Source organism: Dysidea avara, chromosome 12 (genome assembly GCF_963678975.1).
Source record: "Dysidea avara chromosome 12, odDysAvar1.4, whole genome shotgun sequence".
In the NCBI taxonomy this organism is placed as follows: Eukaryota; Metazoa; Porifera; class Demospongiae; order Dictyoceratida; family Dysideidae; genus Dysidea; species Dysidea avara.
This window is the reverse complement of record NC_089283.1, coordinates 9,376,100-9,497,618: the sequence shown is the minus strand read 5'-3', so window position 1 is coordinate 9,497,618 and position 121,519 is coordinate 9,376,100. Positions and strand designations below refer to the sequence as shown.

Genomic DNA, 121,519 nt, shown 5'->3' with positions numbered 1-121,519 from the left:
TTTCACTGTTCGACGTCACTTCGCCCCGACAGGTGCCTTTTGGCATACTGCAGTACGTACAATGCACTCTTCATGGACTTACCAGTTGTGTCTCATTCATCTTGGGTGACAGTGAAAGGTGTTGATTTGGCGATAGCACGTGATGGCTTCCATTCACTGGTAATGGAAATCGTCATAGTGGCTATTTTGATAGTAGAGGTGCTTTAAAACCAGTTCTTGATTCGTACTGCTGTGTAACGGGTTGAACATAGCCGACAATGGATACTTCACTTTTCAGACGATAATTGATATAACCAGGGCGCATAGTACTATTTCTTTCGATATGCGTGGATTGCAGTGGTGCTTTTTGAACAGTTCTTGATTCGAAATGCTGCGTAACGGTTGAACAAAGCTGACAGACAATAATTGGGGCACGCGGTGCCATTTCAGATGCGGTATACGTGGGTTCACCAGTCATAATAATAATTATTTACAAAAAAAAGTTAACAAACAAGTACACAGAAAAATTTGGAATTTTCAACTAGAGTAGGGACCATAGCACATCGATAAAAAGTACTGAAAAAAGTTGGAGTAGTGCATGATATTAAATCACAGTAAAACAATAAGAAGTGTTATATCCCTACTGTGCATTTCCGTCATGGTATCATGAGCACAGTAGGGATATAACACTTCTTATTGTTTTACTGTGATTTAATATCGTGCACTACTCCAACTTGTTTTAGTACTTTTTATCGATGCGCTATGTATGGTCCCTGAAAATTCCAAATTTTTCTGTGTACTTGTAAAATATGGTCTGAGTCAATTTTGCATTATTTTGTAGAATTGACTGCACAAAAGTAAACATTAAATTACACAAAATTTAATAATAGCACCACTAGTGAAAAAATATAGAGCGTAATATTATAGCTATTACCTCTGCATGGGGTGATGTTGATGGTATGTGATTAGTAGGAGATTAACTATTCGATAGACCTATACATATCACATACAACAGAGGAATGTGTAGTAAGTGCCATGCAGGTACTATAATTTGTTTTTTAGTACTATGATTAACTCATAATCACCCTGTACATGTGTTGGGCCAGATTACAAAATAAGCACACAAGAGGTTTCATGATACTCATATTATGTGTGCTTCACTTGTACAATGGCTGTACATAGGGTAATGATGTAGCAATTAGCAGTAGTAGTTAGTGTTGCTGAGATAGGTGAAAGATGCATGAGAAACAGGTAGGGAATCAAATCAACCACTATCACCATCGGTGATTTGTACTTTCAATGCTTTCAATGATTGTCTGTGTGTTACATGTAAGAAGATTAATCATTTAACTGTGAAAAAGTAAAGCAAAGAAACACCTCCAGCAGCCATGCAAAACACATCTATTTCTGCCCAGTGGACCAACACTGGGATATCTGTGCACTGCCCAGGCACTCAAGTCTGCAGACAAATCCACCTGGAACAGGAGTAGTAACTCAAAAGAGGCCATGGAACCCAAAAGTTCCACAATGACCCTAACGTCTCTAAGTGACATGGAGTTCAGCTGGGTTCCCCAGATCTCAATTATACAGCCATGGTAGGTAGTGGAAGCAAGAGAGGAACTGCATGGCCAACACCAAGGAGCATCAAACCAAGCCAGTGCATGTTCTAACTATTGGCTATGTTGCTTCACCTGTAAGGAAGTACGGTAACAGCACTGGAGCAAGAATTTCTACACATCAAAATTCAAATCCCATTACAGTTTATGAATACATAACACATTGGTTGGTAAATTTGATCATTAATCACCCTAGTACCCAAATGGTTGACACAGCTACACAAATGATAGGTAGGGGGTTTGAGTAATTTTAAATGGATGGCCTCTGTTTTGTGCATTAAGGAAAAGAGTGAAAGTAGGCTCAAAAGAATCACTTCACAGGTTGAACAGAAATATAGATTACCATGTCTATACCACAACTAAATTCAGTGCATGTTGTCAGTCGACCAATGTATGATTTGTTCCTTAATGACAGTACAAGTTCTGTTGTATGTTGTTGAGTAACAAAGTTTGTGTTGGTAATGAGGTCCCCAAATTACGTTTCCATTTCTAACATAGATCAAACCATTGACTTGTAACAAGTACAGTACAAATCAAATCCTCTTCTGATACAACCCATATATCTTATTTCTTTTCATAGCTGCTTCAAAAGAATGTTAGTGGAATTTTAAACCTGTATCAAATAAAATTTCCAAGTCCTTGTGGAAAGCAACTGAGTCAAATAAGACACCATTAAGATAGTAGCCTTCATAACTGCTTGACCATACTTTGTGTTTAGTAAAGATGCTACATGTTGCACCATTTGCTATCTTTAAAGCTGTTTATGATCTGTAAATGTAGAAATAGTACATAAGCTTAGTATTGTCAGCAATAACAACTTGACTTGAGATGGACTCTGGAATATCATTTGCATAAATAAGGAAAAGAAGAGGTACTAGAATCGATACTTGAGGAACGCTGCTCTTAACATCTTGCCAACCCTTTAAAACAACACGCTGTCTCCTATATATAGAAATCTGTGAGAGGATTGCATAAGTTTCAATCTTGTTTAGAAAACGTTTATGCGGCACAATATTTCAAATCCATGTAAACAATATCAACAGGCACTCTGATCAAGATCACATGTATTAATTGATCACATGTATTAGATGGGTGGTGCATGAATGGCTCCAGGTATTGGCTAACAAATCATTAGAGGTAACACATTAGCTTTAATGATAACTGTCATGACTGTAGATGTTAGACAGACTGGTCTGTAATTGCTAGCAAGATGTTGACTCCCTTTCTTATGAAGGGTTACATAAAAAAAGCAGTTTTCCATTCAGACAGCACTAGAACACCAGACTGGTGTCTCAATAGTACACAGTGGGATTACAGTTTTTACGAACATATAGTCCCTAAAAATGCACAGAGATCAACCCTCTGGACCTGGAGACCTCTGGACAAGGGACAAGATTGGGATTTGAACTTTGATGAGTACAAATCCTTGGTTTGTGTGTGCTGTTGCTCATATCATATGTTCCTACAGGTGAAGTAACATGGCCAAATGGGTAGAACACCATCTTGGTAATTACATAGTTCATTGCAGGTCCAGTGTTCCTTGGTGTCAGCCACTGTTGTGGTTTCCTTGCAAGAAACCTTGCTCGCTCTATATACCATGGCTATATAACTGGGAGCTGAGCCAGTAAACTGCTGAACCCAGCTGTACTTGTGTCACTTAATGGTGTTGGCATCATTGTTCTACAGCCTCTATCCATGTTAACCTCCTGCTACTAGTCCTGCACCATGGGTGGATTTTTCCGCACAGACTCAAGTGCCTGGGTGGTGCACATAATTATGGCCTTTGACATTTTGAGACAGGATTTCAGATTTCCTTAATTGTGTCCATACAGTGGAACCTCTCTTATCTGGGCGGTCTGGTAAATACTACTGTCCGTATCTCAGAAATGTCCGTAACTAAGAATAACATGCTGTTATGCTAAAGTGACTAACTTAAATACAACTAATGTTGTTATTGCTATCAGTTAGTGCTATGTAGTTTAGTGGACAGAGGAGGAAGTCACTACAGAGCATCCATGGTCTGTAATCCATGGTCACTTCCCTGGGCTGTAAAAATGCATTATCACCTAGCAACCAAGTGGTAGTTATTAGTAGTGGAATAAACAAGCCACCAAACAGGTAAACAGCAACCTTTAGACTCCCTCCTTGTGCTTTTATCTAAACCAAACTTCATTATGGTCAATAAACTACAAGCCACATGACCAATTTGGGCTGTCCAGACAATGGAGGTGCCTGGATAAGGGAGGTTCCCGGATAAGGGAGGTTCCACTGTATCTGGATTCTGCCCAAAGGAGTCTGCTCACTTATTTAAGGGATGTTGCGCTACATGTACTTGTGCTGCACTGAAGAACCTGTACTATAACAGCCAAAATAAACTTCTACAATAACACCATATAACTATTGAAATTAGGGTAGAACAGTGAAGCAATGTTACAACACTAACTGAAGCAGGGGCAAAGGTAATGATAAGTATATATGAATTATTTGGGTAAAATGTTCTATGAAATAATTTGGGGTAAACTGTTCCATTGACATTGATTAGAGCTTTGATCTGGGCTCAGAGTTTGTAATTGTGATTTTTTGAAATTTATTGGTGACAGGGTAAAAATAGCTAAGTGGTTTCTTAAGATTAAAAAAAAAAGATTTTAAATGTTCTATCAATTAAGTATAGCCTTGCTGTCTTCTACAATAAAGGGAATTTATTTCTTTATGTCACTTTTCATGGTAGGTTAGACAACAGGAACAGATTGACTGGATCATTAACATCATAGAATCATTTCAGTAAAATGCCTAATGAGTGGCTGCAGGGTAGCTAGCTAGCCACCCCATCTACCAGGATAGCACCAACAGAAGCCAGTCACACTCCAACGGTAGCCAGTATCATGACAACAGAAAGTTACAAAATGTTGAACACATGCACTTACACCTTAATTAGGTGCATGACCTCACATTAACTTTAATACATTGTAGAGTATGTTTGCCACTGCCTTAGTAACCAGTCGTGTATAATTATGTTGTGTATTTATTTCATAGTTTTATCAGTTGCACATGTGCTAAGTTGTGTTAAAGTAGTGCTAATGGTAATCTAGCTATGACATACTCCTCAATGGCAAGCAACTAGCTACTTGTCCAAGTGGTTGAGTCTCCTTGCTCATGCACAAGCCAGTAAAATCCACCAAGGGCATAAAATAATTCAAGTCAGCAATAAGAAGTGTTAATTCAGTGAAAGGCAGTGCTGACAAAGAAAGAATAACGATATGGACAGGATTAATAGTTGAGAATAGAATTGGGAATATGATCTGGTGACTGACAGTAGGAAGTGTCTCAAAAATGGAATGGCAACTCTGTTGTGCATCCTCAGTGGGACTATAATACATCTCCTAGTGCAGGCCATTAAGAATACAAGAGTCTGAAGACGTATTCCTGGTAAGGTTCTATCTCCTACACCACAAGCCCATCGTGCTGTACGTGGTTCTAAATGGAAACACCAAAACGGGCAAAGCATGCAGCAGTTTGTGCGAACACGTGATAAACTAGCTTTTCTTTGTGGTTGAGCAGTCCGTTATAATATATATATAGTCTATATACACGTGATCTATTGGTTATAGCAAGAATTCATAATATATATACTGAGGAGAGTGTCCTACTCTCATATGCCCCTATATCGTGAAGTTATGACGTAACGACAAGATGTTGTGGTTTGTGACGTATGAGCAGCCATAAAAGTGCAAGAATCGTTAGCACCATTTCACACTCGCAACGCTCAGGGTAGCCGTATTCGTGAATGGCCTAACAAGAAACGCCTACGAATGGTCTTAACCCATGAAGGAACGATTGTAGTTGGGTGAGAAACGCTTAGAGCTGGAGTTAATTTGGTTGCTAGCGACGTTGTTAGGCACGCGTTCTATCGATACCATATTCACCTTTAAAATTTTGATTGATAACTTTTATTCTTAATGTAATTGTTTATTGTAATGAGCAGGACTCACAGGCATAATGCCTTTTTCTCTGTATTTAATAATAATAATAACTAATGACATCATTAATTATACAAAGAAAAATGGACGAACTCAGAATTTCTACGTCACAACTTCACGATACGCCCTTCTACAGGAGTATATGAGAGTTGGATACTCTCCAGGATACTCTCCTCAATATATATATTATGAACTCTTGGTTATAGCTATTTTTGTGAAGTAGATCTAGTAGATTTTTTTTTCCCCGCCTACCACCCCCAGCACAAAAGGCATGTGTGCTGGACACAACTGATACAACAATAATGGGGACAATTAAAAGTCCCTAGGGCCACTTACAAGGCCCAGTTTTGGGGAAGCATCAGATGATCTGTAAGAGATGGAACAGCTTCCCCGGATGCACATAGTTGCAGATCTTAAAAGAGAAAAGCACAACAAACAACGAAGCCACGCAAGAGTGCTGCTGTAGGTCATGGTGTTTCATTCGGAAAGTAACTCGGCTAAACGGCGATAAAAAGTGACTGCTTCCCTGCCCATACCCCCAGTTGTTGAGAAAACTAAAGGAGTGAAAGATGCCAACTCCAACTCACGGACACGGTCACCATACTCCCTCTTCTTCTGTTGCCCATGACGTCTATATACAGATGGAATAAAAGTATTGCGGTAGCTCTGTGCATTTGGATGAAACACCTTCATGTCAAAAAAGGCACTTTGCCCCCCCCCCCCCTAAAATCCACGAGCGTGAATATCGGCTCTGGCATCATCTTGTCGGTTGGCAGATTGAGGAGTAATTGCTTCTCCACTGAGAGATTGAAGAGGTGGTTCGATGGCAACGTCATTACAAACTTTAGACAGTAACTCAGCTGTGATGTCACGTAAATCATTATGACGCATGAATGTTAAGCCACCATGCCAACATATCATGGCATGATCAGTAGAAAAATTGGCACCACAAACACAGTGACTAGGAGTATTCAGTAAATTCCAATCATAATGCAGGTGGAGTGCACCCAGAACTCCTGTTTAGTTAGATGGAAACCTTGATCTTGTAGTGGCAGGGCTAACAACTAGGAAGAGGCTCCAGGTTTGCTATTTAAATCAACAGTTCTTTGCAGTTGTGTAGAGAGACTGTTCCTAATCTCCAGGGCATGTTCCTTAGTTGCCATACGCCTGCTCTGATGGACCTGAGCCTTGATGGATCGAGTATCAGGGGGATGAGCACAAACAGACTGTTTAATGATTAGTTCTTTCAAAGGAGCAGTAATCTGTTGAGGAGCAGCAAACTGTGAATCCCAAATGCTAGTCGGATTGACTACACCCAAGCCACCAAAACGACAGGGAAGAGAAAACAAGGTACGTTCAGTATTAGAACCTGCAGGACGTCCACTGAGTGAAGGAAGAAGCTGCAAATGGATAGCATATTCCAATGGCTGAAAAAAGGAGCTAATACCAGGAACAGTTCTCATCAAGTAGACCCAACAACCAATCAACCCATGGGTGAATGCACAATAAGCAGCATGTGGCCTACTAGTAGCAATCTCTGCTAAAGCAGATACCTCTGCAGTCCAAGACTCAACCTTAGTTGTGACATACTCCTCAGCAAACTCCCTTGAACCCAGGGCAGCACCAAGATGTCGCTGACCATGTGCAGTAATCCGTATATTTGTATTAGTGAACATGGTCTGTGCAGAAGAGAGATGTTCTGGCTTCACAATCAGAACTGTTTTGGTAGCATTCGTAAAGTAGCCATAGTCTGGTCCAACCGATGAAAGATGCTGCCACCAGGTTGATAGAGTCGACAGTGATCCAACTGCAGTAGTGTCATCTGCAAACCAAGCTTGAGAAGCACCAGGGACAGCCATTCGGAGACGCCTAATCAAGGGAACCACTGCCAACGCATACATAGCCATTGCAAGGGGGTCGCCCTGTGTTGTTCCCTCAGTAGAAGGAATTTCCCCCTCTCCAACAACAAACAAACGGACTGGGGCACCATAAGTATTTTGCAGGATCAATGAAAAAGATGGACAGAGCATTGAAATGTTATGCAGTGCAGCTTGACGATTGATACGGTTAAAAGCATTTGAAGCATCAACAAGGAGAGCAGCTTCACATTCATTATCACCAAACATCTCCTTCATGGCATGAACTGCAGCCTCCGATCCAGCAGCATGGCCTGCACAAGTCTGAAGTGGTCCAGCAGCAGAAACAATATCGTCACCAATTACAAACAGTATAGCCTTAGCCACAATCCGTCGAGATACATCACCAATACCGATGGAACGCACACCAGGGCACTTGTCCAGGGGTATCAGTCTACAGGCCACAAAAAGCATTAGAACAGCAGGTTCTTTTATCAGAGATGTACAGAGGCGACAGAAGTTAGAGCCTTACATAGTCCAGCAGAGGCTTCTTTGAATGAGGTACACATACGTCTCCAGACGTAAGCATCAACACCCAATGGACCTGCTGCCCCATGAGTGTGAAGTGATGCCCACTTAACAACGTCGCCTGTCAAAGAATAGGATCATAACAAGGAGCCTGACTGGGAGGATTAAGTAGTGTAGTAGTATTAGCAGGTTTACCAATGGGATGTTTCTCCAATAGAACATCTCTAGCTGTACGAAGGACAGATTCACCAGAAGAATCCATGCCACAAGGAATCGTAGAGTCAAGTGACAGTACTCCTCCCTTAGAATTCTTTGTAAGGAGACGTAGGGCCATGCTGACCTTTCCTTCTGACATCAGGTGGTCAAAGAGGCGAGATTGATCATCAGACTTCTTTTTAGATGACGAGCGTCTGAGATGGTCTTGTATACAATGCCCTTCCCTAAGGAGGGCATCAAAGGAGCCCTTGCTCCACATTTCCAATCTTCTGAGAAGGTGAGCAGAGTGGTCTTTAGCACGGCTTTTCCGATATGGCTTCTGAAGTAGCAACGGTTGCATCACGGAGCACGCCGTCAGTGCAATTGAACTAAGTGCAGAATCTTCAGCAAAGGCTTGATATAATCTTGCCAACTCTTGTACAAAAGATCTACCTGCTTTCCCATAAGGTATCAGAAAAATGTTTGGTTTCCAGTGAATGATTTCCTCATATGCTGACATAAGGAACTTACAGACCTCCTCACCACTAATGTCATTCCACAAAAAGTCAGTACAGGGCTCAAAGGCAGGGGAGTAATCAATAAGCTCTGACCTCGGTTCCACAATATCAAAATCAGAAAGGGTAAAAGTGTTAACATTTTTACAGTGTGGACACACAAACATTTCCACGGAGGTTCCCAGCCTCTGGCCTTCAGCAAGTGATAACCCTAAACAATCATAATGGTACCATACAAAACATTAGTCTCGCGTTGCCAAACCAATACGCGCCAGGTGCTTATCAATATCCTGATTATAAGCGCCGGCTGTAATTGGTCTGGTGACATTACGACCCATTACCAGTTCAGTAGCGCAGCATATGGTGCACAAGCAATTATAAACGGCACGCGTATTCGTGGGGTTTACCTCTGTTTGACGACGAAGGGCCACTGTTGCTAAGGAATTGTAGTGATGAGTAGTGAATGTAATAACCTGTCACTTGTGTTAGCTGTGTTATATAAAACAGTCCCAACACTAGCGTAATAAAATATTAGGTATCTATGGAAACAGCTGCCGCCACGGCTATGCTGCGCACGCCGCTACATTCCAGTAGAAATGGTAATGAGTGGTAATGTCACCAGACCAATTACAGCCAGCGCTTATAATCAGGATATCGATAAGCGCCTGGCGTATTGGTCTGGCAACGCGAGACTAACAAAACATCCTTCACGCTGTTGATCACAGTAGAGCATTAACTGGCCATCATCACAATCTCCACAGCAGCACCACGGCCCATCAGACTCAGAATCTTCCATACTCTGCAAAGGGAAATCGTCAGCAGATACAGCAGCCTCATGAGCACGGATACGAGCACTCCGACGTCGAAATAAAGCCCACCACGACCTGAAAAAGCAAAGAGGACGAAGCAGCCACTATAAAACCAGCAGTGACGTAAACCTTTTCTCAATACCGTCTACAGTCCAAAGGGATATCTATCACTGAAAAAAGCACAGAGCTTAGCACTCATTAGAGGCTCCTGGCCACGTAATCACGTGCGAGTTTTCTAGCAGATGGCTAAAACTAACAAAAGTCAAGGAGAACGAGTTGTTTTCAACCGAGCAGTGAATTTCGTTCTGCCTTCTACAATTCCCACTCACCTAGATCGTTCTGAGGAGTACGCTTTGGGAGACGTGCTGGTGTACGAGAAGAAAGTCCGATTTTTGATGCCTTGGCGGAAACACCGTCTTGTTTTCACCGGCGTCAACTTTTCTGAACTTCTTCTTGACAATCCCAGTCTAGTACCAAAAGTAACGAAATCTGAAACGCCAATATTTGACGATGCCAACACCAGTCGGACCTTCGGAGTGGATGCTAAACTCGATTCAGAGATACAGTACTCTGTGGCCCATTTTGGAGCTGGTGTGTTTGCTTCTGAGAATACCACCGTATCTGTAGACTTCGGTAAAGTAGAGAGATACTTTAGTAACCTTCCCAGCTTGTTAAATCAACAACGGTTCTCTGCTAAACAAGTCCACCCTGTGATTCAGGAAGCATTGAGAAACAACAAAACAATTTTTGTCATAACTTCATTGTATGTTGCTGATAAGGCTATTGTCTATGTTGGCTATAAAGATAGCGGAGGTGTTGGTAACAATAAATCAAAATCCCAAACAACTCAAAGCACACAACCTACTGCCTACTGGTGATCAAATGGGAACTTCAACAGGTCAAGTCCAGCCGCCTGCAGCACCTACTACTACTACAACTACAGTTCCAGTAGAAGCTTTATCAGGAGAACTTGGTGCAGATGCTGAAGTATCTTTTACAAATACTGGAAAGTCAGGTTAGTTTTCCATAGCTATTCATTTTTTATCTTTTTGTTGTAACAACAACTTGATAAATGAATAACCATAGAATGCTTCACAAGAGTTTTTGATACTACACTGTAAACTAAATTGAATTGTTTAGGTAATATTTTTGGTCCAGTAGGTGGCTCTATCAATGAGCAGAGTTGACAATTTCTTCTTATTGTGTTTACTTCAGTAGGCATCCAACCATTTCTTACAGTAAATATGTTCACCATATTTAGTTGTGAAGAGGAATGAGCCGACAAACATGGCATATCGAGTGATGAGGATCAAACTGGATAGAAATGGGTTACTAGTACCTCAGTTACGTGCAGGTATCCATCATGTCAAGGTGAAGGTGTTAGATGAAGCGGATTCCACAGACAAAACTGATCCTGTTAGTCCCAAACTAGCAGGAGAAACACAACTGTAAATACACACAAAATTATTTCATGTCTACTAATAAACCACATTCATATGTACAGTTGTATACATGTAGTTATGAAATTTTTGAATTTAAAATAAATATGATAAAATTTTAATCGATATTAAGTATGCTGCTCAGGTTTAGTTGGTCTAAGCCACTGTTCATAGGGTCAATGCGTTTGATTGTATGAGGAAAACCAGGAAAAGAACAATCTCCAGAAGGCCAGTAAAGCTCACATTTAGATAAATTAATGTGCAGGCCAAAACTTGGTCCAGAATAAGCAAAGCACGATAGTAAGGAAAAAAGAGTGGACCTAGACCCAATAAATGTACCATCATCCAAATACCACAAACTCAGGAGGCACCTTTCACTAGCAGAAGTTGAATCAAGAAACTGAAGCAAAACTAAAGAGAACAACAGAGGGCCAAGAGGATCACTCTGTTGAACACTTGTGGAAGCAAGAATACGTTGGTGACCAAAATGCAGTTCAGAAGGCTGGCTATAACAATTCCGTAGCAACTTGTTGAAAGTGTTTCGGGTCAATCTGAAAGCTTAGTTTTACCTCACCAATAGTGCCTCATTGTTGTCAGGGAAAATTGAGGCAAGTTTTGGGTGATTTTATTTTGTGGGCCACGTCTACTCCTTTGTCGTCCCTACTATACAGTTACTATTGTACTGTATGATTCACATATAATAATTAAATCAGAATCTCCAGCTGGTGAATTCTGCAGCACCTTAAAACAATCTGTAAAAGATTGATAATACAGGCAACGTGGTATGAACAACTATAGGTTGTACAAAGCAATGGTTAAGTCAATTAAAGAGTATGCAGCTGTTGTCTGGGAACCTCATACTAAGAGAGATATTGATATGATTGAGGGAACACAACAACAAGCAGCTAGATTTGTGACCAGCAACTACTCCCGTTACGCTAGTGTCATGCAAATGCTTACAGACCTTAATTGGCCTACACTTGCACGATGCAGAGATGAACTGAAAGCCATAATGATGTTTAAAATAATTAACCGGCACCTTGTTGATATCCCAGCAAATCTGTTTCTGACACCCATATCCACTGTACATAGTACCAGAGGTCATAATAATATGAGATTTATGCAGCCAATGACACGGATTGATTCTTATATGTACTCCTTTTCCCTTCGGCAATCAAAATCTGGAATGATCTACCCCAAAATGTGATTGATATTGATCAGTTCAAACAAAAACTAGCACTTATTTAATTTGTATACTTGTATGTATGTTGTGACCTGTGCACTATACTCTAGTAGAGGTCTGCACAGCATTACCAATAATAATAATAATAACTGTTTTACTAAACATTTGAACATGAAATTTAACATTTGAACATTTGTTCAGTACTCATCAGTTTGTTAGGAACTTACTGAATGACATCATGTCTATACAATGGAAAAATCTCACTGCTAGTGCATGTATAGATTCAGTATATTGTTTATTGAGAATTTTCAAATGTTAGTTAAATACCACAAAATACAGAGCAACATTTCTAACCATTACAATTAAGTCAACCACTAGCCACTGATAACTCAAGAGTTGATCCAGGGGGTGGATGGGGTGGCTAGTAAAACCCACCATGCATGGCCTTTCAACTTCTCAGACATGCAATGTTTTACTGAAATGGTTCTGTAATATTGATCACTAAACTCTTTTGTTATATTTTTGCTGTAGTCACAAATTATTTGTATATTATTTTTATCAACCCATGCATTGCCAATCAGATTTCAGTGTATATCATCTTACAGTAGTAGTCGCACTGTAAATTCATGAATGAATTTATTTTAAAATAATATAGGCAGTATTAGCTACCACTACACAAAGGAGTTCTTGAAGGAATATATGTAGGGTCTGTATGTGCATTATTTTGGTGCAATTGACTGCACAAAAGTAAACATTAAATTACATAAAATTTAATAATAGCACCACTAGTGAAAAAATATAATTAAATAGAGCGTAATATTATAGCTATTACCTCTGCATGGGGTGATGTTGATGGTATGTGATTAGTAGGAGATTAACTATTCGATAGACCTATACATATCACATACAACAGGGGAATGTGTATAGTATGTGCCATGCAGGTACTATAATTTATTTTTTAGCACTATGATTAACTCATAATCACCCTGTACATGTGTTGGGCCAGATTACAAAATAAGCACACAGGAGGTTTCATGATACTCATATTCAGAGTTACTTTTTAAAAGTAACTAGTTACATATTACTTGCAACTGAACTATTTAGTTACAGTTACACATTACCCATAAAATAAAGTAACTATAATAATATTACATAATTATATTACTTTGTGTCCACAGCTTTAAGTTGTCACATGTGAATCTACCACCTTATCATGTGACATGATTGTGTTGTTGGACAATGTGTAAATCTTGGCTGTAAGTAAGAAGCTGGTGAATAAGCTTCATTCAGTAGGCTTCATTACTTCGTTGTGGCTAGGCGTTACTCAGTGGATTACTAACGAGATTAGTAACTTCATTACTTATATTATGTAATATTAGATTCGTTACAGTAACTGCATTTCTTAGGTAACACATTATATTTGTAAGTAAAGTAACTTGAGTTATATTACCTGTTTTTATAACGTATTTCGTTATATTACTTGGTTACCACAAAAGTAATAATATTACATAACACGTTACATAAGTAATGCGTTACTCCCAACACTGCTCATATTATGTGTGCTTCACCTGCGCAGTGACTGTACATAGGGTAATGATGTAGCAATTAGCATTAGTAGTAGGTGTTGCTGAGTTGGGTGTAAGATGAGAGGCAGATAGGGAATCAACCATTATAGCACCATCGGTGATCTGTACTTTCAATAATTGTCTGTGTGTTACATGCAAGAAGATTAATCATCTAACTGTGAAAAAGTAAAGCAATGAAACACCCCCAGTAGCCATGCAATATACATCTATTTCTGCCCAGTGGAACAACACTGGGATATCTCTGCACTACCCAGGCACTCAAGTCTGTGCAGACAAGTCCACCTGGAACAGGAATAGTAACTCAAAAGAGGCCATGGAACCCAAAAGTTCCACAATGACCCTACGTCTCTAAGTGACATGAGTTAATCTGGGCTCCCCAGATCTCAGTTATACAGCCATGGTAGGTAGTGGAAACAAGAGAGGAACTGCATGACCGACATCAAGGAGCATCAAACCAAGCCAGTGTTCTAACCATTTAGCTATGCACGTTGCTTCACCTGTAGGTAAGTATGGAAACAGCACTGAAGCAAGAATTTCTACTCATCAAAATTCAAATCCCATTACAGTTTATGAATACATAACACATTGGTTGGTAAAATCGATCATTAATCACCCTAGTACCCAAATGGTTGACACAGCTACACAAATGATAGGCAGGGGGTTTGAGTAATTTTGAATGAATGGTCTCTGTTTTGTGCATTAAGGAAGAGAGTGAAAAGTAGGCTCAAAAGAATCACTTCACAGGTTGAACAGAAATATAGATTACCATGTCTATACCTCAGCTAAATTCAGTGCATGTTAGTCAACCAATGTATGATTTGTTCCTTAATGACAGTACAAGTTCTGTTGCATGTTGTTGAGTAACAAAGTTTGTGTTGGTGATGAGGTCCCCAAATTACGTTTCTATTTCTAACATAGGTCAAACCATTGACTCGTAACAAGTACAGTACAGTACAAATCAAATCCTCTTCTGATACAACCCATTATTTCTTTTCATAGCTGCTGCATGCATGTTGGTGGAACTTTAAACCTGTATCAAATAAAATTTCCATGGCAAGCAACTGAGTCAAATAAGACACCATTAAGACAGTAGCCTCCATAACTGCTTGACCATACTTTGTGTTTAGTAAAGATGCCACATGTTGTACCATTTAGCCATCTTTAAAGCTGTTTGTGATCTGTTAATGTAGATATAGTACATATAAGTTTAGTATCATCAGCAATAACAACTTGACTTGTCTGGCAAATCGTTCTCATAAATAATGAAAAGAAGAGGTACTAGAATTGATACTTGAGGAACACCACTCTTAACATCTTGCCAACCCTTTAAAACAACACACTGCATGTCTCCTATGTATAGAAATCTTAGTACAGGCAAGAATATTGGGTCAACCTCACACTAATTGCAACAAAAGCAAACTCAACAGATTTAGTTTCTTTATTATATCTTCAATGACAGAAAAAAAGTCCTAAGGAATCCTCATGGGGGAACAGTGTGAAAATCATTGAAATAAAACCCACTTTACTGCTCCTTAATGGTTTGATGTTTTCACAGTGCTTATAGTCATATCTCAGCAAGGATATCAAAACTTATTATACCATTAAAAAGCTTTCGCAAAGATGAATCTTTTGGTACTAAAATTATCACCTTAGGAAATGTGTTAATGAGTTATAATTAAATATATCCTGGATTTGCTTACTCTTTGTACATGTACATGTTTTGCAACTGTAACTACTGTAGTAATGCCTTTATGTATGTTTTTGCATGCTACAGAGTACTATAGTGAGCTTGGAGAAAGGTTACGTTGTGGATGCGCAAAATATCACATCTACCAATGAGAATGATCAAGGCAACACTGTGTGGTATATAAGGCAGAGTAGTTGTATAGTGGTTTTTTAATGCTGGTGATAGCATGAGAAGAGTACTTACTAACTGAACAAGCCAGGGCAAACTTTATCAATCTTGACATTAGGTGCTGAAACCCGAGAATGAACCAGGGACCTTTAGATAAAGGTAAGTTGATCATTCAGTATTCCAGCTCACTCAAATATTCTCAATCCTTCTTCCAGCAATGGATGCACAACCTGTGTTGTGAACCTTGAGTTCTACAAGACTTCTGTAGATACAGGTGTTCCATCTTCTACTCTAACAGCAAAGGGTAGTTCAACCATCAATCAGGTCAGTATTTCCAGGAATGACAGCATTCGTACTATTCCTGGGGAAGTAGTACATCAGCAATGTTGCTGCAAATACTGCAACCCACATCAAATAGCAAAAGACACCAACCAAGAGGAGCCAATGCCAAGCACATCAAGCAATGGCAGGCCTGTACTTTTGTCATCTAAGAAGAGATTTTTGGTCATCTTTGGTCATCTTTGGAGGGATTCAGGTTGATCCACTACTCCTCTTTCAGATCAGAGACTTATTACTGTCATGTAATCATCAGATGATCTGGAGTTAGCCTTCAAACATGAGCTGTGTAGAAATTAGCCAGCACTTGCTGATGCAATACAGAAGATTTGTGAAAGTGGTGTCCTAGCAGATATCCCAGATGATGGCATTCAGTATATCCTGGATGGTAAAACACTTCTACAATGCATCCCATGCAAGGTCTCACGGTTCTACATATGTGACCGAATTTGACAAAACAAGGCTTCCACACACATCCACTTTATGACTTTGAAGCATCATAACTCAATGTAGGAGTATGCCATTAGTTTCAAAATTTGACGTGTTATTTTACAAAGCTATGGAAGAATTGTTGGAAAATTTTAGGTCAATAGCTTACAGAGTAGTCAAGTTACAGTTGGTTAAAGTCAGAAAATTTGATGTGTGTGGAAGCCTTGTTTCGTCACATTCAGTCACATATGGAGATATCTGCCACCAGTACACAGAATATGTAGCAAGAAAGTACAAGGATGCCATAGTTGTATTTGATTGTTATGAAAATATGAACATAAAAGATATGACACATCAGAGGCAGTCAAAAGGAAAGGCTGGTGCAACTGTGACAGTTGCTGCTAACATGACCACCACAATGAAGAAGGACCCCAACTGAACAAATGAGCAGCAATGCTGAGTACAAAAGCAACTACAAAACTTACCATGCACCAGGAGATGCTGATCTTTTGATTGTTCAGAAGGGTGTTCAATCTGTTACCACCAGTACCACTGTGCTAGTTGGTAAAGACACTGACCACATTGTTCTGCTCTGCTACCACACAAGTCTCGACTACCATGACATCTTCTTTCGTCTTGAGCCAAAGAAAAACACTGCACGACAAAAAAGCTTCACGTCTGGAACATCAGAGCCGCAAAAGAAAAGCTTGGTAAAGACATCTGTAACAACATCTTCTTCATCCATGCTATTCTTGGGAACATCATGTCTCTATGGGATTGGAAAAACAGACATCCCTTAGCAAGTTCAAAGCAAGCAGAATGTTGTATGGGCAAGCAAAGGTGTTCCATTCTGATTCAGCCTCCACACATGATGTGATAGATGCAGGAGAGAAAGCTCTAGCACTAGTCTACAATGGAATGTTAACTGACACACTAGTTTCCTCTGACATAAATGGTTCTGTGAAAAGGTGGCTTAAAAAACATCCCACATAAAACCACAATCCTTATCACCAACTTCAGCAGCAGCAAAGTACCACATCCTTCACGTGTACCTTCAAGTTCAACAATGAAAAGGATCAGCTGTAGAACTTCATCCCAGAGACTGGTGATGGCAAGAGTGTGAAGAGGGGTTTGTGCCACTTCAAACATCGCTACCTCCTGGTCCTGAACATCTGCTACGGGTGATCAGATGCAACTGCCAGACTGACTGCAGTACACTAAGATGCTCGTGCAAGAAGCACAATAATGAGTGCACTCCCACTTGCGTTAACTGCAAGGGAACTGGTTGCACAAACATATCTCACGACAATGGTATTGACACACTTGAGTAGTCATACAAGGGAATTTGCTACAGTCCCTTTGATAGCACTGTATATTATTAATTATATTTAATTATAACCCGTTAACACATTGTTCTAAGGTGATAATTTTTGTACCAAAAGATTCTTCTTTGCGAGAGCTTTTTAATGGTATAATAAGTTTTGATATAAGTAGTACCCTAGCTGCATGAGATATGACTATAAACACTGTGAAAACATCAAACCATTAAGGAGCAATAAAATGGGTTTTTATTTCAACACTGTTCCCCCATGAGGATTCCTTAGGACTTTTTTTTCTGTCATTGAGGACATAATAAGGAAACAAAATCTGCTGAGTTTGCTTTTGTTGCAATTAGTGTAAGGTTGACTCACATAATGACTGCACTACCTGTCAATCCATCAAAGAGGATTGCATAAGTTCAATCTTGTTTAGAAAATGTTCATGCGGCACAGTATCAAAAGCTTCTTCAAATTCATGTAAACAATGTCAACAGGCATTCTCTGATCAAGTGACTTAAAATCCATCACATGTATTAGATGGGTAGTGCATGAATGGCTCCAGGTATTGGCTAACAAATCGTTTAAGGTAACACATTATAACACATCAGCTTTAATGATAACCTTCATGACTGTAGATGTTAGACTGACTGGTCTATAATTACTAGCAAGATGATGACTCCCTTTCTTACATCAGTAACAAAAGCAAAGTTTCCATTCAAACAGCACTAGAACACCAGACTAATCCTTCCAGTCTGGTGTCTCAATAGTACACAGTGGGATTACAGTTGTTACGAACATATATTCCCTAAAAATGTACAGAGATCAACCCTCTGGACCTGGAGACCAAGGGACAAGATTGGGATTTGAACTTTGATGAGTACGAATTCTTGTTTTGTATGTGCTGTTGCTCATATTATATGTTAATTCCTACAGGTGAAGTAACATAGCCAGATGGGTAGAACACCAGCTTGGTAATTACATGGGTCCCGGCAGGTTCAGTGTTCCTTGGTGTCAGCCACTGTTGTGGTTTCCTTGCAAGAAATACCATGGCTGTATAACTGGGAGCTGAGCCAGTAAACTGCCAAACCCAGCTGTACTTGTGTCACTTAATGGTGTTGGGATCATTGTGGAATTTTGAGTTCCACAGCCTCTATCCATGTTAACCTCCTACTACTAGTCCTGCATCATGGGTGGATTTTCCCGCACAGACTCAAGTGCCTGGGTGGTGTACATAATTATGGCCTTTGACATTGTGAGACAGGATTTCAGATTTCCTTAACTGGGTCTATATTTGGATTCTGCCCAAAGGAGTCTGCTCACTTTTTTAAGGGATGCTATGCTGCACTGAAGAACCTGTATTATATAGCAGCCAAAATTAACTCTCTATTAACTACTACAATAACACTATAATAACTATTAGTGAAATTAGGGTAGAACAGTCTGAAGCAATGTTACAACAATTAAAGCAGGGGCAAAGGTAATGATAAGTATACATGAATTATTTGGGTAAAGCGTTCTATGAAATAATTCCAAAGATAGGGGTACTATTGTTCCATTGATCATTGATTAAGAAGCTTTAAATTTGATCTGGGCTCAGAGTTTGTAATTGTGACTTCTTTTGAAATTTATTGGTGACAGGATAAAAATAGCTAAGTGGTTTAAGAATTTAAAAAAAAAAAAGATTTTAAATGTTCTATCAAGTCGCCTTGCTGTCTTCTACAATAAAGGGAACTAGGGACCCGCCGATTATGCTGGCATAATTTTGAGCATAATAGGTACCTAAAAGCATTGAGCATAATGCCAGCATAATAGGTTAAATATTTGTACGATAGTGTAAATTCTTGCTGGAAAAATGACAATTGCAAAATAAGATCGATATACTCTAATAGAGCAGTCAGTAACTTTAATAGAACAATCATCAAACTGACTGTTCTACTAGAGTATATCGATCATGTCTCTTACATGCAGCAAGGATTTATTATTTGTCAATTGTGTTCCAGCCACTCATTTTTTTCTTTCTATATAGTGTTAAACTAGTAGCAAAGCATATGAACTAAGGCATGAACATTGAGCATAATCGAGCATAATAGGTAAATATTGAGCATTAATTTAAGCATAATAGGTGAATTTTTGAGCAGTGCAGCATAGCATAATAGGTAAAATTATGAGCATAATTGGCGGGTCCCTAAAGGGAACACAGTAAAAACAAACTAGTGAAGATCACTACTAAATGTAGTGAAGGTCACTACTAATGTCTGCCACAATACTTACTATTTTTGTGTAGTGACGTTCACTACTATGTAGTGAGGGTCACGACAAAAGAATAGTGAACGTCACTGCAAAAGTAGTGGACGTCACTACACAAAAATAGTGAGTATTGTGGCAGAAATTAGCAGTGACCTTCACTAGTTTGTTTTTACAGTAAATTTATTTCTTTATGTCGTTTTTCATGGGGTAGACAACAGGAACAGATTGGCTGGATCATTAACATCATAGAATGTGCGAGCCCTCCAGTGTGGCTGCCCAACTGGTAGACTTGATAATAATAATAATAATCATTTCAGTAACCACCCCATCTACCAGCAGCACCAACAGAAGCCAGTCACACACCAACAGAAGCCAGTATCATGACAACAGAAAGTTACAAAATGTTGAACACATGCACTTACACCTTAATTAGGTGCATGACTTCACATTCACTTAAATACGTTGTAGAGTATGTTTGCCACTGCCTTAGTAACCAGTTGTGTATAATTATGTTGTGTATTCATTTCATAGTTGCACATGTGCTAAGTTGTGTTAAAGTAGTGCTAGTGGTTATCTAGCTATGACATGCTCCTCAATGGCGAGCAACTACTTACCCAAGTGGTTGAGTCTCCTTGCTCATGCACAAAGTTCCTAACTTCTTACAACATTGATGATTCCTCGATAATATCTAGTAACATCCATCATGACCTTGGTATCATTCTATCCACCGACCTGTCCTGGAGAAACCACTATCACCACATTTCATCCAAAGCTTATCGAACCCTAGGATTGCTTAGACGTACATTCAGCCATTCTATTAACACTACAACTAAAAGAACTCTGTACATAGCACTAGTAAGGTCTCAGCTCCTGTATTGTTCGCCATTGTGGCATCCCTACCTTATCCAAGATATCTCTGCTCTTGAAAGAATACAGCGCCGAGCTACCAAATACATCCTCAATGATTATGTTTCTGATTATAAAACTCACCTTATCAAGCTCAACCTACTACCATTAATGTATATTTATGACCAGTGTGACATTCTGTTTTTCATAAAATCAATTCAAAATCCATCTGATCATTTCAACATCCAGACCTTCATCAAATTCTGTCATCATTCTACTAGGTCTTCTTCTAGTAACAAACTTGAACATGTTTTTACGTCATGTAATCAACAAAGAAACTTCTACTTCAACAGACTTCCTTGAACCTTCAACAGCTTACCAGTAATTGACCTAACTCAACCCTTTATTACCATTAAATTTCAACTAATTAAAATCCTATGGCAGCATTTTATGAGAAACTTCGATCCAGACAACCAGCATAGTTTCCATTTTACATGTCCTTGTAGCATCTGCTCCAAACATCCCAAGCCACCTAACTTTGATACATTTAGCAGCTAATTGTAATTATATAAGTAATGATAAGTACTTAATTTAAGTTATGGGATCTGGTACTTACCAGATTACCTTTAGTGCAATCGCATGTATACAAACTTTTATTATTGTGCATGCAACCATGTACACCTGTAACATTGCACTATAAAGCCAATAATTGAAAAAAAAAAATCCACCAAGGGCATAAAATCATTCAAGTCGGCAATAAGAAGTGTTACAGTGAAAGGCAGTGCTGACAAAGAAAGATGGATTAATAGTCGAGAACAGAATTGGGCGTGATCTGGTGACTGATAGTAGGAAATCCCTCAAAAATGGAATGGCAACTCTGTTGTGCATCCTGGGACTAATACATCTCCTATAGTATGAAGTGCAGGCTCTTGAATACAAGAGTCTGAAGACGTATTCCTGGTAAAGTTCCATCTACTACACCACAGACCCATCGTGCTGTACGTCGTTCTAAACGGAAACACCAAACGAATAAAGCATGCAGCGGTTGTGATCACTATAAACTAGCTCATTTTATTACGTAATTTTGTGGTTGAGCAAATTCGTTATAAGATACTATAATATTATGCTACGTAGCATATAATATCTATGGTTATAGCTGTTTTGAAGTAGATCTAGTAGATGGCTAAAACTAATAAAAGTCAAGGAGAACGAGCTGTTTTCAACCGAGCAGTGAATTTCGTTCTGCCTTCTACAATACCCACTCACCTAGATCGTTCTCAGGAGTACGCTTTAGGAGACGTGCTGGTGTACGAGAAGAAAGTCCGATTTTTGATGCCTTGGCGGAAACATCGTCTTCTTTTCACCGGCGTCAACCTTTCTGAACTTCTTCTTGACAATAGCCTAGTACCAAAAGTAACGAAATCTGAAACTCCAGTATTTGACGATGCCAGCACCAGTCGGACGTTCGGAGTGAATGCTAAACTAGATACAGAGATACAGTATTCTGTGGCCCATTTTGGAGCTGGTGCGTCTGCTTCTGAGAATACCATCTTATCTGTAGACTTTGGTAAAGTGGAGAGATACTTCAGTAACCTTCCCAGCTTGCTAAATCAACAACGGTTCTCTGCTAAACAAGTCCACCCTGTGATTCAGGAAGCATTGAGAAACAACGAAACAATTTTTGTCATAACTTCATTGTATGTTGCTGATAAGGCTATTGTCTATGTTGGCTACAAAGATAGCAGAGGTGTTGGTAACAATAAACCAAAATCCCAAACAACTCAAAACACACAACCTACTGGTGAACAAATGGGAACTTCTACAGGTCAAGTCCAGCCACCTGCAGTTCCTACTACAACTACAGTTCCAGTAGAAGCTTTATCAGCAGGAGTTGGTGTAGATGCTGAAGTATCTTTTACAAATACTGGAAAGTCAGGTTAGTTTTCCATAGCCATTCATTTTTTATCTTTTTTAAATTCATTCAGAATAACCATAGAGTTTTTGATGCTACGGCACTGTAAACTAAATTGAATAGGTAATATTTTTGGTCCAGTAGATAGCTCTATCAATGAGCTTCATTGTACAAAGAGTTGACAATTTCTTCTTATTGTGTTTACTTCAGTAGGCATCCAACCATTTCTTACATTAAATATGTTCACCATATTTAGTTGTGAAGAGGAATGAGCCCACAAACATGGCATATCGAGTGACAAGGATCAAACTGGATAGAAATGGGTTACTAGTACCTCAGTTACGTACAGGTATCCATCATGTCAAGGTGAAGGTGTTAGATGAAGCGGATTCCACAGACAAAACTGATCCTGTTAGTCCCAAATAGCAGGAGAAACACAACTGTAAATACATACACATGCACACAAAAAAATTATTTCATGTCTACTAAATAAAACCACATTCATATGTACAGTTGTATGGTCATGAAAATTTTGATTTAAAATAAATATGATAAAATTTTAATTGATATTAAGTATGCTGCTCAGGTTTAGTTGGTGAGTCAACCGATTCTAAACCAGTCAGAGCACTGAAGTGAGAACCTGTGGTGTGTGTGGTTGGTGTCAATAATGAACCTCCATTTATGCTAGGAAATTCTGTAGTTAGGAGTTCCAATTTGACATGTAATTCTTGTGCCGGAGGTGTTTGTTGTGGGTTTACAGTAGAGTCGTCAATATCTACTTCACTACAAATTGTCATAATTTATTAATTCGCTTTTTTGACATTCACTTTGTGGAATTTTGAGTTCCACAGCCTCTATCCATGTTAACCTCCTACTACTAGTCCTGCATCATGGGTGGATTTTCCCGCACAGACTCAAGTGCCTGGGTGGTGTACATAATTATGGCCTTTGACATTGTGAGACAGGATTTCAGATTTCCTTAACTGTGTCCATATTTGGATTCTGCCCAAAGGAGTCTGCTCACTTTTTTAAGGGATGCTATGCTGCACTGAAGAACCTGTACCATATAGCAGCCAAAATTAACTCTCTATTAACTACTACAATAACACTATAATAACTATTAGTGAAATTAGGGTAGAACAGTCTGAAGCAATGTTACAACAATTAATGCAGGGGCAAAGGTAATGATAAGTATACATGAATTATTTGGGTAAAGCGTTCTATGAAATAATTCCAAAGATAGGGGTACTATTGTTCCATTGATCCATTTTGATTAAGGAGCTTTGATCTGGGCTCAGAGTTTGTAATTGTGACTTCTTTTGAAATTTATTGGTGACAGGGTAAAAATAGCTGAGTGGTTTAAGATTTAAAAAAAAAAGATTTTAAATGTTCTATCAAGTCGCCTTGCTGTCTTCTATACAATAAAGGGAGCACAGTAAAAACAAACTAGTGAAGATCACTACTAAATGTAGTGAAGGTCACTACTAATGTCTGCCACAATACTTACTATTTTTGTGTAGTGACGTTCACTACTATGTAGTGAGGGTCACGACAAAAGAATAGTGAACGTCACTGCAAAAGTAGTGGACGTCACTACACAAAAATAGTGAGTACTGTGGCAGAAATTAGTAGTGACCTTCACTAGTTTGTTTTTACAGTAAATTTATTTCTTTATGTCATTTTTCATGGGGTAGACAACAGGAACAGATTGGCTGGATCATTAACATCATAGAATGTGCAAGCCCTCAAGTGCGGCTGCACAACTGGTAGACTTGATAATCATTTCAGTAACCACCCCATCTACCAGCAGCACCAACAGAAGCCAGTCACACACCAACAGAAGCCAGTATCATGACAACAGAAATTTAACAAAATGTTGAACACATGCACTTACACCTTAATTAGGTGCATGACTTCACATTCACTTAAATATGTTTGACATTCACTTTAATACGTTGTAGAGTATGTTTGCGGCTGCCTTAGTAACCAGTTGTGTATAATTATGTTGTGTATTCATTTCATAGTTTTATCAGTTGCACATGTGCTAAGTTGTGTTAAAGTAGTGCTAGTGGTTATCTAGCTATGACATGCTCCTCAATGGCAAGCAACTACTTACCCAAGTGGTTGAGTCTCCTTGCTCATGCACATGCACTAGCCAGTAAAATCCACCAAGGGCATAAAATCATTCAAGTCGGCAATAAGAAGTGTTACAGTGAAAGGCAGTGCTGACAAAGAAAGATGGATTAATAGTCGAGAACAGAATTGGGCGTGATCTGGTGACTGATACTAGTGATAGTAGGAAATCCCTCAAAAATGGAATGGCAACTCTGTTGTGCATCCTGGGACTAATACATCTCCTATAGTATGAAGTGCAGGCTCTTGAATACAAGAGTCTGAAGACGTATTCCTGGTAAAGTTCCATCTACTACACCACAGACCCATCGTGCTGTACGTCGTTCTCAACGGAAACACCAAACGGGTAAAGCATGCAGCGGTTGTGATCACATGATAAACTAGCTTATTTTATTACGTAATTTTGTGGTTGAGCAAATTCTACTATAATATTATGCTACGTAGCATCATAGATAATACACGAACATGGATTGGAAACGCCAGTGAAATTATTTACCTATCCTAGTTACGGTGCGCCAATACATTGGAAATTTTGTTGAAATGTACTGGGTGGCTGTTTGGCTTTCTCTCGCTTGTTTGAAGGCTAGTTTCAAGGCGTGGACATTCCTTTTACATTGTTTATTGTGTAGCGTTTTGTACTGAACCAGAACACAGCTTGTCTGTGTACATTGGAGGGAATATCATTGGCGACAGGTGGATACTGGCAGGTACGCGTTAGCAAATATTTCAGTAGCATCGTTACCAGCTATCTTAACATAGCCTCTATGCCACAACCAAATAAATGTTTGATAGACTGAAATGAATTTTTAGCCAAACGCTTGTTCGACTTGGGTAAAACAATTGCCCAAAGTAGTGCCTGTTTTCTGTTGTTTTATCCAAACAGTCTGAGTATACAGTGGAACATTGGATATCTGGTTAGCTAAAGCCACTCTACCTGCTACAAGTGAAGCTAAGAACAGTAAACAAACGATGCTGCACTTTTTATTTCTTCAGGAAATTTGCCCAACCGTTATGAAACACTATACTTCACCTTTTAACTTGCATCTTGTTACGCTGTTGTTTGCTACTCGCCAGTGTCCATAACCAGTCCAGCCTCCAATTAGTGTAGGTGCTTTGTAACCCAGCTGTAACCAATAAACACGTATTTGTAGCTTACAAGAAATGCAAAATGTTCCACCTGTAACGACTGTAAACTTTTCGCGCACCGTAACGAGGATGGTCTATGACGTCACTACGTAAATAATACGGGCGTTTCCAATCCATGTTCGTGTATTATCTATGGTAGCATATAATATCTATGGTTATAGCTGTTTTGAAGTAGATCTAGTAGATGGCTAAAACTAATAACAGTCAAGGAGAACGAGCTGTTTTCAACCGAGCAGTGAATTTTGTTCTGCCTTCTACAATTCCCACTCACCTGGATCGTTCTGAGGAGTACGCTTTAGGAGACGTGCTGGTGTACGAGAAGAAAGTCCGATTTTTGATGCCTTGGCGGAAACATCGTCTTCTTTTCACCGTCGTCAACCTTTCTGAACTTCTTATTGACAATTCCAGCCTAGTACCAAAAGTAACGAAATCTAAAACTCCAGTATTTGACGATGCCAGCACCAGTCGGACGTTCGGAGTGAATGCTAATCTCGATACAGAGATACAGTACTCTGTAGCCCATTTTGGAGCTGGTGCGTCTGCTTCTGAGAATACCATCTTCTCTGCAGACTTTGGTAAAGTGGAGAGAGACTTCAGTAATCTTCCCACTGGGAAGGTTACTGAAGTCTCTCTCCACTTTACCGTTGTTGATTTAACAAGCTGGGAATCCCAGCTTGTTAAATCAACAACGGTTCTCTGCTAAACAAATCCACCCTGTGATTCAGGAAGCATTGAGAAACAACGAAACAATTTTTGTCATAACTTCATTGTATGTTGCTGATAAGGCTATTATCTATGTTGGCTATAAAGATAGCGGAGGTGTTGGTAACAATAAACCAAAATCCCAAACAACTCAAAGCACACAACCTACTGGTGAACAAATGGGAACTTCAACAGGTCAAGTCCAGCCGCCTGCAGTTCCTACTACAACTACAGTTCCAGTAGAAGCTTTATCAGCAGGAGTTGGTGTAGATGCTGAAGTATCTTTTATGAATACTGGAAAGTCAGGTTAGTTTTCCATAGCTATTCATTTTTTATCTTTTTTTAAATTCATTGAATAACCATACAGTTTTTGATGCTACACTGTAAACCAAATTGAATTGTTTAGGTAATATTTTTGGTCCAGTAGTTTCATTATACAAAGAGTTGACAATTTCTTCTTAATGTACTTACTTCAGTAGGTATCCAACCATTTCTTACAGTAATTATGTTCACCATATTTAGTTGTGAAGAGGAATGAGCCCACAAACATGGCATATCGAGTGATGAGGATCAAACTGGATAGAAATGGGTTACTAGTACCTCAGTTACATGCAGGTATCCATCATGTCAAGGTGAAGGTGTTAGACGAAGCAGATTCCACAGACAAAACTGATCCTGTTAGTCCCAAACTAGCAGGAGAAACAAAACTGTAAATACACACACAAACAATTATTTCATGTCTACTAAATAAAACCACATTCATATGTACAGTTGTATAGTCATGAAATTTTTGAGTTTAAAATAAATATGATAAAATTTTAATTGATATTAAGTATGCTGCTCAGGTTTAGTTGGTGAGTCAACCGATTCTAAACCAGTCAGAGCACTGAAGTGAGAACCTGTGGTGTGTGTGGTTGGTGTCAATAATGAACCTCCATTTATGCTAGGAAATTCTGTAGTTAGGAGTTCCAATTTGACATGTAATTCTTGTGCCGGAGGTGTTTGTTGTGGGTTTACAGTAGAGTCGTCAATATCTACTTCACTGGCTGAGCATGACGTCAACTCTTCCCGGCTGCTGGAGACATTGCTCACTGCTGTACTGACTTCTTCACTGCCACCATCTTGAGCCCCACCCCCACTATCTACACTATCATCAGCCATGGTGTACACTGGTGCTGTGAATGAGTCTATCATCATGGTAGGGTGTTCATGGAGGTCAGTTAAGGCACTGACATTGGTACTGTTGCTCTCTTCAATGTTACTGAAGGACAGGAACGAGTTAGAAGCAGTCCTGGGACCACTAGATGGTGTACTGGTAGTAGAGTCATAACTAACTATTGTACCAGGTCTGGGTGATATCATTAGTGGACGACTGGAATAAAAAGAAAGAGTATCACATAAAACTGTAGTGATAATTCTCTTGAGTGTTCTATGTTAACATCATTGTACCATGCGTTGTTGTACAAGGTGACAAATCCTCAAAAAGTCACACACTGCATTCTAACAATTCAAACGGCTAAACTAAAGTCCTTTTTCTTATCAAGATTTTACAAAATGTAGTATAACAACAAAATGTTTAGAAACAAGGAATTACATGTATGAATATGATAATGTAAGCACATACAGACTTTTAACAAACTACATCAGTGGTGTACAGTAAAACACCTTCTTAAAACCTTGTAATCTACTATGTACCAACAGGTCCAAGCTCTACAGTCATACACCAGCAAATTTCCAACTTGGTAAGCTGTCTGCTGGTTATTTATACACAATTTCAGAGATATGACTTATGGACAACCCCTAGTCCCAAGGGGTTCAGATAACTGAGGTTCCACTGTATATAACCGGTTCCTGAGCAGATCATAACCGTTGGTTGTCCAGTTAAATGAATAATATTACAATGATATTTTACTGTAATTTTTATATTTCACCTAATTGCACCTAGCATGTAAGCTAAAATTTGTAGTACAGTTTGTCAGATTGTCCTTATATTGGCCAAAGTAATAGGCACCAAGTGGTTATACCTATAGCAGAATCTACTACAAGTATGGTTACTGTTAAAGCACAAGTAAAAAAATATTTTTAAGCTAATATCCTAGAGATTGGTTATTTGGTTATGCAAAAAAAACAACAAAAAAACTAGCCAGTTAATCATTTCACAGCACTGATGTTATTATATCATAATTAAAGTGTTTGGATAACTGAAGTCACATTGTTGGGAAATAGTAGGACTATGGTTCTTTTTTGTATACTTACATTGTAGAAGTGAATACAGTATCCTTTTTCTCTTTGCCAAAACTCTCCACCAAGTGTTGTAAGTTCTTCAACATCTTGGTGCTCCTCCTGGCCTGAGCTTTAGGCAAATCCACAGTGAACAGTTGGCATAGCTAATAAATGCAAAGTAATGTATGATATGGCACAGAAAAGTTACCTGAATAATCTCTCTATTGACAAGTTGAGCTGCATACTGGAATAGTGTCTTGTCATTACGTTTGGACACAAAGAGTGGAAACCTGAATAATAAAATAAATATTATTAAAACTCAATGGTGAATAAAAAATTGAAAGTAATTTCTTGCTACACATTAAACTATAGACATACTGGGGATTTATTATTTCTTGCAACATTGGAGAACGAAAGCATAGAATGTGGTATGGCTTCTTACATGTTAACCATGCTTAGTTCACTCTCTGCTTACTGTTACCATCCCTAATATGGACTGTAGAAATTTTGAATTTGCCTCCTGTGTTGCAACACTTAATAAATATCCTATACAGAGATAGAGTTGTGCCTGTACATGGTACTACACATTTCAACACATATACAGACTAAGCATACTGTATAACTTACTCCAACAGTTAATAATAGTGGAGAGGAGAGTGTCTAACACAGTACAAAGCCTCTACAAATGATTTTGAGAGATTCAAAGGGATTCTCTCAGATGTGTTAACAAGTGCACACTGGCAGAAAAAAAGAAATGTGTGACTGGATCTACGAAAACCTTTCTTATTGCCCAAGACAGGAAGTTTGATTTTTTCACACAAACACAAAGCTTAATGAATGCACTATCAAGTTTCACTATCACAGTCGACCAGAGTAAAGTGGTCTGCTTTTGCTGGCTGCTGTTTTAAAGCACAGTGGCGAGCCATACGAGTGGTCTGGGGTCTTGATGGAGCCTTGGCCAACCAGGAGATGGCTGTGTGTGGCTGTACTGCTCCGTGGTATTGGACAATGACCTGTGCTGTAAATTTCCTTTCATTTTAGCCAGTTCTGAGCCCTGAATGGCCCATAACTTGGCCTAATTCATCCCAACATGTTCCTTTTCAATTTTTGAACACCATCTTGCCCGCCCTCCAGGGCCCCAGCCTCCCACCCTTTTGGCAGTTCACCTGATACAGTCAACCTCGGTTTAAAAACTATCTAAAATGGCAGGAAACTTAACTGTTGACAACTTCTTCAGTGGATGATCAGGAAGGCAAGAAATTGTTGTAAAACGTGTGAAAATTTGGTATGCGTAGCTACCACTATTGGCCAGCTGCAACACTCTAAATAATTAAAACCGACGTTTCTCGATACTTTTAAATGGGCGATAAGACTGGTTTTCCCAGAGACAATCATATGTGATGATTGCAACACTAGCAGAACAAAGATATGTGACAATTAAAACAATCTTCACATATAGAATATGCTACAAATCACAAAGTTTTACAGAGGAATCCCTTTGAATCCCTCAAAATCATTTGTAGTGGCTCTGTATTGAGTTAGACACTCTCCTCTCCACCATTCTTAACTCTTGCTTACTCTTTACTCCAGTCCGGATTAAACTTTTGTTGACAGGTTATTTCGTCTTTCACGTATGACCGAGAACCGTTCAACTTGTAAGAGAACCTCAGGGGTACTTGTTGTAACTTGCTGATCAGGTGTACCAGCTGTAACATGTAGCCAATAGCTACTGAATACTGGTCATGATTTGCATTGCCTGTCAATGAAGTGGACAACTGAGTATCAAATGTAAACATGTGTACACTCGTGTACATACATACCCAACTACACACAATACTACATAACATATGCTTTCACTACACACACATATGCACACGCACGCACGCACACACACTACACACGCACGCACGCACAACACGCACGCACGCACAACACACACACATTGCATACATACATACCACAACAAAGGTGCATAGAGAAGCCGGTTATACTGTTAACCCTTAAACCCACATAATCCAGAGAAGTGGATTTAAACTTAATACATGTGACTTACACAAAACGCTGTAACTTTCGAAGTGTCTGTCCTATGGCTACACAATTTATGTCATTCTACTCAAGGATTAAAATGATACCTAGGATTTTACCCTAACACTAAACAGCAAGGCCAAATCTAGCTGTATAAGTAACTACATGCAAAGTAACTAACGCAAACCCTTTACATACCATTATAAAATGATCCATAACTCGATGGTGGTTGCTCCTATCACCTTGCAACAAGTTCTATTCAATTTGCCATTAAATTTCCATCTGGCCATGACCCACTTGAGTAAACCCACAATCAAAACTAAATATGTGGCTAGAATTTTGAAACACGGAGACACAATTGCTGCTTGTTTATTGCTTCATAACAAGTAAGTCACTGTAGTTAGTGTTTATTTAACTGCCTCCTGTAGCCCAGTGAACAGACTTTTAATCAGTGCATTGTTGTAGGCTATAAGAATTAGTTAGCCACCGATAATTGGATCGGTATAGAATCAGAGCCGATATTAGGCATTTTAGTATTGATCAGTATTGGTTATTAAGGTATTCCGATACCAATTAATAGCCACTTGAGCCAATCGTCATCATCATGACTATAATCATAAGTGCTATGCTAGCAAAACTTGGGGTGTAACAGACTGGAAATAGTGTTGAGCATTCAAGCATAATAGGTGCAGGAATTGCTTTGTTAAAACATTGAGCAACTGCTACTTGCTATGTTCGCATGAAAAATATCGAAATACTCTAATAGAACAGTCACTGCATAAATAAAATATTCTAATAGAATAGTCACACATAGCTAACTTGAGAGTTGTGTAAATTGTATATATGGAAATCATAGGTATTGGTATCTGTGAAAATTTACTGCTAGGTATCAGTATCGGATCGGTAGGTAGATATTTTTCTGTATCGGCAGAACCCTAATAAGAATAAGTCATCCTGCCTAGTGTCGCCATGCATGTCCATATTGTGTAAACATGCATTTCCCAAAAGTTCTTGGCAGATTTAAGGGTTAATGTACGTACCAATACCTGTGTTTGTAAAAATAGGGCAGTAGATTAGCACACACACAATATGAAATTAATCACATCACATACACGTACATACTTTTAGACAAATGATTCAAAGATCTACTAATTTCTAATTTTTTACTCACTGTGTTCTTTTGTTGTCAGGTGTGTCTTGTAGAGACTTGCTTTGCCAAATAGCAGAGCAAATAAAACTTAAACATTTTAAATACTCATTGTATTTTTATTAGTACAAGGGTATAGATGCAGGTTTTAGTTGAGACAGAGGACCCACAAGCACTGGTTGATGAAATGCTCTAATAGAATAGTCACTGCAGGGTTCATATAATTGTGACACGAACAATTCTTACAGAAGCTATTTTGTAACATCAATACCAAAACTACTTTTGCATTCAACCACAAAGGATATTAAGGTTAATATATGTACACAAGAATTATCTTACACACCACCAGTCAACAGTACAAATGGCTAACACAAAAAATTAATACTGTACAACTTAGTACTGACCTTCAGATAACTCGTCAGGTAATAGAACATCACAAATAGTTGTACGATTTGTATCCCTCTACAAGTGTAGTGTACACATGTCAACCAACTATTGCTATAATCTTAAGAAAGAAGTTCTTACAGCAACGATGGGGAATACAGTAGCCAGTTCACCTATCATCTTATTCTGTCTTACTTCCAGTTTCTTTTGTGCTTCTTCAAGCTTCTTCTTGCTGTAATTTTACATAAGTACATACTGTAAGCGTATTAAATTTTGTGGGTAAAATTTTTGTGGTTTGCCAAAAGACAGGTTTGCAAGTGTATTAAATTTCGTGGGTATAATTTTCGTAGTTTAATCTTGACAAGCCAGTTTATTTTCTAGAGGATCTGCGGGGAACAAAATTTGTGCTTTAAGGTCGCGTTTAAGGTTTACAACTTAACAGCTTTAGCTAGCTACTCCATTTATGCTGGCATACTTATATGGGACTAGCAAACCATTTTGTGGAGTTGACTCACCACAAAAGAATCTTGCCTGCTGGAATCAGAGGAAATGGGTCTTAGATACTTAAACAAGGCCATCAGTATCTAGCTATTCATGTGGTGAACAGGTGCACATGTTGTTGTCAGCATATCTATGGTAGTGCATATTAAGGAAGTGTATTGGTGGTAACGGTTAATAGGTCTGCTCAAGCTGAGATGTGAGTTTCAAAATGGATTAATTTTCGTGGGTCAGCTTTATGTGGATTAATTTTCGTGGATCAGCTGCAAACCACGAAACCCATGAAAATTTATACACCACAAAACTTTCTACACTTACAGTACATCAAACAGTAGAAAATCATGAAGGATGAATTTTTGGCAGATTAATACTAGTACAGTGGAACCTCAGTTATCCAGACCCCACTTACCCGGATTCTCGGTTAACCAAACTACAGAAATGACTGCTCTATTTGAGTAATGACTGTTCTATTTGGGTAGTTGAAATACTGATATTTTTCAAGGTTGTTTATACACAATTTTAGAGATACAGACTTATGGACCCCCCCTGGTCCCAAGGGGTTTGGATAACTGAGGTTCCACTGTACTCAGAAACAAACTGTTTAGATATTATTGTAAACAAACTTTGTTACACGTTTTATAACACATCTTCGTCTAACAGAAAGCTAGAATTTCACTTGTAATACAGTTACACAATCCTTCATAGTGAAGAAACAACTTGGTCCTTGAAGGTATAATTATACAATTCTGACTTAAACCAAACACTGCATCATTCATGTACAATACAGTACGTCAAATTCCTTACACATTCGAGGTGAAATCATTTTTGGAGGCTGCCAGTTGTAATTGATCCTGAGCCAGTGAGTACTTCATAGTTGATAATGTTTTCTCTATGTAAGGAAAACAGATATCCAAGTACTACTGGAAAATTTGTGACCAGATCTGTGAAAACCCGACATATTGGCACAAGCCTAAATTTTCAGTATAGGCTATTGATTGCAATGCATAAAATATTGGCGTAAATGAAAAAAAAATTGTAAAATTTTAAAACACTGTTCTTTATGACAAAAGGGTGCAATGATAAAAACATGGGTACCATCTTATTCACCTACTAAAGAGGAGTTCGAAAACCTTTGTTTCGTAGCAGTAACCTGAAGGATACGTGAGTTATGGGCATTTGTTTACGTCATGTAGATTCGGTCGTACGTGATCGATTTTTCTTCACTGATTTCGTCTCTGTATGTAGTGAAGATAAGTGGTAGGAGAAAAAACTCACCATGTAACTATTCATAGCGAACACGATGGTGCAAGTTGCAACTCTGTACTGCATTGCGTTTGTAGGTTACAGTCATTTTTGTAAGCACCTGTAATTTATTTTCCCAATACTTGCTGTATAAATCGATCTTTCTGTTGTTGCTATTTTGTAGGGCTGTAACTCCAAAAGTTGTTGGCATACAAGGCTGAAATTTGGCCAGAGCATGCACTCAGCTAAGTAGATTATAAGTATTCAATAATAAAGAATCTGAAAAATGCACCATTAAATCGGGTTTTTGCAGATCTGGTCACATTTAGTCTTAAAACACAGCTAGTGCCATTCATGCTAGCAGTTGCTACTGAAAATGACCAAAAGCCACAATCTTGAAAATATAATAATACATAGTTACAACCTTGTCACCAAAATATTAGTAAAGGCAAGCCTCTGATAATTACAGGTATAGTACATCCTGAACACCTTGACTGACTGAACAACAAAAGTGACTGTTCCTTTAGAGTATCAGTATTTTGTCAATAGGGTGTGTTCTGTTTATGCAATTGGACAGAGCATGTATATAAAACAATATGGGCTTAAGTTATCATAACACATTCACTGATCTAGAAATAAAGGTGTTAAGATAATTGAGGATTCACTGTACATAAATTTTACTTGTGCAATTATTATACACGCTGTAAAATGTTTTCCGATACGCACACACACATACAGCAACTAACCTTTTTCATTAACATGGTGTCTTAACTGTTTGAGTTGTTCACGGTCTACATGTATTAGGCAATAAGGAATTAAATTCTTACACAACTTCAAGCTCTCGTATAAACTCACCTTTATCCAGTCTTTGTTGCTGATCTACTAATTCTTGGCCCAACGTAGTGATGCTATTCTTGAGCCGCTCTAGTTCCATTTTCTGTACAAAAATAAGACTTGTACTAGAACAACAATCTCTCTTAACATTTCAGAACCTTGGAGAAGATGTCCGTGTTGCTTTCCACAAAATTGCCTATCTCTTGTTTGATTGACTGAGCTTGTGTGTCATTCTTTCTCACAGTGTCTTGCCTGTTCAGGATCCTAATAGAAGACACACAGTAACAACATCCAACTTCAGTGTAACCTAACACTATGGGAATAACCACAAGTGCCCTGATTTTCCAGATTCTCATTTCTACCTAAACGTCAGGTATCCTCTAACAACAGGTTCCACACTCACCTCAATAATATATACTTCTCATATGATGGTTGAACCTACAAGGGTTATATTGTTACTATATAGGGATATTATATGATACACTGTATAAATATATACCTGGTATAAAAGAATTATGACAAAAATTACTGCAAAGGACATTTCATTTAGTCTTAACAAACTATAAAACATTATGCAAAACCTGTGAACCATTCCATATCAGTTTTACAGTACTGAAAATCGAATAATTTATAACTCCAGGTACACCTGTACTTATTGGTAAAACCAAACCTACTATGATTGTGGCTACAAAAAGAATGTTTATACTGTATACACATGAATGAAACATAATCAAACTAAATAGAATCTGGGATGCACACAATTCACAGCACCCCTCCCTCCCCTCATCCCTAACATGTACATACACTTATTCATCTGCCAAGCATGTGAAGCATAACTTTCTAGGGACTTTAACTACGTTCAAAAACAACAAGGGAAATTCTGAAAGCCTTTTTCATGACGACTAAAATTGTTTCCACAGAAAATAGGTGATAAATAATTTTTTTACAACATGCTTTTTTCACACCATTTATGGTTGCAACTTTTACTCAGTAGATTTATGGTAGACAAGGTTCTGTCCAGCTCGCAAAAATATATATTTCACACAAGCATTTTCATATATACACATTCAACTGACAGCTACTACACAATAATTAGTATATAAATTTTACCTGAGTCTTTGGCACTCCAATTACTGAGTGTGGAGGAAGATACCTGGACAAGTAATGTTGAACTGCGGGAGCTTCAGCTATCTAATGATACACAAACAATAAAGACTATCCCATAATGATCAGTGACCTCACCATGCCTGATGTTGTGTCACTATAGCATCCTTCAAACATTCCAAATAGTAGGAAATTAGCTGAGTATGGTGGCGATTCCTTGAGAGGCTAGACGGCAGTAAAACAAACACATTACAATAACACAATCATGTCTGAGCAAAATTCAAGCAGTGTTGGAATGACAACACACACCAGATGAAAGCCAGACTGGGATGACAAAAAAATGTACTATTTCCACAAAAAAGTTACATTATTCCTTGTGACGAAACTCTTTTGAGTCAAAATTTCTCTTGAACACTAATAGCTGTATGGATGCTCAGAGGAACGTAAACCAAAACACTGAAATCTCTTATGAAGTACTTCAGATTATATCCTTTTATTCTTAAACCCATATACAAACCTGTACAGTACAAGCCATACACATCGGTAAATGCTTACCAGGATACCAAGGTAGACTAGCTTTCTTAAATCAATAAGTCTTTCTATGGCTAACTGAAACTCCTGGCCTTCCTTAGCAACCCATACTTTAATGACAAACACTGTATTACAATTAAGAATCATAAGTCTCTACGTAACATGGAAGTCAAATTTGCTGCTAATATCAATTTAACCACAACATTATATTAAGGATACAAGTAAAGGCTCCAATGGTACCAGAAGTAAATTGCTGCAAGTCAAATGCAGCCCAGTGTGGGTTCTGTAGCAGAAAACACATTCAAGAAATAAATCAGCAGAGCTTATTATTTTTGCATAAACTTACCAGTGAGCCTGAAATAACTTCACTTGTATAAATAACTGAAAAAAACGTTTAATTACACTTTAAGAAGGTTAATTTGAAACTAACCTTCATCTGTCTCTCGGTCTGGGCGGCCTACTCGGTGTAACGAGAAGTAGGTGCGAGACGACAGAGGGTTTATAATAATTGCTTCGCGTTCGTCGCGTAGTTGCAAATTGCGTGCTCCAATCGTTCTTAGATGTCTCAAACGTCTCTAATATTTTCATACAGATACAAAATCCCATATTACAACTAGCTGGTCGGTACAAATTATACAAACAGGTCAAAATAAATGTGTTTTATCATTGCAAACCTGCTGAGTCCTTAAATATACGTGCTTCGCAATGCGTGTAGTTTTTGCTGACATAGCCCTCGCCTTCCGAACAAAATTATATTACCATTCGAATCTCGCTTCAAAAAAAATTAAAATTTAATTTACAATTTTCATTACAATTTTTATCACAATGTGTATCTTTGCATACGTACATTTACCTATGAGCTTTACACAGTTCAAAAACAACTTCACAGAGTACACCCAAGCCCCACTTGTATCCATCAACAGGGATTCTTTCATTGACAGCATGGAACAACGATGGAAATTCTATTCCCTGTGGAATCCGTACTGGAGAAAAGCCTAAGCAAACAGGTTTCTTGGTTGGATGTTTAACAAAGAATTTCATGTCTGTTCCTCCACTTAAAAGAAATGGTATTACAGGACTACCACCTGACCTGGCGTACACTACCTTATGCAGACACTCCAGTGCTTCCTTTACTTTTGGTTCTTCAGCATCTTGGACCACACCTTCCATCGGGAACATGACCTCTAAGACAAGCTCAGGAGCAACCTTTTCACCAGTAGAATCAACTGAAGGTAAAAATTTCTCTTTTCCAATTACCTCTCGTAAATCATCTAAAGTGTCATCTAGAGAACATCCAGGTATTCGTCTCACATCAACGGTAACTGATGCAGATGAAGGAATCTGATTTTGTTGGTCTCCAGCATGTACCACTGTGGGATTAGCTATGTTATGCAATACTGGAATGATTGCTTGAGCTTGTTTCTTAGTGAGAAGGTAATCAATTATCCATGGCTCCAGTTTGGGCGAGAGAAGATTCCTGAACACTGGAGCCTTGTACCAAGGAAGTAGCTTAGAGATTCCCTCTAACATGGATCGGGCAGCTGGTGTTACTCGATGGCGTAACATTTTAGTAGAAAGTGCATTACAAACAGCACCAATTCTTCCAATGGGATTGTCTGGGTGAAATAGCGAGCTGTGTCCACCAGAGCCATTAGCTGTAATTGTTACTAAAACTGAAGTCTTCTCTGCAATTTCTACTGGAAAAAATTCCTTGCCATCAGCATAAGTAGAACATCCACCAACCTCGGTCATTATAATATCAGCTTCGATCAAGTCTGGGTGTTTCTCAACAAGATATTTAGCACCATATTTTGAGCCATGAGCTTCTTCGTCAGCTACAGCAACAAACAACAAGTCTCTTGCAAGCATAATACCATGACGTTTAATAAACAGAAAGACGCTAACTGACATAGCAGCCATGTTCTTCATATCTACAGCTCCTCGTCCATACAAACAGCCATCTTCTTGATCTATTACAGCTCCAAAGGGATCATGTTTCCATCCTTCGGCCTTCCAGTCTAGTTTGGGAGCACGCACTGTGTCCAAGTGGGCACTCAACATTACTGCACCAAGCCCTGATGAGCCATCTCCACGTATTCGAGCTACCAAGTTTCCTCGACCTGGCTTTTCTTCTAGCACGTCGCTACATTCTATTCCAGCACTCTCAAACAATCCTTTGAGATGTTTCGCTGCAATTGTTTCATTGGTGTCCTCGCCAATGTTTTGTGTGTCCATCTGGATCAATTTTCTGAGAATCTCTACCGCCTCTTCTTCTATTTCCTTCCATTCCGTCTCTAATTCATTAAATAATTGGTGAACGTCAGGTCTGGACATTACTCTTGAACGATCCACAACACGCCCGCACGTGATGGTATCATGCTTGCACGTGAGCTGAGCGGCTTGTTTCTATGGCCGGAATTGCAGAAGTGGTAGATGCTGAGCCTCTCAGCAAGGCTCAGTTGTTATCTAGAATAGAGTCCGTCACTTTAGACTTCTTAAAAGCTGTCGAAAGAGGAGAGGACCCTGAGCTACACTTGGTACACTGATATTGTTTTGAAAAAGATTGCCACTGATTGAATTTCAACAGGCTGCACGTTCTGAAAGCAACGTAGTAAGAGACAGAACTGGATGTATTCACTTAGGACAAGCTACATCCACTAAAAAGCTGTTTGCTAGAAAAGCACGGGGAGCAAAGAAGGTTGCCAAAAGTAGGTGAACGCTTTATTAGAAAGTTTTACAACCATGTTTTCACAGTTTGGCAAACACTGGCATTCATTCAGAAGCTGATAATGGAAGACAAGATGGTAACACAAAGAGAAGTATACTACTGCTTAGTGAACCACTTTCAATCTCAGTCAGACTTCAATAACACGCTGCAAGGTTTGCCTGCCATCATACGGCACAATTTTAATCACGTCAATGTAAAACTTCTGTGACAATGTCTCCAGAAGTAATAGCACTATTACACTGTACACGCAGTTCACTAGGGATATGTGCTAGCAGTTCTGGTGCTGTAGCTGGACTTGTACTGTGGCAGGTACAAAAAAAAGTTTTGAGTGAAATGAGTGAAAACTTGCTGTATTGTAGGAAACTGGATCTGAACCAATTGACTGTTCTGCAGGATCAAGTTGTGCTCATCAAGTTAGTGAATACACAAAACACAGATGCTACTAAGTGTTGTATAGATCCCAGGTATCATTGATGGAGTTACTTTCCATTCTATTGGAGCAAGATACATTTTAGTAGTAGAAAAAGGTAATGTGGGTTGTTCTATTAGAGTAATTGTTCTATTAGAGTGTTTCAACTTACAGATGCAGTGTTTACATACTTGTGTGGTCAGCATATCTGGAACACCCTACCTTGTGTATTGATAACAGGTCATGATCAGAAATCTTATCCCAGTGTATTATTCCTTCTAATTGTTAAGGCTGTGGATACCCTCCACTTAGTGTACGTGCTACCGTCAAACAGCTAGCTGATCAACTACAGTTACCTGTACTAGGACTGTTTGATTATAATGTAAGAGTAAAATATATAGGCTTTGTCGAGTATTACCCCTGTAGCCTCATGGAGTACAAATTCTACTTACATACAAGTATGGTTCTACAAGGATGGGAATGGAAAGTCACTTATATGGTTCATAAATTGTACCTAAATTCACATGTTGAGAAAGGGTCTTAACTAGGTGTTGATGTGAAGTGGGTGGGGCTACACTATGTTGATGTTCTTGGACCAAACGCCACTGTACCATCAACAGCATTACAAAACTGGTCACCAGCTGATGAGAAAACTCACACCACAGTGATGGGTGTGACAGAACAATTAGGAAATCCTCAGTTTATTCAAGAGTTGCGTCACATGGGGCAGCACAAGATCAAGGCTGAAATTGAAGCTCTGAATGCTGAAAGCTTTGAATCTCTTGAGACATTGATAATTCAAAAGGTTCTCCGCAAGAATTACTTCTAGTTTGTACTGTACGTATACACTACTTAAAATACACATTAACAGAGATAAAAGAGACTGTGTGCGTGTTAAGTATTATTAGAAGTGCTTCACAGCTCGACCATTTGCTGTGATAAGTCTATCAGTTGACTGTTTAGAGGCTTCATTTGGTGTAAACCGATTATTCAACGTGATGCCAGTCTGTAACAGACACAGTATGACATAATATGTGTCAGGTACTGTGTCATACTCACTGTGTGATTGACAGAGAAAGTGGACACCATCTGGACACCTTCCGGAGCATCATTAGCCTATTAAAAACCCATCAAACTTCACCAAGTTAATAAAAAAATTCAAGTACTATTCAAACGGTGCATGGATGCTTGTATGTAAGATTTATCTATGGATGGTGTTACTGCTTATAAGCAGAGGAAGTTGGAAGCATACTGTGCAAAAGGAAATTTTGATTTGTCAACTTTCATTCATCAGTCAATTAGTACCCCAAAATTAAAGGGATTGTTTAGGTCTATTTCTTGATTTTTGACAAAATTTAATTTATCAAAAGCTGACGAAGTGTGGAAATTCATAGCTTAAATTCATCGAAGGTGTGAAATTTTTTAGGTTAACCTTTAATTGCATTTTTGAGATCGTAAGCAGAATAGTGGCTGTGATACTCATCTCTTAACCTTCTTCATGGCAGCCAATTATTACTCTTTTGTCTGCTGTCCTTCTAGTCTCGTGTGATCCCCAAATAAGGCACATGCCACAGCAGACAGTCTTTGTGAAGTCCACTATATAGGGTGGCTTCTTGGGTGTTTATCCATAATACTTTCTTGAATGAGTCTCTTGCTCATCCACAAAGACATTAGCAGCATCTGTAGTCTAGCTGACACGAAATCTTATGTGATTTCTAGGTACCTTAAGTTAAAACAAAATTGTCAGTCAGGAGGTGTTTCCCAAAGAGGATCAGTTTGATTTTCAATACAAAACCATTGAGCTCACATGCACACTTCCAACCTTTTCTGGTTACGAGTGTGTTGTACGTGTAGTGTGTGTGTGTGCATGTGTGTAATTTCGAACACATCAAAATGTCCTTACCTGTGATCCTAATCCCTTGACAGAAACCTGAAAGTTTTTAAATGGTTCTTGTGTTGTGTTTGTTGGATTCCTTCCTCCTCGGTTAGCACCTCTGCCCCTCCCCCTTCCTCTGCTGGGACTCTGCTGTGTTCTGTAGGAAGTTTATGATGTGGTAAATCTTCAAAGCGTTACTATATACTTACTGTAATTGCGATCTGATGGCTGTCTTAAGATTTAACATTCCACCTCTGACAATAATAAGTAACACTGGTTCATCACAAATTTAGGTAAGTACCTTCCTCCTCCTCTTGCTCGTCCTCTTAGATTTCCAATTCTTCGTTTGACTATTCCACCACTTTTCACCCCTAGTTGCTGCTTGTTAAAACCGGTGTTTGTGCTTAGTGTTCTTGTTTGTCCTCTTCCAGCAAAACTACCTCCTCTTCTAAATCCTCGACCCTGGGCCCTGCCTCGGAAAGTTCCCCTACCTTGGAAATTTCCCCTGCCTCGCTGCTGTAGTTGTCTTGTGGCATTTCTCTGTAGAGAAATACAGGAGCATACTATGCTTGGTGCTTGCCAATGCTGTTATAAAGAGTACTATGGAGCAGGCACTGTGAATGAAACATGCAACGTTTGTGTATCGTCATTGATTTAAATAAAGGTCAAACACAGGAGACTTCTGTCAGCAGTGTTTATAACTTGTTTATAACAAAAGATCATCTCCTCTGTCCTGGTGATATATTTGAAGTGATAGTAAACTCACAAACAATGGAACAATGATGACTGCTGTTAACAGTATAAGCAACTCTAATTTCTCTGAGCACACACATATGGTCAAGGCCCTCTATTTGACTGATAATTAAAGTTGAAGGATTCTTCAGTTAAACAAATGTCACTAGCAAATCAGTGGCGTCAAGTTAACTTACATACACATTACTTGAAAACCCATTTGTAATCACAAGTCAGAGCACACATACATATTATCACTTATCAACTTGGAAAACCAACATCAACATTAGCCACTGATCATCTGTTGAATGCACTTTGAAACTAAAAGGATTTTTAATTTGTTCCACAATAACAAAGTACATGGTAAGCAACACTATACCACTTTAGAACATGCAAAAATTTTAGATCCATGTCTTCACAAAGCATTCTTGCAGTACAAAACAGTCTTGTTCGCCGTCGGTGACATGTTGATGCAATAAAAAGTGGCACCCTTCTTTATAATAAGCACTGCTTTAAAGCATTCTAACCAATCCATTCAATTACTGTAACTGCAAACGAAAAAAAAAATTGTGTGATGGAACAACTTTCTGTAATCCTGCTCCAAACAAAATCGTTCACCAAGAATATTCTTGAATTAATACTGACAAGCATACTAGGAGGCTTTCCATGTGATTGCGATATCAAGAAACTCAAGTTTCTCTCCACATGCTGCTCACACTAAACACTGTTCACATTTGACTGTAATAGATGCCCACCTGTTGGTTGCCTGCTCCCCTGCCCATTCCAACACCCTACAATAACTTCCATGTCATATTTGTGTTGACAATGTATGAAAACATACCCTTCCTCGGCCTCTTCCGCGCATGCCTCGACCTGCCCCTCTTCCACGCCCACCGCGGCCTCTCCCGCCTAATCTTATAATATCGTCTATGTTTGTCCATGAAAAGTAATATAAGGCATCCTGTATTTATAAATTCATCATAAGTCAAGTACTTACCGAGCGACATGTCCACTTTACCGTCCGACATTGTGCCACTTTTAGGGGTTTTCAAACGCTGTATCACGTGAGCACCACACGTGCGTCATATGAATTTTAATTGTATGGTTGTGGCAGTTCGAGAGATCCACACGCGGCAAGAAGTACAAGGGATGCTGGATGAGGTATGAAAGTTGTGTTGTGCCTTGATTATTATTATTATGGAAAGTGTGAACTTATAAAAATGTGGTATGAAGGTGGTAATTAAATGAGTTAGGATGTTTTGCGCGTGTTCTGCCACATTCGATCACTGTATCCTCGTGCTTAACATAGAAAATTATTGGTAGTACTGGCGTGAAATTTAATAAGAAAGTTTTCTGTGGTAGTCAGTGGCATTTTATTAGTGCTTGGTGCTGTTCTGTAGATACAGATATGTATCCTTATAAGTGTTTCAAATTTTCCCTTTGTTATATCATGGAGAGGTGGTTGCATACATTCTTGATCACAGCTGTTCTGAGGTTTCAAAGGTGACACACAAGAGTTTGATATTTCCTGTAATTCACACCTGTGTTCCTGTCGTCAGGTTTTGGTGTTATATTGCACGTGTGGAGGGCATATTGTATCCTCTTACTCATGGTTAGGGCACTTTAAGCGATGCTTTTGGTGAGGTAGTTACAGCTAGTTGGTCTTGTTGGAAGTCGCACATTTTTCTTGGTGAGTATCTTTTTTGGAAAATCATTTGGCAACGGTTGGGACAAAGATGTAGCCCCACAATTTCTTTTCTACTTAGTATCAACAGTATGATTGTGCTAGATGCACAGCTTTCTTCAAAATAGTCTAAATCCTCGGGGGAGGGGGGTTGAAGGTTTAGCTATCAGCTTTAAAGGTGCAAACTAATGGCTATTGTTACATCTCTACAGTGATCATACAGAAATATTTCTATTGTTTTGTGTTTTTAAAATATCCAATAGCACTTACAGATGACTCTTGGAGAAGCATGCAAAGTGTTCTTGATTGTTTTTACGTTCCAAAATGTCAAAATTAGATGCACTTTTATTTGTAAGACAATGACAGAATCTTTCATTCGAAGAATTGGATCAGATCAGGCACACATCTAGGTTAAGCAGCATGATCACTGTTGCTAAGTAAAGTTATTTTTGACAGCAGTTATTCTGATATACCCACGAACTAATAATATTATAACCAATTAAAATCAACAGCCAGCACAGGATAAGTTAAAGTCACATTACTATGTCAATAGCATGCTGGTACACATTGAATCAACAACAACAACAAGAAAACGTGTAATTTATATATCAATAGTCATTGAATCTCAACATTGTACCTGTATATGGCTTTAGCAACTTGTGAGAGGATTTGAAGAATTACAAATATTTGTAAAAGTATTTAACTTTGTTTCAGCTATCAGAGATCTAGAGTCACAAGTTGCTGCACATACTCAAGTTACTATATGGTCTACCTTCACGAACATTGATTGTCATGATACACATGTGTACGTATCTGTACAATTTGTAAAACAAACAATTTCAAGTGTACATATACCGTGTAGCTGGGAATTTTTGAAGGGTGAATCTTTCACGAATTTTGCAAATAATGACAGCTTTGTGAAAATATAAACGTGAAATATTTACATATAGCTATTACCTAAGTGAAATGTTTTGCTAAGCTTTTGTGAATTAAAAAATGCAAAAATCATCTTTACATAATTTCGCGAAAGTTCCATCCCTTGAAAATTTCTAGCTGTATGGTACTACATATGCAATTAGTTTGTGTGTCAAAGTATTGAAATGCTCAATCAGCTGGCCACACATTAAAGGTGAACAGCTTGTAGCTATTAAAGCCTTAATGCTAGACTGAGTGCCCACATATACCTGTTACATTCCAGTGTCATCCATCTGCTACTTGAACTGAACTGCAGATTGGCTTCCATAAGCTTCCATCCTGGCAGATATGATTCCCTAGTGGTTCCAGCATATGCAGTTCCAATTCCTTTTATTGTTATCAGTTTACAAAAAAGGTCTCCTTTTTCTGTAGCACATTCAAAGCTGTGTTATTGTTCCTCTTGACTGTTCCTCTTGACTGTTCCTATGATTCTGCCTTCACTATGCTGTATACTGGCCCTTTGTTGTGACCCTCTTGCTCAGATGCTTCATTTGTGAGTTTGTGCCAAGGGCTTGTGCTATTTGGCCTGGTTTGGTGTAAATGGACATTGAAGTGTCACTGTTGCTCTTCCTACTTCTTATTTCGCTTGTCTATCTACATCTTTTTGATTTTAGATGCACAGGAAACTTTCTGTCACCACGTTTTGTTTAGAATAGTTCAGCACCTCAGTTGTGTCTGACATCATTACTATTTGGGTGGATTGTGGATCTGGAGTCGACCAGTGTGCTACGGTTTGCCAGTTAGCTTGATCACAGGCAGATAGACAGCTTTTCAGTTATAGTAGATTTAACCAGGGAAGTTGTGTATTAGACTTCAGCTGTTGTGTCATACATGTACTAACATTCACGTAAAGACCTTATTTGGGGAGACAACATCTTTTTCATGCCCACACTTTACTCTTGATGGTCAATAGTTTTTCAGTAAACATTACAATCACATAATTATGCAGTACTTAAACATAAAATGCTACAAACTAGAGATGGAGCACGCGGCTGCCAAAGGTTGTGCTTGCATTCAGGTAATAACATAATTCTGTTTAGAATTATACTCTAATAGGGCATTCATAAGATATTGGCAGATCAATTTAAAGGTAACGCTGTATTGTTGGACGAACGACATGAATTAAAGTTTTGAATCTATTTTGAACTTGGAAATGGTACTTGAGTATTGATCACCCCACATCATTAACTTGTCTATGGTGTGAGAAGCTCAGCTACACATATAGTCTCTGTATTATTTACACAAAAATATGTCACATACTGAATTATGTTTGACCGAATGACAGCTCATACAAAGCAGTATACACACCCTTTTCCAAATGATGAATATATACTTCAATTTAAATAACCAAGAATGGTGCGTACACATCCAAGTAACTACCATTATTGTCTTTATGTTTAGTTGTGTATATTTATATAGATTCTTTGTGCGTGCGTACGCAGTGTGGTGTTCATGCATTTGTTAATATTAAAATATTCCATTGTAGTTCACAGTAGCATGTCACTGGAAAAGCTAATTGGACAGTTACTGTTGCTGGTACTACCGAAGAGTTATTGTATGAGTGAAGTGATCAGTGTGTCACAGCTAGCATGGCCCATTGTGAGTTGTTATGTACTAGTAGATCATGGATTAGTGTATGGCATCAACATTTGGTGTTAAATTCTGTATCAACTAGTTATTTTATGACACCTTTTGCTATATTATAATATGTTTTATGCAAATGTTTTCAACACAATTATTTGGTATTGACAGACTTGAAACTTTTGGTGCATATATAATAGAGCCAGATATTAATCTGTATCCTGCTTGTGTACATTCAACATTCTCAATGATGACTTGTGTTTGTTCACTGAATAATGATGAGTGTTAATCTTCAGTCTTCAGTCTGAGAGAATGTAGTCAGTTGTGTGCTGATATATGAAACACGTTTTTGTTGTTTCTGATAAAGACTTACTTAAAAACTTTTGAGAGATGCTCACCTCAAGCCAACCAAATACACTGTACACAACTTTTAGTCTGTTGCAAATTGTTGCACATGTTACACGTAACTTACATTGTATTTAGTGTAAAATGGATGGTGGTACGTGTATGTCTAGTACTTATATCAGGCAGATACTCTAATAAAGCAGTCACTTAAATGCATCAGTCATGTACATACCATATTCTAATAGAACAGTCACATTAGGGTTCCACCGATACAGAAAAATAACTACTGATCCGATACCGATACCTAGAAGCAAATTTTCACCGATACAGATACCGATACCGATAATTGCTATACAATTTACAATCATCTCAAGCTGGCTATGTGTGACTGTTCTAGTAGAATATATTATTGTGCAGTGACTGTTCTATTAGAGTATTTCGATCTTTTTCATGCAAACATAGTAAGTAGCAGTTGCTTGATGTTTGGCAAAGCAATTCCTGCACCTTTTATGCTAGAATAATACTCAACACTATTTCCAACTTGTTATACCTCACGTTTTGCTAGCATAGGATTTATGATGATAGTTATGGTTATGACGATTGGCGCGAGTGGCTATTAATCGGTATCGGAATACCAGAATAACCGATACCGATCGATACGAAAAGCCCAATATCGGCTCCGATACGATACCGATTCGATTATCGGTGGAACACTAAGTCACATGTGTATGTATCACAGCAAGAGTATATAATGGGAGAGGGAAAGTGTTGAACTGTGCTATAGGCTATGAAAAATGATCCCATAAAGTAACTAGTGTTGTACCGATATGAGATTTTGTCGATATTCCGATAACTGATTTTGGATAATATTTTCAAGCCAATATAAGTAGCCGATCTGATATAGCACAACATGTTTTGTAGCAATTTTTACTAATAAATTTGATTGTGAAGGACCAATTTAGCTTGTTTATAGTGGCAGTATTGCTACAACAACAGCTGACAGTACACTGAAGCAGTAATAACAACATTCTGTTACAGGGAAATGCAATTTGATGAATTTATAAACATCATTTTGGTGCACATGAGCATGTATTTCTAAACAAATACATATATCTGTATCTGCTGCTTTTTTCATCTTGGTGCCGATCCGATACCGATATACAAACACAGCCGGAATATAGATTTTCTGATAACCAATCCGACTATCGGTGCAACACTAAAAGTAACCCGCATACCTTCGTTTCTTCTCATAAACCTGACCGTGGTTGATTGTCCAGATTTGACATTTACTAGTTCAAGGCAGGTGTCCGCATGGAATCTCAATGGCTTAAACTCCATCTAGATGTGTCAGTTTCGTTAGCAAAACTATCAAGGCAGGGGATGGCAACCTTGATGAAATGTTGATTGAAGACATCACTTGCAAGGTTGATATTTATTACGACCCAGAGTACAGTGCGCGTGGGAACTGAAACTGGATTCATCCAAGGCAGCGCCAATGTTCCTAAAAGTGCATTCAAGAAAAGTATATGGCACATCGCGCAGCGGAATTCAGTACAAAGAGAAAGACACAGTCAGCTAACCTGGAATGATACATCACTGTTCTTTCACTCATTAGCTTCAGTTGTGTATGCGTGTGTGCACAAAGTGTGCCCACTGCACTTATAACTAGTCACCAATCAACACAGATCACTTACACTGTAGTTGTTTGAATGGTACTTTATGGGCTCATATTTCACAGCATATATAGTGCAGTTCAAGATCTTTTGGGACTAAAGTCTTAGTCCTTATTACGGAAGTTTTTATTTCTGTTGTGTCAGAGAGGTTCTTCTACATGCATGTAGAACTCCTAATGAATCTAGCACTTTGTTGATTAGAATAAAAATTAAAATTTTATGAGCTGTTGTGTGCATGACTTTCCTACATGCTGCACAGGGAGTGTTCCATGTACTGTAGTCAGTAATTTTTCTGGTACCAGGTTCGTAACTTAGTAACAACAAGCAACATGTTGCTGCTAAGTCCATGTTGATCTGCTTTTAACAATTGTACATTTTACACACATGTTGGAAGGGAATGTTAAAGAACTTCAAATTGTGCATGTTGTGTTTGTAAAATATTTCTTTGTGTTGTGTTGTAACAGTCATCGTGTGGTACGTATTAATTTACACCAAACTTGATTATGTATTCTCTTTGTGATTTATTTTTAATTTTTACTCGTAGTCATTTTCATATATGATGGAGCAGCTAATACCAATAATAATCATGGTGTTCTGTGGACACATAGGAGAACATGAACTGGCAGTGGCATGTATGTTATATTAGAAGTGTTGTGTCACTGTACAGTGGAACCATATCAAAAGTTATGTGGATGCATTGAGGATGGTCTTGTATGTACTAGGGTTCCACCGATACAGAAAAATAACTACCGATCCGATACCGATACCTAGAAGCAAATTTTCACCGATACAGATTCCGATACCGATAATTGCTATACAATTTACAATCATCTCAAGCTGGCTATGTGTGACTGTTCTAGTAGAATATATTATTGTGCAGTGACTGTTCTATTAGAGTATTTCGATCTTTTTCATGCAAACATAGTAAGTAGCAGTTGCTTGATGTTTAGCAAAGCAATTCCTGCACCTTTTATGCTAGAATAATACTCAACACTATTTCCAACTTGTTATACCTCATGTTTTGCTAGCATAGGATTTATGATGATAGTTATGGTTATGACGATTGGCGCGAGTGGCTATTAATCGGTATCGGAATACCTGAATAACCGATACCGATCGATACGAAAAGCCCAATATCGGCTCCGATACGATACCGATCCGATTATCGGTGGAACACTAGTATGTACAGGCTATTAAAGTACTACATGTATTTCCCACTGAAAACAGGGCACCTTGGATGCCCAGTATAGAGGAATACCATAGTGTTGGCCACATTAATATTTATATCAGATTTCTGCATAAGACAGGTGGACTGCATTTTAATTTCTTAATTGTTGTATTTACAGTGAACAGGTGTCCATTCTATTGAGATTTTGTTTTCTTCGCTAGTTAGGAGGTTTATGTAATTTTGTATTGCACATTTATCATGAACCAATTAAACACTTGTTGATTAATAAATGAACTTTACCTAATAAAAGTTGTTATTCACAAAGTACAGTGGAACCTCAGTTATCCAGATTCTCGGTTAACCGAACTACGGAAATGACTGGTCTATTTGAGTAGTTGCTGTTCTATTAGGGTAGTTGAAAATGCTGATAATTTAAAATTTTTTCTCTCTGCTATTTTAAGTTATTTATACACAGTTTCAGAGGACCACCATGTACCCTTGGATATCCAGACCTGTCTTATCTGAGCACCTTAATTATCTGAATTCCAAAGGAACATTTCATGAAAGTAAAGTACTGTATGTTCTATTAGGGTAATTAAATATAGTTCTAAAATCTACTACCTCAACACTTAATAAAAAAAGATGTTCGGGTAATTACTGTCCACACCATGTCATATTTCCAGCCCTTAAAAATTCATTGTATATTATTTGAGGACAAAATTAACTATTTTCTAGTTAGCTACATAGCTTTGTGGTAGGAATAAGAAGTATGTATTAACTGTGACACATTAATTGCCATGAAGCATATTATGAAGTCGTAACAGTGTTCTTTATTTAATACACAAAAATTTTTGCCTGTATAAACGCTGCTCTCCAATAGTGGCCACCCTTGAATAGTAGCCGCATTAGTAGTCTAATAGTGGGCATGGTGTTAAAACCTTTACCAACTGTAATGTGTGATGTTTTGGGTTATTTGAGCACAAGGTGGCACTTCAAGGGGTAACCAAGGTTACACTATGGTGCTAATCTAACAATGACAGCAGCCACAAGTCTGGTATTATTTGACTGGTGTATGAATCTATAGTGAATTTGAAAGTAGTTCTCTTCATTTCAAGATCTAAAGGTAGATGGTCAAAACACATCACAATGATCAGTTATAGCAAATATGTATAATCTTGATGTCAACATAATCATTAGGTCATATAATAAAGCTGTTATGGTAGGAATTTGAGAAATGGCCCAAAGATTTAGATCTAAATATAATTATACTCTAATAGAGCAGTCAATCATTAGTTAAGGTGGCAGCTACCTGATAACCTGCACTCGTGTAGTGTAATTGGATGATAGTGTCTAGTATTATCACTCTTACCAGCTATATGGGATTAGTTGTCAACAATATCTTTCATTATGACATGGTTTAAATTCGGTATTTGCACTTCACTGGATCATATTTCCAATTTGCAAAAGTGTTCTGATAAAATCGATTTGTAGGGCTATGGAGATATCTTTTACCTCAAAATTTATTTTAGTCGTCAAGCATGTTGTTTTAGAGAATTATTGAGAAGGCCTATTGTGTACAATAAGGTTGATAGCAATAGACACTCACTAATGTAGTGAATCGTCACAAGTGCAAGACACGCATGAATTCGTGGACAATGACTGTTCTATTAGAGTAGTCGAAATCCATAATTTTATTGCTTGAAAAGGTGGTATTAAACAAATGCATTCTTTTCACACAACTTCAGAGTGTTATGGACTTTCAGCATTAGGTGATCTCCAGGGGTTTGGGTTCCAGTCCATGAAATATGTGGGGGTTGGACTATACTGTGTTATAGGCACTAAGTTGGTTTGCAGTACTGACAGAGTAGTCACATAAGTAATGTTCTAAATTTTGTGTGTCACACGGTTTGTATATGTCTGTCACACAAGGATCTCTCATTAAAAGATTTAAGGCATGCAGACAGACAGCTTGTATAGTACAAACCTAGTTAGACACAATTACTGGATTGAAGTTAGTGCTAATAAATACAATTAAATACTTTTGCTTGTTATTTTACACTTGTATGTATTCTTTTCTAGCACTTGGAGTTGCTGTAAGTTACACGTCACTTTGCTATGTGTACAGAAATCATTTACTGTATACAGTATTGTAATATTGTGGTGCTGTTGCCCATATATGGACTGTCACTTGCTATTGACAACCTTGGTTCACAGGTACGTGACTGTTAGTTGTACTGTTATTATTAAGCTGTGTATTGGCAGGCCTTTGGGAGTGGAAACTTGAAGAGGCTTGGACTTGTTACACAAAGAAGTATGTAGTTTTGCTGTTGTACAGGGGTAGCAGTTAACTTGTTTTGGTATGTATGTGCGTGTGTGAGGCAGCATAGCAAAGTGGCTAGAGTGTTGGCATAAGGTTCCAGGCTCAATTCCCGGTTATGCCACTTTGGTGTTGTTGTTATTTCCTTGAGCAAGAAACTTTACTCACATTTCTCCAGTCTACTCAGCTGTTAAAATGGGGACCTGGTGGCCTGGTGCCAACTGGGGAAGCAGCTACTCAGATCTCCACTTCATTTTGAAGGGTTCTACACTATAGTGTTTCTTAGTATTGAATGTTGCATTTATAAATACTCAAACATGTTTCACAACAAACTTATCCACATCTCCAAATGGGCTTGGGTGGCCCTTAGCTGCAACAATGCTGCCTAAAATAACCTTACTGGAAATACAGATTTTAATGAGATAAGAGGATACAAGAAAGTTTGTAACAATATGTCACCAACACGAAGCGTTATCACAAATGATTCCTTGTCAGCACACGCATATCACACTTCTTCCCAACGCCACTTTGCTTCCGGCTCACGTGACTTCAATTTACCTACGTAAATTATTTCATAAGTTTTCACACAAAAATTATAGAGTGTAGACATGCAGACAATTTACATGTTTATATACTGATATGATTTTCCCAAAATACTTTTCAGAAAACCAGGTGTTGGTTATTTTGAAATGTTAATTAGCTTGTTTACATGTGTTGCTAAGAAGTTAATCAGAACTTGGAAACACACTGTTGCCACCTGTGTAGGTGCAGTAACCACCTGTGCACACAGAAAAGGATCAGGCTTGGCTTTTTTATTGTGCATGATGTGATGTAATTCCCATGGTATAACTTGTGTATACTGCCAGTGTTAGTAGATTATGAGGTCAGGTTGTATATAACCCACTTTGTATTCATACTTAAACTACCTTACAACATTAGACTCCAATGTATGGGCTACCTTATATTGTGCTCTTAATTATTGTTTAACTCTCTGAGTGGAGGTTGTAATGCCATTAAGTGATTTCCTTCTGTTACTGTATGTGATTCTATTAGAGTAAACAATGGAGAAAATTAACGTCTCCACTGTTTTGTATGTATGCGTGCGTGTGTGCATGCGTGGTGTGGTGTGTGTGTGTGTGTGTGTGTGTGTGTGTGTGTGTGTGTGTGTGTGTGTGTACACTAAATTGAAATAGTCAAAAGGACTAAAGTTTGTGCTTTTTATTAAATCTATGAAATATCTGTGTATTCTTTAGGCCTGATAGTGGCAGACTTAAAGCAGACTATGATCTGACATCAAATTTACAATTTTGTTAGCAGTTTGGTACTATAACAGTGTACAAATATTTACACTGTTCAATACCATATGGAGTGTTGGCCATGACTGACTATAACTGACTATAACAAGAAAAATTATCAATGCAAATAGACAACATTTCATCAAATTTTTGTTCCCTTGTAAAACTTTTATGCCGTATGGTAGATGTGAATGTCATCTTTGTATGTATATGTGCAGTGTATTGCTGGATTCTGTTTACTAAGATCATTGCGGTTGAACAGTTTACCTTCTGTGTGGGCTACTTTAGTAAACATTAGGTATGATGTGTATTTTTGGAACTACAATACTCTTTATTAGAGTGTACCGGGTGCCCTTTTGTGTAACCAAGCCTATCCATAATATCTTATATGTACTTATCATTTTGATATTGCTCTGAGCCCCATTAGTAGGACCACCCAGGACCAAAAGTTATGACCTTAATAGGAGATGATTGTAATGGTGAGGTCGTACAGTCCACAATAGCTAAATTTGGGACTTACATTGTAGCAACTGTAAAGAGAATAATTTTACGATAACTTTTATAGGTATTGTGATTCACTTCATTTTATTAATCCCGGCGTCAATTGCTTGTTGGTGTTGTGCACCAATACTGCTCTACCTAGATCAAGACCCTGATGTTACCAGGTAACAAGCCTCAAACAGTGAATTCTATGCATATAATTGTACTTGTTTTCAACACTGGTTTGTATGCCTTTGTAGTTCTGTTGAAGTTTTTATTTGGATATACTCCACAGGCTTTCCAGTAAGTAGAATATATCCTTTCTGTGGTGAAGCTGTAGAAAAGCTGTATGTTCTTATGTTATTATTCTAGGGATTTGTTTTGTACTCCAGTCTACAGAAATACATGATTCTCCAACATGTAGTGAAGCCGACGATTCTCATTAGTCTACTAAGCAATGTGGCTACCATTGTTGCTTGTTATGTACTGATATTTACATTTAACATGGGACTGAGGTGAGCACTTTGTGTCTTTCTATGAATTCTAGTAAAGAGTTGTTCAAGTTTTCCTGAGTATTTGTACTATAGCAAATTTTGAAACAAGGAAACTTGAGTTATCTGTACTTGCAAGAGTATGTACAAGTGTTAATCCCTACTAAAGCCATTTAACTTAGCTCTCCATTATTGTTTAATTAAGTATGGATTAAAGATTGGATTCAGATTCAAGAATTATTGAAGTTTCTTTGTTTGAATTGGTACTACTTCCTTGCATGCATACATACATATGATTGCATGCATGTACAGTATGTATGTGTGTACATACGTACATACGTGTATGTATGTATTTATATATGTATGTATGTACATGTACTGTGGTAAAAAGTGAAATCAATCAATCAATCAATCTTGTTTCCTTGTTCGAAGTTTTGATCTCATTGTCCCAAATCACCTTGATTTCTTATCAGATGACTGTGTTGGATATGATCTATGTTTACTTGTAAAACAAGCAGTTCAGATTACATATAATCAACATTTCGAGGGGCAATATTTTCAAGGTTAAGCAATGTAAAAATAAATAATACACAGATTTGCAAACAGTTCCAAATGTAATAAAATAATAATATGTCTAAATTTTTCAAGGATAAAATATTTTTTCTGTTAACCCCCAAAACCTTGATAAAGTGAAAATTTTCTCCCTTGAAATATTTGGGGTATACAGTATCCATGCTGAAAAATAAAGCACGCTTTGATACTATAAATGATTTTTGGCGAGATGATTAATCAAATATTTGGCTTTTGTCAAAAAGCATACATTTGTTTTATTTGACAAAAAATGTACACTATATCCGTACAAAGTTAAGTAAGCTTACGGACACTAAAAAAATGGGTGAAATAAGTGATCTGTTATCCTGTCCTTTATTGTGTCATGGTTAGGTGACTCATTACCTCAACTGCTTAATAGAATTGTAGAATTATAAAATTGCATTAAAGTTGTAAAAAGTGGATTAATGCATTAGTGATCCACTTCAATGGAGATGATCTTATCCTAACATATGTTTGGAAATGATGTGTATATACCACTTTAGCGTGGGCGTTCAAAGGTGCCGCTCGGGTTTACATATTGCCCGGGCAACATCGTGGGAAAGCGGTTTGCCAATGACTTTGATTCCCAGCCAGTTCAAAGAAACGATATACTTTGACTCATTATATTGAGCGACATAGAGCTTTGTATTGTGGGACTCGTTTTTGTAGTGGTTGCTAAGCTGAGTATATTTGCGCTAAGATAGACTAGTTGGTTGTTAGTAAAGGATAATGAAGGCACAAAATAATTGTTTGGGAGATTGTGGATGCGTATTTCTACCCACTGCGTATCAGCCTTTGAACAGACCACAGAACGGCAAAACTACTACTGCTACACTGAAATAGATTAGTAACTTACAGTCCTAAGTACTTAACTTAATATAATAACTTACTTACTGTCCCAATAGTGAAATTAGCTGACTTAACTTAGTACATATATGATAACAATGTAAACTCCATCCCACAATCACAAGTTTTCTAACATTATGTGTTGAAGCATGTAACCAAGAGTTAATAATAAGAGAGGAGAGTGTCTAACGCTGTATAGGCCTGTAATAGATGATTGCGCTGAAGTTAAACGGCTTCCTTTCCGTGTAACGTACAGGCTTCTAGTATTTGTTCGCTTCCTTACCGCAATTAGTTTAGCCGCACCGTGATGAATCCTCGAGAATATTCGAAGACTGAACTAAAGACTGAGCTGTATGTACAGGGAACAGTGCTCCTTCAATTGAAGAATGCTCCAAGGTAGGGTAACATGGTGACGCAGTGAAAATTCGAAGCGATACTCCACCTTTGGTTCAGTGTTTATTGGTTTCTCAGACGCTCTCCCCCCCAGAGTTATCTTCGAGGTTAACAGCCACACTTCTTTATGCAACAGAGCGATGCTCTTCATGGTGAACTTGAACATCGAGTTGAACGCACGCCCTTGTGTCTGGGATAGCCTTTGTGATTAAATGCGAAAATATACTAGCCAGTCTGTCGTTACGCGGAAAAGAAGCCGTTTAACTTCTGCGCAATCATCTGTTACAGGACTATATGGCATTAGACACTCTCCTCTCTATATTATTAACTCTTGATGTAACGTATTAATGAGGTTTATCGTATGGATAATGTTGTGGTGGCTATTAGCCCATGTTATTAAAACCACGATCGATCTTCAGATGCTACTGTATAAAACAAACAGAGTGAGTTCTCATTAGTTCTTTCACCTATTAGGTGAGTGTGCCCCAAGTGATATGTATCACTTATACCACGGCTGCTTGGTATTTGCTGATATATACACCCGTAGCCCTCAGGCTTTGGGTGTATATATCAGCAAATCCCTCGCAGCTATGGTATAACTATTAAATATAATTAATATTGATCAAGTGTCATTTCCTCTCAATGTTAATGTCTGTCTACCATCACCATCGTTACCTGATCTTGATATGTTCCTTATGGAAGTAGAAGGTAGACCTAACCTTAAGGTGATGTTCATGATCACTGATTACAAATTGTTTGTCCCACCTTAAATGTCTGGTGTAAAGTGCCTATAAATGTTTTAGCCGGGAAATGTCTTAATCTTGCTAGCGTCAATTGATGCCAAATCTCTGTGCAAGCATGACAATTTACACTATCTTAACGATCACCATAATTCTTACCGTCTATCTCTACTAAAGCTATTCAGTAGTTATCCATACTCATGAAACTTGCTGGCAGTTTATAAACTAAAAGATACCAGCATTTATTACACTAGACACTCTTGAAGGGAATACGTATTATAAGTGTTATCCTAGAGAATATTAGGGTTTGCAAAACGAAACAGGTCTATTAAACCTGTGTTGGCCTTAGTAGTAAGATGCATAGCCATATTATTGAATTCGAGAATACACCTATACAAACATGGCCTCAATAAAGGGGTTAAGCTGTGTTGCCTTGTGGCAGTGAAACCTGTTTCCTAAGAGATACTAAACTAATGGCCTTAGTTGGAAATACACCTTAGCTCTATGGCCTCAATACTGAAGTGGCCATATTTAAGTGGTAGTGAAGTACACCTTAGCTATGTTTGGTACCTAGCTGTTGACAAGGCGATGGTAGCAGGGTGGTCTTACTAATGGAGTGGCAAAGTATATGATCTATCACTATGGCAGTCTAACCCCCTTGTACATACTATTATAGGCTTGTTACTAATGGTAACCTGATTGGCTTGCAATGACATAGGTAATGTTTTTGGTGACTATTTAACATGCCAATGACTTCTATTGTTAGGCACTGCCATGTGTAATTGATAGGTCAAGCATTGTTGGGAAACATAGTTTACTAATAAATAAACCTTTTTTACTTGTTATGGCTAAGTAGTATAATGATTTGATGTTCTTTATGCTTTTTTCTTCCCTTAGTGGTGCTGCTTGGGCATCTGTCATCGCTTATTACTCACAGGCAATTTTGTCAATTGTGTTTATACTGTACTTGAGATTGCCAGACAAAACATGGCCAAGTATGTGTATCAATAATGTGTGTGATTGTGTATGTGTGTTTTATGATAACTGAAAGATGGGTGGTGTTCTTAGCACCATTTTTCTAAATTGTGCTTTGCCATACAAACGGCCCTGAAATTGTTAAAACGGTTTGTAAACGTCTCTGTTTTCTGGGAGTGTGAATCGTTTGGTGACGGTCGCGGGATTCATGCTTTACTAATCAGACCACCACCAGTCAACTGTTCCTATTGTAATTGGTTATGATAATATTCTCAGAAAGTTGCCCACTTGTCGGTCAATTGTTCCTGTGTTTGGGAAAAACATGGCTTTGTCCCGTCACTGCATTTTTTGTACACACGTATTCTTAGAATAGTATGGTTATATTGTTAGTGATACTTAGAACGCTTTTACAATGTTAGGTCTTTTATTGCTGTAATATGTTTTTGGTCAAAAACATATGAAGCCAGACTGATTGGGACCAAAATCTCTGTTGTTCTTATTGTAAAATCTTCATTTCAGAGGGACCATTACAAGAAGTTCTGTTGTATTTAGTTTATGTATATTGTTGATTCATGTCAATGTGTCATTCCTATACTCAGGTTTGTCGATGAATGTATTTAACCAGTGGGGCCAGTACATGAAGTTTGCTCTGCCGAGCATGCTGGGTGTTTGTGTTGAGTGCTGGTATTTTGAAATTGCCACCGTTGCTATTGGAACCCTGGGGAATACCCAATTAGCAGTGATGTCAATTATCAAGCAAGTCTCAGAAATAATTTACATGGTATGTTCCATCCGTTTGATAATTGTAGAATTTAGTTCTGCCATCCTTAAAGGTTCCAATGGGTATATCGTCAGCAGCTACAATACGTGTAGGAAATTCTTTAGGAGCTGGCCAGCCTATTACTTCTCAAAAGATGTCAGTGGTAGCAGTCGGATACGCAGGTTTGACTTATGATTTGATGTTAGGTTGATACACTTTTCTACATGTATAGTTCTTACTTCATCTGTTATTGGTTTTTTCCTATTCTTAACAAAGAACTTTATTGGAAAACTGTTTATTAATGACAAGTGAGTTCTGTTGTGTATTCATCTTTGTATGTTATCTTTTGATTCAATGAATGATTGATTAATTTATGTAGTGATGTAGTGTCATTGGTTTCTGCTATGATACCACTACTGATTATATCACATGTACTGGACTCTGTGTTGGTACGTGTGTAGTGTTGTGTGTGTGTTGTGTGCATGTAGCTTGTGTCTGTGTCAGTGTGCCAAGTGGTTTGAGCACCAGCTTAGTAATTGTTAGGTTCAATGCTTGGTAATGTCCAATTGCTGTTGTTGCTATTGTTTCTTTTTTAAGAAACTTTACTAACATTTCTCCAGTGCTGAATACCTTATGTAAACTAGAGAAACAAATGCCAACTTGTTTTTTTAGCTGTGTGGCGTGTGTATACAAACTCTAACCACTTGACTAATTGCGAAGTTCTAGTTTTGATCCTTGATAATGCACTGTTGTTGTTCTTGTTTTCCATATGGTTCCAATCTACCTAACAGACCTGGTGTCAACTGGTGAAGCAAATGCCCCCTTACTGTTTTGGGACTATTGTGTAACTTTAAGTTCCAGGATTTCTATCTGTGATACATGACTCTGCTAGTGGTTACCAGTCATGCTGCAGGAGAATTTGCCTGTACCTGTGTTTCGCATAGCTGCCAAAGGCTTTGCTTTTTTATGTGTTAGTGTGTGTAGCCACTGAGTGAGTGTGTGATTTTGAGTAGTACGTGTATTGTTTTAAGCCTGTGACTTTATCAATAACTACACATTTGTGACCCAGTCTGGGGAAAACGGTCTTATTGCCTATTTAAAAGTATCGAGAAATGCCGGTTTAAACTATTTAGTATGTTGTAGCTTGCCAATGGTTGTAGCTATGTGTACCAAATTTTCACACATTTTATACCAATTCCTTACCTTCCAGAGCATCCACTGTGCAAGTAGCCAACAACTAAGTTTCCCGCCATTTTAGATAGTTTTTAAAACCGTGGTTGACTGTATCAGGTGAACTCCAAAAGGGGTGGGAGATGGGGGCCTGGAAGGAGGGCAAGAGGCTGTTCAAAAAATTGAAAAGGAAGGTGTAGGGATGAATTATGCCAAGTTATGGGCCCTTCAGGTCTCAAAACTGGCTAAAATGAAGGTCACAGCAGGGGTATTTATTCAACACCACAGCACTGTACAGCCACATACAGCTATCCCCAGGCTGATACAGCTCCACTCCACACGTATGGATCACCACTGGGCTCAGGAAAAGCAGCCAGCAAAACCAGATTACTCAAGTCTAGCTGCTTTTGATTGTGAAATTAGATAGTTTATTCATGTAGCTTTGTGTCCTGAGTGAAAATTTGAGTCCGCCGACATGGGCGATAAGACCAGTCTTTACAGACTGGGTCACATTTTAAGGTCAACAGTCAAGTAGAGTGCATGTTTTGGTATAGATTTTTATGAAAAAGTTTACCATGTAGTCATAGATCTGGAATATAAGGTTACAAAAGATAACATACATGTGTGGATCATATGGTTAAATGATGTAAAATGTCCCGTTTGATCGTATAAATGTGGTGTACTCCAAGCAACAAGGTTATACACCATGTATTGCAATAAAATGGTTTCAACTGTTGTATAGTTTACATGTGCGTACATACGTGCATATGTAGATACTGAATAGAACTAGTGCATTTTTGCTAATAGTAAGTGTAACATACTCTTTGTACAGTGCAAATTATTTCAGTGCTGTGTTTGTTCCTAATCTAATTAAATTTATACAAGTTGATTAAAAGTTGTGATGTCATCATCTGTAGGATATTAGAAAAGTTTTGTGCAGATACACCTGTATTAATATTGCTCAGTTAATGATCTCAAATTAGCTGATGGACTGTACGTAAGCTGACCTAAACAATCAGGACACTAGATGTCTATTTCCTGTGCTGGATATGAGAAAGCTGGTGTTCTTAGTTAGAACTCAACATTCCCTTTGAAAACTTTCTAATGTACTTCTGTTTTGACAGACACTATGTATATTCAGTTCAGTGGAGCAAGGTTAATAGCCATACAGTGTCCAATTAGATGCTAGTGTAGTGACTAGCATTTTACGTCTTAGAATTGATATCCGCTCATACGTAATCTGTGCTATACCTAGGAGCTATTTTTAAAGTGACGTAATACTGATTTCTTGATGCATGCATGACTGATAGTAAAGACGGATCAGTAGTGGTCCGTTTAGTACAGTTACTAGCTATATTACATGTAGGTGCAATAGCTACACTGTACATCTAAATTTTAGATATTTTTCATTGCAATAGATTTTAGATGGGTACCAAGATCTTCGTGTTTGCCTTTTATTTTCTTTAAGGACACACTATTGTAAAGTGGCTATTTGAGGTACAACATTTATCCCAAGTAAATATGGTGTGTGCCAGTGTGTGTGTAGTGTGCAGGAGTGCGTGTGTGCTTGCGTGCATGTCACTGCCGGTTCAGTACTCTACCACTTGGCTGAGACATCACAGCCAAGTGGTAGAGCACCAGAGTGGCTGAGGGATTTATTTTTGTGTCATAAAAGAGAAGTGTCTTTGTAATTATTGGGTACATAAACGTCAGATGTCGTTTGTAAGAAGTTGCCCTAAGGGGTTCCACTGCATTTTAAGTGCATTCATTGTACATCAATGTAAACACACAAAGGTTGGTAAATGTAATATGTATACCATTTTAAACTATTATTGTCTATCCTTACGTACATTTATTAACTGGTAGGGAGTTAACGTGGCAGTTCTCACTGGTTGTGGTCTACAGAAGATAGCAACACCATCCATATTTGTTGGTTACTATCTTTTGTCTCTGCCTATTGGAGTAATACTAGCTATCAGGAAGGAGCTGGGAGTCTATGGTATGGAGTAGTATTCAATTGTGGTGTAGCCAGCTTGATGTGTTACAGGTTTAATGGTCGGAGTAGTGATAGGATTGATAGCACAAGTAAGTGTAGGAGGCTACTGGTAATTGTATTACAAGTAGCCACTTAGTTATTTAAACGGATTAGATGAATGATTTGATAACTGATATATGTATAGACTAGTTATGAATTGTTGAACAAGCTTGGAAGATCTGGTTTAAAAAGGAAACAGTACATACTTATCCCATTGTTAAGAGTACAGCTAAGAGAGCATGTGAATTGATTGGTACATGTATGCAGGAGCCCATAATCCTGATGTATGAAAGACACTAGGTGTGTAGGTATATATTTACTCCTGCACATCATGGTGGTAATGCTATAGCAACATGTGTTGATCTATCATAACTTTGTCTAGAGTCTATGGCAACATCTGTATTTTTTAATTGATTAGTCTATATTATTTCATTAGTACTCAATGCTTTATTCAAACACTTTTGAGCTGGGAAAAGTTGAAGTGTTGTATCCCAGTTGTGCAGTAGTTAAGCTGCAACTTAAGTATGAAGTGGTAGTGCATGTACATAACGGGCACGTACAGTCCTAGAAATTTTCTGCTGAATGTCATCACCAAGGAGATGACTATGTCAGCTGGTGACTGAGGTCACTGTTATTCATATTTCCTTTTCATGCAGTAATAATCATTGTATCAGTATACCATTGAACACTACTTAAGGTGCTACAAATCTTGCTATTGGTGACATCTTTGTTGCTCTGTTGTCACTCTGAATAGTGCCTATTTGTATGTACGTACATATATATATATATACGTACGCAATGTCTTAGAGATTCCTAATATAGAAGATACTCAGCAGTGGGTAGTATTTATATAACTTAAGTAACTTTTATGATCACACCTGTGCGTTATAATCTTTTGATTGCTGCACAGTAATAAATATAATATAATATAATAATAATTTATTTATTAAGTGGTTCACATAGTCTTTACCATGTTGAGCTAAAAAGACAGACATGTGCTTTATTTAATAATGTATGCATGTGGCAGCAATAACTCTACATGATTTTCAACCAGCTGTAAATTAAGTTACTAAGGGATAGCATGTGGGAAGCCATGAAATGTGTTTATACAGATTTTCAAAGCTTGCATGTAACCATATCATGTTTCAGTGTGAATACTAATATTTTTAGGCTACAAATCATTCATTCACAACTTTACATATATTCGTAACACCTTTTACAAGATGTGTGCATCTCTTAAATTTTCAATGTAAGCTCACATTAATGTATATGTTGCACATGTAACATAGTAGAAATTTAATGTGATGTTTTCTTTTTTTTCATTTAGAATTGCTTCATGGTGTATATTGTAAGAAATCTGAATTGGTCCCAATTGTCAATTAAGGCATGTACATCTTGAATTTGTATAATGTAAGGTCCATTGGTTGTCTACTTTATAGGCACAAAAAGAAGCTGATATTGATAATGTTACATTAAGTGATGATTTGTCATTAGGTAACTGTATTGCAATCTCTCAGTTAATGTTATACTGCCTTCATATATAGTCAGGATTAGTTTCATACCAAAGCTGTTTTTTCTTCTTTGTGGGGGTAGGAAAAAGGGCCTGGTGGTACTCCAATAGCATTTTTTGTGCAGTCATATATTTTTGAGAACTGTCAATCAGTGCTGAAGGCTAGCAAGAATAGGTAAAATGGAGCTTATTTGTTAGACGGACCTTTGAACTCTGCATCCAAGGCATAAATGTGTGCTGTTTATCCAATTAACCTTCTGGCCCCGAACATCAATATAGTGGCTTTGGTTCGTAAAAAACAAAACTTGTTTTATGTAAAATACACATTTTGACATGCAAAACTTGGGCTCCTGTTACTCTGTGTAGGGACCACCTATTCCTTCGTGGTTTGCATTAATCTACTCACAAAGGATAGATCTACAACATGATATAACTTACTAACCTTCTTTATCCTTTGTGACAGGTAGTATCGTCGTAATTATCATCTTAGAAGCAGCCGAAAATTCTTTAAAATGCAGATTCGCCTTATATCACGCACGATCGTGCTACAAAGCTTACGATAATATCCGTTAACCGCAGAGTAGCGTGGTCCAAACCATATATTTATAGGATATTTTGTTTACGAGATATATGCATTTGAATGCATGCATGTAATGAGGGCCACTATAGTGGTGTTTGTGTTTAACGGAACACTTTGTTTTATTAACTTCGAGGCCAATGTTAACAACAAGCCTTTGCTATTCATCACTACTATCAATCATCCCCAAAAGTTGTAGATACAGCTGCATGAAAATGCTATTGGAGACCTTTTTTCTGCTCCCACTCAGAAAGAAAAAAAAAGTGGTCTGGCACAAGATTAAATCAGGATTATGAAAGAATACCTTGCATACAATGAAACAAGAGGGACCTGCACATTTTTTTCAATAACCAGTTCTGCAGACGTCAGATTTTTAATGGCTATAGTATATAGTGTTAACTTTTTATCGATTAAATTACATTTCTATGTTGCGTGTGCTTTGCAGCATGCATGACATGTAATTATTTGATGCAGTGTGACGTACACATAGTAAGTGCTGGATTATTGGTGACACATATCCTGAACATTTAATGCTCACATACATAACACCATTATATATCATGACATCCTTTCTATTCTTTTGTGTGATTCATCGTGCATCTTTGTATAGGAAATTTGAGTATCATCCAACATAGTGCCAACGGTGGTGTCACTTCCAGTACTACCTTGATTGCAAAATCAGCTGCTCCACTCAGTCACTCACTCACAAGAACTATTTCAAATTTAGAATAATTTAAATGCTGGCATGTGTGTGATATAGCTAGCTACTATTTTTTTCTAATTCATAAAAGCTCAATCTCAATGTATGTACATATTTATTTATTTTTATTTATTACTACAGTCAACTTTACATGTGAGAACTCAGTATAGATTGAAGGTGGAGTAGCTTACAGTTGCTATACATTGTTGGGCGTGCTGTTTACATAGATCAAGACACAATAACATCAGGGAATATTTACGTAATGGGAAGTCATTGCACGGAACACAAGTTGGTTACCGATCTATGGCTTCAAATTAACAGCTATATTATAAAAAAACTGATGACACGCAGCTGCATCAATCGAGTGATATACTGAGATTTTTGCAGGTTGAGATGGTTAAAGTTCGTGTGTACGTTCTTACAGTAGTTCTAGCTATTTTGTTAGCTACGCAAGTTGAAGGTGGAGCTAAACTAGTTAGGAAATCACGAAGCGTGCCCGGGAGCTACCTGGTAGCGATGAAGAGCGACACTACTGATGAGCAGCTGGACGAATTCGTCAAAAGACTGGGAAGTTTAACACACTCCAACAACTCGTACGAGATATCGCGTGTTGGAGGGTTACATGCAGTCGCGAAGGGGATCACAGCTGAATTAAACCAGGACGCACTTGAGTTGGTAAGCCATGGCCACCTGCTAATTATCTGTTTTGCAAACACCACATATGTACGACTTAGATCATATATATGTAATAATTGTTAGACCCTTAGCTGATTGGTAAGCCCTAATGAGATTGCAGGAACAGCAGTTAGCTATGTCCTTCCGGCCTGCTGCATCTCTTGTTTATTTTTTGTCTGTGGATTTATTTTCTATTTGCATGTTAGGACTTCCTACACACACACATACAGGTTTGCAGCTTTTCCTGCCGACATTATCGCATGTGTACAATAATAGGTCCGGGAAAATCCCTTGGTTGATTTTGTTGAAGAGGATCACTTTGTAGAAGGGACATCAACACCACCATGGCACTTAGACAAGCTAGATCAAGAAAGTTTACAACCAGATGGATCATTTCTACCAGGGGGTACTGGTGAAGGTATCGACATCTATGTCCTTGATAGTGGCATCAACATGGCACACTCAGAATTTGAGAACAGAGCTTTTCCAGGGATTGACTTTGTTGACGAATACACAAATAGTCAGAACAAGGGAAGAGACTGCAATGGACACGGGACACATGTTGCTTCATTGGCAGCTGGTAAAACTGTTGGTGTAGCTAAAAAGGCTACTGTATACAGTGTGCGTGTACTGGACTGTCAGAAAATGGGTAAACTCAGCTATGTCTTAAAAGGCTTGGACTATGTGACTGACATCAAAAGAAAAAATCTAAATCAAAGTATTATAGTGGTGATGTCATTGGTCGGATCAAAGAGTTACTTGCTCAACTTAGCAGTCGATCAAGCCTCAGATCAAGGAGTAGTTGTGATCACAGCTGCAGGGAACAATCGCAAAGACGCTTGCAACTACAGTCCTGGTTCTTCAATGTCCTCCATCAATGTGGGAGCCACAGATTATTCTAACAATCTTTATCAGTTTGGTCCTTATGGTACTAACTATGGCAAATGTGTTGACATCTTTGCTCCTGGTTTCAATATTAATGGTGCTTACTTTAAACAATTGTTCAGTTTTAAGATTCTTTCAGGGACATCCATGGCTTGTCCTTTGGTAGCAGGAGCAGCTGCAATACTACTTGAACAGTTTCCAACATTTTCCCCAAGTTTGGTAAAGGATGCCTTAATATTGATGTCCACAAAAGAGATAATAAAATATAATAGATTTCGTTCACCAATGCACGGATTTACACCAAACAGATTTCTTCACATTAATGGTAAGAACGAGTGTCTAGATATACAGTGTCCTATTATACACATGGTTATAACTATGTATGTATACGTGTACAGCACATACCAAAATATATTTAGTAACAAACTTGAGAGAACATGCATGTATACATCATACACATTCTTGGTTGTCAGATGCTGTTACAGTATAAACTAGTACATCAAATAGTATTTGTTGTTACAATACAAGCTAGCTACATCCAGTGTGCCTACGTATGTTTACATTACTTGTATCCTTTTAGGTAGAGCCATAGAGGAAGTTAGAAGAACCTTGCTGCCCACATTTCCTCCAGTTGTGGTGGAAGAATATGAACACATTGGAACAACTGAAGCTACAGAGATTGATCACTTTCAAGAGGACTTTACAGACACAGCCAAGGTGACTAATCCTACAGTTGCTACAACAGAACCTGGGCCTCCCAGCATTGTTCCCACTACTTCAGCAAACAATCAAAAGACGGTAAAAATACTTGTGAAGGTCAGGTCAATACAAAGTACAGTACGAACAATGAAAAAAAGAAATTATTATCTAAAGTACTTGAACTATATTACCAGTAAAAAGAACACACAATTTTCAATGATATATCAGTATGACTCAAATGCTAAAGACTACATTGTTCATGGTTCTCTGAAACTCAAAGCTGCTCAAACAATGATAAAAATGGCAAATCTGAGAGGTCAAGAAGTATACTTGCTAGTTCCGTATGTCAGAAATAACCAGAATTTCTACTGTGTTGGATTAAAGAAGAGAAATTCTAATGAACCTACGTTAAAGTATTCTATTGATATGGAGCCAGAAGAGGCTGATCAGTTCTATAAAACTTTTCCAAAGATGAACTGTCAGCTAGTGAGTGAACGACATGTCACAATTGGTGATAGAGTCTACGTCACACTGGGATATGTCCAGTCAGCCTCTCAATTGGTCTCAGTCAAAAGATACAGGGATATAACATACAGTTCAATGATGCAAATAATTTCTGAAGATGAACGAATTGGCTACAAACTAAAAGACATTAGCAGTTATTTTAAAGAAGGAAGACCTTCTTATTCAATGTTGTTGACTTTTGATAACAGAGTGTTTTCAGGTACATATAAAAGAGTGTTGAGCTCAAGACAGGGAATAAAACAAACATTAACATCCTTCATGAGTCAAGGACTCTATCCCTCTGTAATTGCTCCAATCAATGCCAAACCTTTATATTTAATGTCCTTTACCGCCAATACATAATTTAATTGTAACATTTACTTATTATTATTATGTATACTTCATTGTGTATTGTAATATAATTGTTGTAACGTTTTTAGAAAAATTTCAACAAATTTTTACTACAAAGTTAGTGACTACAACATAGGTTGCTGCTAGCATGTGTTATAGCAGACCTGCATGTGTGTCAATATGGGAAAACATGCATATAGTTCAGAGCAGTACATGGCTGCTTTACCTTAATACATTGGTTTCTACTGAATCTGCATACATACTGAATGATGTAGAGTGACCACATTTAAGCTTGTTCAGCAGCAGGACTACTTCTGTGTGAGACAGCACATGTTTAACATGCATGTGTATAGTAGAACATTCAAGTGTGTACACATCATGTGGTAACCCAGCCATCATGTCAACTACAGTGTTCATTCAACCATGTACACAGTTTATTCCATTACCAACACATATCCTGTTGGTATACTACATATATGGCATTAGAAATCTGTCTTTCTACAGAAATAATGAATGCATGGTTAATAATTATGCATGCCGTGCTGCACATGTGTTTGTTCATGCAGTAATGATGTTTGTAAACAGCCACAATTTTACTATATACATGCATGCATTGTTGCTCTAGTTCCTACATGATCAGAATACAATATGCACATCAGCTATAGACTATGCTATACTTGTTTGTTTGCTAACTGAATTATCCTACATAGACGTGGCATTATAGACTGGTGCTTATAAGTATTGTTGGTGACAAAGTATGACCACAAAGCTAACTGTTTATAATAAGCAAATGTTTCCAAACATTAAAGGGTTGTGGTTAGACGGTTCTGTGTGAACCTTAGAAGCCTCTAAACCGAAAATTTATTTGCTTTAGAAATCATCCGTGGAGACTTCCCATAATGTTATCTCAATGAGTTCTCCATTAATGAATTGGTTATAGATGCATGGATACACAGAATAGTTATCGACTATAATCCATGTATGTGAGCGACTTCTAGTAACATTCACTATCAGTGCAGTATACGTGTCATAAAAACTTGTCTCTCTTGACGTGTGAGTGAGTTGATCTGCATGGCACCTCATATCTTTACATTAGTTATACATATCAAAATTGATGTATTCCACTGTATAGCCACGATGCTGTCATAATTAAAGTGTTTGTAAATAAAGCAATTACATGCAATAAAACAACAGGATAGTTATTGTACCATTGGATAACAAGAAGACCAGTTGCTGTCAATGTTTAAAAAATGTGGTAGTAATTTCATTTGGCTTGTAAACCATAACAGAAGGTCACGAATGTCTCAAGTTGTTTAACATTACAAAGTAGTTTATTTAATGTTAATGTGCATGCAATTAATGTAATATAAATATTTGACCATAAATGAATTAGCAATGATCAACACAATGTAATGTTTGTTTAACAGGTGGCTAATAACCTGAAAAGTGATAGATCCAACTCCACCAATGCAACTAGACAATTATTTATACCATTTCTGATTGTCAGTCTTCAGTGCAAATACAGTATACAGTGTTAGCTCCAAGATACCAACATTTGTCAAATTGCTACTTTAAAATGTACAAAAATTATCTAGTGAGATATACTGCTACTACAATACTGCATGCTCTCCTAACAACGGTGATTTCAAAATTTTATTGTAATGCAAATATACATCTAGTCACATATGTAACTGCTGTACATGCAGTGAAGCCTGTCAGCTGTTTCGATCACTTCCTGGACAAAAGTTCCTTAATTAAGCAGCTGGCTGCATTATCAGTCACTTTGTACACAAATAACACATTTGGGGAATATAATTAATTTTATTATTACAATGGCCAGTTTAGACAAGTGACCTTATCATACAGTGACCTGATCCACTATACTGTATTCAGTATAATAATTACTTGCTTCAAGATCATCTTATGCATGATCAGATATTAAACTATCTGAATAATAAACCTGTGGCTTGTGATGTTTAAAGGAATATCTAACTGACTGTTATATTAGAGTTAGTGGATATTCTATTAAAGCACAGTATGTAGTGGTACAAATACCTGGGAGTGATATTATATTTGATAAGAAACCTAGTATGTTTGTAAAAAGATGGCATATCACCTTCACCTTGTTGCCACTAATACTTAAGAATGCTATTTAAGTGTTAGGCTGCTGGTGGACTCATTAGTGTTCTCTCACCTCAACCATGTGTGGGTCTACATTGACTCAGAATAGAGCAGTACACCTACCTAGTAAGAAATTTGCGTCCATATATACTCATGAATGCTTATCAGAACATGACCAGCATTTACAATGCCTACCTTAAGGATTTGATCCAGTTTTGCTCTGTGTGCAGTGTGATTTGCCAATGCCATCAGCTTAGGGGTATCCGCACACCAACATTATGATGTCAGGGTTAAACAGTTCTTTGTCAACTAGTCGAGGTATAACCTTTCTTTCTCCCAAGATTTTTTTTGGTTTCAAACATGTCAGTGATGGAATAACATTCTTTCCTCTTTCAGTGATTGTATGAGCGAGATTAGACAATTCTGCAATGATTATTTCTTACATTTATTGGATAAATTGTGGGTTGGGATAAAGCATTTCAATCTTGAAGCACACACTAGCTGGCTGCAGTCACAAAATTTCTTTGCTCCAATAGGTAGGCGGATCAGTGTATTACCTAGCTAGCTTCCTGGCCACTTGGGTAACTTAATTGTTCTTTTCAGAGATGTCCCTTTTAATACAGGTGGCCACTAAGACTGGTTCCACTGTACATATTATACAGCTTTAACCTTGCACTTAACCTTAATTGCTTTGTATGGCAAATTCAAAGAGTCATGCATGTGTGCAGGTTCATCTAGTCAGTGGAATAAAAAATGATCATGAGACTGATTTCTCACTTAAGCACATACTCGAGATTTTGCACATACTTAAAGTTTCAGGGTGACCTTGAATCTATATCACTTTTGTCCAGATAGGTCACCTCACTATTAGTCACTAAAAGAATACTGTAATAGCAATGCATGTGGAGAGTGGAATTATTTTATAGCTGATCAGATTGTAGTTCATTCGACTGAGAATGCAACTGATTTGACTACTAGCTAACCTTAAAAGGCTACATTGAACCAATTATGGTGTAGGCAACATGGACAGGGCTAATAAAGTTTCATGGGTGAACAAATAATTGACTGAGAGGTTTAATAATTCACGATCTAACCAATTCACAGACAACTTACTAATGTAATGTTATTTACACAAATATTATTCTTCATGTATACTAAATGGTGTTTATATACAATCTGTCCATTACCTGTGTACACAATAGTTAAGAGACTAGCTAACGACTAGATTTTGTTTTTCTCTGTGTTGACTTGGCTGGTGGAGACATTAGTTCTTCTTTTTGTTTAACAGCCTGTTGTTAATAAAACATATTCTACTATACCAGTTGTAGTATAATTCTTACTGTTTGCAACATATTTTGTGATAGCTCAAGATTTAATGTCTGTTGTTGTAGGTTCTTGCGTAGTAGGTCAGCTTGTGATTCCACTTCTTCTCTACGTAATCTCTCATATTCCAGCTCCATTTCAAGTTCTGCTATCCTTCTATATACATGTGTGACAGAAAGTTTAGTGAATGAGAAAGAAGATCGCAAAATATTACAGACTATAGTTGAAATTCAACAAGCATTGTATGTGGTATGTATGCATCAGTATTGAAACTAGTTCAGGTCATCTGACCCAAATTATTACATGTCCGGGTCTGACTCAGTTTGTGCACTGGATCACATGAGCTGATTATATAGTATCTTGCTTGATGGTGATGATGGAAGCACACAAATCAATCACTGCTGATGGGTATATTAAAAGTGTGGGACCAGTTCCAAATCAACTGCTTTATTATAACATTGACTGCTCTATTAGAGTATTTCAATTGTTTGGTGCTGGTAACAGATAACCATTTTTATATCACCTATACACAATTGCAAATATTTTTCAATGACCATTTAGTGAGGATGTATTAACACAATATGAAAAATGCTACTAGTCGTCTGGTTGGAGCCACACCCAGTTTTTTTGCATACGAGAGTATGAATAAAGCTTGTTTGTGTTACTGATTCCGGCAAGCACTTACTTAGCTAATAAAGCACTTCCTCAAGCACTTACGGACCATGTACTTAGTAAAATGATTACTAATATTTAGTAAAAGGATTACTAATATTATACAAGATTGAAATACTTTAACAGTTGTCAGACAAATAGTAATTGTATGATTAGATGCTGAAATCACTCTCTCAGATTTAATTTAAGGTCAAACTTATCCATAGAAAATACAGTACTAAATTTCCTCTACGTAAGCAGTACCTATAGCCATAGTGTTATGTAGCTAGGCCCTGATACCACAATAAGTCTGGTTTATGTCACTGTCCATCTGTGCACACTAAAATTTACTCACAAAGACTTTACCAAGAAATCTTAATCGCAAACAAAAATGCTCAATAATGCAACTTAATAGCACTCTTGAGCACTTTAAAACAAATACACTATTAAGTACATCTTCTGCTTAAGTGCTTGCCCATGTTTGGTTAATGTATAGTCTGAATCTACACTTTTTCTTGCTAAGTAATTCAGACCCAAATTAGTAGTGGCTGAAATTAGGCTATATGGTCAGTCCTTGGTGCACGTGTGTGTGTGCGTATGCGCGCGAGCGTGTGTGTGTGTGCAAGCTGTGTGTGCACATGTGTGTGTTGCGTGTACAGCCTCCTGTGGGATTTGCCTGCACTGACTCCTAGCAACTGAGTAGCACACAGGTGACCTTCACTGGGTAGGCGAGACCATGCTAGCACGACAGCTGAAGGCTTTGCTTTTGTGGTGTGTGCGTGCCTACATGCACGAGTGTGTGTGTGTTTGTGCCTACATGCGGCAGTCATCTCACCAGTAAAACTATTGTATACCTTTCAAGGCTTTGTTTTTCACTAGAGCTCAACACCTCATCTATGGCACCACCAAGTTGTTCATAGTTTCGTTGTGCTCTTTTAAATGTTTTGGTCATCTCAGCTAAATGTCTTTCAGCACGTGCTGAAAGTAGCATCAATTAAACAATAGCAAAGCAGTACAATAGTTGTACCTAGTGCTCCTGGTTCAAAGAGCGGCTCCGGTTCATCCTCCTCATCAGTCAAATCTGTATCTATTATCATCCAAGATGATAATGTGTGTCCGTTTAGTGCAGTATTTTCTTGCTAACCTGAATTACCACCCAGGAGATCCACACAATTGTCGTGGCCGTATCGCTTGGCAAGATCCTTAGGGGATTCTCCAGCATTGTTTACCATGGCAACTGGTAAACAACAAGAAAACAAATAAACCAGTATTATAATATGTCTGCTCACTATTGGCTCCGTGATCGATCAACCACTGCAAACAGTTCATGTGTCCATTACTGGCAGCTAAGAGGATGAAAAATCAGTAATAACATTAAATATAAGCATGATATAAAATGGACTTGTAACCAAGTATGATCCTTCTGCCTAACTTCAATTAGAGTATTTTCCAAACAATGATCAGATTAGCAAAAAAAGGCTCTTCCAATGCACACACACACACACACACACACATCCAAATTTTCTATGAACTTGAAGACCATAGCTAATCCATAACAACACATCTGACATCTAAATATACGCTCTGGTGAAGTTTTAGCCTCGTATATCAACAACTTTGTGTTTACTTTATAAACATATATAAATCTAAAATTTTATTCATCCAGTAAGCTATGACTGTGCTGACCACTGATCCAAAGTTATGAACCATCACAGTTGACAAATTGTGACCGGATTTCACAAAACCAGGCTTCCACACACACACAAAATCAAACTTACGATTTTACCAGAAATGGATTGCTGGTCTAATACACTATCATATTTCACACTGTACTTCCTTCAGCACTGACAAGTCTGGTTTCTGTAGCAGCTTTCTTCCGACCCTGTCAAAGCCACGAGTGTGAGATTGGCACCATTAAATGGCCATAGCTTTGTGATAATGGTGTGTAGTGAGCTGGGACTTCACAGAGAGCTCGCCAATAGTGTTCTCAGTCAATTTGGAGTAATTTGAGGGCCATGGAGAGCCCAAACTTGGCCTCTGGATTCCAATCGCCTTCTTACTCCATTTTATACCCGTATATTAAGACCACCGTCCACCCCCACCCTCCCACCCTATTACTACCATCTGTGATATTATTACCCGCTCGAAAAAAAGCTGCTCAAAACAGGGCAAATTTTGGGTATCAGAAATGTATACACCCACTCAGTGATAGCTAGTGAACAGATGAACAATTGGTGCAAATTTTGTTTGCACAGCTGTAGGCACTGGGAAGTTATTACACAATGATTCCTTAAAATTGCCATATCTCCTAACAAAGCTTTGTGCGTCGAAGCCTTGTTTTGTCAAATTCAGTCACAATTGGATACCCCTCTATGTAGATCTGGTCAAATAAAATTATGTTATTTATCAAGACGGATGTATATCAGTGTTGTGTGGTATTCCACAGTATCCTCCATAGGAAACTGCTAAGTCTTAAAAGACCATTGAAGCAATTTTTACTGAATAGTAGACAGGGAAGTTGTGAAGTAAATTTAAGGAAATAGTGAACCAAAGAGAGGAAATGATTAGAGCTATAATAGCAAAAAGCCCACATAGGTATCGAGGCCATAATTAACTTGTTCTGTTTATGAAGAGATTCCTTTAGATACTTCAGGTATACAAGTATAAGGAAAAATGAATTTTAAGTTTGATTAGAAATAAAAAGTATTGAAACAAGGGAGGTTGCCTACACCTAGTTATACTAGTGGACATTTAATCCCTGCTTCCATCTATATCCACAATTCAATTAGGGATTAATGTCCTTCAGGTGTAGACAACCTCCCTTGTTACTGTTTTTATTTCTATGATCCCTAATTGAACTTAAAATTCCTAATTTTTCCTTATACCTGTTTGTTTACTTTCTTTGTAATATAAATATGACTGGTGAAGCCGCACATAGTGCATTTGAAGAAAGAATGGTACCAGGCTAGCTTATTGTTTTCATCTGACCGCGTGCTGTGAACATCAATTACTGAAATAGCAAAGTGGCCAATATGCTTCAATTTCAGCTATGTTCAGCCTGTTACACAGCATTACAAGTGAAGAACATTATGGGAAGGACCTCTGCAATCAATCCAAGTCACAACAGAAAACTTGCATGATTCTCGTTACAAACGTAAGGAAGCTATCATGTGGCACTACCATGAATTGACACCTTGCGCTGTCAAAATGAAACGTAAAGGAGGACACAGGGGTATATACATTGTACGTATGCTAAGACACCAGTTGGGCTAAAGTGACATTAAAAAGTGAAAAAATCAAGCCCGTAGCCTTGGCTGTTATCGAGTTATACTTGTCTGAAGGCATCAGTCAGTCAGTAGAAAATTCCACTATATATATATATATATTTTTTTTTAATTGTAGCAATCTATTGGAAGTGTTTCAGATCATACTGAAGGCACTATTGGGCTTGGTTATACCTAACCAATACTGCCAAGGTGCCATGAAGTTTTGTGAAGCTGATATTTTGGCCAGAAAAGCCCAAATCTTTGTGATCCCTATATATACAGTACTGTATGATACTGATGACCAACTCTACCCACCCTGACTAAATCACATGCATTCACCTTTGTGTGCTGGTGAGCAGCCAAGAGGGTCTGGTTGGTTTATATGACAATGTCCTTCACTAATCAACATGCTCAACAGCTGGAGGTTACCATTATAGGCGGCAAAATGAGCTGGGTACTCGTCACCTGTTAGTAGGAAAGGTAAAGCATGATTAATATACATGGTATTATACTCTGACTTTTGTAGAATTCTGGAAGTTTACGGTCTTCTTCAGCTTTAGTCATGTATTCAATGCAATTTTGTTTTTCAAAACGTATAGCCAACGTCTTAGGACTATCTCCCTGTATGTAAATAAATAGTATAGCTTGTTTACATACAATTTAATTATTTACTAAGTTGTTTTTATTATATATGGCTTCCACAATATTTCCATGGCTACAGAGCAGGTATTTCAAACATGAAAGGTGGCCCTCTTGTGCAGACAGATGAGCTAGAAATAAAAGGAGAAGAAAAGTGACATTATTACTGGATTGTTCAATAAGAAATTACAGGCAGTGTCTCCATTATCATCAACGTCCTCCAAATTGGCACCCCATTTCTTCAATATCTAGTGCAATTAACATAACAAAACTTTTAAACACAAAGCACATGGTTACTTGAAGTATTCCATGGTAACCATGAAAAGCAGCATGATGCACAACACTCCACCCACGATTGTCAACAGATGCAACATCCTGGTATGGAAAAAACAACAACATTTGCTCAATAAGTTGAATAGTTTGTATGTCTTGATTGAACACTATAGTATAAAAAATCTTAAGTTCTAGCTTATGGCATTTTGCTACAGTGTTAACTTACTGCTCCAGCCCTTAGCAGTGTTTGCAAGGTGAGCACTCTGCCATGCGCTGCTGCCAAGTGAAGACTTGTGTGACCTGCGTAGGTAGAATATCACAATTACTCTAATATAACACAGAGAAAAGTATCATGGTGTTGTTCTATTGGGGCCTGTTATGTGGATGCCAAAGAAGCCAACTAGTAATGTCTTATGTACTAAAGTATACTTTACGATGTCACTGTATCTGTAGGGCTGTAGCTAAATTTACCACACAGTTTTGTTGTACTAGTGTATGTTGGTAACTACATACCCATTATATTCAAAAGCACATGTTGAATTTATAGCAACACAGAATTTTAATTTCCTTTCAAATGGTATACACAGTAAATATTACACAGCATACAATAAATTACACATGTACAGTCAAGTCCTATTCTACCAGCAGACTTCTATGGCTGTGGAGCTACAGTTGCTGACTTGAACCAGGGGCATTGAGGAAAACGCTCCTCAGCAACTTCATCATTGGTTCACGGGTCTGCTTGTAGTACAAACCATAAATCAATGGCTGCATAAGGAAGAAGATGTAGACACCACTCGAGCCAAAAATCAATTCGATAAATTGCATATAGACTGTAGCTACTCGTACTGTGATGTACAGCACAGAATAAAGCATAGTAAAAGTGCTACCCAGAACAGCGATCAGTAGAGTAATCATCGGCTTTAGGTGCTTCTTTGTAGTGGCTAACTTTTGCTTCAAGCTTTTGATTTGATTACTGTCGCCTCCTGATAACCTAGTCTCCTTATCAATTTGCTTGTCACCTTTTAGGCTTTGATCGATAAGTAAACATCTATAGCAACTGTTACCAGAGATGACAACAAATGGGTAGTGTGTAAAAGAGCAAACTTTCAACAAATGAACCTCCCTTTGATAAGCAAGCACTGTATTGTGCCACTTTTATGTAATTTCCTGGATTGAAAAGCTTAGAAGTGAAAGGAACAACAGCCAGAATCAGCAATCATATATGCTACAATACAAGGCCTCATCATGTGCCTGTGCTTAAAGGGCAAAGCTATGGCTATAACTTTATCAACAGATATCAGCAAAAAAATGAGTAGTAAAGCTCAACAGTCGGCGACAAAAGAAAGTGGTACATGTTACAGCCAATAAAGTCTCCCAGACCAGTGATGTAGCCAAATACGATGATGGTTGACAAAGAGGTACCAATTTATGTTGTGATAATACAAGCAGCCATCAAATTACCCACAAATATATTGTGAGGTTTGTGCGATCTTCTTGTGATCTTGACCGTGGCTAAGACCCAACCAACCATTAGGAAAATGACCAGTGTAACAATCCATTTGAATCCCAAGGATAAGTAGGCAAAATATCCAGGTAAAAGGGACCCTGGAACATCGCTTTGTACAGTCTCCTCAGTGATGGCTGATCCAGAGTTAATAAAATCATCCATCTCCTCCTCCATTGTAGGCATGCAAGAAAAAACTCTACACACTGAGAAAAAATGGTTCAACAAAGCCTCCAACTTTTAAATTTAAAACTTTATAAATTAGTACTATTTATTTTCTAAAAGGCACCACAAAGTGTCATGCAATATTACACAATACCTGATTAACTGCCTATTCTGACATCATAAATGAGGTATAATCATTCTGTGAATACACATCATCTCCATACCTCAGACCGGTCTTAAAAGAATAGTAACACACAATGGTGTTGTGAACTTTTTGCAATTTACCAGTCATACAGTACTTATATACAAAAGTGAAGAATGGCACCATACACCACTGTAATTTGACTGACAAACCATACTCAGCTGTGACCATGAATAATGTGTGTAAAAACCACAAAGATTTTGTCTCAGTAATAAAACTTTTCATCCAAATGATACAAGCAATGAATTATGCATAATATGCTTTCCTCCTGGTTGTTGGGCAGGAAATAAATACTCCACAGTTTTTTTCACTCATCTTGACACTTCACAAGATTAATTCTTCCAATTAGAGATGAGTAAGTGCATCAGTGTGGATCATGTGATCAACAATATGAAGAATTAGGAAATATACATGCTTCTGGCATTGAAGTGTTCCATTTGCTGTAAAATAAAATTTTGGGCCATTGTGGACTATTCGGCAAGCAAACCTGGTCCATGTACTAAAATTGATTTATCGCTAGCATGGCTACTAGAAGCAAACTAGCCATTGCAACAACAAACAGAAAGTATTACAGTGTTAGCGTGAGGGTCAGGCCTAGTGAGGGTATTACTCTAATAACTTGTGAGGGTATTACTCTAATAACTTGTAAGACACCTGTGTAGTGATGTGTGATAGTTGCATCGCAGTAATCCATTATCGTGATAAGATAATAGCTTGTGATTATCGTGAGTGCAAATCAGATATTCCTACTCTTACATAGTATTTGTTAGTTTATTTCAGTTATTTAATTAAATTGCAAGATTTGCTGTATTTCTGACAGTTTGCTTTCTCTCAACATTTGCTGTATTAACATTTGTTACATTTTGGTATGGCATAGGATCAATAAAATTACTACTAAATTATACAACTTCTTATTTGATCTACAATCATGATAAACTATCGTATTGTGATGAAAGCATCGTGATAATCAATATAATAACAAATCATTATCATATATGTATCAGTGGACACTAAGGAAAGGGGATGCCCCATTTCTTTATATACACTCATAACAATATAGTAGGTCATATAATGGTCACACCTTTTACATCTTTAAAAAGTTGTAGCTAATTTTTATTATCCCAATCAGAGCTTTCATAAACGTCACTTCGGAATTGCAACTGATGACAAGACTGGAGAAAGTAATCTTGATAATGGTTGGGCAACTGAATGTTCAAAGAGCTATTTCACATTCTGGACTTGTGATTTACACATGCTGGTTTGTTGTGCGCTTCAGACAAATACCAATGTTCATTTGCTCCTCTACTCTTAAGCCTATTCATCAACCTCTGGTATAAATGTTTAACATCTCACTCGTGCTTTATGGCTAAAGGAATTTATTTTCACTGATCCATCATCAGTACCTGGTTACACATAGGTATACTTCGAGTATTGCATGTCGATAGCTGTCTGTTTCATTGATTACATAATCAGAACTTCAGCCACGTCACATATTCACACCATTACCATGAGAAGCATTGGAAGTCAGACCATTAAGAGAGAGAGAGAGAATGAACAACTTAGGTTTGCTATGCAGATGTTGACTTCCATGCTATTTGGGATAAACACACATTGGCAATGTCACAGAGAGATTTCTTTACATAATTATATGTACAGTACCACCCAGAGGTAACGTTACACTTGCGAGCAGTTGACACTCGTGTAGCCAACTTTCGACCTGTGATTTCTTTGGCATCTGTGTGCTAACTAACTCACCTTATGTAGTCACGACACGTGAGCTCCCTCGGGTGGCTGCTCCAGTAACCGAGCGCCTTTGCATGTGATGTATTCCAGTCGTGAGTTGTGTCGAGTCGTGGCCTGAATTTGAGCACTCGCGCGGGATTATAATGTTACCTCTGAGTCGTACTAGCTGTATAATCAGTTAGCCACCCACTGTAGCTCAGTATGAAGTTTCAAACAATGTGTAGTAGTGCTACTCTTGAATGGACTGGATGACAAAAGTTGTAAGTAACTAGCTAATTACACTGTGAAACTGAAGATGGACCATTTATTTTTAGCCAAGCACTGGCAAGGATGGTCCAGGGGACCAGTTACAAAAGTGCAAATGGTTGACTGGACCATTTAAGACAGACAAATGGTCCACACAGGCATAAATGGTATCATGTATGCTGGTCTGGTTGAAAATATACATGACAGTGTACATGCATACCTTTCAAGTCCTGTTGAGAGAGGTCACAGTTGTAGTTTACTAGAGCCTAAGCAATACTAGTAGACTTGTATATACACAATAGATGAATAGCAAACCTGTGCACACACATGCTGGCCTCTTATGGCAGAAACATGTAGCGGTGACCATCCCTGGGTGCTGGTTATAGATAGGTGGACACCTCTCTGTAGCAACCACTGGGCAACCTAGTGATAAACATTTGTAAGGATGGTAATACTGAAAGCTTTCACACCTCTAGAGCGCCATAATGACATGCCCAATGAAGTAGCGAATAGTTGACGCGTCCAACACAGCAGGTAGCCACGCCCACATTATGATTTCTTAATGTTTTCTCTAACTCCACCACTTTGCCGCGCTTTACTAGGCGAACAAGTTCTTGCAGATCCAAATTGTTCATAACTTATTAATCCGGACCCATTGCTAAGTCTTCAATTGGCATAGAATCAGCATGTACTGTTATCTTAGATTCATTCTGTAGACTTTCAGACTTTCGTTATCTTGGTCATAATTTTTAAATATATCGAAGCCTAACAACTGACCGAATATATTAGAATAACTATACCAACCACGTGTGAACTCGCCTTATGCATGTTATGGAAGCCAGTAGCTAGCCGGTTTTGATTTCAGATTTACTGATAAGGTAATACAGTAATAGTACGAAGTGATTATAATGTTTGTGTCTAGATAATCAGTCTCATGGCTACGTATTCTCCGATGTTTGATAGCCAAAGTGGCTCATTTCAGATGCCAGTGTACCGCGGGCCATTCCCTCCTGCTTTACCGTACTCTTCTCATCCTTTCAATAACCCATGGATGGCGCAATGTATGCCCCCTACAAATGGCATGCGGATGCCTTTCTTTCAGCCCCCTGGCCCTTCTCCAAATCTGGGGTATAATAATTGGCGGGGAATGAAACCCGCCAGAGGCCGTGGTGGCAGAAATTATAAACAGCAGCAGGTATGTGCTTGTGTTGTGCTGTTGTGGTTTTGCCCTTGGAGACCCTATTCCCCAGGGTAGCACTTATTATTAGAGACTACAAGTGCCCCCTTAGAATAGTCTCGTGCCCAGACCGCTTTTTTTCTTTTTGTGTGGGGGCGGAGAAAAAAAGGTCTGGTGGATCTCCAATACATTTTTTGTGCAGCCAGATCTACAACTTTTGGGATCGTTGATTAGTTGTGATGAATAGCAAAGGCTTGTTAACGAAGCGACAATAGGAAACACGGTGCGCGTTTGCTTGGCAAGGCTGCATCCTTGGGTACGCGCGCCGTATTTACTATTGTCGCTTCGTTAACAAGCCTTTGCTATTCATCACAACTAATCAACGATCCCCAAAAGTTGTAGATCCGGCTGCACAAAAAATGTATTGGAGATCCACCAGACCCTTTTTTTCTCCGCCCCCACACAAAAAGAAAAAAAGTGGTCTGGGCACGAGACTATCCTTAGAAAGTGATGTGGTAAAACATCTTTTTCTCCTAAATTGCCCAATTGTGGCTAGTGATAATTGGTGTGTAATAAATATAAAAGAAGCACGATTTGAGGTGAACCAGTGGGTGTAGATGATGATTACTGTTACCTGACCTCTTGTTATATCCTGAGATGTAAATAAACCGTTAACGTATTTTATCAGACTCCTCTTTACAAAGGATAAAGAAATAGTACCCTAATACTACCTTAGAGGGGTTTACTCTATTTACAATGTGTTATGAAATGTATTGGAGGGGGGGACCATGATGACCACATTTTTAGCAACGTATGTTGTAGCTGTTACTATGAAAACACTTTGACTAAAGTGCACTATTATATCCATGATATAGAGTATGCTTTTAAGGGTGCTCGCTGATATTTGAAGCCGTTTAAGTGCCAGCCCAGAAACCACATGCGGCTATTGCATCATAATTGGCATTACTACGCATACTCATACTTGTGTTAAGTGGACATGTTTTGCGCCAGAGAACACGAGGAAGAATAGCATGTTTTTCGCTTCGGCACTGAAGTGTTAGCAAATGATTGTCTGATGGATCAACAGTTATGAATTAATCTAAAAGTAAGTGTTAAGGCAACAAAGGTGAACGCACTTTTCGCTTGTAGGCAACATGCGTTCATGCCTTGTTTTCTTAAGTGATAGGGTATATGCTGGTAGTTAGTATTGTAATTGTAAGCTGCTTATGTAGGGGACAATGTTACCAGCTGGAATCACAAGGTGTTACAAGCTGCTGATGATGGCGTGCCTAGCGTAACCTATCCAAGAGCGACTTGGAGACTCCAGACGGAGCAAGAAGCTGTTCCTGTGTGTGAAGAAGAGAAAGCAGAGCTTTTTGTGTTTAGAACAGCGTTTATGACATGTTATTTTGAAAAGTTGGTGATTGCGGTCAATAGGAATTTGTGTGGTTATTGTATCAATAATGTTGGGCGCACGCAATCTTTGCTAAAACTAGTTTTTGAGTGATAGCCGTGAAGGCTTCAAATTTTATAGGGAGATTCGCTGATAAATTCTCCAGAGATCTATGTTTAGATTTTGTCCGTAGCGTTATGGCTTCATGAGTTACGGCACCGAGAACATGAGGTTTTGAATGGTGTAGCACACTTTTAGTACTAACTTAAGTTATATGTATGCTGTGTACTAATACTAAACATAGAGTTGTGAGTTATAAGCTGAAGTTTGTTCAATGTGGTTTCCAGTGCTCTACTGTGAAAAATGGAGGACTAGTTTCGATTTAAGCGCTTCATGAAGAACTACGCATAGCTATAAAATGGTATAGGCTAGAAGAATTCTGCTTGGTTTGTGTTGAAGAGAAAGAGAAGCACTTCTAACGTAAGTAGCATATGGATCATTTTATACATTATGCGAGTGTAAGCAACAATACAAAACTTGCATGTTGTATGGCTTCAAATAGCCGCGAGCACCCTTAACCATGACAGGAAAATAATTGTCCATATCATTTATAAAAAATCTGAACGAGGAGATAAATTTCATTTGGTTTAATTAATGAAGCTGGTCAGTTTCAAATGTAAGGTATAGCTGCAGTGTCTTGTTATTTGCAACGTTTAATTCAGCATAGATACTTTGAGTTTTGAATTGTGTACAATCTTCCATTAAGTTTTGAAGATTATTTGATGTAATACTCTATGTTATTATGCCTTTACCATATAGCGGGTTATTTTTGAAACACAGATTTTTGCACAAGTCGGGTGGAGTGAATTTACTGGCACGATCACGCTCGATCATAGCTATAGTCCTACCATAGATTCTAGAGCAGACGGCATCAATTCCCATTCTGGATCACCTGTTTTCTGGTTATTGGTACAGTAATAATACAGTTTACCCATTATCATAAGCAATACTGAGCTGAAACTCGAGGAATGCATGAACGAATCGCCGAAAGTTGGACGGTTGCTTTCACTTGTGGGAATTTATTTTTGAAAAACAACCGGACGTGGGAATTTATTTTCGAAGAGAAGGGCCCCTTCGAAATATCCGAAAATGAAAACCTTCCAGCCATACAGTATAAGTATCAATTTTGTAGTGCTGCTGAACTGCTACCTGTGTGTGTTTGTGTGTTTGTGTGTTTGTGTGTTTGTGTGTTGTGTGTGTGTGTGTGTGTGTGTGTGTGTGTGTGTGTGTGTGTGTGTGTGTGTGTGTGTGTGTGTGTGTGTGTGTGTGTGTGTGAGAGAGAGAGAGTACGTGTGTGCGTGTGTGTGGACAAATACTTTTCCTACCTATGCACAAATGAATGAGTAGTGGTCTGGCTATGCAAGACCAGTAACATATCATGTTATTTATTACCATATCTGTGATATGTTGCACAGTGCACTTCATTTGTAATGCTTTCTCTCCGAACTTCTGTAAATCGTACTATTTTATGTTCCATTCCATCTTTTCATGTTTTTAAATTAGCCATGGAGACAAAACAGGAAACAGAAGCTGGACAATGAAAAGTATAAAGAAAGTAACAAGGACTCGGGTGATTTTAAATGTCAGCCTTGCGAGTCTTCTTTCCGTACTGAGTCAGATTTAAACTGCCATATCTCTCAACATAGACAGGTGTGTCATGTGATCTCATGTGATCTCATGTGATGCTGACTGCAGTGTAATCAACCAGGATGTCACTTCATGGCCATCAACAGAGTGCTGAAGGAACATGAGCTGGTATGAGTCTAGTTATCTAGTAGTAACTTTTTATAATTCTAAAAAAAATAGACATCAAAACTGTATACTTTACTAGCAACAGTATGGGCGTGCAAAAAATTATACATGTTGCAAACTTTTGTATGGTTGCAAGTGCAAGCCAGAAATAACTGTATTTCACAATATGTTCTCACTTGAAGAATTATGTGAGATGACAATGGTGACTGTTCTATTAGAGTGTTTTGGCCTTATTCAGTCATTAATTAAACTGGCCCATGTGTGATCCAGTAATGTCTACGGAGTGTAGATGGCCTGTGTAATATGCTATAAATTCATCTGACGATAATAATACTTGTATTGGAATTTCCATAAATTTAGGATGATATCATAGAAACTGTCAAGTGAAACTGAAAGATGGAATAGTGTATTTGTGGATAGGTGGGATGACCTTAGGACTTGAAGGCAAATCCTGGGAATAATGTATTTTAGGAAACTTGTGATGGGATCCATTTTGTACTGTGACTAGGAGCATTAAGTTACCAAACAGTAAATTAGACATTGAGCTGGCACTGAAATCAAAGTAACCACTGGGTTTTACAGTGAAGATCAATTGTTCGTCTGCTACATAATAGTGGTTTAAAATCAAACACCCTAGTAGTAGTATAAAAGTCCCACCAGCAAGTATACATAGATGTAGACACTGTGATGTCATCTAATAAATTAGGATCTAGTAGTATATATGAGTACATGACAGTTGTAGCTCTTTGACTTTCTACAATAAATGCAACATAGAACTTTCTTACATATGTTAGATGGGTGGTGATTAATATGCACAAATGATTTGTGACATGGTATTCAAATTACGCAGCTTGCGGACAGACAGCCTTTCATTTTATTCCTGTTCATTACAGATCCATACAATCCCTAAAGAATTGTTCTTCACTTCAGATGAAGAAATTGCTAAGTGGAGAGAAGAAAGAAGAAAGAAATATCCAACAAATGAAAGAGTGAGGTTAAAGCTGTTGGAGGTAGATGAAAAACTAGAGAGAGGAGAAACAGCAAAAGATGATGTTTATAGGTACATGCTACACAGCCAAAAGTCAAGTGTGATGATATTTAACATCAGAACACCAGTTACTTTTAGTCAGGTGCTAGTGTGCTTAACGTTTTTTTTAATGTTGGTATATGGCAAGATTCGCACATGACCTTGGTGTGTGTTATGTGTATGCTCCTTAGCAATTTACCATACAAAACAGCAATAATGTAGTTTTACAACATGTACTGTTGTTAATTCAGGTGTTAATAATGCTGTTATGTATACTATATGGCATTTGTACTTTAGGTATTGCAAGAGGGGTGGGGCTCACAGGCAGCACCCTGCTGCCAAGCGAGGCAGAGGTGGACGTGGTCGATTTCAGAGGAGCTCAAGACAAGACAGAGGTACTACACAGAATTAGTCACGTACGATGTAACATGTTTGTTGTTACTACAAGGTGGCAGGAGATCTCATCATTTAAAACAAACAGAAGTTGATGGTAATGATGAATACAGATTAGACCAGCTAGCAAACAGTCTAACTAAAGACAAAGGAATCAGTTGGTCTGTGCCTCAGGTATTTTACCATAAATCACTGTATAACCTGTTTAAGCAGGCCAGCTTAGCTGCCTGCTTAATAAGGTCAGAAAATTTGTGCCCAATGTGACCAGAATAGACAGGATTTGTTGTATTGTGTTTAATATGCTACCACTTTTCTGTAGAAGACCAAACAACCTATTCTACGGAATAATGTAAAGCACAAGGCTACACTACTGGAAAAGGTATTGCTTATCATTGCATTTCTGGAAGATTGATATCTTTGCAATTTGAACTGTAGCTTTTGGCCCCAGAAATCAGAAAAGAAAAGAACACAATTCTTCAGTGTATCCGGCACATTGTAAAAAACAACTTTTTTGATATTGAGGAGCCAAACAATGTGACTGCAGTGGAAAGGAATTGTGTAGATGATCAGAATGTTTCAGAGTCTTCACTCATACCAGTAATACCTCACCAAGAAGAGCAAGAATATGACAACAATGTCAGTGAAGACAAAGAAGACGGTGAAGTACCTTCAGATCCTGAAACTGAATGTGTCAACCATGAATGCCTCGACAATAAAGAAGTTTCAGTTTAATTTTGTAAATAATTTGAACCTCTTCAAGCTTTCAAATATGTAACACGATGAACCGTAACAGAAGAACATTACAATATAATATTATGTAGAATATCATAAAATAGAATATACCTTTTCTTATAAAGTGCTGCACTGTATAATGTGAAACAAACAATTATTCAATAATTCAGTAAGGGGTGGTCCACAATTTTCAACTTTTTTGCAAACGTACAAAGAGTACTCTTTTTTTCTGACCCCCTCCCCCCAGCCAAAAGCGTACTGTATAATTGTTGACACATGGATGTATTGTATAGCAGAACAAACACCCAGACACTTTAATATTGCAAAATTCATGTATGGTGTTTGTTTTGTCTTTTAGGCAACTTATCATTTAGATGCTTTTGAAGCTGATACCCTGAAGGAAATGTTCCTACACACAGCGGGCATTAGTATTAACCTGATGCACATTTGCAAATGTGTACATACAGATCATAGAAACGACTTGTTCTTGGCCATCTTCGATGTGTTCATACAAAACCATATCACTGGCAGTAGCAACAGCAGTACTAGTCTGTAGGGTGTTCTGAAGTGGACTGGAGTCAGGAGATGTGGGTACACTCTGCAGAGACAGCTAGGTTTTCTCTATGGGCAACCCACAACTACCACAACTATGTAGTGTGAACAAATTAGTACCCACATAATCCAGCCTCCCATACCCAATAGTATTCCTAAACCCACAACAACACCTACTAAACAAAAGCAACAACCAGTGTAGCTATATAGATGCCATTCAATTGTAATCGTTTATCAGTGTTATTATTATTATTATTATTGGTAATACTGTGCAGACCTCTATTAGAGTATAGTGCACAGGTCACAACATACATACAAGTATACAAATTAAATAATTGCTAGTTTTTGTTTGAACTGATCAATATCATTGGAGTCAATCACATTTTGGGGTAGATCATTCCGTTTGTTAATTGCTATATAGACTAAGACTAAAGAAAAATAAGTAAGTCAGTACTGTTATAAAAGTATATAAAGCCTGTAGTATGTGTTATCACGCTGATAACTGTTCCTACCTGTAGTTTGAAACATGGTTTATCTTTGCCTTCAGCTTATAAAGCCTCATTTCATTGGTAGCTAGCTAGCTTAACCTAGCCCTGGCACTGTTTTCCTGTGTTGGCTTGGGCCCATTCATTAACAGCATGAGCTCGCTTAGTCCACCGTTTAATTGGACACTGAATTGCATGAAGTAGAAGTAGTGCTTACTAGAGCCTTATCACTGCATTCGGATTTCTTTCCAACTCACATGATCAGCATTTTAAAAAAGCATACATGTGATTTTGCCCCCTCCCCCCTAGCGTACGGTTTGTACGCTCGCGAAACAGCTGAAAATTGTGGACCACCCCTAACAGAAAATGTTAATTGGAAAAGCAGAATTGTTATGTCATGTGCTTGCTAACTAGCTAGCTGTATTCATTGATCAACCAGAAATAATGTATGTCTGAAGCTCATGATCATGAGGTTAATGAGCTTGCCCCAGCCCACTATACAAACTGTGTAGTATATATTGGCAACTTTTATGCAAATGCAACAACATTTTCACTGACATCGATCAGGCTCACAATGAGACAGCGTATGGGCCAAGTGGACAGAATACGCCTGACACCAGCTACACGTTATATATTTCCAAGTAGCCCATTTTAGGCATTAGCCTATTATGCATGTACATGCTGTTTAAAAGGTACAGTATTGTTATCTTGCAGTACTTTTAATTAAGCTGTTTTGTAAAGTACTGTATAGAAAGTTAGAGTTTATTCTAAAGTTTTGTGTTATTTTTAAGTGATCACCAAAATTAATCTATCATCAAAAATGCCCCCAGATCTCACTACCTTCAGAATGTTTTGCATGCTGGCACACTGTATCCTGAGCTGATGTAATCCTGCATCACACTGCACAAAAAGGACCACGTTAACCTACATACCCAGATAAAAGTCTGGCTACAGCCACAAGTATAGGACCAATATCAATTTGCCCAATTATGCTTATTAATGCCTATCATGTTCTAAATTATGGTAGCATAATAGGCAGCTGGTGTCAACCTTTGTACTGTAGGAAAGTAGGTGGGAAATCAAAATTTGTCAATCCAGCCAGCATGCATGGTCGATGACTGAAAATGGTTTGCACCTTATCTACTGGCTGTACATAAATATGCATGTCTCAATTCTCCCTTCCAGTGCTCCAATTCCTTGTTAGCATTTAATTAAACCTTCAATGGTACAAGAAAATTGATGTAAACTTCATTAGTTGATGACAGAGGCGTAGCTAAGGGGGGGCAAGGGGGGGCATTTGCCCCCCCATCACTAAATGATTTTTTTTTAAACCTTCGTAACAAGTTTACCAGTATTAAACTGACACGCAAATGACTGTAAATTATGTACACTACTACGCGGTATCACCAGGGGCTGCTAGTGAATGCGCACACACTGTGACACAATGTTCAACTCGCTCGCGAATCCATCGAACGAAAATATTAGACACATACTTCTATATTTAGCCTAGATTACTCGCGTGATAGAACATTTTTGAATCTAAAGAGTGACCCGCTTCTCCACGGCAGGAGTCACAACTCACAAGTGACAAAGGAGACCAGATGACGCTATGAACCTACTGTCTACGAGGTGATAAAGTGTTAGCTAAATAAATGTACCAAGTTTATTTTATCGAGTCGATCACACTGGACCTTTGTACGTACGGCAGTGCAGTCTGTTTTTACTTAGTCAGTCAGGTGGATCAGTCAAGCTTACAAGTTCTGCTAGCAAGACAGGTGGGATTTCGTGCAATACATGGCATTTGAATTTCGCCGAGTGAAGTGAGTGAATACGTCATCCTGTCAGCAGTGTGCTAGGACTGCAGCACAGACTGTGGCTAACGTAAAGTAACCTGTATTTGCACTAAAGTATTAGCTCTACCGGACTGTGGATGAATTTGTTGGAGTACAGTTGTGGCACGTGCGATGATGCTCGACAACTATAGCTACCTCGATTGGAAGCAGTCTACTGAAATGGTTACGTAGCTAGTTATTTAAGCTGTAATAATACAACACCGTATGTTGGCCAGCCCACCATTGGGTGATTAGCCTTTTTTGCAATTATGAATGATTTTGAGTGTTTCGTGGGGGCATGCCTGCCCCTCCATCACCTTCTGGCTAGCTACGCCCCTGGTTGATGATATTTTGTAATTGCATCTGCAACAACTATTGCTGTGACATGTGTTGCTAAGAAGAGGGAAGGAGAGTCTGCCCTTGTGTAATTATTACCTATACATGCATAATGCTACAATTGCAGTTTGTGATCCTTTACAAAATAACATAATTCCTACTAGAAATCACAGATTTCCTCGCTTGGATAATCATTCACTATTTTAGAACTCTTGGAGGTGTCATTGTATAACCAGGCGTTGAATGTATCCCATGCTGTTTGTCCATCAGCCTTAGTCTTTGACCAGTTAACTTCGGTGTAGAATGTAGATTGACAGTGATATTGACAAGAGTTGATATATACTCCATTGTTTGATGACGCGATTGGTACATTAGCGGCTGCAATGAATTCCTATAATGACAATAATATAACCCACTCAGAATTTTATCAACATACAGTTCCATAAGTTTCAAATTGTTCCAGTTGATCATCATTGCAATCCGGTGGGTGACAATCCAGTTGTAAAATATTATCAATTTGCCAAATGTCATAGATTGAGTTGAGCAGAAATATTGGAGTCTCAATGTAGGGGTAAATGTACTAGAATTGAGAAAGTCAAAGATATAAACATCACCATCTCAGCAAACCCTGGCCTGCAAAGTTTGCATCATTGCACTTTTCTAATAATCTTAGTGCGGGTATTTCAAACTATGGAGTTTTATTCCTTGAAATTATGTAGATCAATACTCCCTAATAGAGCAGTCAGTGGGAATGCATACTACAACAGAAGATTGATGCTCTCTAATAGAACAGTTATTTTGTAGATATTCTAATAGAGCATTCACTGATCAAAACGTTCCAAGATTACTGTAAGAAAAGTTGTCACCTTGAAGCATAATGCAAGCATAATGGGAATACTGAAAAGGACAATGAGTAAAAAATTTTGGGACAAAATTCTGAGCAGATTTGACTCAGGCTTACTTAGATTGATTCACCAATTTATGGCGATCATTTTAATCCAAATTCTAACTGTGTACCAATGTACATGTAATATATGTGCAATTCAGGTTTTGTTAGTGACAAATGAATTTTTTTGCTTTTCTGACTGTCTATAGCATTATAGAAACAGGGTGAAATGTGGTGGGCCTTGCTGAGATGGCCACACATGACTAATGACTTACTTGTGCCATGAAACATTTCCACTCCTCTGTTGGGTTATCAGCAATACAATCCTGATTGACTCTATCCTTACAATTGTGTAATTTAAAGACTATAGAAGAATCAACTTAATTATTAATATGCATATTTCAATTTCTTACTATTCTGGTAATAACCTCTTATATGCATCTCCCCAGTGACATTCGGAGCATCAAGAAAGTATCTGTTGATAAAAAGGTGTATGCTACATTCTTTGTTTAATTTCATTACCCTGCATCAGCCATGGCATGTACGGGAATGTGACTGGGAACTTTAGATCGGAAATAGTCAACATGAATGTAAGTAGCCAAGCCTCCAGCTACAGTGTAGATCACCATATTATATATGAACTCAAACACACATTGACTGACACAGCAGCAAAGCCTCTATGCACAAATTAGTTGTTGCTGTCAAGTGAGCTGTGAACCATGCAGGACTAGTGACCCGCTGGAAGACTCATGGATAGAGGCTGTAGAACCCACAATTCCAAATTGACCCCAACATGACCAAGGAGCTAAGGACTATTGGAATTTTGCTTCTTCAGTCAACACCAGGCCACCAAGTTCTCATTATGCAGGTGGACAATGTGAATAAAGATTTTCACTCAGAGAAACCACAAAAACAGCAACTGGGTATCACAGAACATCAAAGTTGGAATCTCGTAATTATCAGGAGTGTACACATACTAATGCAAAATCACACACACACACGCACACACGCACGCACGCACGCACGCACACACACACAAGCAAAGCCTTCAGCTGTCATGCTAGCACAGTCATGCCTTCCCGGTGGACCAGTACTGGGACAAATGGAGTGTAACTGCTGCATGAATTAGCATGAAACAACAACATGTGCCTTTCTAACATTACCACGATGAGTATACCTTCAGGAGCTCATAAGCGCCGTAAGGCTTCGGGCTTATAAGCTCCTGGTACCTTACATAAAATGGCTGTTTGACAAACAAGTACATAATACTAGTAGGGATCATTACAATGAAACAATAAATCATCATCTGTAGTGTGAATTTAATTCATATACTTTACCCATATAGCTAATTAGCAATAAATCAGAATAGCTAAAAGGGAATAAATTTGTACTGCAGCCAATGATCCTCTTATTATTCTATCATTTTCATTACATTTTGTGTTAACTATTGTAACATTAGTGAACTTCTGTAACACTGCATCAAGGGAAGAAAATGGTGCCAGACGTATGAGGCTATATAATCGTATGATAAAAATGCACTCATACTTCAGGTTTCCAGAAACTGGTATTGCTATTACACATTTAAAAAAATCACTATTCTTAGTTAACATTACATGGTAGCAATGCCTGCAGCATTGTTCTGAACAATAATTTTAGTGAAAAGTTCAAGACACACTAATAAAGTAGTCAGGCAATGAAAGCTACTACAAAAAAAGGCACTTAGCTGTAGAGGCAAACTTTTTTTGTGTATGCCCCTGCTATAATAAGTAATTTAGCCATTTCACATAGTTTCTGCTTGTCACATAGCCATAGGCATGGAGACTGATACACAGAGCTAGCCTACAACAAAACTACTTATATGGCTATGTACTTTGACCAAGAGTTCATAATATAGTAGTGGGAGTTCATAATATAGTATTGGGGGAGAGTGTCCTACTGTCAATATAACCTGTACAAACACACTGGGTTAAGTTTCTCTTTGATTAAATCAATACCTCCACTGGTGAGAGAACTGTTGATTAGCGTTAATTGGTGCTGATAAGGTCAAGTCTTTATTCTTTGAACAGACTCAGGTGTAACTTAACACAGTGTGTTCCATGGAAGTATTTCATTTAGACACTCTCCCCCACTACTATATTATGAACTCTTGCTTCGACTGCCTGTGTGAAAATACAGACAATTTTCATTTTATTCTGATACACAAAACCATTAATATGCTACTGCAAATTGACACCTTGCACTGTCAGCAAAAAGAAATAGGATACAAAAGATGACAAAGGTAAGCCCATGATGCATGTATTACAGCAGTATGCCAAAAGGCACCTATCAGGCTGAAGTGGCACATGCCTGTATATATCCTATGTGGCTAGATATAGGACATGGATTTCAGACCCCTTTTCTGTAACTTGGTAAACATGGTAAACACGGTGACTGAGACAAATATTAAACAAACAGGTGAACAATTGAGTTCAATATTAATTTTAACTAAATATGAGGTAAACATGGGGTACATTGTTGCATAATATGGGGTAAACTGAGTGAACATGGGTATGCGTGAGGTGAAATACAGTACACATGAATAAAATGGGTACACTTAGGGAAAACTAAAGTAAATGTGGATTCAAATAGGTACAAATGAGATAAAATAAGGTAAACATGAGTAAACATTGGGTAAAGCAAGGTAAACATCAGTACACTTGCGGTAAACTATAAGGTAAACATGGGTTGAGCCTTAGCCAAGGTGCCATAGGAGGTACAAACCTCCTTTACTATGTAACAGTACTGTATGCTAGTTACTAGAGTTGCAACGATACAGTGTGTAGACGTATCGATATATTGCCTCTGGTGTATCACGATGCAGCGATATATTGCGCGATACAAAGTGGAGTCTAAGCAACGGTCAATGTTGTTTTTTTAATGTTGTTTTTTGTTTTTTAAGAGAAATAAGTGAGCTAATTTTTCTTTGAGAAACATTACATACTACTCAGTTTAACCACAATGTACAATAATTTGATTGTCAGCCATGTTAACCAACCACGATATGTCGATATATCACAATACGTGATATATTGATACGGTTTGACTTTGTATCGATGCAGCAATATTGTCTTAAAACGATATGATACGTGATATATCGCTGCATCTCTACTAGCTACGTACAAAATGACGCTCAATGAGAGGTTTCACTTTGCAATTAAAAGGTGTACCTGAGCAACCGGTTAAAATAATTTGCTCCATCTCATCTCCACCAAGTGTCAAGAAATTGTCAATCATCACATCCAAAATCTTAGCACCTCGGAAATACAATGTGGTATCTTTCCAGGTGACTGGTTCTTCCCTAAGCATCACACACATATATTTGTTAATATAAAAGGTGCTCTACAACAATGCCACCAAAACTTATTGTTTTACAACTTACACATAGCCAGTAAATGAAGCACCATCACAGTATATTACAACCATTATGGACCAGCCACAGAATTCGGGATTGTCAGTACAGTTATCTGATAGGAAACCATACATTGTATAACTATCAGGCCAGTAGGTGTCACTTGACGATCCATATTGCCCCTTGGATGCTTCAACACATTCATCCTCATCAGAACACCACCCTCCACCATGAAGATGAAATCTCCATTTGTTTGGTGAGCTTGCTCCTAGCAACAAAGAGTATACTCAACGATTACTATGTTACCGTAATTGATCTTACCAGTACGAATATAGTATCCTGGAGGAGATCCATCCAAACACATTGCACCCTGTTTGTACAGTTCATATGAAAATGGTGTAATATGCATGTATAAGTTATCTAAACCAAAACAGCCAAGCTTGTGGCCCCCAGGGTAAAAAAAGAAATCAAAGGTGGTGGCCAAGAAATGGCTGCAATGATGTTAATGCCAATAATGATTTCACAGTTTGACTGTTTTGGTTTAGATATCAGTAATTGCATACACCAAAAGTTGGCTTCTGCCTATAGCTATGAGACTTCCTTTTACTTAATAATTTTTCTTTACTACAGGAAGACAATGAAGATGTGTGTGTATGTGTGTGTGTATTTAAAAAAATATCTTTTGTATATATGTAAAAATTGTTTTCTTGTAGCTGAAGATGACTTGTTTGTGGGTGGATTCTCTACATGGTGACTTAATTGATTGTAGCTACGCACTTTAAAGTAAGCACCAGTGAATACCTTCCATCTGACAGTATGTTTTTTAACTTCAAAGTATTCTGCATACAGTACAAGTTTAGCCTGTGTGAGATGCATTCATAAAAATTTTATATAATTATTTGGTATGTGGGATCAAAACCCAACGTTCCAATTTTACTATAGCTATACAAAGATACTGATCATGTGTCATCGTCCACTAAAACTGCAGAGCAATGGTGTAAAACTTCCCCAAACCAAAGTTTTCAGGCAAGACTGACTCCATCTTATAGATATTAAATGACCAGAATTATTTTATGACAAAAGATGGCACTATGAGGGCAACTAAAGCCCTGTGATGTAAAATTAGTTTTTTACCCAATCAGAGAGGAAATTAAACTGTAAGCAGTATTGGGCAAAACAATGAAGGCACACAGCATTGACCCCTTAAAGGAAGTGCAAGTGTTTTCTTAATCCTGGTGGCACACAACTGATCTGGCTCTTGCTGCAGGTATTTAGCTATGTAGTTTCTACAACTAATAGATAAGTTTAATTTGGAATCTTTTAAACTAGAAAGTCTTGCCAATTTTGAAAAGTATTAACACTGTGAAAAAAGAGGGATATAAGATGGTATTTCCAGTGGCTTATTGAATACAAAAAAGCTTGATATAACCTGTATTATACTAACAATCTCATGTAAGGATTTAGTTAATGTGTTAAACATACTGAAACCATATATGTGATGGTATAGTGTGGGTATTATATTTGATATAAGCTATTTCAGGTAATGTGGTAAATAAACTGAAACCATATATGTAATAGTATAGTATGCATTATACTAAACTATAACATGAGTATAATACAGGGTTTATATTAAGGCTTATTTGTATTCAATAAGCCACTGGAAATACCATATTATATCCCACCTTTTTCACAGTGTAATTTGGCCAGTTTTGCTAGTTTTGGGAACTTACAAAGCAAATGTGGCATTCTCCAAACCTTGCCACAATTGACAAATTGTTTACTCTGTATAGCAAGGGAAATACAATTGTGGGTATTGGTTTTCAGTATTGGATTATTGTTGCATAAATGGATTAGAAAATCTACAGTAGTAAATTAGTTAGAAATGTACTATTAGTGTTGAGAAATTTGAGTTAGCAAAATTACTAGTAGGGTTAGGAAATTTACTATTATATAACTAGGAAATTTACTAGTAGAGTTTGGGAATTTGCAAGGAAATTTGCTATTAGGATTAGGAAATTCACTACTAGAGTTAGGAGATTCACTAATAGGATTCTTAATCTTGTGCCTATACAATCAGAAATATTACAAACAGTAATAATAAAACATGGCAAGGTTTTAATTTGGCGATTTTGTAAGTGTCACCAATTTTAATTCCGCACCAAAATTTCTGTGCATACAGTGATTTATGCAGAAATATTTTTGTTTTGGCTTGCTTTACAGGTCATTATATCTAACCCCAACCCTACTCCTTACCTAACTAACCTACTAGTGAATTTTCTAACACTACAGGTAATTTTCCTAATCCTAATGGCAAATCTCCTAAATTTAATAATTTCCTAATCACAATAGTGAATCTCCTAACTCTAATAGTGAATTTCCTCAAGGAACAAGGTGCTGTACTTACAGCAAGCTCATCAAGTATGGTGATATTGAAGATGGCTGAAAGAAAAGTATGATCAAGTTGAGCTTCGTCACATCTGATACAAATAGCTAGTGAGATAGCGAAATAACTATATATATATATACTTTACCTGTATGGGAGTACCAGTCTGCACAAAATTATTGCTATTGATGTACTGAACAGCAACCTGCAGTAAATCAAACAATTTTATGATTGTCTGTAATATTGTGGGCTAAAGTCCTACTCTTTTTGCCATGGAAGGAGGCGAAGATACATGTGCTGGAGATCTTGCATGGAGAATGTTCCCAATCATTTTGTTTCTTTTTTAGATGGCTGCTGCACTGGCTATGGATTGAATAAATCTCTGTCCTCTGTTTCACATGAAAGAACAGGACAGTACTTAGGCACAAGATGAGTATTACACCTTTGTAAATGAGGAGCCATGCAGCTAGCTACACAATTTGCTACCACACTTTATGAGACATGCATTTTGTCAAATTAAACTCGTCAAATGCAAACCATTAAGCAAACATCAAATATTCTGCTTGCCAAAATTTCAATTTCAGCATGTGATCAAAATTACATAAACTGTACCGAGATGCCATTTTGGTGCACCACCTGATAGACACAAAGTGTGGAATGTCAAGGCTGTCAAGTTATGCTGAAGGCCTTTCCGATGAAAGTGATACAAGGATAAACTATCTATTATAGGTGGGATTGACCCATTTCTCAGTGATGCAGGCATTTTAACTGACAGTTTTCCTCCTGTGGAATCAATTGATACTGTTTCTTACTTGGTTTTACGAACTAGTTTTGTCACAGCAGAGCAGCTTGAAGCGTGGAAAGGCCTTGAAGCCTACAACCAATTTGTAGGTGGTTGGGTGAAGGATGTTAGTAACAGGAAAGTTTCTGGAAAGTGTGTTGTCACTGGCAGATTTATTAGTTGAATGATACAAATGGTCATATTGTACAGTAAATTGAGTTCATTGTACATACATACATACAAAGTTATAATTATTTGTTATGTGTTGTGTAGGTAGGCCATTCACAGATGATGAGTGAACCACTGTTGCATGTGTGGATAATTCTGGAGGAGTCGGGTCAGGTCTGCTATGTACATTGCAATTGCATGGCAGGCCTTGGAGAATTACAGAATTGGTCAAATGGTACTACTGAGTCACACACATTGTTTAAAGCACAGCAAACATGGATTATTCTATCAATTAAAGGTGTCTCTTCACCTTTTCTGATCATCAAAAATTGAATTGGTAAAGTGCTCTGTAAAATTGGAAACCTTTGTCGGACAGAACCAATGACGTGTCCCACATGTATGCAGACATTAACAATAGCTCTAGTTTGTTCAACCTCTGCTGCTGACAGTTGGCTCTTCCCCTTTGTGAAAGCAGGAATGTGTAATGTAGCTTGCATGTCTTCCACAGAGTTGGCAATGTCAATTCCACAGTCTGCCAACACTATATCCCCTAGCAAGAGTTTCTTTAAAATACCACAGTGTTCTGTTAAGTATTTGTCTCTCTGATGAGACAAATGATACCACACCCTGCAGAGTAATCGCTAAAAGTATTTTGATGGTATTGTGGTGCTTATAATTATTTGACCATGTCATTGCTCTGGCTTGTAAATTGGAAGGACATTCTACAAAAAATTCAAAACAGTTTAAAATGACTGCCACTGTCTTTCCAGATGATTTTGAAAGCAACTTGGCATTGTTTTCTTTAGGGCATCCTGATCTGGCTACATTATTAAATATTATAGCCAAATGTCCATTTGTGTCAGCCACTTCAAAAGAAGTCTTGAGATTGTAGAAGCAGAAACACCAAAACTGTAACCCAGGAGATTGTTCGGTGCATTTGTCCACAGCTTCATCATTACATGTATAAATTCGACAATTTGGTAGCCCCGTCAGTTGGAAATCTCCTGCTCACATGGTCAAATACAGCCTTCAGTACCTTTAAGTTAGGTACACCAGTGTGTGTTACAGTGAAATCATCACTCATAAAACTTTCCTCACAGAATGGTGGTAAAAGTTCAGTTGCTTGTTCAGTTTGGTCATCAGTAGCTTTCTGGCAATCAACAAGCTGATCCTGTAACTTTTTGACAGTTCAAGAACAATTAAAATCTGGCTTTTCTTTGCCAACATTCACATACTTCTCTTCCAATTTTGATCTGTTCTGCACAAATAAGCATACAGCTCCATTTCACATAAATCAGACACATTGACTTCTAATTGTTCAACAGTTTTTTCCCAAACAGCCTTCTTTTGCTCTTTCATACCTGGCTACATCATTACGAGAACCTTCTGCAGCTGAGACTTTACTGTGCCCCACATGCAAACTTGACATCCAGTCTGGGTTGGTAACTTCGTACAAACCAGCCAGTTTGCCAGACAAGAAATGTCTTGAGCAAATCATGGCCTACTAATGAATTGGGATCAATGTCATCGATCCCTAGAGATAGCTGCTAGATATCCAGCTAAGCGTTTGTTTCAAAGCTCAAAATCCTCCTTCCCGTATCGATCAGTAACTGCTGGGAGTCGATAAAGGGAAACATCTGTGTTTGATGTACAGCCATCACGACGGTCAGAACGATTCCTACAATTAATCACTACACAGCTGACCATACCACTATCAGAGTATGTGATCCACCAAAACGCAATGGCGACTACTATAAATTATGCAATTTTTGATCACGTGCTGAAAAAGCTCTATAGTGGAAACTTTAACCCACAATCAGAAGGTATATGGCATACAATATGTGTGCACAGGTTTCTAAATTGGCAACGTCAAAGGATGCCACGTTTGGCTACTGAGAGAGTCGCCTAAATCAGCAGCAATTCAAGTAGCCTGTGGAAATCATTGGGTTACCAAATTTGGTAATACAATGACTTCTAATGATTGTTGCCAACTTTGGCAATAATCTAGAAGTTGTCAACTATGGTAATCACTTGATTCCATAAAATGATAACCTTTAGGTATATCAAAAGTTGCCAAAAGTGGCTCCAAAACATAACTTGATGATGGAGAAGGAGGGGTCAGAGATTGCTAGCATTGGGGACAAGAGTAGAGCTGAGTGATAGTTCTATCGTAATCACAATAGATAGTAACTTTTATATCATGATAGCGATACAATCACGATATTATCAAAGATAATTAACAGCCTCAGATCATCAGTTACAGTGATAATACTAACATTTTAAAAATGTTCAGTAGTTTAAAGCACATTAAAATATTTTTAAAATGAAGTAGGGTTCCAGCAATAAAAAAAAAGAGATGATGGTAGTAGATATGAGGGAAAATACCTACTTGGCATTGTAGCAATGTGGGAAAATCCCTAATTTTAATGCCAAAGTACAGTAGGCTACAATGCCAAGTAAGGATTTCCCTCATATCTTGTTTCAATACTTTTTATAGCTGGAACCCTATTCCATTTTTAAATTAATAATTTTTCATGGTTAAAGCATAGCTACAGTATAAGGTGAGAAGCTTGATTGATTGTTTCTCATCTCCACCTGCATCCCTTTTTACCCCACCACCTCTAATTTCATTATTGCTGTTTTTAATCATGTGCACATGTATTTTGATACTAAGAAGGCTAGCTATTATTTACAGCACAGCAAATGTCACTTGCACCTCAGAAACATAAGCACTAGTTCTTAAAAGGCTTTAGCTAACTTTTATAGTAGCAGACAGCTTGACTTGGAGTATTTTCTTTTAATAATGAATAATGAATAATGACCTCCTGCCCGCATGGAAATCCAAATTTTTGTGGATGAGAAACAAATAATCAAGTTTGCCTGGCCTAAAACTAGTGCTGAAACGATTATTTGGTTATTTGACTATTTGGTCAGCATGACACTATTTGATTCGTTAACACACTATTCAAATAATTGTTAACACTTTGTACACTGTATTCAGATGGAAAAGCCAGCCTTGAAACTTAAGATTGTGAATGAAGTGATGTATCTATGCTGTAAAAATTCTAATTTTAGAAAAGATAGAAATAGCTCTTAGGCTTTATCTTGCTCCATAGCAAAAGGTTTCAGTACTTACTCAATAGAACTATAAGCTTAAAGAATAATTGAATATTCAGTCGTTTTTTCACAACTATCCAAATAGTCATTTGTTTCAGTACTACCTAAAACACAGTACACTGTTGCTGTAACTGCTGTATTAGAGTGTCCCGATCTCGCTGTTTAGCTATGCAGTAAACTAGAATGGTAAGGGGCATGGCCTCAGTAAAAGGTGTCATCATCATTTAAGGGGACGTGGCCTATTGCAATCATTTAATATTAACCACTACTCTGGTACTACCAGGGATACTACAGTCTGCTAAGTGCCTCAAATAGTTTCGTTGCATCTAAATACACTCCTTCAAGGAAAGTGTCGAGACAGAAAGTCATTGCCTTTGTATGGTTTCTTGAAGAAGACGACCATTTAATTGAAGATAAAAGGAACAGCAAAGTGCAGAAGGTAGAAATTCGTTGAAACCACAAAAGGAACATTCCACCCATGTTTGCTGTTGTGGTGTAAAATGGTGGCCGTGCACTGCTTTGCTTAGTCAAGATCTAGCCTTGCAACAGTAGTCAGGCAGTGAGGTAGGCAGACCAAATTATGGGTTGACAATTTTTAAAAAATTCTATATATGGATAATGTCTGCAAGTGTTTTCTTGTTTTATATTGGTAGCTATTTGATATTGAATGGAGTAAGAATATTCCATCAAGGTGATTTTCGTTGAGTATGACTTTTTCTACGATGGTTTTTAGACATGGCACTTAATTTAGCAGCATGTGTCACTTAAGGGGGAACCCTACTAAATAGTACTACTGATGATTACAATCACTATACCACAGGTTTTTTGCTAAGAATATTAGCATGTTAACATTCTGAGGAAGAAGGCTAGCTCATTGGTCATTCACAATAATATTATGACCAATGCTCTTTCTGATGGCATAGATGTTGTTGAACACTGACAATTAATTATGTACAAGTTTTACCAAATAGGACAGTTTTGCTTCCACCAGTTTAGTAATGTACTTGCATTTTGTGTAATCTATATGCAATTACTGCTATGCATTAATTATTTATTAATTAGTCTGATGGCGCCATACTAAAAGGCGAGAAAAGGTGACCCTTCCGGCATCCCTACTATACCCCATGCAATGCCGCTGACACTGGAGCGGTCTGGCCATGCGTTGTTGCATACCTTAGATTTCGTTTCTTCATCTCCGAGGATAACTTTCTTCAAAGGGGCAGCATCGGAGTTGTGTACTGATAGAATTATAGAACTGATTAGGATCACCGAAATAACCTTCATCACGTGACGCTGAGCGCGCTGATGGTGACCCAGTGATCTCGCAACAAACAGCAGAACAAATCAAAACAAGTCCCTCAGTAGTGGTTAGTCTAGCGCCCCCCCGCGCTCTAGCTTTTTGACAAGTCTATAGCGGCCCCCGCCCTCGTCTGGTCGGCATGCGGCCCTGTTAGCTAACTAGATCGGCATGTAACAGTTTTTTTTTGGGGTCTAAAAGTTAGCTAAGCATTAGGCCCCTATTTGGTGATTATTAGTTTCTCATCCTGCCTTTCTAACGGTTTGGTATCACGTGTTCTTCTGAGCATGCACAGAGTAAATAATGGCTTACCATGTTGCGGTAGCTTAAGAAGGATGCGGGCGGTGGATGAGAAACTAATAATCACCAAATAGGGGCCTTAATCACCCTAACAGGGTTTTAACGCTAATGTACACGTAGCTACACATAAGTGCTAAGTTTATTAGCTAGTTCCAAGGGGGTGTCACTCAGGCTCTTGCTGTAGGTAGGTCTGCGACCGCGGTCAAACTCTAAGTCAACGGTCAAGGCCACTAAATAGCTCTTACAGTGGGTCAAGGCGATACGGAAGGTTCGAAACCCACAATCGAAAATTATACGTAGCTATTATCAAGTTTACGGGATTATACGCAACTCACAAGAAGTTAGGATCTCTAAGAAGATGTTTTAAAGCTCCAACAGGCATTTCGCCGTAATTATAATGATTTTTTCTCTCCCAGCTGCTGGTAGCACGCACTAAGAAAATATTATACTAGATTACAAGCGCAGGTTCATATAGGAAAATAGAGAAATAAGTACAGGGCAAAAGTTCAACAAGGAACGCTCAAGTCATAGGTCAAAGACGATAAACGCTGCAAGTCAAGGGTCAAGGTGAAATTTTCCCAGGTCAAGCCTTTGACCGCGGTCGCAGATCTACCTACAGCGTGAGCCGACGTGACACCCCCTTGTAGTTCACAGTATACAATAACGATATTAAGTATAAGCTACCGTCCGTGAATAAGTGCTAAGTTAGCTACAACATAGATAATATACCCCAGGGGCGGATCCGGGGGGGGGCTTTGGGGGCTGAAGCCCCCCCCTTCATATTTAGGCTTTACTTGATCAATATGCTGAGTATTATAATGAAATTTTGTCTTAGCATAATTATATGATCACTAATATTACAAATACTCAGAAAACCACCTTATAAACATCTTTCCAAGGTATTATCAGTGGATTTATGCTAAAGTTTATGCAACAAGGACCCGGATCAGCATTGGAGGTGGACAAGATCGAGATATTCTAATAGAGCAGTCAGCTAACTACTCTAATAGAACATTCACTGGAAACATGTAGTTGGTTCTGTTATGGAATTTTTCCAAATCTGCCTGCACCTATACATACAATGAAGTGCATTGGTCTCTTTAAAGGGCTTCATTCATCTACTTGTGTAGTTAATATGTATGGCAATACTTAATTCAGGTACACAATTTCCATTGAAAATGCTCTCAGATTCAATCTTGTATTGTTCAAATTTCAAAATTTTCCACTTTCAACATTATTATTTTAACATGCACCTATTCAGTGTTGTGCAATTGTGAGAGGGGTGCATCATGTACTTGGTTGTCTGTACCTACCCAAGCTTTTCCATGAGCAAAATGCTTCAGAGAGCCACACCTATAATCTAAAGGTAGTATATAAAATATCTACAGGCAGAAAATAATATGAATTTTATGTGGAAACATCTCCAAATTGCAGTATTTTAGCAACTATTTTTCAAAATTTTCCTGGGGGGGCATGCCCCCAGCATGTGCTGGGAGTGTGCTTTGCACACCTCTACCCAAGAGATTAGACCTTGAGGTAGCCCCCCCCTTTTATAAATCCTAGATCCGCCCCTGTACCCCTATGGTTACAATAAGCTAGGTTAGCTACAATGACTTAATTGCAACTTAGCACTCATTGACAATGAGTGCTATAAGTTACAATGAGTGCTAAGTTGATTAGCTCAGTGGCATAGCCAGGCCTCCACGGATGGGTGGGTACACTCACCCACACATTTCACCCCATGCAACTAACTAGCACAAAATGTGAGTCCATCCTTAGCGGACTCTACATACATTTGGTTTAAAAACTTTCAAAAGTGCATAAATGTAACTAGCTAGCTAATAATATGCTATGCTGCTGTTCCTGCAGCTTACTTCACTAGTCTAATTCTACTGCATGAATGATTTAGAAGCTAGAAATTGAAACTAACTTATTACATCTCCTTGTCTTTGTCTTCTTTAACTCATCTGTACTTGTACACAACTCTTTGTACTTCAGCCTGACTCTTGAGATAATTGTATGGCTTAATTTCACCTCCAACCAAATTAACACGAGTGTGCCAAATACCTGGGGGTATCAATTGACTCCAAACTATCTTTTAACCAGCACGTAGACAATGTGTGCAAAAAGGCAAACTCTGTATTAAGGAGAAATTTCACAAATTGCTCACATAAAATCAAAGTGTATCTTACATACATAAAATCCACTTTGGAATATGCAGCTACAGCTTGGGCACCTTACAGCAGACAGTCAATTAACAAACTAGAGTCTGTACAAAGACAAGCAGCTCATTTTGTGATACATGATTATTACCAAACTAGCAGTGTACCAAACATGTTATTATGTCTTAATTGGAATACCATGGAAACACACTTCAAACATCTGACTTCAAATGTTGCACAAACTTATTCATAGTAACGTGGATGTCTCACTACCTAGCTATATAACACATAGAACAAGGCATACCAGGGGCAGTGACCTTAAATTTATACAGCCAGGCACAGCTATTGATGCATACAAGCACAGCTTCTTTCCTACATCAATTCGATTATGGAACAATTTACCTAGAGATATTATAAGACTACATTGTAATTTAGCCTTAATTATTACACCTATTGTAACATACTCACTCATGTGAGTTCTACAATTATTACCTATAATAATAATAATAACACCACTTTTTGTCTATAGCTATCACTTTAGGTCACTTCACCCCGACAACTTATAAAGAATATCTGTGCTGTTGCTCACAATTAAATGTTCCAGATGTGAAAAATAGACTGGATTCCTCCTTCTCTTCTCCGCCTAAAATTTGGATCACGTGATGCTATGCGTTAAATAGAAAACACCTAAATTATTTCGATCACGCGATGTAATCATTGACCTTATATCATTATCAACTGCTGATAATATCGCGCTACCAAGGTATGCACTACTTGTCTCTTGTTCGTAATAACAAAATCGGGCGTGCGCCGCTCTCTTAGGGAAATTTGGGTGGGCACGTTGGCCCACCCACTGAATTAGTTAGCTATACTGTGTGCTAACTTCGCAAGGCAAAGACTTCGTGATTCCTGCTCATTACAATAGTAATAACTCTAATTGTCTATCAAAATTTTACAACTGTCAAGATAGTTAGCTCATAGATATTAGAGTACTCTCTAATATCTATGGTTAGCTATTTGGATAAAAGCATGAAACTTGCCACATAGCTATAGCTAGTTAGTTCTATGTATCATAAAGGTTATTTTTTTGATAGGGAGCCACCTCAGACTTGATCTTTAGTGACCTTTACAACCAACTTAACGTTTGAAATTGGTCAGTTTTTCATCTATCTCACCTGGTTTACAATTCACAAACTTGGTATTAAATTAATGCTCTTGCTCTAAAGAGTACGCTAACATTTAAAGAAATTAAAGTCCATAACAATGTAGCTTTCGTTATAGCCATCAAAAAGTAGCAGACCCTGGACAAATTTAGTGGCTCTTCTTTGTACTCTTCCATCATATCATGCACAATCATGCACCCATGTACCCATACCCATATGGTTGTGGTATATCATGAGTTTCCCCAGCTACTCATCATGCAAAAAGTGTGCACTAAAATGCTTTTGGGTAGTGTTAAGTCCGCACGATACATACAATAGAAGGGCACGTAAGCCCCTCTGGTTGCTTATCTCTGACACAAAGCAAAGATGTTTCAATACATTAACTATTTATATATAGTAACGGATAAGGGGGGTTCATATTGTTGACATAGGTGCACACTCACCAAAGCATGCATGCATGTTGACTGTTATAAGACATGACATCACAGAATTGACACTTATACTGCTAACCCAATCTAATAACCTTATATTACAACATTTAATAATGGGCTCCACACATGATTTAGCTAGCATGCATGCCCCACAGCTGTTTGGCGAAAGTGCATATCAGTTATAATAGCTAGTGTAAACTACTCAACTAGCCAATCCACTGTGTAAGCTATTAGAGTGTGTTTTTTTTTTCTTTTTTTTTCAATTTTATACTTAAGTCCTGAATGTCAATTGTTATGGTTTATGACTACATGGTCAGCTATATTATTATGATCTCTACTATACAGTACTACCATATTGTATGATTAGTATTTGTCAGGGTGGCAGCAGAAAGTTTAAGCAGAGCCTGTATGAGGGTGCTTCCCAAAAACACAAAACAACTCATAAAAAAACAATAATAGCTATCTAAATATTAACAGTACAGCCAGAGGACTATTCAGGGTGGTCTCTAGATTTAGTAGTAAGTTATAGGTGCAGTGATCTTGGGACATGGCTCCCAGCTGTTGACAGAAAATGTAGAGATATGATTTTATGGATACTATAAACTATTTCAATACAAGGCTTCATTCCCTTTAAGAACTATATAGCAATTATTATGGTTTATGGCTGGTCAGGCATTGACATGCATTAGCCATCCAAATACATTATATCCAAACTTTCCAATTTAAATATAAAAATCAAGATTTAGTTGTATTAATCTTTAAATTTCAAGTTATTAAGCCTTTCATTTATATTATTAAGATTGTGCTTTGTCATAAAACATTCTATTAGAGTGCTCTATTTAACAGAGGCGGTGGAACAAGCCACAGAGTGAGGGAGCTAACTTTGACAATGAAATTTACCCAATGCAATCTGAAGCACACAACAGATACATTGTTATTCTTGGGGGTCTGGAGCTTGTCCCCAGGAAAATTATCATGGCTAGAGAGCCTATTTTAGACTACTTTACTATGCTGTTTTTAGCTACTACTTAAGTAGCTAGGTGACTTTTATTAGAGTAGCTGACTGCTCTATTAGAGTATTTGTATTTTCTTGCAAGCATTAATTGTCCAAGTGGGGGCCCATGGCCCCCTGTTAGAGCCCACTGTTAGAAACATCTGACTACTCTGTTAGAGTATGTCAATCTTTATAAACTTCAATACCCCTTGTTCTCCCTTAATCCACTTTGGTAGAGTTTCCTATTACACTGTAGCTATATATATACTGCCCTGCAGCTGTTCCCATTCTTCTGTGCGTTTGTGATAATAGTCCGGTGTTTCTGTTGCAAGTCTACAAGTTGGCTTCCTGAACCCCACTAAATACACCCCTGACTGCTACAGCAGCAAAAACAAAATGCAAAAGCAGCATACAAACACTAACAATGCAGGACAGGACAAAATTTTGTAGGACTGAGGGCCAAGCCAGAACAGTGTTTTATGAGAATGCTGTGTTCATGAAAAGAATGGCTGAAAGTATAGATTGTGGTGGAACACAAGCTAGATATATAAGTTATGGAATGAAAATAAGTGCAGGAGGTGTTAAAAGTACAGTAGTCAAAGAACTGTATAACTGTTATGTTCAAAAGTATTTCCTGCCTTAATGCACTGCCACTGGAGACACACTGCTCATAATTTTTTTTCCATAATTCTTTTAGCTACCACAGGTGTAGGAGCTAATCCAGCATAGATAAGCTGTAAAAAGGTGTGACCTTCAAAAGCTAGAGTGAAAAAGTTGTGAAATCAAAGGTGGCAGCCAAGAAATGGTTGCGATGATGTTGACGTGTTAATGTTAATAAATTTAATAATGTATACAGCTATTATTAAAATTGCAACCATTTCTTGCTATTTCTTGGCCATGCACAACCTTTAATTTTACAGCTTTTCACCCAGGCTTTTGAAGATCACACATTATTTTTACAGCTTGGCTGTTTTTGCATGAATTTCATGAAATTCTTTTATCTACAGATACAGTGATGATTATTGAAGATGGAAGCTACAATAGTAGCTATCATATTGCAGGTATCATTGACTATTATATAAAATACTTTGATAGAGTGCACATTTAATAGAACTTAGAATCTTCATTCTGTATTAGTAGGTCTATAACATTATAAATTATTTAAACTAGAATTTCATTTCTAAAGTAGAAATTAAGTGAGCTGAGCAGCTGACAGTAGCGGTTCAGTGCATGGTGAAGGGTTTGTAAATGGGCATGGCGTACAACCTGTAGTACAGTAAGCTGTTGTGACAGTCGTCCTATGGAAAACTTTTCACATACAATTTGTTGACTACTAGCTACAACCTATTATGAACTCATATCTTAAAAATTTCACCCAATTAATCAATGAGCTTAAAGAGTTTAAAGATAAACCGAACACTATCCTAGTTGACAATGATAGATGTAAAACCATTTTATGCATGCAAAGCATGTCTAGAAACATCAACAGAACTTAGAGTGACTATATAACTAGCTTATGAAATGTAATTAGCTCATCTATTTCTGAAACGTTAGCCCATCTCTTTCTGAAATGTTAGCCAAACTACTTGAAATTGTTCTGACATTTGAATCCAATAACATTTGTTGTCAACAATTGCAAGGTAGTGCTATGGGTTCTAAGTTATCGTCAGCTGCTTATGTCAATATTTTTATGGGTAAGCCGGAAAGAGAAATTCTACCTTAAAACCATTCTACTACAAGCATTATGTTGATGACTATTACTATTTTGTTCTTTGGGAGTATACAGAAGAGGAGCTTAAAGATTTTATCTCAAGTTTAATCACATTCCACTCCAGTGCTAATTAAATTTACCTATGAGTATACAGCCATCATAGCATCAACTAGTACTACCTTGATCTCCAAATACACAAAGGTCTTAACGTTTTGTGTACGATATTTCAGCTTATACCAAATCCACAAATAAGCAGGCCTACATACATGCAATAAATCAGTTACACATTATGATATAATGGACTTCATTTGACTATTTGTTAAAATACTTTAATAGAGTACACAATATATACACACATGCAATGGAACCTCAATTATCTGGATCCCACTTATCCGGATTCTCGGTTAACCAAATTACGGAAATGACTGCTCTATTAGAGTAGTGACTGTTCTATTAGGGTAGTTTGTAACACTGACAATTTTGTAAAAAATGTTCTTTATACTGTTTTAAGACACAGTTTCAGAGATATAGACTTTTCAGACTTATGTATCACTCCTGGTCCCAGGGGGTTCAGATATAACTGAGGCTACACTGTACATAAAATCTTGATTCTCCTTTGGTAGGTCTATGACATTATAAAGTTAAACCATATAGAATTTTCATTTATAAGGTAGAAATGAAGTGAACTGAGTAACTTATCATGACAGTAGCAGTTCAGTGCATGGTGAAGGGTTTGTAAATGAGCATGGTGGTCCCTGGTTCAAACTGTTTTTGAAAATTTCATGCATATACCTTTTTGAATTTTTGGTGACTGTTCTATTAGAGTATTTGACCCCACACAATTTTACACCAGATTGGTTTTCTCTTTGTATTAAATTCTGTAGCTGTCACTGTGACTAATATAGAAGTAATTTTCTTAATTAAAAGACAGTCTTAAAATAAAATTAGAGTGCACAAGGATCATTTATGTTGACGTCACTCTAAATTTAAGACTGCAACTTCACAGCCTAATGTTAGAAATTAGTGCAGCACTCTTGAACTATAGGAATCTGAAGAATGCAATTAACTATACAATAATTGTCATCATTATGATTAATTGTTTTAGACCATGCAAACACTTATCTTATAACCAACTAACCTGTTGTAGTTCCTATACCAGCATTAGCAAAATGTATTTTAAACATTAAGTGTAACATTACATTGTGGGATCAGTTTTACTCAACTTTTACCACATAAAAGTATTATTTTTATAAATAGATGCAAATTGTTAATTGTAAGATTATTTGTTTAAGGTTACGGGATACTGTAAACCGGCCCACATGTACACTATCAATCATTTTTCATGATTAGGAGTTTGATTTTTCTTAATGCATTGTTATCAAATATTTATGCATTCTTAACTTCTCATTGATCGACATGGAATTCAATGTTGTTATGGAAACATGAGTTGTCCCGGCCCATGCCAAGCTATGAACCAAAAATCAGACCAATGAAGAGCCATGAGAACTTACTAACAATTCTAAGATTTGAAGAACATCACTTGTGAGGGACTGACAAGAGAATTTGTGAATAATGGGTATAGTTGCTGAAATATGACTACAATATGACCTAAAGCAAGACACTGTGGTCACAAAATTAATTTTTAAATTGATATCACAAGCACTAGAAACATTATTTCTAACAAATGGCTTCGTCAGGACCTAGACAAGAAGCCAAACTAGTAGTCTGTTTATACAAAATGTTAACAACTAGTTTGACAGTTCTGATTTTTGGTTCAGGAAAATATTGCCATTAGTCAGCAAAACTACGTATGCGCTTACAGGTGTGCCAGTTGCTAAGTGTGTTGTTTCTATGTTATCTTGTACTGTTATGTGTGTTTTCTTGTACCTGTCCAGTCAGCATGCTATGGTTCTCCCAACAATTTAAGCCTATTACCAGCTGATACACAAAACAACAACACCAAGCCCGCCTTAATTACGTAATAAAATTTTTGTTTGACAGTATCCCGTAACCTTAAGTTAAAGTTATTTGTAATAAGAAGTATGTGCAAACTTAAAATAAGAAGTAACTTTGTAAATAAGTACTTAAATGTTATATTTTAGAAAATTAGAAGTGAGATTTAGTTGATAAAAAACAGTTTTTCTGTGTAGCTACGGTATGTGCAAAGAGCAATTTTGAAGTTATTCTCATAATTGGTTCACTCTGACAAATTTGGAGCTTTTAGCTAAATACAAATAATTGCCCTGTAAATCTGCAAAAATCATCAGATTTTAGTATGTAAACTATAGCTTTAATATTTCTGTGAAGTAAGCCAAATTTCAAGGTTATCAAGCTACACATGCAGGCATTCTGCATATTTTACACTATAATAAGATAATTAGCTACACTTTTCATGCAAATACTGGGAAAAATGCATAAATAGCAATAGACTATATACTAGCTAACAAAACACTGCTAAATGTCAAAATAACATAATACAGGCCTACAGGTGTTTGTTAGTCCAACTGTTTAATAACATGTAGGGTTGCATGGATAGGCATAATCCACTACTTTAGATTTCATAGCAGTACTGTTGGTTAGCCAAGCATTGAACGTATCCCTCATTGTCTGTCCACCAACTATAAACTTGGACCAGGGTGTTTCGTTCAGTGACTGACAGTGAATCTGACAAGAATCAATGTAAACTCCATTAGATGTTGATCTGATAGCTGGAGCAGCAGCGACAAGGAATTCCTACAAGTAGAAGATATTTACAAAGAGATATCATATTACTGACATACATTTCCATATTTTTAAAACTCTTTCATTTGATCATCACTGCAGTTTGGTAATTCTTCCATTTGATAATCACTGCAGTTTGATGCATGACAGTGAAGTTGTAAAATGAAATTGATCTGCCAAGTGTCGTAGCGAGAATTGAGGAGAAATATTGGAGTATTGATGTGTGGGTAGGTATACTGTAGAATTGATACATAGCATCTCATATAACAACAAGATGATCATGAATTACCTGAGCCATGCAACACTTCCACTCTTCTGTTGGATTAGCAGCAATACAATCCTGATCGACTCCACCCGTACAATTTTGCATTTTGTAGACTAAAGGATAGCCACCATATTATATACACATTCTGATAACTGTCAACCTCTTACCATACTGGTAACATTCTCTGATATGCATCTCCCCATCGACATTTGGAGCATAAAGAAAACACCTGCAAGTATGAGAGATATATGGTTCGGAAAAAAGTACTTGGTCATTTACCCTGCATCAGCAATGACATTTACAGGAATCTCAGGGGGAAGTTTTGATCGGACATAGTCAGCATGAAGGTAAGTAGCCAGGCCACCAGCTGAAAAAATGAAAGCACATTGTATACGGACATCAGCTGAAATGATAGCAATATAAAAAATAAATCAGCATGTCAGGTATTTGACGATTTAACCAAAGAATTGGAATTATTGCTATAAGTGTCTAGCTCTGTAATATTATATGTCTGGCCTGCTGCTACCACTGATTGTTGGGTATACATTCTTTGTCTTGTTACCACTTGCTGTTTATAAAATTCCACCATAAGTGATATTCTATTCCTTACAACTGAAATTCATTTATAAACTCCTAACTTTTAGGAGTCTCACTGGTAGCTATGATTTGCCCTTTCTTGTCTAACGTTTTATTGTACCTTCATACATTTTTACTGTTTGAACACTGACAGTATACTGACTTCCTTTCACTACACTTTTGTAATTTTATGTGTACCTCTTTGTACGCTCATTTCAAATCATGTTGTGTTGCTACAGTACTTCTATGTAGATATATTTGATAGTAGAAAACTTTTCACTAGAAAACTTTTCATTTTTAAAAATTACGTAGATAGCTATGTATACCAGTGGCAAAGGTGAACTATTGATAACATTTAACATATGGTCTAAAGCAACTCAAATTACAGCTTTAAACATGTATGTATATGGTACTTGAACAGCCAGTTAAAATGATATCCTTAATATTATCTCCAGCAGCTTCCAAGATAGCATCCATTACCACCTCAAGTATTTTAGCACCTCGGAAGTACAATTTAGTACCACTCCAATTGACTTCATTTTCCCTACAATGTGCAATAGTTTATATAAACAATAGTTTTTATATGAATTGTAAAGTTCAGTATTAATAATTAGGCTACTTATATGTTTCTACTTCCCTGCCTGACCATTTTTTTGCTGAATTGTGCAATCACCACACAATCTGACATGCCGGTCAAAGTTTATATATCACACTCTTGAATGGTTGTTTTATGTCTTGTGAACACTCATTTCTTGTAGTAACTTTGTACATTAACCATGTTTGCCCCTTTAATTCCGTGTACTGGTAATGCAGTGCATTGCTGAAACATTAACACACAACTAACTTGGTGCTGACTTAGCTGAAGTTAAAAAAAGACCGAGATATTCTAATAGAGCAGTCAGAAACTCTAATAGAACAGTCACTGAATACTATTTACTCTAATAAAGCAGTCACATTGAAATGAAATACTCTAATAAAGCAACCAGCTAAAGAATTCAAGACTATTTGAAGCTTAAACATCAATTAATATGGTGTGATACAGCAATAAACTGGTATTATCAACCAATTATGGTGGTATAATTTTGGGAATAATGGGCAATTCTCAAAACTTAAGCATAATAGGTGATTTTTTTTAGCACTGCTCAAAAGCATAATGCTTAATTTTTGGAGCATAATAGCCTCATGCCTAAACCAGACCATGACTGCTACTCATGTTATACAAGCGATACATCTGGTATTTACCTGTATATCATATTATTGTGCCCTAGGATGGTTGAGTTGTTGATTACAATGGCTATATAATAGTGACAAAACAAAGGAAAGAGTTACATACAGACCATATGTTATGTCACCATGCATGGTTGGGAATTTCATCACTCAGCAAATTGCTTCATGGCTCCCTCCCCTCTACATGTTTTCACTATAAGTTTTTAGTTTTTCCTTGTACATGTGAAAAGTGGGGTTTATGTATTTTACTGATCCATGAATAAGTTTCCATTTTAATAAGAAACCAAAGTATGCAATTAAGTTTATGGCTTCAGTGGTGTACTTTGTTTTAACCACAAAACCAATGGCTCCATGTATTTTAGCCTTCTCTTTGTATTGTTAGGATGTTACTAGGGTATATTATGCACAGTATTGGTAACTGCTATAAACCTTTATAAAGTTTATGGAGTGCTCTGTAAGACAGTTCATGTTGGTAGTTGATACCACAAAGTATGACATTAATATACAGATATGAAATCATTTTGTGTGCATAATCTAGAAAGCAGGGAAGACAAAGGCTAGAGCATGAAGTGATAAGTACACAAAAAATTGGATTTTTCAACTGAAGTAGGGACCATAGCACATCAATAAAAAGTACTGAAATAAGCTGGAGTATATAGTGCGTGATATTAATCACAGTGAAACAACAAGAAGTGTTACATCTCTGCTGTGCTCAAGATACCATAATGGAATGCACAGTAGGAATATAACACCTCTTAATGTTTCACTGTGATTAAATATTGTGCACTACTCCAGCTTGTTTCAGTACTTTTTACCAATGTGCTACAGTCCCTACTGTAGTTGAAATTTTTTGTGTACTTGTTTGTTACTTTTTTGGTAACATAAAATTATTATGACTGGTGAACTCACGCATACCGCATCAAAAGAAAGAAATGGCACTGAGCATTCCAGTTACCAATTGTCATGATCATCTGAAAAAAAAAAATCCATTATTCTTCATTGTCCAACCCCGTTACGCAGTATTACGAATCAAGAACTGTTCAAAAAGCACCTTTGCAATCAAAGTAGCCACTATGAAAAATACGGACGATTTCCGTTACAAAGGGAAACTATCACGCGCTACCACCAAATCAACACCTTTCACTGTCAGCAAAGATGAATAGGACATAAAGGAGGACACTTGTAAGTCCATGAAGAATGCATTGTATGTCTTGCGGCATGCCAAAAGGCACATGTCTGGCTGAAGTGATGTTGAACGGTGAAAAAATCAAGCCCATATGTAGCCTTAGCCGTTATTGAGTTATGCTTGTCTGAAGGCATCAGTTGTATACTTAGTCAGTCAGTTACTAGAAAAGTTCTGCTTAATAATTAAAAAAAAATCATAGCAACTTGTTAAAAGCATTTCAGGTCGATCTGAAGGCTTGTTTGGGCTTAGTTTTACCTAACCATTATACTGCTTCACCTTTGTGGTCTCTACCATACAATACTATCATACTATATGATGTTACCAGAAACAATAGTACAAAGAAAAGCATCAATTACAATCCTGAAACTGTAAGACTTGATGGTTAGATTAAGGGAAACACCACTATCAATGCTATCACACATGAAAACCAGGTTTACTTTGTCGGTGAAGCAATAAAGTACTTGTTAATGGCTACAAGGCCAGAAATCTTTTAAATACTTCGCCACCAAGTACATCTGGTCTGTTTTAGCTGTTAATAATTATCCCCTTCATCACTGCATTTCTGAGAGATTCCAATCTGTATACTTTAATAAACCCCTATATCTCACAAACCATACAACATAATCTCATAAAACTATAATTGTGACCGGATTTGCAAAAAGGGGTATTTCACACACATTTCCAATTCTATGAACTTGGAAAACCATAACTCTGTCATCAAAAACCACAAATCCCTGAATGTTTCTCCATATTATAAGTTATGTTAGTGCTCACTACTGACCAACTTTTAAGTCAATAGTCTTTTCCAATCTGAAGTTATGAATTGTCAAAGTCAGTAAGTTAGATGTGTGTGGAAAACACCTTTTCGACATTAAACAGCGAATCCCATTGTGGTATTATGATTTACTTAATGGTAGCTAACCCTACACAGTTATATAACCACAAAGTTAAAAAATTGGCCAACAAACCTTAGCCAGCAAATTAATACACATAAACAGTTTTACAGTGTTTATTGGGGCGAGCCTGAGCGAGTCCCACACTACTGGGCTGGAAAAACGGTACATACGAGTGTCAAGTATATGGACATCATGAATGATCAAATGCGGTGATAATGGTACCAGGAGCTCAGAATAAGCATAAGCGTAAGCATGACAATAACAAAGCGTGAATTATAACTGAACTGGTCAACCAGGAAATTTCCAGGAAATATTGTGCGGTTTCATTCCAAAATTTTACGTAACTGTTTATTTGATGAGCAGTTCTATTTTAAGCATAATTCTACAATCCTGTACAGGGGCGGATCCAGAGTTTGGAAAGAGGGGGGGCACCTTGCTGAAAAAAGTTGAAGAGCAAAAAAAAAAAAAAAAAAAAAGGTCACAACAATAATACCTAGTTATCCTTTACCGAATATATTATATCACGTATGTTATGCACTTCATAAGTAAGCTGCACTGCCTCATAAACATTGTGACTGCTTTATTTGAGTAATTGACTGCTCTATTAGAGTATCTCGATCTTGTATGCAATATCTTGAAGGGGGGGGCATTTGCCCCAAATGCCCCATCCTGGATCCGCCATTGCTGTAGGCTATCTACTGTCAAATTCAAGCAAAAAAAGCTGAAATTTGGTATGTGTGTGTGTGTGTGTGTGTGTGCGTGTGTGTGTGCATGTGTGTGTGTATACCATAATACTGTGTATGTGATCATATAATGAGAGCACCGACAAATTGTATAGTTGCTGATTAGACCACTCAATTGTTTTGAAGGCAGACTCAGGGGCGGATCTAGGATTTATAAAAGGGGGGGGCTAACTCAAGGTACTAATCTCTTGGGTAGAGGTGTGCGAAGCACACTTCCCAGCATGCAAAGCATGCTGGAACTAGGGGGGTCTGGGGGCATGCCCCCCCCAGGAAAATTTTGAAAAATAAATGCTAAAATACTGCAATTTGGAGACATTTCCACTTAAAATTCATAATATTTTCTGCCTGTAGATATTTTATATACTGCCTTTAGATTATAGGTATGGCTCTCTAACTCTGAAGTATTTTGCTAATGGAAAAGTTTGGGTAGGTACAGGCAACCAAGTACATGATGCACCCCTCTCACAATTGCACAACACTGAATAGGTGCATGTTAGAATAATAATGTTGAAAGTGGAAAAATTTGAAATTTGAACAATACAAGATTGAATCTGAGAGCATTTTCAATGGAAATTGTGTACCTGAATTAAGTATTGTCATACATATTAACTACACAAGTAGATGAATGAAGCCCTTTAAACAGACCAATGCACTTCATAGTATGTATAGGTGCAGGCAGATTTGGAAAAATTCCATAACAGAACCAACTACATGTTTCCAGTGAATGTTCTATTAGAGTAGTTAGCTGACTGCTCTATTAGAGTATCTCGATCTTGTACACCTCCAATGCTGATCCGGGTCCTTGTTGCATAAACTTTAGCATAAATCCACTGATAATACCTTGGAAAATGTTTATAAGGTGGTTTTATTAGTATTTGTATTATTAGTGATCATATAATTATGCTAAGACAAAATTTCATTATAATACTCAGCATATTGATCAAGTAAAGCCTAAATATGAAGGGGGGGGCTTCAGCCCCCAAAGCCCCCCCCCTGGATCCGCCCCTGAGACTTATATTTAGCAAGTCCAGGGTGGCAGAGAAGGGGGTCTGATATAAATGCCTCAAGACCGAGATACCCTAATAGAGCAGTCACCCTAATACAACAGTCAAGCTAATATATTCTGATAAACTGCTAAAATCACTATATCTCAGAGGGTATAATTTTCAAAATTTCCTGGCGTGTGGGGGGATGGGGCATTTCTGTAGATCCCCTGGGTTGGCATGTTAGTGTGCTCTGCATACTAAGACATGTCACCCCCTAGCTACACCCAGCCCCCCCTTAATAAAGGTGTGTCTTCCATCTCTGCAGCAGTAATTGTTTATCAAAACCCTTTTGATGATGACTTTGACAGATTACACTGGCTGAATATCAGTGTAGTTATCCAAGCAGCTGTTTAAACATACATATTCACAAAAATGACTGTTGCATATAGTTTAGTCAGTTGCTTTGTGCCTTGGTGAAACTCCAATTTGCTGTATCTAATGACATGTGCAACCAAGGGCAAGTGTATGTGTATGTATCAGAAACATGTAATTCCTAACAAGGGCAAGAGAACAGTAGCTAGTCTGAATTGACCAATCAAACTACACTGTGTTTGCAGAATGAAACACAGCAAGTTCCATGAATGTACAGCAGCAGCTGTACTCATCAATACCCAAAGATACTCAAACAAGTATGCTTACAAACATTGGGGCAATAGTATGCTTTACATGCTCAGCTTGCATCTTATCCTGTCCATCCAACCATTATCCTTGTGCCCAGACTGCTCTTTTCTTTAAATTGTGTGGGGTGGAGAAAAAAGGCAGTCTGGACACGACGAGACTATATCCAAGCCTATATTATGAGTCCTTACACTATGCTCACTGTGATATATCTAATATAAGTTTAAGGCACTTGCGTGGGCGAAGATTAAATGAATAAGAGTGCTATTATTTCCATAAAAACCTGAACAGAAAATACAGCACTGTGTATGGAACATTTCCGTTTTAAAATTGTGTGTATGTGCGCACACAAGATTGAAAATGTTCTGTTTAATGGAGCAAGTTGCTGATGTCGGGGACATTTCCAGTCTATAAAAGTAGCTCCATGAAGGATTGCATTTGAAACCGTGTGTATTAAAGCAGCACATGCGTGACACAGGTTTTTAAACAATCTGCTTTATGTGCATAGCATTTAAAATCACCAGAAGCAGCAAAAATGGCACTATCTGTTTGTTTTATGTCCAAACTTGTACTATATAGACACTTACCTATTGTTAGATGGCTGAAAACTGACCGTGCTGTTCAAATCTACATAATATGCTTTGAACAAAGATGACCAGAAAGCACTGTAAACAAGTTAAAACACCTCCACACTCGTTATATGAAAAAAATAGCACACAGTAAAACAAACTAGTGAAGGTCACTACTAAATGTAGTGAAGGTCACTACTAAATGCAGTGAAGTTCATTACTAATGTCTGCCACAATACTCACTATTTTTGTATATAGTCACTACAAAAGAGTAGTGAAGGTCACTACTACAAATAGTGAAGGTCACTCACTACAAAAGTAGTAAACGTTACTACAAAAAATAGTATTTTGGCAGAGATTAGTAGTGAAAGTTACTACTAATTTTTTTACAGTGCACTCTACAGCAGTTGCTTCGCCTCCTTCTGTATGATTAGTCTAGCTATCACCCACGCCCTCGTGCTATGTTTTTTCCATATTGCACTTGTGGCAATGCTTTAACTAGTATGATTTGTAAGTTACTCACACCTTTTTATTACAAATTTATTGTAACTGTTTCCTTCTTCGGCTTGGTTTAGTAAGAATGGTTGACTGCTCTATTAGAGTATCTCGATCTTGTATTTGTCATTGCATAGCTACATGCAACTAGGGAATACAAATAATTGCCCAGAAATTCAACTCTGCAAAAATTGTCATCATATTTTAGTACACTGGTAAATTAACTTTTATTTTTGTGAAGTAAGCCAAATTTCAAGGTTATCAAGCTTACAAGCTATGCATACAGGTGTACTGCATAATTTTACACTATCATAACATAAGACCATTACACATTTCATGCTTACAAATTAAAATACTGGGAAAAGTTGCATAAATAGCAATAGACTATACTGCTAACAAAACACTGCTAAAATGTCAAAATAACATAAAACAGGCCAACAGGTGTTCATAAGTCTAACTGTTTAACAAACAGGTAGGGTTGCATGGATAGGCACAATCCACTACTTTAGATTTCATAGCAGTACTGTTGGTTAGCCAAGCATTGAACGTATCCCTCATTGTCTGTCCACCAACTATGAACTTGGACCAGGGTATTTCTTTCAGTGACTGACAGTGAATCTGACAAGAATCAATATAAACTCCATTAGATTTTGAAGTGATAGCTGGAGCAGCAGCGACAAGGAATTCCTACAAGTAGAAGATACTTACAAAGAGATATCATATTAACAACATACATTTCCATATTTCATAAACTCTTTCATTTGATCAGTACTGCAGTTTGGTGCATGACAGTGAAGTTGTAAAATGAAATTGATCTGATAAGTGTCGTAACGAGAATTGAGGAGAAATATTGGAGTAGTGATGTGAGGGTAGGTGTACTGTAGAATTTGTAGTAACTCATGTAACAACAATATGATCAAGAATTACCTGGGCCATGAAACACTTCCACTCTTCTGTTGGATTAGCAGCAATACAATCCTGATTGACTCCACCCGTACAATTTTGCATTTTGTAGACTAAAGGATAGCCACCATATCATGTACACATTCTGATAACTGTCAACCTCTTACCATACTGGTAACGTTCTCTGATATGCATCTCCCCATTGACATTTGGAGCATCAAGGAAATACCTGCCAGTATGAGAAGTATGTGGTTTGGAACAAAGTACTTGGTCGTTTACCCTGCATCAGCTATGGCATGTACAGGAATCTGACTGGGAACTTTTGATCGGACATAGTCAGCATGAAGGTAAGTAGCCAGGCCACCAGCTGAAAAAATGAAAGCACATTGTATGAATATCAGATGAAATGATAGTAATATAAAAAAAAACCAATCAGCATGTCAGGTATTTGACGATTTAACCAAAGAATGAGAATTGAAGAATTATTGCTATAAGTGTCTAGCTCTGTAATATTATATATCTGGCCTACTGCTACCACTGATTGTTGGGTATACATTCTTCATCTTGTTACCACTTGCTGTTTATAAAATTTCACCATAAGTGATATCCTGTGTCTGACAACTGAAGTTAATTTATAGACTCCTAACTTTTAGGAGTCTCACACTGGTAGCTATGATTTTCCCTTTCTTGTCTAATGTTTTATTATACCTTCATACGTTTTACTGTTTGAACACTGAGTTCCTTTCACTACACTTTGAGATTTTATGTGCACTTCTGTGTATGCTCAATTCAAATCATGTTGTGTTGCTACTGTACTTCTATGCAGATATATTTGATAGTAGAAAATTTTTCACTAGAAAACTTTTCACTTTAAAAATTACATAGATAGTGGCAAAGGTGAAGTATTGATAACATTTAACATATGGTCTAAAGCAACTCAAAATACAGCTTTAAACATGTATGTATATGGTACCTGAACAGCCAGTTAAAATGATATGCTCAATATTATCTCCAGCAGCTTCCAAGACAGCGTTGATTACCACCTCAAGTATCCTAGCACCTCGGAAGTACAATGTAGTACCCTTCCAATTGACTGGATTTTCTCTACAATGCACAATAGTTTATAAACAATAGTTTTTAAAAGGCTCAGTATTATAATTAGGCTGTGGAAAGTTAATTATAATATTATGTTTCTACTTCCCTGCCTGACCATTTTTTTTGCTGAATCGTGCAATCACCACACAATCATGGTCTATTTCTATACTCTTGAATGGTTGTCAGTTATGTCTTGTGAACACTCTTTTCTTGTAGTAACTTTTTACATTAACCATATTTGCTCCTTTAATTCAGTGTACTGCCAATACAGTGCATTGCAGAAACATCAACACACAATTAACTTGGCGCTGCCTTAGCTGAAGTTTAAAAACCAGACCATGACTGCTACTCATGTTATACAAGCGATGCATCTGGTATTTACTTGCATATCATATTATTGTGACCTAGTAATAGTGACAAAACAAAGGAAAGAGTGGCAGCAACTTACACACAGACCATATGTTACTGTCACCATGTATGGTCAAATTGCTTCATGGCTCCCTCCCTTCTACATGTTTTCACTATAAGTTTTCAGTTTTCCTTGTGCATGTGAAATGTGGGGTTTATGTATTTAACCGATCCATGAATAAGTTTCCATTTAATAAGAAACAAAATTATGCAATTAAGTTTATGGCTTTTGTGGTGTACTTTGTTTTTTACCACGAAACCATGTTTCCAATGGCTCCAATGTATTTTAGCCTTCTCTTTGTATTGTCAGGATGTTACTAGGGTATTATGCACAGTATTGGTAACTGCTATAAA

At 37.7% G+C, this 121,519-nt stretch overlaps 13 protein-coding genes across 13 annotated transcripts in view; 6 read left to right on the top strand and 7 right to left on the bottom strand.

Annotated features, from left to right (window-relative positions):
• Positions 1-21,839: 21,839 nt before the first annotated feature.
• On the top strand, positions 21,840-23,190 carry LOC136240845 (uncharacterized). The gene is made up of 2 exons (XM_066031907.1): positions 21,840-22,651; positions 22,884-23,190. Exons 1-2 carry the CDS (start codon positions 21,895-21,897, stop codon positions 23,051-23,053), a joined length of 927 nt encoding a protein of 308 aa, XP_065887979.1. The 5' UTR covers positions 21,840-21,894; the 3' UTR covers positions 23,054-23,190.
• A 2,900-nt stretch (positions 23,191-26,090) lies between these two features.
• Positions 26,091-27,434, top strand: LOC136239815 (uncharacterized). Its single transcript, XM_066030566.1, has 3 exons — positions 26,091-26,502; positions 26,567-26,914; positions 27,131-27,434. The coding sequence occupies exons 1-3, from the start codon at positions 26,091-26,093 to the stop codon at positions 27,319-27,321; spliced, it is 951 nt and encodes a 316-aa protein (XP_065886638.1). The 3' UTR covers positions 27,322-27,434.
• LOC136241652 (UV radiation resistance-associated protein-like) lies at positions 27,333-37,361 on the bottom strand. Its single transcript, XM_066032895.1, has 18 exons — positions 37,271-37,361; positions 37,027-37,171; positions 36,943-36,977; positions 36,816-36,879; positions 36,621-36,721; positions 36,204-36,290; positions 36,072-36,152; positions 35,365-35,399; positions 35,120-35,225; positions 34,983-35,064; positions 34,874-34,918; positions 33,690-33,774; positions 32,529-32,619; positions 32,408-32,465; positions 30,410-30,587; positions 29,040-29,121; positions 28,865-28,995; positions 27,333-27,980 (listed from the first exon to the last, which is right to left on the bottom strand). The coding sequence occupies exons 1-18, from the start codon at positions 37,322-37,324 to the stop codon at positions 27,437-27,439; spliced, it is 2,004 nt and encodes a 667-aa protein (XP_065888967.1). The 5' UTR covers positions 37,325-37,361; the 3' UTR covers positions 27,333-27,436.
• Positions 37,362-37,386: 25 nt separating this feature from the next.
• On the bottom strand, positions 37,387-38,999 carry LOC136241654 (probable succinyl-diaminopimelate desuccinylase). The gene has a single exon (XM_066032898.1). It carries the CDS (start codon positions 38,928-38,930, stop codon positions 37,446-37,448), a length of 1,485 nt encoding a protein of 494 aa, XP_065888970.1. The 5' UTR covers positions 38,931-38,999; the 3' UTR covers positions 37,387-37,445.
• On the top strand, positions 38,974-40,733 carry LOC136241655 (uncharacterized). The gene is made up of 10 exons (XM_066032899.1): positions 38,974-39,133; positions 39,184-39,304; positions 39,351-39,476; positions 39,545-39,633; positions 39,684-39,737; positions 39,782-39,851; positions 39,908-39,973; positions 40,024-40,115; positions 40,160-40,232; positions 40,282-40,733. The coding sequence occupies exons 1-10, from the start codon at positions 39,005-39,007 to the stop codon at positions 40,560-40,562; spliced, it is 1,101 nt and encodes a 366-aa protein (XP_065888971.1). The 5' UTR covers positions 38,974-39,004; the 3' UTR covers positions 40,563-40,733.
• LOC136241656 (THO complex subunit 4-like) lies at positions 40,512-43,438 on the bottom strand. The gene is made up of 8 exons (XM_066032900.1): positions 43,339-43,438; positions 43,183-43,268; positions 43,097-43,132; positions 41,911-42,149; positions 41,819-41,863; positions 41,637-41,766; positions 40,793-40,849; positions 40,512-40,739 (listed from the first exon to the last, which is right to left on the bottom strand). Exons 1-8 carry the CDS (start codon positions 43,367-43,369, stop codon positions 40,638-40,640), a joined length of 726 nt encoding a protein of 241 aa, XP_065888972.1. The 5' UTR covers positions 43,370-43,438; the 3' UTR covers positions 40,512-40,637.
• LOC136241653 (multidrug and toxin extrusion protein 1-like) lies at positions 43,403-64,797 on the top strand. Its single transcript, XM_066032897.1, has 19 exons — positions 43,403-43,502; positions 46,487-46,599; positions 49,144-49,231; positions 51,847-51,860; positions 51,913-51,981; positions 52,030-52,078; positions 53,945-54,044; positions 54,120-54,162; positions 54,232-54,374; positions 57,818-57,915; positions 58,495-58,676; positions 58,729-58,837; positions 58,888-58,963; positions 59,035-59,104; positions 61,692-61,824; positions 61,873-61,910; positions 63,188-63,244; positions 63,300-63,354; positions 64,558-64,797. Exons 2-19 carry the CDS (start codon positions 46,498-46,500, stop codon positions 64,677-64,679), a joined length of 1,548 nt encoding a protein of 515 aa, XP_065888969.1. The 5' UTR covers positions 43,403-43,502; positions 46,487-46,497; the 3' UTR covers positions 64,680-64,797.
• Positions 64,798-64,890: 93 nt separating this feature from the next.
• Positions 64,891-67,881, top strand: LOC136241651 (uncharacterized). Its single transcript, XM_066032894.1, has 3 exons — positions 64,891-65,322; positions 65,599-66,532; positions 66,788-67,881. Exons 1-3 carry the CDS (start codon positions 65,041-65,043, stop codon positions 67,771-67,773), a joined length of 2,202 nt encoding a protein of 733 aa, XP_065888966.1. The 5' UTR covers positions 64,891-65,040; the 3' UTR covers positions 67,774-67,881.
• A 3,091-nt stretch (positions 67,882-70,972) lies between these two features.
• Positions 70,973-80,687, bottom strand: LOC136240476 (ankyrin repeat domain-containing protein 42-like). Its single transcript, XM_066031465.1, has 15 exons — positions 80,368-80,687; positions 80,213-80,320; positions 80,118-80,163; positions 76,261-76,334; positions 76,059-76,136; positions 75,952-76,009; positions 75,795-75,892; positions 75,641-75,743; positions 75,462-75,587; positions 73,146-73,202; positions 73,001-73,093; positions 72,884-72,943; positions 72,711-72,834; positions 71,223-71,361; positions 70,973-71,171 (listed from the first exon to the last, which is right to left on the bottom strand). Exons 1-15 carry the CDS (start codon positions 80,530-80,532, stop codon positions 71,097-71,099), a joined length of 1,404 nt encoding a protein of 467 aa, XP_065887537.1. The 5' UTR covers positions 80,533-80,687; the 3' UTR covers positions 70,973-71,096.
• Positions 80,670-86,601, top strand: LOC136240477 (FMR1-interacting protein NUFIP1-like). Its single transcript, XM_066031466.1, has 9 exons — positions 80,670-80,775; positions 80,820-81,092; positions 84,031-84,177; positions 84,223-84,282; positions 85,173-85,339; positions 85,604-85,701; positions 85,755-85,873; positions 86,019-86,078; positions 86,135-86,601. Exons 2-9 carry the CDS (start codon positions 80,832-80,834, stop codon positions 86,429-86,431), a joined length of 1,209 nt encoding a protein of 402 aa, XP_065887538.1. The 5' UTR covers positions 80,670-80,775; positions 80,820-80,831; the 3' UTR covers positions 86,432-86,601.
• A 3,044-nt stretch (positions 86,602-89,645) lies between these two features.
• LOC136241477 (uncharacterized) lies at positions 89,646-101,730 on the bottom strand. Its single transcript, XM_066032694.1, has 9 exons — positions 101,533-101,730; positions 94,232-94,280; positions 93,941-94,178; positions 93,729-93,859; positions 91,045-91,132; positions 90,936-90,997; positions 90,798-90,886; positions 90,073-90,216; positions 89,646-90,027 (listed from the first exon to the last, which is right to left on the bottom strand). Exons 1-9 carry the CDS (start codon positions 101,641-101,643, stop codon positions 89,797-89,799), a joined length of 1,143 nt encoding a protein of 380 aa, XP_065888766.1. The 5' UTR covers positions 101,644-101,730; the 3' UTR covers positions 89,646-89,796.
• Positions 101,731-111,209: 9,479 nt separating this feature from the next.
• On the bottom strand, positions 111,210-114,218 carry LOC136239814 (uncharacterized). Its single transcript, XM_066030565.1, has 6 exons — positions 114,122-114,218; positions 112,393-112,523; positions 111,683-111,806; positions 111,571-111,632; positions 111,428-111,516; positions 111,210-111,374 (listed from the first exon to the last, which is right to left on the bottom strand). Exons 1-6 carry the CDS (start codon positions 114,175-114,177, stop codon positions 111,210-111,212), a joined length of 627 nt encoding a protein of 208 aa, XP_065886637.1. The 5' UTR covers positions 114,178-114,218.
• Positions 114,219-119,055: 4,837 nt separating this feature from the next.
• The window catches only part of LOC136240785 (uncharacterized), a 7,365-nt gene continuing 4,901 nt past the window's right edge, over positions 119,056-121,519 (bottom strand). The window contains exons 4-9 of the mRNA XM_066031823.1: positions 120,636-120,766; positions 119,942-120,029; positions 119,830-119,891; positions 119,687-119,775; positions 119,494-119,637; positions 119,056-119,446 (exon numbers count right to left, since the gene is read on the bottom strand). Of these exons, the coding sequence (XP_065887895.1) occupies positions 119,213-119,446; positions 119,494-119,637; positions 119,687-119,775; positions 119,830-119,891; positions 119,942-120,029; positions 120,636-120,766 (748 nt within the window). The 3' untranslated portion in view covers positions 119,056-119,212. The remainder of the gene's footprint in view (positions 119,447-119,493; positions 119,638-119,686; positions 119,776-119,829; positions 119,892-119,941; positions 120,030-120,635; positions 120,767-121,519) is intronic.

Excerpts from the sequence above, each read along its gene's own strand:
- LOC136241656 (XM_066032900.1), bottom strand. The coding sequence starts at position 43,369 with ATGTCGGACGGTAAAGTGGACATGTCGCTCG. Across the intron at positions 41,864-41,910 it reads CGAGCAAGAGGAGGAGGAAG|AGGTGGAATGTTAAATCTTA; the intron begins GTACTTACCTAA and ends TATTATTGTCAG. Across the intron at positions 40,740-40,792 it reads CTTTCTCTGTCAATCACACA|ACTGGCATCACGTTGAATAA; the intron begins GTGAGTATGACA and ends TGTCTGTTACAG.
- LOC136241654 (XM_066032898.1), bottom strand. The coding sequence starts at position 38,930 with ATGTCCAGACCTGACGTTCACCAATTATTTAATGAATTAGAGACGGAA.
- LOC136241655 (XM_066032899.1), top strand. The coding sequence starts at position 39,005 with ATGGCCGGAATTGCAGAAGTGGTAGATGCTGAGCCTCTCAGCAAGGCT. Across the intron at positions 39,634-39,683 it reads CTGGACTTGTACTGTGGCAG|GAAACTGGATCTGAACCAAT; the intron begins GTACAAAAAAAA and ends GCTGTATTGTAG. Across the intron at positions 39,974-40,023 it reads ACCTTGTGTATTGATAACAG|GCTGTGGATACCCTCCACTT; the intron begins GTCATGATCAGA and ends CTAATTGTTAAG.
- LOC136240476 (XM_066031465.1), bottom strand. The coding sequence starts at position 80,532 with ATGAACAATTTGGATCTGCAAGAACTTGTTCGCCTAGTAAAGCGCGGC. Across the intron at positions 76,010-76,058 it reads GTTACCATGGAATACTTCAA|ATATTGAAGAAATGGGGTGC; the intron begins GTAACCATGTGC and ends TAATTGCACTAG. Across the intron at positions 72,835-72,883 it reads CTTTGAACCAGGAGCACTAG|CACGTGCTGAAAGACATTTA; the intron begins GTACAACTATTG and ends TGCTACTTTCAG.
- LOC136241651 (XM_066032894.1), top strand. The coding sequence starts at position 65,041 with ATGGTTAAAGTTCGTGTGTACGTTCTTACAGTAGTTCTAGCTATTTTG. Across the intron at positions 65,323-65,598 it reads ACCAGGACGCACTTGAGTTG|GTCCGGGAAAATCCCTTGGT; the intron begins GTAAGCCATGGC and ends GTACAATAATAG. Across the intron at positions 66,533-66,787 it reads CAGATTTCTTCACATTAATG|GTAGAGCCATAGAGGAAGTT; the intron begins GTAAGAACGAGT and ends GTATCCTTTTAG.
- LOC136241652 (XM_066032895.1), bottom strand. The coding sequence starts at position 37,324 with ATGTCAGCAAAAACTACACGCATTGCGAAGCACGTATATTTAAGGACT. Across the intron at positions 36,978-37,026 it reads AGACCGAGAGACAGATGAAG|TTATTTATACAAGTGAAGTT; the intron begins GTTAGTTTCAAA and ends CGTTTTTTTCAG. Across the intron at positions 36,722-36,815 it reads TACCATTGGAGCCTTTACTT|TGTTTGTCATTAAAGTATGG; the intron begins GTATCCTTAATA and ends ATTGTAATACAG.
- LOC136241653 (XM_066032897.1), top strand. The coding sequence starts at position 46,498 with ATGTCACTGGAAAAGCTAATTGGACAGTTACTGTTGCTGGTACTACCG. Across the intron at positions 57,916-58,494 it reads GCCAGACAAAACATGGCCAA|GTTTGTCGATGAATGTATTT; the intron begins GTATGTGTATCA and ends TCCTATACTCAG. Across the intron at positions 63,355-64,557 it reads AAGTGATGATTTGTCATTAG|GAAATTTGAGTATCATCCAA; the intron begins GTAACTGTATTG and ends ATCTTTGTATAG.
- LOC136241477 (XM_066032694.1), bottom strand. The coding sequence starts at position 101,643 with ATGAAGGTTATTTCGGTGATCCTAATCAGTTCTATAATTCTATCAGTA. Across the intron at positions 90,998-91,044 it reads CATGCCATGGCTGATGCAGG|ATACTTTCTTGATGCTCCGA; the intron begins GTAATGAAATTA and ends TTTTATCAACAG. Across the intron at positions 90,217-90,797 it reads GGAAATGTTTCATGGCACAA|TACATTTACCCCTACATTGA; the intron begins GTAAGTCATTAG and ends TCTCAATTCTAG.
- LOC136239815 (XM_066030566.1), top strand. The coding sequence starts at position 26,091 with ATGGCTAAAACTAATAACAGTCAAGGAGAACGAGCTGTTTTCAACCGA. Across the intron at positions 26,503-26,566 it reads TAAAGTGGAGAGAGACTTCA|CTGGGAATCCCAGCTTGTTA; the intron begins GTAATCTTCCCA and ends TGATTTAACAAG. Across the intron at positions 26,915-27,130 it reads TATGAATACTGGAAAGTCAG|TTGTGAAGAGGAATGAGCCC; the intron begins GTTAGTTTTCCA and ends CACCATATTTAG.
- LOC136239814 (XM_066030565.1), bottom strand. The coding sequence starts at position 114,177 with ATGATCATGACAATTGGTAACTGGAATGCTCAGTGCCATTTCTTTCTT. Across the intron at positions 112,524-114,121 it reads CATTTCTTTCTTTTGATGCG|GGAAAATGAAGTCAATTGGA; the intron begins GTATGCGTGAGT and ends TGCACATTGTAG. Across the intron at positions 111,517-111,570 it reads CAGAGAATGTTACCAGTATG|TCTACAAAATGCAAAATTGT; the intron begins GTAAGAGGTTGA and ends GCTATCCTTTAG.
- LOC136240477 (XM_066031466.1), top strand. The coding sequence starts at position 80,832 with ATGGCTACGTATTCTCCGATGTTTGATAGCCAAAGTGGCTCATTTCAG. Across the intron at positions 81,093-84,030 it reads GAAATTATAAACAGCAGCAG|CCATGGAGACAAAACAGGAA; the intron begins GTATGTGCTTGT and ends TTTTTAAATTAG. Across the intron at positions 85,874-86,018 it reads TCAGTTGGTCTGTGCCTCAG|AAGACCAAACAACCTATTCT; the intron begins GTATTTTACCAT and ends ACTTTTCTGTAG.
- LOC136240845 (XM_066031907.1), top strand. The coding sequence starts at position 21,895 with ATGGCTAAAACTAATAAAAGTCAAGGAGAACGAGCTGTTTTCAACCGA. Across the intron at positions 22,652-22,883 it reads TACAAATACTGGAAAGTCAG|TTGTGAAGAGGAATGAGCCC; the intron begins GTTAGTTTTCCA and ends CACCATATTTAG.